General features: G+C 44.6%; 21 protein-coding genes across 28 annotated transcripts; 13 read left to right on the forward strand and 8 right to left on the reverse strand.

The window, feature by feature from the left end:
• Nucleotides 1–24,013: 24,013 nt before the first annotated feature.
• Nucleotides 24,014–24,941, forward strand: LOC112350393 (pentatricopeptide repeat-containing protein At2g34400-like). Its single transcript, XM_024686523.1, has 2 exons — nucleotides 24,014–24,376; nucleotides 24,519–24,941. Exons 1-2 carry the CDS (start codon nucleotides 24,014–24,016, stop codon nucleotides 24,939–24,941), a joined length of 786 nt encoding a protein of 261 aa, XP_024542291.1.
• A 40-nt stretch (nucleotides 24,942–24,981) lies between these two features.
• On the forward strand, nucleotides 24,982–25,685 carry LOC112350411 (putative pentatricopeptide repeat-containing protein At3g49142). Its single transcript, XM_024686594.1, has 2 exons — nucleotides 24,982–25,244; nucleotides 25,320–25,685. The coding sequence occupies exons 1-2, from the start codon at nucleotides 24,991–24,993 to the stop codon at nucleotides 25,636–25,638; spliced, it is 573 nt and encodes a 190-aa protein (XP_024542362.1). The 5' UTR covers nucleotides 24,982–24,990; the 3' UTR covers nucleotides 25,639–25,685.
• A 21,814-nt stretch (nucleotides 25,686–47,499) lies between these two features.
• Nucleotides 47,500–48,432, forward strand: LOC9647961 (pentatricopeptide repeat-containing protein At4g18520, chloroplastic). The gene has a single exon (XM_024686524.1). It carries the CDS (start codon nucleotides 47,500–47,502, stop codon nucleotides 48,430–48,432), a length of 933 nt encoding a protein of 310 aa, XP_024542292.1.
• A 59-nt stretch (nucleotides 48,433–48,491) lies between these two features.
• Nucleotides 48,492–48,935, forward strand: LOC112350394 (pentatricopeptide repeat-containing protein At3g26630, chloroplastic-like). The gene has a single exon (XM_024686525.1). The coding sequence runs from the start codon at nucleotides 48,492–48,494 to the stop codon at nucleotides 48,933–48,935; it is 444 nt and encodes a 147-aa protein (XP_024542293.1).
• An 893-nt stretch (nucleotides 48,936–49,828) lies between these two features.
• Nucleotides 49,829–51,334, reverse strand: LOC9647792 (pentatricopeptide repeat-containing protein At5g39710). Its single transcript, XM_002981549.2, has 2 exons — nucleotides 50,947–51,334; nucleotides 49,829–50,680 (listed from the first exon to the last, which is right to left on the reverse strand). The coding sequence occupies exons 1-2, from the start codon at nucleotides 51,092–51,094 to the stop codon at nucleotides 49,911–49,913; spliced, it is 918 nt and encodes a 305-aa protein (XP_002981595.2). The 5' UTR covers nucleotides 51,095–51,334; the 3' UTR covers nucleotides 49,829–49,910.
• Nucleotides 51,335–51,440: 106 nt separating this feature from the next.
• LOC9647962 (protein trichome birefringence-like 5) lies at nucleotides 51,441–53,235 on the forward strand. Its single transcript, XM_002981455.2, has 4 exons — nucleotides 51,441–52,051; nucleotides 52,181–52,576; nucleotides 52,658–52,813; nucleotides 52,863–53,235. Exons 1-4 carry the CDS (start codon nucleotides 51,495–51,497, stop codon nucleotides 53,164–53,166), a joined length of 1,413 nt encoding a protein of 470 aa, XP_002981501.2. The 5' UTR covers nucleotides 51,441–51,494; the 3' UTR covers nucleotides 53,167–53,235.
• Nucleotides 53,236–53,288: 53 nt separating this feature from the next.
• LOC9647793 (auxin-responsive protein SAUR40) lies at nucleotides 53,289–54,383 on the reverse strand. The gene has a single exon (XM_024686611.1). It carries the CDS (start codon nucleotides 54,117–54,119, stop codon nucleotides 53,652–53,654), a length of 468 nt encoding a protein of 155 aa, XP_024542379.1. The 5' UTR covers nucleotides 54,120–54,383; the 3' UTR covers nucleotides 53,289–53,651.
• A 422-nt stretch (nucleotides 54,384–54,805) lies between these two features.
• Nucleotides 54,806–57,131, forward strand: LOC9647963 (E3 ubiquitin-protein ligase AIRP2). Its single transcript, XM_002981456.2, has 5 exons — nucleotides 54,806–55,436; nucleotides 55,721–55,871; nucleotides 55,972–56,038; nucleotides 56,316–56,547; nucleotides 56,752–57,131. Exons 1-5 carry the CDS (start codon nucleotides 55,354–55,356, stop codon nucleotides 56,960–56,962), a joined length of 744 nt encoding a protein of 247 aa, XP_002981502.1. The 5' UTR covers nucleotides 54,806–55,353; the 3' UTR covers nucleotides 56,963–57,131.
• A 76-nt stretch (nucleotides 57,132–57,207) lies between these two features.
• Nucleotides 57,208–58,290, forward strand: LOC112350417. The gene is made up of 2 exons (XM_024686610.1): nucleotides 57,208–57,466; nucleotides 57,716–58,290. Exons 1-2 carry the CDS (start codon nucleotides 57,371–57,373, stop codon nucleotides 58,166–58,168), a joined length of 549 nt encoding a protein of 182 aa, XP_024542378.1. The 5' UTR covers nucleotides 57,208–57,370; the 3' UTR covers nucleotides 58,169–58,290.
• Nucleotides 58,291–59,768: 1,478 nt separating this feature from the next.
• On the forward strand, nucleotides 59,769–61,344 carry LOC9647794 (putative 12-oxophytodienoate reductase-like protein 2A). The gene is made up of 6 exons (XM_002981457.2): nucleotides 59,769–60,025; nucleotides 60,078–60,316; nucleotides 60,370–60,591; nucleotides 60,655–60,715; nucleotides 60,771–61,009; nucleotides 61,063–61,344. The coding sequence occupies exons 1-6, from the start codon at nucleotides 59,842–59,844 to the stop codon at nucleotides 61,264–61,266; spliced, it is 1,149 nt and encodes a 382-aa protein (XP_002981503.1). The 5' UTR covers nucleotides 59,769–59,841; the 3' UTR covers nucleotides 61,267–61,344.
• Nucleotides 61,345–61,522: 178 nt separating this feature from the next.
• LOC9647795 (sugar transport protein 7) lies at nucleotides 61,523–63,644 on the reverse strand. Of its 2 annotated transcripts, none has more exons than XM_002981551.2 (5): nucleotides 63,508–63,644; nucleotides 63,271–63,415; nucleotides 62,835–63,163; nucleotides 62,124–62,750; nucleotides 61,523–62,040 (listed from the first exon to the last, which is right to left on the reverse strand). In XM_002981551.2, exons 2-5 carry the CDS (start codon nucleotides 63,404–63,406, stop codon nucleotides 61,594–61,596), a joined length of 1,539 nt encoding a protein of 512 aa, XP_002981597.1. In that variant the 5' UTR covers nucleotides 63,407–63,415; nucleotides 63,508–63,644; the 3' UTR covers nucleotides 61,523–61,593. The 2 variants fall into 2 exon arrangements, with proteins under 2 accessions (XP_002981597.1, XP_024542377.1); XM_024686609.1 differs by having other exon boundaries at nucleotides 63,482–63,644.
• Nucleotides 63,645–63,940: 296 nt separating this feature from the next.
• LOC112350415 lies at nucleotides 63,941–68,420 on the reverse strand. 3 transcript variants are annotated; one of them, XM_024686607.1, is made up of 18 exons: nucleotides 67,662–68,420; nucleotides 67,259–67,585; nucleotides 67,064–67,204; nucleotides 66,882–67,014; nucleotides 66,712–66,825; nucleotides 66,584–66,657; nucleotides 66,456–66,530; nucleotides 66,306–66,398; nucleotides 66,196–66,256; nucleotides 65,814–66,146; nucleotides 65,627–65,753; nucleotides 65,474–65,573; nucleotides 65,351–65,420; nucleotides 65,146–65,295; nucleotides 64,993–65,088; nucleotides 64,612–64,928; nucleotides 64,140–64,541; nucleotides 63,941–64,085 (listed from the first exon to the last, which is right to left on the reverse strand). In XM_024686607.1, the coding sequence occupies exons 1-18, from the start codon at nucleotides 67,725–67,727 to the stop codon at nucleotides 64,014–64,016; spliced, it is 2,751 nt and encodes a 916-aa protein (XP_024542375.1). In that variant the 5' UTR covers nucleotides 67,728–68,420; the 3' UTR covers nucleotides 63,941–64,013. The 3 variants fall into 3 exon arrangements, with proteins under 3 accessions (XP_024542375.1, XP_024542376.1, XP_024542374.1); XM_024686608.1 differs by having other exon boundaries at nucleotides 64,157–64,541; nucleotides 67,662–68,419; XM_024686606.1 differs by having other exon boundaries at nucleotides 63,941–64,541; nucleotides 67,662–68,418.
• Nucleotides 68,421–68,679: 259 nt separating this feature from the next.
• LOC9647964 (WD repeat-containing protein 62) lies at nucleotides 68,680–75,270 on the reverse strand. Its single transcript, XM_024686596.1, has 23 exons — nucleotides 75,111–75,270; nucleotides 74,831–75,052; nucleotides 74,651–74,759; nucleotides 74,240–74,596; nucleotides 74,129–74,184; nucleotides 73,833–74,079; nucleotides 73,721–73,776; nucleotides 73,413–73,662; nucleotides 73,187–73,356; nucleotides 72,910–73,037; nucleotides 72,751–72,852; nucleotides 72,560–72,698; nucleotides 72,423–72,509; nucleotides 72,216–72,377; nucleotides 71,795–72,163; nucleotides 71,546–71,745; nucleotides 71,039–71,492; nucleotides 70,820–70,987; nucleotides 70,455–70,770; nucleotides 70,097–70,405; nucleotides 69,691–70,039; nucleotides 69,400–69,638; nucleotides 68,680–69,146 (listed from the first exon to the last, which is right to left on the reverse strand). Exons 1-21 carry the CDS (start codon nucleotides 75,156–75,158, stop codon nucleotides 69,870–69,872), a joined length of 4,119 nt encoding a protein of 1,372 aa, XP_024542364.1. The 5' UTR covers nucleotides 75,159–75,270; the 3' UTR covers nucleotides 68,680–69,146; nucleotides 69,400–69,638; nucleotides 69,691–69,869.
• A 147-nt stretch (nucleotides 75,271–75,417) lies between these two features.
• LOC112350400 lies at nucleotides 75,418–76,012 on the forward strand. The gene is made up of 3 exons (XM_024686543.1): nucleotides 75,418–75,612; nucleotides 75,670–75,728; nucleotides 75,826–76,012. Exons 1-3 carry the CDS (start codon nucleotides 75,438–75,440, stop codon nucleotides 75,946–75,948), a joined length of 357 nt encoding a protein of 118 aa, XP_024542311.1. The 5' UTR covers nucleotides 75,418–75,437; the 3' UTR covers nucleotides 75,949–76,012.
• On the forward strand, nucleotides 76,010–77,802 carry LOC9647965 (serine/arginine-rich SC35-like splicing factor SCL28). 2 transcript variants are annotated; one of them, XM_002981458.2, is made up of 7 exons: nucleotides 76,010–76,222; nucleotides 76,304–76,381; nucleotides 76,915–77,073; nucleotides 77,119–77,198; nucleotides 77,253–77,301; nucleotides 77,348–77,548; nucleotides 77,601–77,802. In XM_002981458.2, exons 1-7 carry the CDS (start codon nucleotides 76,062–76,064, stop codon nucleotides 77,653–77,655), a joined length of 783 nt encoding a protein of 260 aa, XP_002981504.2. In that variant the 5' UTR covers nucleotides 76,010–76,061; the 3' UTR covers nucleotides 77,656–77,802. The 2 variants fall into 2 exon arrangements, with proteins under 2 accessions (XP_002981504.2, XP_024542310.1); XM_024686542.1 differs by having other exon boundaries at nucleotides 76,011–76,222; nucleotides 77,360–77,548.
• Nucleotides 77,803–77,912: 110 nt separating this feature from the next.
• Nucleotides 77,913–79,578, forward strand: LOC9647796 (GDSL esterase/lipase At1g71691). 4 transcript variants are annotated; one of them, XR_002993754.1, is made up of 7 exons: nucleotides 77,913–78,237; nucleotides 78,291–78,418; nucleotides 78,474–78,698; nucleotides 78,749–78,998; nucleotides 79,060–79,316; nucleotides 79,435–79,475; nucleotides 79,524–79,578. XR_002993754.1 is itself a non-coding variant. In XM_024686539.1 (6 exons), the coding sequence occupies exons 1-5, from the start codon at nucleotides 78,003–78,005 to the stop codon at nucleotides 79,272–79,274; spliced, it is 1,053 nt and encodes a 350-aa protein (XP_024542307.1). In that variant the 5' UTR covers nucleotides 77,913–78,002; the 3' UTR covers nucleotides 79,275–79,316; nucleotides 79,435–79,578. The 4 variants fall into 4 exon arrangements, 2 of the variants coding, with proteins under 2 accessions (XP_024542307.1, XP_024542308.1); XR_002993753.1 differs by having other exon boundaries at nucleotides 79,060–79,475; XM_024686539.1 differs by having other exon boundaries at nucleotides 79,435–79,578.
• On the reverse strand, nucleotides 79,557–81,062 carry LOC9647797. Its single transcript, XM_002981553.2, has 2 exons — nucleotides 79,740–81,062; nucleotides 79,557–79,654 (listed from the first exon to the last, which is right to left on the reverse strand). Exons 1-2 carry the CDS (start codon nucleotides 80,658–80,660, stop codon nucleotides 79,580–79,582), a joined length of 996 nt encoding a protein of 331 aa, XP_002981599.2. The 5' UTR covers nucleotides 80,661–81,062; the 3' UTR covers nucleotides 79,557–79,579.
• A 1,138-nt stretch (nucleotides 81,063–82,200) lies between these two features.
• Nucleotides 82,201–84,799, reverse strand: LOC9647966 (ribosomal L1 domain-containing protein 1). The gene is made up of 2 exons (XM_002981554.2): nucleotides 83,852–84,799; nucleotides 82,201–82,563 (listed from the first exon to the last, which is right to left on the reverse strand). The coding sequence occupies exons 1-2, from the start codon at nucleotides 84,797–84,799 to the stop codon at nucleotides 82,201–82,203; spliced, it is 1,311 nt and encodes a 436-aa protein (XP_002981600.2).
• Nucleotides 84,800–84,853: 54 nt separating this feature from the next.
• LOC9647967 (probable phosphoribosylformylglycinamidine synthase, chloroplastic/mitochondrial) lies at nucleotides 84,854–90,836 on the forward strand. Its single transcript, XM_024686538.1, has 32 exons — nucleotides 84,854–84,924; nucleotides 84,982–85,034; nucleotides 85,098–85,192; nucleotides 85,261–85,356; nucleotides 85,415–85,462; nucleotides 85,520–85,646; nucleotides 85,701–85,891; nucleotides 85,939–86,037; nucleotides 86,095–86,163; nucleotides 86,212–86,319; nucleotides 86,372–86,484; nucleotides 86,533–86,659; nucleotides 86,709–86,828; nucleotides 86,886–86,957; nucleotides 87,010–87,075; nucleotides 87,126–87,215; nucleotides 87,266–87,322; nucleotides 87,370–87,423; nucleotides 87,472–87,660; nucleotides 87,713–87,799; nucleotides 87,858–87,949; nucleotides 88,007–88,109; nucleotides 88,162–88,317; nucleotides 88,372–88,461; nucleotides 88,508–88,561; nucleotides 88,605–88,676; nucleotides 88,728–88,991; nucleotides 89,044–89,133; nucleotides 89,181–89,243; nucleotides 89,302–89,484; nucleotides 89,532–90,083; nucleotides 90,138–90,836. Exons 1-32 carry the CDS (start codon nucleotides 84,872–84,874, stop codon nucleotides 90,696–90,698), a joined length of 4,194 nt encoding a protein of 1,397 aa, XP_024542306.1. The 5' UTR covers nucleotides 84,854–84,871; the 3' UTR covers nucleotides 90,699–90,836.
• Nucleotides 90,837–91,703: 867 nt separating this feature from the next.
• Nucleotides 91,704–94,374, reverse strand: LOC9647968 (pentatricopeptide repeat-containing protein At1g63330). Its single transcript, XM_024686469.1, has 2 exons — nucleotides 93,100–94,374; nucleotides 91,704–93,038 (listed from the first exon to the last, which is right to left on the reverse strand). The coding sequence occupies exons 1-2, from the start codon at nucleotides 94,294–94,296 to the stop codon at nucleotides 91,896–91,898; spliced, it is 2,340 nt and encodes a 779-aa protein (XP_024542237.1). The 5' UTR covers nucleotides 94,297–94,374; the 3' UTR covers nucleotides 91,704–91,895.
• A 10,300-nt stretch (nucleotides 94,375–104,674) lies between these two features.
• LOC9647799 lies at nucleotides 104,675–106,127 on the forward strand. Its single transcript, XM_002981462.2, has 2 exons — nucleotides 104,675–105,185; nucleotides 105,244–106,127. The coding sequence occupies exons 1-2, from the start codon at nucleotides 104,685–104,687 to the stop codon at nucleotides 106,048–106,050; spliced, it is 1,308 nt and encodes a 435-aa protein (XP_002981508.1). The 5' UTR covers nucleotides 104,675–104,684; the 3' UTR covers nucleotides 106,051–106,127.
• The last annotated feature ends 16,972 nt before the right edge of the window (nucleotides 106,128–123,099 follow it).

The following is a 123,099-nucleotide window of genomic DNA, read 5'->3' on the forward strand; positions in this document are numbered from 1 at the left end:
GGAGAAAAAGCGACTTAAAAGAGGTGAGATTGCTGATGTGAAACGTCGTCTGGACAGGACAGTTGCGGATATTTCAGACCTTGAATACAGATTGTGGGAAGCCGGGGAGGATGCCGAACTAAAGGAGCAGATAGCCTCAGAGAAAGTGCGGGCGAGTCAACTCCAGGAGGATAAGTCGAAATTGGAACGCGAGCTCTCTGAAATCCTCCAGCCGCCACCTGAATACTGGAAAAGAGTGGAGGGTATTGCCGAATCAGCATTTGCGCAGGAGTACCAAAGAGTTGGGGGATTAGACAACGTGGAGTCGTTGCGTGAGAAGCTGGAAGAAACAGGATACAAGTGGAAGACGAAGAAAGCCATGATAGCGCCTGTTGTCACGTTAGTTCAGACGAGTGGCTGGGGAAAGTCGAGGACTACCTGCGAGCTTGCAAATTTAGGTGTGTTCGTCATCTACTGCTCATTCGCTTCATCTGGCACCGTGTACCCTCCAAGGTCTGCCTTTGCGGACTTCTTCTACACAAACGCTGTCAAATTGCTCAGCTCGGGTTCTACGCTTTTGTCGCAAAGCAGGTTCATGCTCTTCTGCATTGACTACTTTGTGTCATGCATCCAGGCTCTTCTGCATCTGACTTCCGGGGAGGACCCCATGGATGCCAAGAAGTTCTTGAACGATCTCATGGTTGGGAAGAACTTTTGGGACGTGGTACAGGCGAAGATGGAGATAGGAAACGAAGCCCGGGAGGAGTTTGCTAATCGCCTTGACGTCGACCTGAAAGAAAAGCCTGGTGAGAAAACCAATATCTGGGGCATCTGGGAAAGTAAGGTGTTTAAGAAGTACAACACGCTTGAAGGTCTACTGTCGAATGTTCCAGCTCCTGCCAAAGGAAAACTGAAGGTCCTGTTTGTCATGGACGAAGCCCGATGGTTTACTTCGCATGCTGATCTGACAACTGTTGCTGCATTTGTTCCTGCAAGGAGGGCTTCCAGGGTGTTGCCTGAAAATGGAAGTGTGTCGGTGATGTTCACCGACACAGACGGGAGGCTAAACAATTTTGCGCTGCCCAATAAGGCATCCGGTTTCGGGTTTAGTAGCGATCGAGTGGCTGGAATGCTAGTTGCACATCCAGCGTACTGCTTTTTCTTGGCAGACTTGCCATCGGACGAACAAACAGGTGGCCTTCTGCTTGCAAAAGTTGAAGATCTGGGTCGTCTTTGCGGCTATGGTCGGCCACTGTGGCAAGCATTGGCAAAGGCTTCCGCAAGTGCAGGTGACGTGCTGCTTTTGGCTGTAGATAAGCTCCTTGGTGGCACTGGTTCGTTCAACAAGTGTTTGCTTCAAAGAGGAGGTCTATCACATGAGGCTTGTCTGGCTACACTGGGCTGCAGAGTATGCATCGACATCAATCCGCATGCCACAATTATCACTGATATGGTTGCAAGTCACCTACTTAGCGTGATGTCCATTTCTGATGACCGGACTCTTGTTTGGACGCATTGGGCTATGGAGCCACTGGTTGCAGCGGCTGCAGCACAGGTTTTGCGTGCACAAGGGAAGGTTGGGACAGGGTGGAAGGAGTGCTTGGAGGCACTTGTAACTGGGATGAAGCGTGGATGGGTTGATCGAGGTTACAGGGGCGAGTTGGTTGCACGGGTGCTGCTACTTCTTGCAGTGGACAGTCTAGACAGAGATTCATGGAAGTGCTTTACTTTTGACGAGCTTTGCCGTGGCTTAAGTGGGAAGTCGCTGTCTGATCTTATTAGAGAAGATGAGCAGAATTCAGCATCTCCGACCCCCAAAGCTCCCGAAGTAAACATGCCACCACCTCCGGCCTCGGCTTTGAAGCGTAGGGGAAGCAGGGTTAAAGTAAACAAAAAATTTCCGGGTCAGCCGCAGGTGGCTTCAGCGTCCCTGTCCAAAGCTCCAGGAGAAGAAGCGCAGGTCAAAGTAAACACGCCGCCACCTGAGGTGAAGTTGCCATCTCCAACGCTGACGGCCTCAAAAGCTCCAGGTGGAAGTACGCACAATGCTGAAGGTGAGGGGGAAACAAAACAAGCAGGTGGCTCTATAGATGGAAGTGGTAAAGAAGAAATCCACAGAAACATGGGTGAAGCCAAGTTTTTTTGCTTGCTATTCAGGAAAACCGACTTCCGACTGCAGGAGCTCACCGCAAAAGATTTGCTTGAATTTGGAAAGGCTGGCGTAGGAATCATTTGCCGTGAAAATGAATGGGGCATAGACATCGTCATCGTTGGGTTCTTTGGTGGCACGTTTAGCCTGGAGACGATGACACTCATTTTGGTGCAGGTGAAACACACAGAGAAACATGATGTTGATTTAGCATGTGCTAAATGCTCTCCGGAGTTTTCTCAGATGTTCAGTAGCAGTGCAGGGCCTCAAGGTTGGACTGGGTTGAAGGTGCCATACGCCAGTCTGGTTTTGAATGTGGCCCATGTGCCTTCCAGCAGTGTTCGTTACAGAACTAGGAAACTTGTCATGGAAGCATTACTGAAGAAGACGCCTGCAAATCTTTCCATGGCAATGACTCTCCATGACGCTCATCCGGAATGCAAAGGCCTTCAGGAATGGACAAAAGGCTATGATGGGGATAGATCACACCCGGTATTCAAGTCATGGGAACGGTATTTTGCTTCAGATGATCGTCTCCAACACATTGTGGTCATTGAAGGTACGTTTGTGCTGTTTCATTTTCAATCACTTGATGTTATCTTTTGCACTCCAGGTTTGGATGCATTCTCATCCAAGGACGAAGTGAAAGACCTGGTCGACATCTCTCTGGATTCTACTGCAGACATGAGGAAACTAGAACAAGTTCAGAAGATGTATGCACATAGAATGTTCGGATGGGTTAAGAACATGGCAATGCGCAAGTGTTTGGAGCCAAAGCTCAGTGTGAAAAAGAGTAAGTAAAACTGAGAATTTTTTTGAGAAATAATCTGAAATTTTTTCTCCATTGCAGAGGTGCAGATGGAATTATCTTAGGTGGTGAGATTTAAGGACTTTGTAATTCTAGAATCAAGAGTAAGTGCCAATATCTTAATTATTAAAACTGAAAGATTCCTTTTCTATTTTTTTGCATGTGGTATGTTGTATTATTCAGGTTTCTGATGGTTTATGTTATAATGGTAAAAAAAATAATGATAATTGATTAAAAAAATTACAATTTTTTTATAAAATATTAATTATATTCTAAAATGTGCATCAAAAGTTTTAGGCAAACCTTTGGTAGAATATCATTCCAACACTTACATGTAAAATAGTAAGGTAACATGCTCACATTCTTAAAGAAAATTGAGTTTAAGAGTTAATTTTTTACATTGCTAGTAAGGGAAAGGATATTGAAGTTGATACTAATACAAATAACTGTTATATAGATGAGTGATGAGCTATGTGTGGTGATGTGGTTGCCACTACAGTATCATCAAGTTTATCATTACGTCCAATTAGAGTTGTTATTAGTAATATATTATGGATTTAGTTTATGTAATATTGTATTTTAACTGTAACACTACCAAAATATAATTATTAAACAATAAAAAAAACACTTTAGCAACTATAATAAATTACAACTGCAAGAAAAATTTGAAAAAACTTCAGGATAATCCATATTCTCAGCTACTACTCACAAATTTCTCCTCCCTATACTTCATGTTAGTTTTTGTTTTTGTCAGGTGTACAAAAAAGCCTATTTTGGTTAAAGTGAGACCATTTGGAGGTCTCACTTAGTTTGATTTTTATTAATTTTATTATCTAAAACACATATACTTAGCTAATTAATTAGGCCTAAATAAAGGAATATTCAAGCTTGATTCCCATTATACAGCAAATAATTATCTATCATAATAAGGAGGAGTTGCCAAACTTTCTGGGCCACCAGATCCAGCCAATTGCAGCTGTCCGATGCGGGGGGGGGGGGGGGGTTGTAACTGTAAAGGGGTTATTTCTTTAACCACATGTTAGTGAATAATCGCGCTAATGTTTGCTCCCAGCCAATGGGAGGCAGCCAATCTGCATGGGGCAAGAGAAGAAGGCACAGCAACACATGTCACATGCAAAGTGTTGACCGTGACTGTGCTTGTCGTCTGGGCATCGAGATCGCTCAAGCAGTAGCAGCAGCCCAAAGCCGCAAGGAAGATCTGGCAACTGGAGCAGGATCGATCATCCTCCTGGTAGTGGAGCGAGGTGTCACAGCATTCGGACGCACCGCTCGACTGGAACACAGTGTTCATCGGCTATAGTGACAGGATCTTGAGCATGGAGATGTTTAAGATCTTTGGGCAAGTGCTGGATTTCATGGGAATGTGCCAGTTCAAAAGAGTTCTAAATGTGGTGACCAGGTATCTTTATCTCTTTTTCTTTTTATCCTTTTTTCCGATGAATGCAAGGGCATTTTGTGCTCCTCCAGGTACTAGGCTTACCTAGCAACAGCATTGCTTGAGCAAGAGGGCTGTAGAAAGATCGGGGATCAAGCAGCCAAAGAAAAGCTATAAGTAGGTTATACTTCTCAAGATCGTCTCCTAGGATCACTAGGAGTTTTTCAGGAAGCAATGCCAATAGGTACAATAGTTATGATTTCCAACATGAGGTTCACTCAACAAGTATAGCATCCATTCCTTAATATCAATTTCACTGACAGCTATAGCATGCACCTTGCGATAGCTTCAATGGCAGTTAATAAATACAGCCACCTTTTTAAGCCATCTAACTGGCTGTGTATTCAACACTACAAGGTTAGAGTTAAGAATCTGAAATATCATTTGGGGCTCCATTGTCTCTCGATAAATATTTTCTACGGCCACACATGTTTGAGCATGGCTAGAGAAGGCTCCTCCAGTGCTTGATTTTGTCAGGCCATCAAACATTGTTCCACTAATTATAGGGGATACTTCTACTTATACTTTTGCAACAGTTGCTGCGTCAATCACTAGTGTGGATCAAATGCCTAACACTACAAACATTATATTCATTGTTGATGATTCTAAAGCTAATAACATTTATAAGGTATTTATAATAATCTGATTAGATTTTTTGGGTGAACTTCAAAAGCATGTGCATATGCTAGGTGATAATCATCATGGGTTTGCTAGGGACATGCTAAGTTGTATTTTTTACAGTTTCTTAGGAACTAAAGATAAAACTATGTTTAGGATTGCACCCTCGACTATTGTTTTGAAAATTCTTGACAACATGCCTTGGGACCATATATAGAAGCAACTGCACTTTGTTTCATCCATATACAGAAAGAACTTCTTTGGGGCATGTTTTTCTTGATGTTTACTAATGGTTTATAATGCATGTTTTGTTAATAGGTGCATGGCTACTTCATCCATGAAAACCCTCGAGCAATCTCTATTTGTTGTGGTTGCCATGTTTGCAAAAATTTAAGGTCAAAAAACAAATGTGAGATATTGGTTGGTGTCACCATTGCAAGAATGAATGAATATTCTTTCAAACTTTGTGGATCCATGGCAAATTTTATCCAGATAATGGCCACCCCCAAGACCTTTGCATGGAGGACACTTATATAGACCAAACATACGGTCTCACTCTTGGCCAATTTTTAAGAATGTTCACTTCTATTTGGATGTCTGGGGCAATCAAACTTTTGGAGACAAAAAAGCTACTAACAGGCCACTTCTTATTCTCAACTGGTGCCCATCAGAGCTCACCAAAAGCTATCGCATTCAAGGCTGATTAAAGTATTGTGCACTTTCATTTTTTGTTCCACAGTGTGCTTTCATTTTCTATTTGTATAATATATTGTCTATAAGTTTGCTGCATAGTTGTATTTGGGATCCATTGTATTATTACAACCTCAAAGTCTCTTGCAAGGCTCTCCACCGAACTTCAGCTTCACTTCAAGCAAGGCAAATGCTTTCTTTGGCTTTAAGCTTGATAGTCTTTGAGGAATTCGTTTTTCTTTTCTTCTTTTTTCTCTATGAAACACTCATACCGATAGTTTGAAGTAGGCATTCTAATCATCTTCGTAACTTCTTTGAAATGTAGGAACACTGCGACTTGGTTGATGATAGATGATAATTTTGGAGTACAAACACTGGCTACACCATTCCTAACCATACCTGTGCCTTTGTCAACTTCCATTCACTTTGCATCGATCTTGCACACTGAAAAAATCCAATGAAGTACCAACCTGAGCGATTTCTAGAGGCTGACATCGACATGTTCAGACAAGATTACAACTTGCTGCCGTTTGGATCTGGAAGGCAAATGTGCCCTGGAACTAAACTTGGATTTGACACGCTGCAGATTGGCACTGCTACACTGGTTCAGGGATTTGAGTGGAAGTTGGCAAAGGGACAAGATCCAGCTGAGATCAACATGGACAAGACTTATGACTTGGTTTGTCACAAAATGCAGCCACTCATTGCTGTTCCGAAAGCACAGCTTGAAAGGGCAATTGCAGAGTACCTTCACGGTAAACATTCTCCAACCGGCCCCCTCCTGCTTAAACTCAACATTGTCTTAGAAGAGCTTTAGATTCTAGAGATTGGAGGGCTTGAAAACATTGAAATTTCTGAGAGATGTTGAGATGATTGTTTTCAATAGCTATGGATGCCAGTAAACTTCTTTTAAGTTGCTTTGTCCCTGAAGAAAAAAGATAGATTTACTTCTCTTTGGAATATTAAAAAATCAATCTAAAAACTTTTACCAAGCTTTTCATGCAAGCATCGAAGAGATTGTTTCACTTGTGCTTCTTGATCTGGGAAAGCTTCCAAATCCCACACGCTGCTCATAACAACAACAGAATGCTAAACCGAGAAAAGAGAGACACACACTACAATAACTGGTGGTCAGCTGACGTTGCCACCAACATGGAACTTTCATGAGAAGACCAGGAAGTTATTGGTTAAGCAGATCGACTAGGCCGTTTTCGGTACATTCGTCCGAGGCATAGGATCATCCGCCCGGTAACCCAGTACCGACCACGACCAAAACGATTTCCCTAAACAATTCCTATGTCACCTCCTACGGTTTGGGTGTCCGGGGGGTACCTGTATCATGGAAGACGAGGATTAGTAATGCAATCTCCGCTAGCTCTATCTCTCATTTTGTGAAAGTACGAAGCTAGGTCTCAAAACTGAACTGAGATTTGCACGACTGATGCTCGCGAGCCAATGTACTCAGGTACATGCCCGGGCCACACATCAGAAGTGACTTCCAAAGATTAGAGCTAAGGAACATGCTCAACCTGATCGCTATCCGTTGACTCATGGATCTCGCCGTCTGGACCAGTCGCTGTCATCCCGTCTTTTTTCTAAGCGGATGATTAGAAGCTGGAACAGTCGAGAGTACAAGCACTACCTGGGCAGAGTCAGTAAGAACCCCTTGTGTCGCTGTGGTGTTTAGTTCCAGCGCTCTGGCCGAGAGAGATTCCTACAGGCCAAGGGTAAAAAACCGCGGCAAAACGAATCGTTTGTACCCGTTTTTGCGTGGCCAGGAATGTGGAAGTGAGATTCCTCGCGACCTTAGTGGTGGGTGTAAGCTCGTTTTGAGCTATCCCCAAACAAGCACTTCGTTGGCGCTGCTCATTCTTGCGGTGCGCAACGAAGCGGCTGTTGATCCTGGAGTGGGCGAGAAGTGTGCGTGGTTGTGCTAGCGCACAGCCTTGCAGCGGCCCGAGCTTGCTCTGCTTGTGGATGCGCTCCTGGAGAATGCGGCGGTGGCGGATGCAAGCGAGAAACCCTAACGTTAGGGTTTTTCCCGTCGCTTCATACCTTTCGGTGTGAGAAAATCCAGCGCCCGCAGCCATGAAGTCGAATAGCTATAGCTTGTAATTAGGTTTGCCAATCCGTACGGCGTGTTTCTTCGCGCGAGATTCTGTGAGGAATCCAAGGTTTTGTTTTTTACCATGCCACGTCTACTCATGTATTCCATTAGTTTATTCCTGGGAAAACAGAGTTTTCTGTAAGTAAGGTTTCCTTTAAAAATTGTTTTTAAGGAAGACCTTACTGTGATTAAGGCGTGGGATCTGTCTCAGAGTGAGAGAACAGCAACTTGTGTTGTTTTTTAATTTTTATCAATCAAAACACAGTTGTAGTCGAAGGTGCGCTTGCGTTTTTTAGTTCAGCGCATGACCAAGGACTGCATGGTAAGTTTGGGGGAACTAATTCTTTTGTTGTTCACAGTCCAAAACGGCATAAATATCGAATCTATTATGTTTCGATATGATGCTAAAGTGATGGATAGTCCTGTCTAGAGGACAGAGTTCCTGGTACTCAGCTTGAATTTGCTGAGTCGTCGAGCTGTGGTGGCCTATTGGCCGGTTCTCTCCAGATGTCAAAGAGAATTTCCAAGACTGCTTGTACCGGAGTCAGGGGGCTGGTGAGAATGATACGATCCAGACCACTGAGGATGAGTCGTCTCAATGCATAGCGATGGAATCCTTTTTCCACGAAGCATTCAACGAGATTATCAATCTCGAGGACGACACCACTGGCGGTATTAATCAGATAAAAAAGCGCAAAGACTTGCCCCAGGATCACCTTGGATGAGTTTGCGACGGGTCGGTTTGAATCTCGATGAATGTACAGCGAGACTTTGAATGGAAGTGATCGTCACTTGTCATATTTTGTGGTTAAGAAGGTACCATCAACTCGTATGATCTGAATCTGAAGGCTCAAGAAGTGAGCGGACAGATTCACGAGCGAGCCGTCCGTGTTCACGAATGGATTATCCATCTCGTTCTGCATGGCCAGGAAGCGTAATGGATATATCCAGAACGGATTTCCTTCAGATTTGACTTGATCAGGGTCAAGGAATCGGAGGATCATGGGGTTATTCATTGACACCAGATCGTCCATGTATCGGAACGTATGTTCGAATAAGCGCAGCAGATCGTACCAGCCTAAACGAGCGAGTCAAGTGATAAAGTTATACTCGAAATAGAATAGGTACAGGTTACACCACAGAGGCGAGCACGAGAAGCCCATAGGAATTCCTCGGACTTGTCTCCATACTCTGTCACCCAGCCGGACGTATGGGATAATGAAGTGATTTAGCTCGATGACTTTTGTTGGATCCATTCTGGTGGCCTTCACTGATGAGTCGTAGAGGTTTCCATTCGGCCTCAAGCTTGTCGTTCTTCTTTTGAATCAGAAAAAGGTCCTTATGGAGGTGGTTTTGGTGCGCGAAAGCCAGATTGACGAGGTTTGTCATGGCCGTCGTGAGGCCTTGATCTCCCTCGAGGGGGATGGCCTCGTAGCACTTTGTGATATCTCCCGTATAGATCGTGGTGATCTTGTCGGGGAGATTAATCGCAAACTCCTGTGTGGACCCAAGGATCCAGCACGCGTTCGTTTTTCCTCCAAAGAATTTTGCCCGTGCGTAGAAATCATCGGCTACGTTTTGTAGCACCTCCTGTATTCCTTTCAGGATAGCTGTGAGGCAAATTGTGATTTCAGAGAAGATACATCCATCCGCATTCGTTAACCAGCGCATTTTATTCTTATGCGCTTTATAGATTCCCATAAGGTAAGGGAGATCTGGTTTCTGCGGCGGGAATTCCTGTAAGGGCGGTTCACCGAGCAGTTGTTTTACAACTTGCTCAGGCGTCTCAGGGACATTATTGTCCGAGACTACTAGTGAAAAGTCGTCACTATTCATCCGCGCAAGCGCTTGCTCCCGGGCCAACGTTTTGCAAAAGAAGGTGGGTGTGTTGGCCGCTTTATCTGCGCCACTGATGTACAAGTGTTTATGTACCCACTCCAATTGCCGCTTTGCCTCAGGGGTGGTCATCACATCTACCATCGGGGTGGTCTGGCAATTTTGTACTGCCATTCGGACCCGGTAATTGATATGCTGTTTAACAGCAGCTTCGTTGCTAGGCCAGTTACGGATGTAGACATCGGGGATCATACTGGCAACCCGATCCCAGGCCTCACAGACTTCAGCAATGATTTTTGCTGTCTGGAGTGGTTTCGGGGTGATGTGATTGAGACCTTTCTCGATGACAGTCATGAGTATGCGTGAGCCAAGGATCTTTGGATCCAAAGTACGCACATGTCCAGTCTCGTCGAGGTAAGTCACCCATGGCCAATGTTTGCATTCGCAAACCAGTGGTGCATGAGTGTCCCAGTTACAGAAAACCTCTTTGGGTTTATAGAAGTCGTGTTTGATCTGGGGTTCATACCTCCAGCCAAATACGATGGGATCCAGGAGTTCCGCGTCTAGGCCAATCATTTCCAGGCATTCCCTCATAAGGGTGCGGATACTGATCCTCTCGAATCCGGCGCTAATATATCGGAGGTGTACGAATTTTCGTTCACACTCCGTTTCCTCTTTGACCAACCATTTACGTCCGGCCAAATGATGGATGTAGTGTAAAGTACACTGTGGAAGCAATCACGAGAGCACTTTCATTAGCTACCAATCATGGAAGGAGAAAACAGAAATTTATTTATCGCTGCTTTCTTGCACCGAGCCTTTTGCGTAGCCTCTGTTTGTTTGAGCTTGCATTGGCCTCGGACGTCTTGGAGATTGATGGTGGTGTGCCCGTCTCCTGTGATGTTAGTCCCGTGGATGTTTGTCCGTCGGGACGATCACGTTTCCGATTAGGTGGTAAGCCTCGAGACCTTGCCGGCGTGCGTTGTGAGGACGGTGTAGGTGAGAAAGCTCCATTGCTTTCGCTACCATCACGTCGTGAAGTCGTTGAGGATCGGTACTGCTGGACGGGGATGAACTTGCATATGTTCATCTTGGTTTGTCCATGCGGGATGAACTCCAGATCCGGGTTGGCTGGTTTTTTCGCCACCTCAATAGCAGCTGCTTGCATCCATTCTCGGATTTGAAGGAAGGCAGCTATCTGGAGGATCACTTGCGGATTAGCCGTAAGTAGGGACAGGAAGATGGCGAGGCGGTCTGACGACGTCAAGCTTGAATCTGGCCAGTACTTGTCCAGGTTGTTAAGCATGTACCAGAACAAGGAGTCAAGCCAGACAATTCCTCCTTCACATCCCTGGCAATCGCAGCGACAGTACGGTCGAAGCTGATTCCATGTACGTTGATCTCCTTGTGATAGGTTCCAGCTTTTTGTATTCAAAAAGGCATCGCCATCACAGCGTCCATGGAAGGCAGCCTGCTTGAAAACCTCATCCGCGGTCTTTTGGAACGGGATTGCTGGTTTGTAAGAATAATTTCCCAATGTTGCATGTCGGTAAGATGCTTCCAGTGTCTGTTTTGACCACTGTACTGCATCCGGTCGTACTCAAGCCGCCATCTGGATCCAGTCGGATGCCTCCAAGGGGGATGTCCATCCTAAAGGATTCGTTAGCGTCCAGAACTTATGCGGTTCTGGAAGGCGGTGGGGCGCTGCATCGAGAACTCTTGTGGTGGCGAAGGGAAATTTCCATCCACTCAAATTCTCCAACGGGTCAAACATGATACGACCATTATCAATGCGGTCCATGTTTGCTCCTTCCAGAGTATCTGGCTGTGACGGGATGAGTCGAGTATTGTGCTCGCTTCTCATAGTGTAGTTTTAGTTTTAGGGACTAGATTAGATTTGAAACTCCTAGGAAAATCTCGTGTGGACGTTTCCTCCCAGTCCAGAGATTCCAAAGGTTTTCACTGGCGACAACGGTGGGATAGGCGAAGTGAAGAGCACCCAAAGAACAAATACTGGAAGCCTTAGCCACAACTAAAAGAACAAGCCGAAGTCAAGAATCAAGGGAAAAGTAAAAAAGAAACAAAAAGAAGAAAATCGACAAAAATCTACAGCAAGAAGCATGGCAAACATGCTAGAGACCAAGCGCTTGAAGACTACGATCATCTAGTGATCGCCCACTTCTCAGAAAGTCCAAGCATCTTCCATAACCGCCTCTTGGTGAGAGGTTGATGACGAAGAATATTCTACACATCAGAATATTTGAAGAATCTCCGACAAGAAATCAGAGCAAGCAAGTGTTAACGAGCATGAAAACATGAAGAACACTTGAAGATTGAAGCCACCCAAATCGCAGAAAACTTGGGGTGTGAGTGTAATCGCTTTTAGCGAGAGGTTGAAGAAAACGAATATATCAAGAATTTGCGACAAAGAAACGACCAAAGAAAAATTCTAGCAGCTGGCGATGGAGGAAGAATGAAAAAGCATAACTGCCCATTTGGAGATACAAGCTGTACAAGATACGAGGACTGCCTTTTGTGTGGATTCAAAAATTGTGCTAAACCATACAAGCAATGCTACCAAAATGGCGATGCAACACTTGCAAACAAGCAAAAGCAAGACTGCGAATCAGGGATGACATTGCCGCAACAGAAGAGAGAAAGAAACGAGAAGAAATAGCCCACGAAAATGACACCAAAAAGAGTGACGATAGTTTAGAAAAAGAAGAAAAACAGAGCACTAGTTGCTTTCAAGAATTCAAAGAAACAGTCTTGCGACTATTACACAATTTGTGCAGCAAATTGAAAGAACCAAAGGGGAGGAATGATAAAAGAGAATGAACAATCACCAAAATTTTGTAGCCCACATGAGGAGAGCGATAACAATGACGCAAAATGGAAATTTTGGGCTTGCACGAGAGACCAGCGAGATGAGGAAATCCCTTGATAGATGCAAGATTCTCAAAACTTTTTAGAAGCCATCAAGCAGCTGCCATCTGAGATTCAGGAACGAATCTTTAATTTAGTTCACAACACATTAGACAAGGAGAACTATACACCAATTTGCAACGGCGCTATCATACACGGCGCACAGTTTATAGGAAAACAAGATAAACAAGAATTGTATACGTGGAGAATCATCCTCGAGCTCTCGTGGAGATCTTTCGTGTACATCGAACAAGAATTTATTTGTCTCAAGGAAGAAGTTGAGTGGCATACTTGGGACGCTGTCACTCGAATTTACGAAGAAATTCCAAGGTTCCTACTTAGAGAAATACAGGAAATACTTGGACAGCAATTTGTAAGAGGATTTATTACACCGGTTGGAAGTGCAATACATGAGCTTATTGACCTCAAGATAAAGGAAGGACTGTGGGCAAAAGAGTGCTGGATAAACCCGCGCACACATAGGCTTAAAGCAACAAGAATCTGTTGGAAACTATACTGTGACGTGTGGACGTCATTAGAGACTAGAAACATACAAGAATTAGGACATTAAAAATACAACCACTGCTATATTCAGCATTTTTAAATATTACTATCGACTGGGAAACACAAATGCTCATAGTGAGAGCTCGCATTCCCGTACGACCAACATATTGTAAGAGACCAAAACAATTATTCAAGAATTTAGAAAAGATTGGACTCCTAAAGAGAGTTGCAATCGTTTGCATACCTGCTCGATCCCAAAGTTGGAGAGCAGCACCAAATATTACTAGCGAACAGCTACACCGATCAATTTATGACACAACCGACCTCCTTCCAACAAACAAAATCGTGCTTACTTACACCACCAAATTTTTCAAATACAAGACCTTTCCTGAGCTAGACTCGTGAAAGTGACCTGGAGAAGAAACTCGGGAAGAATCGAGAAACAAACACTCGATTGAAGACTCAAGACATAAGAGCTTGACTTCGCATTTATATGACAAAATACAAACCTGCAAAAGACTCAAGACACAAGAGCTTGACTTTGCAATCTATGAAAAACAACATTTGATTCAACACACCGTAGATGAATCACAAAATTCAGGAAGTTTACCTCGGCATTTAAGTCGAGAAGATTTAGAAAACTGAATGCACAAACATAAACCAGACCCAATCAAGATCCGGGAAAGAGATCTTCGACAAAAGAATCGCGAAGTGAAAAAGGAAGAGATAGAAAAAGAGAAACTAGAACAACAACAGCAACAAATTTTAGAAACAATATTAGAGAAGTACGACAAGGAGGATAAAGAAATTCAAGTTGCCGAGTCGAGCAACTCAGTCAAAGATAACAAAGAACTAAATAGTGAAGACGCCCCAAAGTTTGAGGCATTTGAAGAAGCCGAATACATAGCCCCAAAGTTTTACTCCAATCCAGACTCACCAGAACAACAACTTCACCAACAAAGTCTACAATTTCAAATGGCAATCATCAATCCAGCGACAGCCATAGGGAACATGATTTCCTATCCCATTTTTACTGGTGGAAAAACCGAAGATGCAAACCAGCATCTTAAACAATTTGATCAAATTGTAAAGATGAACAAACAGGAAATGCATCGAGAAATACTTTTCCCATACACACTTAAAGGAAAAGCACTCGATTGGCATAATACACTCGATGATGTTTTGACCCATGATGAAAAGGTCACACAATTCAAGGAGCAATTCCAGACCGGTGGAACTCCAGAAGAACATTATGAGATCATCAAAAACTTCAAGCAAAAATCACGTGAAGGAATTCAAGATTACACTCGAAGATTTAAGTTTCATGCAAAGCGCTGCAAGGATTTGATAACAGATAAAGAAAAGAGCTTAACCTATATCCAAGGACTAAAAGAAATCTATAGAAACATGGTAGCAATTGCTACTGCAACAGAGAATCCAGACGATGAAAGTGTTGATACACTCTCCAAAGAAATCCTCACATTGGAAAAGAGATTCAAGCAATTCACAAAAGCTATACCTTCACAAACCGATGACGGTTCAGATGATGAAGAAGAGGAAGAAATACGCATTAAGACAAAGAAGAAAACACCAAAAGACCAAGACTTGAAGGATATAATCAGGAAAATCTCACAAACCAAACTCAAAGCAGGAGTGTGGTGTACAAAGTGTAAAAATGAAGGACATACATATTTGGAATGCAAATTTCAGCTTCCAAAATGTCAAATTTGCGATAGAGAAGGCCATATAGCCAAGAATTGCCGATTTAGGAATACAATGGAAGTTTCAAGAATCAAGAATACTTCTCGTCGAGAGCCCAATCTTCGATATCAAGGAAACTGGAATCAAAATGCACGACCACTACGCAATGAACCTCCAAGATATAACAATTATTATCAACGTGATGATAATTTGTACAATCAAAGAGGAAACTTTTACCGTCAGAACAATCGCAACTACAATAGAATACCCCCTCAAGATCAAAGACCAAACAACTATTCTGGAAACTATGGAAGAAACTACAATGCATATCAGCAACGTGATGGACCTCGTGACAACTACCAATGTCCTCCCCCACGAAATTACAATTATGATCAAAAACCATATTGCAACTATAATCAAAGACCACCTCAAGCTCAAGGTTACAATTACAACCAGCGACTTGCACCACAACAAGATAATCGACCTCGGCAACCTTACCAAAATGCAAATCGTGAAAATAACCAAGGAGTAAACAATCAGGCTCCGAGGCCAAGACCACCAGCAGCACGGAATGTTGAGGTGGAAATTGACGAACCACAAACTTTTGAAGAACCAGCAATACGAACTATCACGAGACAACAATACAAGTCTCAGCAACCAGATAATCTGGAAGAACAAGATTACAATGATGAACTGGAAATTATCCCAGAAACCGAATGGAAGAAAAAGCAAGAAAATACTTAAAGCAATTCAAGCTGAATTGCAAGCACAAGATCCAGAAACAATCAAAGAACACGATAAACAATCAAACAATCAAGAAACAAGAAGTTTTACCCAAGAGGAGCTGGCACCTGTTCAGCAGAAAGAAAAGTTTCATGTGGAAGAGCAAGCTAAAGCAAGGTTGAAGCAAAACCTGGTGGAAGATGAACAGCCTGATCAGATTGAGCAACCAGCAGAAGAAGACGAAGACCTACAGTGGATAAAGGGGTTTCAGACGCAGGAACTTGAGGTGGTGCTTCCGAAGTTTTGTGAGCAGACGGAGCAGAAGAAAAATTCAGTGCCAGAGTTTGGCGTGGAACAGGCAGCAGTTGGACAAGCTGGCTTGGAGCAGAAAGCTGTTGTGAAGAAGAAAGAAGAAGATGTTAGACAACAAAGAGGTGTAGAAGTTCAGAACCTTGTGGAGCAGCCATCAAGAGGAGCCGTATACCCAGGCCAAAGTTTGAACTTGAAGGTGGCTGGTGTGAAGTTGGTGAAGAGACGAGGAAGTGTGTTTCTCAGGTTCTGGTGGGACAGAGGCAAGCTGGTTTCATCCTTTGTAGCTTTGTAGGAGTAGAGTAAGTAAGTAGTAAAGCAGCAAAACTGAAAGCCGTCCAGGAGAAGTCGTGGCTGTTTCAAGTCGGATGTTTAAAGTTTCGAGAAGAGGCGTTTGTGCAACCGATCTCGGGAAGAAGCTGGTCAAATTCAGATCACAAGACTTTGAGGAAGCAGCTTAGACTTATGAAGAGGAGGAAGAGGAGGAGGAACCGCATGAGGGAACGGCTACCCATGATGCAGCGATGGAGCAGTGACTGCGGGACGCAGCACAAGGCAGTCATGGGAGAGTGGAGAAGGGAGAAAAAGACAAGCTCGAGGATTCAAGCTTAGGAAAGTAAGCTTGAGAGGTTCAAGGTTAGGACTGTATTCCTAACCTTGACATGAGCAGTAGCGACTATAAAAGTAGGACTTAGAATGTTTTTAGACTTATCCCTAATACAAAATACATTGCAATACATCGTCATTCTGCCTATCTCTTCGGCTCTTCACAGCAATGTCTTACTTACCCACTGCCTTCAAGGGATCAAAGGCGTGGGACTAGCACCTTCAAGCACATGTTCACAGTCTCTACTTGGTTTGGCACAAGCAGGTAAGTGCACTCATCTCGTAGTGTAGTTTTAGTTTTAGGGACTAGATTAGATTTGAAACTCCTAGGAAAATCTCGTGTGGACGTTTCCTCCCAGTCCAGAGATTCCAAAGGTTTTCAATTTCCCAATGTTGCATGTCGGTAAGATGCTTCCAGTGTCTGTTTTGACCACTGTACTGCATCCGGTCGTAACCAAGCCGCCATCTGGATCCAGTCGGATGCCTCCAAGGGGGATGTCCATCCTAAAGGATTCGTTAGCGTCCAGAACTTATGCGGTTCTGGAAGGCGGTGGGAGGCTGCATCGAGAACTCTTGTGGTGGCGAAGGGAAATTTCCATCCACTCAAATTCTCCAACGGGTCAAACATGATACGACCATTATCAATGCGGTCCACGTTTGCTCCTTCCAGAGTATCTGGCTGTGACGGGATGAGTCCAGTCATGAGCGTCCGTGCACTCTGGCTCAAGAACTCGAAGCCATTGCTGAGGTCGATCTGTGGTTTTCCCAGATCAATACCTTTCCCGTACGAGCCTTTATACCCTGTAACCCGGTTGTATTCTTGGGACCATTGGAGCATTTTCCAAGTGATCCTTGGTTCGGCGGAGGAGAAATTAACGAGTTCTTTTTCCATGTCCGCCATCCACCGTCGTAGTAGAGCCTGGTTATCATTGACTCGATCGGTAAGGAGTGTCCAGACTAGGCGCCACCATTCTTTGGTTTCAACCTGCTGGAAGAGGCAGAGGTATCACTTGTTCTCGCCAACTGCCTCGGATTCCGGCACTGTGAGCAGCTTGTCCGCAATGTTTTTCTCATATGCAAAAATCTCATGTAAGCGCTCAGGTTTCTTTGCGGCTAACAGCAGTAAGAAGTACTGCACTGCCGGGACGGGAGCCACAAAATCATCAGTGTTCGCGTACTCCGTCATCTCGGGTAGCCAGAAATCCTGGAAAGCCACGCATCAGTCCATATCCGGTATGGCGGGAAAGTAGGGATGGATCGCATGGCGTTTTGTATCGGCAGCCAGGTATCACACCCTGGCACGGCTGTCCCTCGCGGGTATTTTTGGTTAAGCAGATCGACTAGGCCGTTTTCGGTACATTCGTCCGAGGCATAGGATCATCCGCCCGGTAACCCGGTACTGACCACGACCAAAACGATTTCCCTAAACAATTCCTATGTCACCTCCTACTGTTTGGGTGTCCGGGGGGTACCTGTATCATGGAAGACGAGGATTAGTAATGCAATCTCCGCTAGCTCTATCTCTCATTTTGTGAAAGTATGAAGCTAGGTCTCAAAACTGAACTGAGATTTGCACGACTGATGCTCGCGAGCCAATGTACTCAGGTACATGCCCGGGCCACACATCAGAAGTGACTTCCAAAGATTAGAGCTAAGGAACATGCTCAACCTGATCGCTATCTGTTGACTCATGGATCTCGCCGTCTGGACCAGTCGCTGTCATCCCGTCTTTTTTCTAAGCGGATGATTAGAAGCTGGAACAGTCGAGAGTACAAGCACTACCTGGGCAGAGTCAGTAAGAACCCCTTGTGTCGCTGTGGTGTTTAGTTCCAGCGCTCTGTACTGTAAATAGTACTGTAAACAGTACTGTAAATAAGATGACGATCCCTGTAAACAGTACTGTAAATAAGATGACGATCCTGCAAAATTTAGGTATCAAGGAAGTATAGAATTTTAGCACAAGAGTGTCTAAATGCCATACATGGATGATGCCATTGTCACCACCAGTGGCAAGCTGCCATTTGAAACTGGGAATTTGGGGAATTTGACAGTGAAGTGTTTGTTCTTGAGAACCACATGCCTGTTCCAAGAGATCACGTTAGCATCCATGTCGTGGACTTTCACCACCGTTTTGAAAGTACTAGTGGAAACTCCCACTGTTCCATCAGAGGAGCAAGCTACAAGCTCAAAAGTAAACTTAATATAAAAGCAACAAAGAAAGATGATTCAGTTGCCTGGATGAAAGAAAAGCAAGGCTTAGCTAAAGGAAAAGTTTGATCAATCAGTTCAAAGCATGACGTGAGATTTCTGTGGTGTGCTGAACTCCAATCCAAAGCAAATCCTTCCACCCCATGAGAAACAAGTTGGAGGGGTGCCTGGTTTGTAAGCATGGTGGTGGACCTTCAACTTTTGGTGGTGGACCTAGAGCAATGCAACAAAATTATTAAGATGTAATAGCAATTTTTGCTCATTACTCAAAACTAGATATTTTCATTACTTTCACTTGCAACCCTAAATAGCCAAAAATTATAGAAAAATTACATCCAAATGAAGGTCTTGAAAACCATCTTGATTTGGTTTCTAGAGTTTTCCATATTAAACTTAAAGAATTTTTGAAAGTCATAACAGAAAAACATGTATTTGGAAAATATATAGCATATATATATGTAATTGAGTTCCAAGAAAGATGTCTCCCACATTGTCATTTTCTAAGAATTCTAGCCCATGAAAATAAAATTAGAGACCATGATGCAATTAATCAATATATCATGGCTGAATTACTAAATCCTCATGACAAGCCTGAACGTTTTGAAAAAATTACATTGCAAATGATGTATAGACCATGTGGACTTTTTTATTCTAATAGTCCTTGCATGGAAAATGGTTCTTGCTTGAAAGGTTTTCCAAAAAAATTTAATTATGAAACAATATTTTCAATTAATGGATATCTAGATTATTATAGACCAGACAACAGACATATAATTTTTAAAAATGGTTGTCATATGGATAACCATTGGGTTGTACCTTATAACAAGTACCTCTATAAAAAATATAAAGCTCATATAAATATTGAAATATGTGCAACTATAAAAAGTATTAAATATTTATTTCAACATGTTTACAAAGGTTATGACGGTATCACTATTAAAATCCATTCAGCAATTCAACAACATGATAATAGTTTAAATTGAGCTTGTTATGTTTATGCTCTAGAAGCTATATAGAAACTTTTTTAATTTAAAATGCATGGCTATCCAACACCTATAATCCGTCTTCTTGTTCATCAAGAAAAATTTTAAAATGTCTATTTCATTGAAGGTAATGAGAAAATTGAACTTCAAAGAGCTACTCAAAATAATACTATATTAACAAAATGGTTTAAATTAAATAGACATAATCCAAATGCAAGGCAATATATGTATCCTGAAATTCCTCTACATTATACATATAATAAACACACTCATTAGTGGCAGATTAAACATTAACAAAATATTATTTCACAAATATATTCTATTTCCCCATCTAATACTGAACTTTATCATTTATATTTTATATTGCTTTACAAAAGAGGGGCTACTTCTTTTAACGATCTAAAAATAGTTCATAATACTTATTTAAAAATATTTCAACTTATTGCATTTGCTATAGGACTTTTAGCAAATAATACAAAATGGGAAAAATGTTTACAAGATGCTTGCTTTTTCAAAATGCCACCACAATTAAGACAACTATTTGTTTTTTATGTATCTTTTGTAGTCCAAAAACTCTGTATTCCTTATGGAAAAAATTAAAAAACTCTTTTTTTGAAGATTTTATGCTAACAGATCCATTACTTTGTCATAAGTTTGTTTTACATGATATAAATAAAAAATTCAATTTATATAGAAAATCCAATTAAGACTATAAATTGCCTTTATCTTATACAAACTTTGATACAAATAATCATATTAATTTGACATAGTTCATTCATTCTGTAGAACAAAATTTACTTCAGTTTAATGATAAACAACAGATTATATATAATGATATCCTTAGCATGATCAACAACCCAACTGAGTAAAAATTGATATATTTTCATCAATGGTCTTGATGGTACTAGTAAAAATTTTCACCTTAACACTCTTATACATATATTTCAACTTCTAAACAAAAATGTAATTAGTGTTGCCTGGACAAATATTGCAAACACTTTACTGCATAATGATCAAGCATTATATATGACTTTTAAATTTCATGTTCCAATAAATGAAACTTCTATTTTTGATATTACAGCTAATAGTGAAGTAGGCCAAAAAAATAAAAATGCACATGTGTTAATATAGGATGAAATTAATATGGTTCACGCACATGCATTTTCTACCATTAATTTAGCATTACAAGATATAAAAAAATGAATTACCTTTTGGAGGAATTATTATTATTACAAGTGGTGACTTTAGATAAACACTACTAGTTATTCCACATGGTCATCAAGCACAAATTGTTTCAAATTTAGTAAAAATGAATAGGTTATAGAAATTTTTTAGAACACTTACACTAAAAAGGAATATGAGACTAATTGAAAATAACTCTTTATGGGCTGATTGGCTTCTTCAAATTGGAAATGGTAATAATTACGTGAAATTACCTAATTTGCCTTCAGAATCTATTGTATTACCTTACACACAAGTAATAATGTCCTTTGTTGTTGGTTTTGTTTTCCCATCTCTACAGGATATTTTAGACCCCTACATTGCATCTAATAAAGTCATACTTACCCCACTTAATGATGATACTTTCTCATTAATAATGCTATAGTCTCTTCCTTACCTGGTGATATACATATTTATAAAAGTGTTGACTTAGTTGATACTAAACACCTAGAAGATTTTCCAATTGAATTTCTAAATTTAATTACTCCTTTTAGTCTTCCACCACATAAACTCTTGCTTAAAGAATGTATTATCCTTATTCTATTAAGGAATATATGTCTATTGACTGGACTATGTAATGGTACACACCTCATACTTAAACATGCCTTGTCAACAATTTTAGACTGTGAAATTATATTAGGCCAATTCAAAGGTACACAAGCTTTCATCCCTCAATCACACTCACACCTTCAAACACAGAAATTCCATTTAAAATGTTTAGAAGACAATTTCTAGTGCATTTAGGGTATTGTCTTACAATCTCTAAATGTCAAAAACAAACATTTGACCAAGTTGGAATACATTTGCCACATCCACCCATGGCCAACTTTATGTGGCTTTATCAAGACGCACATCACTAAGTATTAAAGTATAAAACACATCACTCCAAGGATAGTTATTCCTTTTGAGTCCTTCTACTTTCAGTATCAACATAGTATATAAAGAGGTTTTATATTAAATCCTCCATGCATTGTTTGTAGCACTAAAACAAATTCTTGATATAAGTCTAATGAACAAATAAAATAGCCTACTAATAGGACAGCATATGCTAGGCAAGTGTTAGTCTATCATAAGGAGTTGCCAAACTTTCTGGGCCGCTAGATCTAGCCAATCACAGCCGTCTGATTGGGGGTAACTGTAAAGGGGTTATTTCTTTAACCATGATATTTGCTCCTAGCCAATGGGAAACCGTATAGTGTGCAGTGACACATGGCATATATAAAGTGTTGACTATGACTTGCACTCATGGTCTGTCAAGCGAATTGGTTTTGTTTTGTAATGTTTTTCTAGGGTTTATGAAATGGCCCTGCCACTGCTGCTGATTTGCAACCCAAATCAAAGGCACTGTGTCAACACCACTGGAACAAGCCATGCCATAGTACTATTTGTGTTAAGATTTAATTGATTTGTCCATGCTTTCTTTTACTGTCTTCCATTTTACTTTCTTTTCTTTTTCTTGAATGCTTCAACTCTTGGTGTCTTTTTTTGCTGTTGTCATTTTTTTCCTGATTTTGTTTTTGTGATACTTTGTCGTGTCTTTGCTCCTAAAGAACCTTGGTTTTTCTTTCTGCAGGAGAAATATTGGCAAGGAGACCATGATGCTCAAATCTCAAAGCATGGTCTCTTTTGTCACAGCTAAAATGGTCGAATATCAGTAATTTTATTCTTCTCTTTTATCCTTTGAGAAAGACTGAGTGTTTTTTTTTTGTCCTCTAGATTGGAGCTTGCTCGATGCATTGCAGATCCTTCGTGTGCCACCAACGTTGCATGCTTACAAACTTGTAACAATTGGCCTGACGAGACTGAGTGCCAGGTAAGTCTCGCAGTTATTTGGAATCTAGAGGGGATTTTAGGGCTTCTTTGTGTATGGGCAGAGAATGGAAGTGGGAGGAGGCCACTGTGGGAGCTGTTGCCGGGGTTGCCACCGTCGTGTTGATACCAGTTTCTTCAACGCTCGAGTCACCCAAGGATACTGTGGAAGCTGAAGACGCAGGAGCGCCGAAGTCTGTTCTCTTTGCTCAAAGAAGTCTGAGACACTTCAAGGTACCCAGGAGAGAGAGGAACCGGATCCGAGAGGAGGTGGAGAAAGAGGCCGTGGAGAGAGCCCGGAGGAGTGTACAATCAGTCCCTGCATGATCGACATGGAAAAACAAGACCAGGCTGTGGTTTCTTTTCTCTCCTTTGCAAGTAGCATTTCTTCGCATTGAACTCCAGCCGACGATGGTCGAAATCGTTTTGTTCATCAGTACAAGAGCACTGCCAATGCTTTGCTCACCATTGCGCGAACAGAGGTCTAGAAATCGAAAGCTTTTTATGCAAGGTGACATTTTTGCCTTCCTTTTGGCAGGGTGTATTTCCCAGTCCCGCCACCCTCGGGCTCACAGCGCAAGCGGGCGAGCTGGATCGCGCGTCCAAGCAGAGAATGTGGGAGGACGTGGATTCCTCCTATAATAAGGAGGAGGGAGTGTTGATGTGAATGCAAATGCTGGGTGTTGTTTCTTCTCTGAAGTCTTAGACTCGGCATCTGATTTATAACATACAATCAATTGTAAGAGTCTGTTAGGTGTGAAGCATTCATTGTGGAAGAAAATATGCAACACAGCTAGAGCAATTGTTTATAATCATCTTACAGCTTTGATCTAGAAAGATATTGGGCAAGCTGCTTGGTATGGGCAATGGTGAATGGCAAGGTGTTGGGAATGGTGAGGATTTGGGCTATGAGGATATTGTGAATTGTTTTGGATCAGGCTTAATATTTGCTATGCACAAATAGTGAACATCACAAATGGTGCTAGAACAGTTGCATGGATTTCAATGTTGCCCTGGAAGCATCAATCTTTTATTGATAATTTGTGGATCAGAAAAAACTTTGTTAACCAGGCAGTTTATGCTGGGCAAGTGCTAGTTATAAAATAAGAGTTGCGGCGGCGAGCGTGCCGCTGTCATGGATTGCCCCTTTAATAATATTTTCTTTTAAAATTAAATTATCATTTCTATATCATTGTTTGGATTCTTCTAGGGAAAGAATGCGGCAAGCGAGTGCTCCCAGCTGCTATCGCCATCGGCGGCCCTCTATACATCCCTCCTCCGCCGCTGTGGCATCTCACGCTCGCTCGCCGACGGCTGCCGCGTCCACGATCACATCCTCACCACAGGCCACTTCGTCCACCTCGGTAATCTCCTCATTTAGATGTACAAGAAATGTGGTGGCACCAGCAGCCTCGCGGCCGCGCGCGCAGTCTTTGATCAGATGCCCAAGAAAGATGTGGTGCCTTGGAGCTGCATCATCGCGGCCTACGTGCAGTCGGGGCATTGCCGCGAGGCGATCAATCTCTTCCAGCGCATGGATGTGGAACCCAACGAAATGGTGATCGTGAGCACACTGGCTGCGTGCTCCGGTAATCTCGCGCTGGGCATGGCCATCCACGCGAGAATTTTCTTCCCGGATCTCCGCAAGAGCGTGTTCGTCGGCACAGCACTCCTCAACATGTATGCCAAGTGTGGAGCGATCGAGCAGGCCAGGGCAGTATTTGATCAGTTAACGCACAAGGATGTAGTGTCGTGGACTGCGATGATCACCGCATTTGCCCAGATGGGGGATTGCCGCTAGGCGCTCAAGACGCTCGAGGGGATGATCCAAGCTCGCGTCCAGCCAATCCGGTAACCTTCGTCGCGGTGATCACTGCGTGCTCCAGCATCTCGATCAGGGCAGGAAGATCCACGACGCCGTGATCGACCTGGGCCTCCACAGCGACATCACGATCCAGAATGCGCTGGTTTCGATGTACGCGAAGGGTGGCAGCGCGGAGGAAGCACTTTTGGTGTTCCAGAGGATGGAAGATCGCAACAGGGTCTCGTGGAACAGCATGATCGCAGCCTTTGCCACGAGCGCAAAGTCTTGCACGGCGATGTGCCTCTTCCACGGCATGAACTTGGAAGGGATCAAGCCCGACGACGTGAGCTTTCTGGGAGTTCTAAGTGCCTGCTCGAGCACTGGGTGCTTGCGATCGTGCAAGCGGATCCACTCGCAGCTGGAGCTCGCCGCGGTGCACTCTCCTCCGGATTTGAGCGTGGAGAACTCGCTTGTCACTGCCTACGCCAGATCTAGAGGCCGCTGAGAGGATTTTTCAGAGAATCCCAGGCAAGAACGTCGTGTCCTGGACGGCCATGCTCACTGCTTACACCTTTCATGGCAATGGATCCAAAGCTCTCGAGCTCTACGACAAGTTGGTCGGGCAGTCGATCCAGCCGGACAGCGTGGTGCTGCTCAACGTAATCCACGCCAGATCACTGGTCGGGGACATTGGCCTCACGAGAAAGCTCCACGCTCACCTTGCTTCCTCCAGCTTCATGCTCAAGATCCAGATCCAGAATGTGCTCATCAACATGTACGCACGGTGCGGCAGCCTGGAGGAGGCAAGGTGGGTGTTTGATAGGTTCGAGAGGAAGAACTTGGTGTCATGGAACGTGATGATGGGATCTTATGTGCAGCACAGATACAACGAGGAAGCGATTGCATTGTTCTCAGAGATGAAGGCTGAGAACTCGAGGACCATGGAGTCGGGCTCGAGTAGCTCGGTCTCTGTGAGCTCGGACTCTAGTTTGTACACAAAGAGTGTGAAGAGCTCGGACTCCAGTAACACCTTGGCCTCCACCATCTCGGACTCGATTCTAAAGCCTGATTGCATCATGGCCGTCGCCAGCCTGGGCAAGCTCGCCGAGGGGCAGCGCATCCACACCGAGCTATGCATTGCGAATTGGGAGATTCTCGCGGGATCCACAACCAACATCACCCTGGGCAATGCACTGGTTTAGCATGTACGCGTGCTGCGGCAACATGGGAGATGCTGCCGCTGCGAAAGCTTGGCATATCTAACTTGAACACTTTGGTGCAAGTGGCACCAAAAACGTGGTGAATGAGATGGGGACACTCAGTCTCAGTTGCTATGGACCCTTGGCCGGAAGGGGTAGCTTGGGTGCACTGCCAAGTGTGGAGGATGCCCCCGAGGTCATGGTGAATAACTTAAAGGTCTGGAAAACCTAATACCTATTGGTAAACCTGTTAATGTGCCAAGATGAGATCACTCGGTGATCTTGTGGCTAAATAGGGACAAGGTCCTTATTTGGGTAAGGAATAAAGTTCTTAGTTCAAAGTGTTAATTTAAACAATTGATAATGGTGTGGATTGGTCAAGGTGACCAAGTGGGAAGAACACGTAAGGGAAATGAGTTATGCCAATGCGATAGCATAGTAAGTTCGAGGAAAGTAGTCTTTATAAGGGATCCATGGGAGGGTCTCAAAGTTAGGCCGTGGATAGAGCCAATAGCAGAAAATGTTAAAAAGACGTACTAAAGGTGAACACCCTCTGAACTTGGCAAAGCAAAGTGTTTGCTATAGAACCAAAAAGATACCTAAAGAATGGAGGTAGCAATCTTATATTGCTAGGTGCAATAATCAAGGATAGGAGCAAAAGACTAAGTGGCTAAGGAAAGAGCCATGGGAATCATGGGGAAGAATCCAAATGGCAAAGTTAGGCCAAAAACACTAATGTGTTGAGTGCTAACGGATTGGGGGAAAAACAATGTGTTTCTAAGGATGGATTCTTAATTACTCCAATATGGCAAACTGAAAGCTCCAAGGGAGGGAGCAGTAAAGTAGCCAAATGATAAAGCCGTGGACAGCTCTAGCACAAATTATGATAACTAGAACTTAGTGCCAAAGGTAGCACGAAATCGAAGAGAGGATGATGGTGCCCTCAAGTAGAGAACTTCCTAGGATGGGAAAGTGGAGTTGCACAATATGTGCAATGCAAGGTGTCGGAGACACCCAGAAAATTGACTTCGAGAAGTCAGAATTAAAAGTTCCAAAGTGCAAGGGTTATATCGATGGAAATTGAAACTACTCAAAAAGGAGTAGTGGGATTGGGTTAAAAAAGGTGTCTTTAACAGGTTTAGCGAGAACTAAACCAATAAAAGGAAAGAACCACCACAAGTGGTTTAATGAGTCTCTAAGTTGGAGAGACTATGTGCCTTAGAGGGTGAACAAAGCATGGTGAGCCTTCGGTGTCAAACCATTGACTAATATTGACGAGGTGTCAAGGAGGGAAAGGGTAATACATGTTGGTATTACTTTATGAAATAGTTTATCATTTGATGAGGATATCAAACTTCGTCTATGGGTGGTGGAGTTGTTAGACACAAGATCCCTAGGCCCCAAAGTGGAGCCGGAAGGGTGCCATGTGGTAGTGGCCAAAGCAAAAACCAAACGAGTGTAACACGTTTGGACTAAAAGCTCTGACTTGATGTAAGCTCCTGAGTTTGGACTTCCCGGGAGGTCACCCAGCCCAGTACTATTCAAACCCAAGGACACTTAACTCCAACTATCCCAAGACCCTTAACCGTTTGGAAAAGGGGGTGCACTCTTATTCATGGGCCCTTTCCCTCTATATTTGAACCCCAACGGATCGTTTCTCGAGTCGTTCCCTTTGGTTGCTTACAATCCACCACGCTTCCCTGCAAGTTCATGCCCTCGTGAACGGAAGCTGAGAGCCGCAGCTCTCCCGAGAGCCTCGCTCTCTTGACACCCTACCCCTCGGGTCGAGCCCAACGCGAGCAAACTGGACCAGCCAGATGTCAATCAACATGTGGTGTGATTCCCTTAGCCAACCAACAGAGTCGGACCCGAGACCCCTCTGATACCAAATGTAAGCTCCTGAGTTTGGACTTCCCGGGAGGTCACCCAGCCCAGTACTATTCAAACCCAAGGACGCTTAACTCCAACTATCCCAAGACCCTTAACCGTTTGGAAAAGGGGGTGCACTCTTATTCATGGGCCCTTTCCCTCTATATTTGAACCCCAACGGATCGTTTCTCGAGTCGTTCCCTTTGGTTGCTTACACTTGAAAGGTCAAGAGCGAGAGTGGAAATCCTAACGAAGTGCTTAAGGAACAAGCACAGAGCAAGCAATAAGTGAGTCTCTAGAAAAGGGACACAAGAGGACCAACATATGACATGTGGAAGTGTCCGAGATGGAGTTCGAGATGGAGTCCGAGATGGATTTGAGATGGAGTCCGAGATGGAGTTTGAGATGGACTCGAGATGGACCCGAGATGGAGTTCGAGATGGAGTTCGAGATGGAGTCCGAGATGGACCTGAGATGGAGTCTGACATGGAGTCCGAGATGGACCCAAGATGGACCCGAGATGGAGTCCAAGATGGAGTCCGAGATGGAGTCCGAGATGGATCTGAGATAGACCCGAGGTGGAGTCCGAGATGGAGTCCGAGAAGGACCCGAGATGGAGTCCAAAGTCGAGATCGAGACCGGGACCGAGACCGAGACCAAGGCCGAGACCGAGACCAAGGCCGAGGCCGAGACCGAGCCCCTGCCCGAGTCCGAGTCCGAGTCCGAGTCTAAGACCGAGTCAGAGTCCGAATTTGAGTCTGAGTCTGAGTTCGAGTCTGAGAGGGTGAAAGCCCAAAGTGTTCGTCTCCCAGACCCTGGGGGGTTTGGTGAGCTCTAAAAGTATAGTAGGGGGAGGACTCCAGTGGAGCCAGTTTGGCCAGGAAAGGTCAATTTGGCCTAGGAAGGTTGTGCCCAGGTGCTAGGTGATGGGATAACCACTGGGAAGTCCAAGGCTAGAGTGAATACGAACTGACAAGCGGGGTAGCTTGGTGTAGTGTTCAAGAGCCGGATCTAGTTCCCCCAGGAGATCGACTGGCCGATGCTCCCAGTCCAAGTGTGGGTGGCACTATCTACTTGGATACCTGGCATGGCTGAATGGAACCTCGCTCTAAGCCCATGGCTAGAGCACCTAAAGGCGGAAGGCGGGGAGAGTACCAATGAGGCCCATATAGGGCCACGGTGTTCCGAAATGTTGTCCCAAAGTCCCAGACTGTGGAAAGGAAGAGGAGTAACCCTCTAGTGTGGTGACCAAGGACACAGTCACATAGTGAGGAAGTCCTAGAGGATAGTGGGACTTAGTGGTCAGGCCCGTGGGCTTTGATCCAGTGGCAGTGTTAGCGAACACGGCCAAAGACAGAAAGGGACTTGGTGAGGACCAAAATGGAGATATTGGGGAAGGCTATTCCCCATGTCTGCAGGCATCCTAAAGATGCTAAGGAGTGGATTTGGGATGACCACTCATGGATGAATGGCCTAGTTTTGGAGAGACGGGATTGCAATGCAAGTGGTGTTAAACCACTGATGTGACCAAGGTGAATGAACGTGGCTTAACGTAACGGGCTCATATGTCAGTGGTACCTTGGGGTGTCGGTTATGGGATCAGACACGCAGAGCACTTGGACCAAGTGCAAAGGTTGAGTGGTATGGATGCCATTCTCGGGGCTAGCAAGCCTTAAGTCCTGAATGGGACTTATGGAGGTTGTGAATGAGACTCCTCCAAGTGGTCAAAGGTGTGGTTAAGTGACTAAAGTGGAATGGAAAAATTAGTCGCTTACAATTCCTAGCTTGATCTGCTCCGAGATATTTGGCTCCACACGAAGCAAGAGACTTCGGAAACGAATGCCAAATCATCACAATCATTAGCATATCTGAATGCATATTTGAAAACGTCTGGAAGAACACTCCAATCTCCACGAGTGGCTATGCTTAAACCATTGTATCACTACAATGCCGTCCCTTGGAGATACGTGGGAAACTCACGCAAATGTTGAGCATCATCCCAAGAATGATATATGGCAACCATCATGAAGTGATCAAACCAATGGCACACATCATCCCCAGGATTTCCACGAAAAAACTCCGGCTGAACATGAGGATTGGCACCAAGAGCTAGAGGAGCTATACCACATGCCATCATCAACTAAGTTTTGTTGTTCAATTGCAATTGCATAGCATCAAGCAATTGCACTAATTGCTGCTCCAGAGTTAGACTGCTATTCTTCCATGAAAATGAATGAAAAGGAAAAAGCAAAAGAAGGGAAATAAAAAAAAATTAATCAGAAAGGACATTGTAGATTCTAGAATCAAGAGTAAGTGTCAATATTTTAATTATTAAAACTGAAAGATTCCTTTTCTATTTTTTTGCATGTTGTATTATTCAAGTGTTTGATGGTTTATGTTATAATGGTAAAACAATTGATTATGTGAGGGTGTATGACTACGATGCCGTATATTAATATTAACGTAGTGGGATTTTGGTAGTAGTCAAATTGGTTTCAATCCGGACCACTTGCTCCTCTATATAAACTAAGGTTTTTGGGCTAATTGATATGCACATTTTCTATATTCCTTTTCTATATTCCATGCACTTATATTAGTAAAGGTGAGAAGCATTTTTAATTGTCCTTGAAGAGTGCTTGGATCTAGGATTTTAGTTTACATCTAGCTTTTGCATTGTCTAAATCTAACTTTTTCCATTTCCTTTATTTTGTTATTTCTATTCAAGATTTTGGTTTAAATATAGCTTTTGCATGGTTTAGATCTCCCTTTCCTTCTAACTTTTTTTCATTTCATTTCTTTTGCTCTTTCCTTTTCATTCATCTTCATGGCAGACCAACAGTCTCCTTATAAACTTCTATATAGTCATAATCCAATATTATCAATAGAGTTGGGTTTACCTTCGGGATTACCACGAGTTACTAATGCTAGTTTGTGGGATTAATATTTAATGAGCATTCTTCCACTTATCCAAGTAGAGCCTACTGAACACTTGGGCCACATACAAATGGGATAACAATGGGGCTATAACTCCCATCATCATCCATTTGTAGAGTATAAAGTAGATGACTTGGTATTAGTTTGTTTTCCCCATCTTACAATACATGGTTTATCTAAGGGGCTCCTTGTTAAGTGGAAATTACTATATTGGGTGTTGTGGCAAGTTGGACCACAAGTTTATAAGATTCGACATGATGTCTAGTAGCCTGATCCTCTAGAAATTGTGCACGTCCAATCGTTAAAATGTTTCATACAAATGGATTAAGACAACTAGTACCACCTATAAATCCATCGATGCCTCCTGATGTTCTTCTAGATCCCGACCCATCTATGAGGGAATCTTGATCGTCTTCCATTATTCCGAGAGGAGGGGATGATGCGAGGTTCATGTGTATGGCTACAATGCCATATACTAACATTTGCGTAGTGGGATTTTAGTAGCTGTTGAATTGGTTTCAATTTGGACTATTTGTTCCTGTATATAAGTTAGGGTTTTTGGGCTAATTGATATGCACATTTTCTGTATTCCCTTTTTCCATATTCCATACACTTACAATTAAAATTTTTACAATTTTAAGTATAAAATATTAATTATATTTTAAAATGTGTATCAAAAGTTTTAGGTAAAGCTTTAGTTGAAAGTATAGAATATCATTCCAACACTTATATGTAAAATAATAAATGTAACAGACTCACATTCTTAAAGAAAATTGGGTTTAAGAGTTAACTTTTGACATTGCTAATAATAAAAGCTATAAAAGAAAGGATATTGAGGATGATACTAATACAAATAACTGTTTTATAGATGAGTGATGAGTTATGTGTGGTGATGTAGTTGCCACTAAAGTATCATCAAGTTTATCATTACATCCAATTAGAGTTGTTATTAGTAATATAGTATGGATTTAGTTTATGTTATATTGTATTTTAGCTGTAACACTACCAAAATAAAATTATTAAACAATAAAAAAAACTTTAGTGACTATCATAAATTACAAATGCAAGAAGAAATTTAAGAAAACTTCAAGATAAGCCATATTCTCAACTACTGCTCATAAATTTCTCCTCCCTACACTTTATGTTCATCTTTGTTTTTGTCAGGCATACAAAAAAGTCAATTTTCATTAGAGTAAGACTCACTTATTATATTAATCATTTTCTTAATTTTTATTAATTATATTATCTAAAACACATATACATAGCTAATTAATTAGGATTAATTAAAGAAATATCCAAGCTTGATTCCCATTATACAGCAAATAATTATTATAAAATAAGGCTTTGGCTTTTGGCTTTGGCTTGTGGCTCTGCTTTTGCTACCTACAACATCACACTCCTTGCTCGCCACCACAATACGCATTGGGACGGATCTTGGTGAAAGCTAGGAGACTCTAAGGTCAGGATCTTTGCGTGCGGTGGTGGTGGGCTGGCTGGCAATTAATCCTCTTGATGTGGTGGTGTGTGTCTTTGGTAGAGGACTGCACACCCATTGTTGTGGTGCAACACATGTGCTTGTGACGGGTCCTGGCCAATGCTTCAGCAGAATTGGGAGACTTGGATGAGAGCCAAGAACAAGCTCCAAGTATGGTGTCTTGCTCCACAATTCCACTGTGTAGCTATAGCCGCTTGCAGTTGCAGTGGCAATGCAGCTAAATCCAGACTTGGCAATCGATCCCCGGAAGAACAGCCTCGAATCAAGACGAGCGTGAGAGAACCCCCCTGCCACACACACTCGCAGTGCCATTAGGGTTTATGGCACTGCCATGTGGCAGACAGGGAAAGCAAAAGTACGTTGTATGACACCGGGACAAGTGTCATGCAAGGTTTTGCCGCGAGGCAATATTTCTAGCGAGCACACTCCATCAATTGATCAGCCACATAGCTCTCTGTGCCTATGAAATTCTCTCCATGGGGATCCATCGCAGTAGCAGTGTCCTTCGCCGTGCTCGTCCAGTGAGATTTAAGGACTTTGTAGATTTTAGAGTCAAGAGTAAGTGCCAATATTTTAACTATTAAAACTGAAAGTTTCCTTTTCTTTTTTTTTGCATGTGGTATGTTTTATTATTCAGGTTTCTAATGGTTTATGTTATAATGGTAACAAATAATAATAATTGATTAAAAAATTTACAATTTTATTTATAAAATATTATCTATATTGTAAAATGTGCATCAAAAGTTTTAGGCAAACTTTTGGTTGAAAGTATCAAATATTGGTATTTGTGTTATTACGTCATACTCAGCTCGGTAAAGTTAATCAATCATCAACAAGACCACTGCTCACCAACTTTGGGATCGAACAAGAGTGCAACATACAAAATTATGTTAGTCTACACCACACAATTCTATAACTACATAACATTTCTTCAAGAAAACATAACAAACTAAAAACAACAACAACAAATCCAACAAAATGAATTCAATAAACCAAATTTAAAAAAATAACAACTCTAGCACAACATAAAATGTACAAGCACAAACCTAACCCGCTCAAGATACAAGAGCGAGATTGATGACAAGAAAATTTAGAAAATAGAAGACAGCTTTAGCAACCTTTAACACTAGACAAACAATAGAAAACTTAAGCTCAAGAAGAAATCCTTGAGACAATATTCAACACATACAATAAAAAAAACCAAGCAACATAAGTCGGTGAATCAAGCTACACAATTATAACAAAAATAAAAGACAACTCAACAATAGAAGATTTACAACTAGATGAAAATATACTATCACTAAAGACTCTAGAATACGAAGGCTATACCACTGATAATTATCAATTGTATCCACCATCACCAAAAGAACAAGTTCCAAGCAACACTAAAGATATGGCACTCATCAACCCAATTATATTGTCCCCTAGCGCTGGAAGGACTTAGCAACTATGGGGACAAAGGTGCCGATAAGACCTAAGGACAACCTCTCAATTCACACGGCTCCTCTCCAACAGGCAACAACCTCATCCTGAACATGCAGCAGAGGGACTAGGTCATTCAAGCTCTACTAGAAGAACAAAGTATTGACACTACACCTCACGGTTCAGCAACCCCAAAGGGATCCCCATGGCTCACTTTGCTAGCCCCACGCCTCTTTGTCGGCACCAGCACCAGTCCAGCTCCTCCGACCATCCCAATTGTTGAGCAATCCCCAAGATAGAACAGTCCGCCACCAATGGAGCACCTGCTAGCCTCACTGCCGCAGCTTGTAAAAATGAAGGAATCAGGGGTGTTGTATCTACATTGGATGTGTGTGGATGGCAACATGATCATCTACCTGATTTTCATTGGAAGTAAAATTGAAGATGAAGAAAGACATCTCAAACAATTCAACCTCATCATCAAAGTTAATCAAAAATAAGAAAATAAAGCACTTCTCTTTCTTTTTACACTCAAAAACAAAACACTTGAATGGTACTACAACTTTGAAGAGAAACTCGACTACAAAGAAAAGATCAAAAGATTCAAATATAAATATTAACATGGTGGCACAACAGTCAAACACCTAGAACACCTCAAAAGTATCAAACAAGGCAGTAAAGAAGACATTGAAGACTATACCTAAAGATTCAAATATCACTTAAAGCGTTGCAAAGATTTACTCACTAAACAAGGTAAGTACATCTTGTATGTATAGAAATTGAAGAAAATCTACCAGAAAATAGTTGCTCTAGCAAGTTTGGAAGAAGATCCAAATACTGTGAACACCATCTCTGAGAAAATCAAAAGCCTCGAATAACCAACAACGAAGACCACCTCTTCGACAAAATAATTATTAGCAATCATACCAAAACAATCCACAATAGAGACCACCTCCTCACTAACTAAATTACCACCAGCAAAATCAACAATATGATTCACTACCTCGAGCATTCCCTCACAACAACTATCAATAACAACCTCAAACTTAAGAATTTTGACCTCAGTATTAGCAACAACAAAATCAAGGAAATCAACCTGCTCAGCAAAATCAACAAAATCAAAGACTTCCTCCAACAGTAAAAAATGTCAATATCGAACCAATCCAAGATAAATATTATGAAAATGAACTTGAGATATGAGTCTAACTCGAAGTCAAAAAGAATACGACAATCTTGAAGACGATCTTAATGAATAAATTGAAGAACAACATCTCCAAAACGAAGTACAAGAAATCTCAAGACACAAATGGCAATAAAGCAAAAAGCTAATCAACACAATCCAACAAAACTTTCAACAACAACAACCTGAAATTAAAGACAATCAGGAAATTGTGACATAGATTCTATCAAAAAAAGAGGAACAACTAAAGTTCATCACCAACATTCTTCGATAAGGTATCACACTCACCCTCTAAAAACTTTTACAAGTTGCTCCCTACTTGAGAAAACAACTTCTCAAGATATATCAAGCATTGCCACCAGCAAATTCAGGTCAAGTCATGAAAAAGACTAACACCTCTTTGTCCCACAATACCAACATTCAACCTGGCGACTTCGATGAAGATGTATTATGCATCCCAATCACGATAAGAAAGAACAAAGTTTCACAAGCAATTATTAATGGCGGCACAAGTGTCAACATCATCGAGTATTTAACCTGCAAAACAATAGGACTTGGGCCAATCCATTTTGCACCCTTCAACGTCAAGATGGCTGACAATCAAAGTGTACAACCATTAGGAATCGTGTGAAACATTCCTATCAAGAGCAAGGATCAAGAATTTAAGGTAACTTTCATCGTGCTCAAAATGGCAAAAAACTAGAGTTCCTATGAAGTACTCTTCAGATGAACTTGGCTCAGATAGTTGACATCGTCACATACTGGCAAAAAAACACAATTACCTTTGAAGAGCATCAAAAAGCCCCTCAAATCTCCATAACTACAGCAAAGAAGATTGCAAAGAAAGTTTGACCAACCATTAGCAAATAGTATGGCTGTAATGAAGGTCTCCACAACTACAAAAAAGCACAAATCTTGAAGGGTTAAAGCCTCTCATTGAAGTTGATCTCAACCGAGTAATCCTGACAATTACTACACAAGAACAATACACACTACACAACAAATCCTGAAACTCAAGAAAACAACCTTAAAGGTAAATTCCCAAGTCACGAAACCTCAACACCCATCAACATACCAACTGAAATCAAGAAGTAACAAGATTGACCAAGAATCAAACATGAACAACTTCAACCAATTCATCTACAAATCCATCTTAAAAAAGACCCAGCACTTTGACAATAAGGAACTTAACTCACATCAACACTCAACCTTGAAGAGCCAATTGAAGAAATCGACTTAGAAACTAAAGATGAACTAAAGAAGTTCTACATTGCCAAAGACCTTGACCCTGACTTCATGACAAAAGCAATCAATCTTCTTGATAGGTACAAATATGTTTTTGCTTGGTTATATACAAACTTGTGAGGAATTCCTCTTGAGATATATATGCACTGAATCGAGCTTCTACCTCAAGCTATATTAAGAAAGCAAATAACCTATCGAATGAACCCCAACATGCAAGTGATAGTTAAAGAAGAACTTGACAAGCTCGAGAATGCTGGCTTCGTCTACCCAATTTGAAACCCAAAATGGCTATCACCATTTGTCATCGTCCCTAAGAAAAGTGGCAAACTCAAAGTCTATATAAATTACGAAAAGCTCAATGATGCAACCTGAAAAGACACTTTCCCAATTCCATTCTCTGATAAAATTCTTGACACAATAGTTGGACATGAAATGTACTCACTTCTCGATGGCTTTAGCAGCTACAATCAAGTTCATATCACACCTAAAGATCAGCACAAGACAGCCTTCATCAATCCTTGGGGTGCTTATGCATATCTATGAATGCCTTTTGGTCTTTCTAACACATTATTTATTTTCCAAAGAATCATCACTAACACATTTCAAAATTAACTCACTGACTTCATATGAGTTTTTATGGATGACTTCAGTGTCTTCAGTAGCAAAGAACAACATCTCCAACATCTTGATAAATGCTTCATCAGATGTCAAGAGAACAACATTGCCTTAAACTCCGAGAAATCTAATTTCTTCATCAAATCCAACATCTTACTTGGACACATTGTCTGTAAAGAAGGCATCCTCATCGTCAAAGCTAAAACACTTGCAATCATCAACATGTAACATTTAATAAACATCACTGGACTATGATCCTTCCTCAGCAAAATGGGATACCATTGGCGCTTCATTAAAGATTACGCAAAAATTGCAAAACCCCTCACAGAGTTTTTAAAGAAAAATCACGTTTACAACTGGACTCAAGACTATTAACAAGCATTCAACATTCTCAAGAATTTGTTAACAAAAGCTTCAATACTCACCCAACCAAACTAGGGCAAAGACTTCAACACCAAGTCGATACCTTCAATTACGCCATAGGAGCAATACTTTCTCAACAACAACCGAGACCGACCAATCTATTTATGCTTGTCAAAGACTCAACTCAGCTGAGATGAATTACACCATTGAAAAAGAAGCTTTAGAAATGGTCTATGCACTACAAAAGTTTCGACACTACCTATTCGACATCAAAGTTAAGATCATGGTCGACCACAAAGCACTTCTACCCTCTTTAACAAGACCATCCTCACCAGTAAAATTGCCTAATGGTTCTTATTACTTCAGAAATACAACTTCAAGATTATTCACAAACTTGGCAAATAATATAACCAAGCTGACCACCTCAACCACATTATAACTAGCGAACAACTGAAATACAATATTGACAACTTTCTTGACTCCAACATACTTTGCATCCACATATCACCAACATGGATGGACAATATCTACTACTACCTCACAACAGCAACAATACCAAGTCGATATTCCATCTTTGATCATCGTCAACAATTTGTTTTGAGGAAAAGACAATATTCAGTCATAGGAGAAAAACTGTACAAGAAAGGATGAGACAACGTACTATGAAGATGTGTACAACCTAAAGAAACTTAAAATCTACTCAAAGAAGCCTATTGTGGACAAACAGGAGGCCACTTTGCAAAAGAAATCATAGTTTGCAAAATTTTGCAAGTAAAACTCTAATGGCCAGTACTTTGGCACAACTTAAATTTTTTTGTCAAGAATGCAACATTTGTTAAAAAACCAAGTACACACCAAAAGCTTCATCTAAACAACACCACTGGAACCATTTCAATGATGGTGACTCAACTTTGTTGGACCACTCATAATAAGCTTTAAGTGAAACAAACACATCCTCATAGCAATTGACTACATAACAAAATGGGCCAAAGCTCAACTAATGAAGAATACAACAAAATTCATCTACGAAAATATTATCACAAGATACACCCTACCTTGAGAACTCATCACAAATCGAGGAATACACATCATCAACGAAACCATCAAGATTCTAACTTAAAAATTCACAATCAAGCACAAGGCTTCAACACCATACTACCCTCAAGGCAATAGTTAAGCAAAGTCTACAAACAACACACTCAAGAACATTTTTAAGAAAATTGTGAAGACAAGTTAGAAAGATTAAAACGATCACATCCACAATGTCTTATGGGCATATCAAACAACATATAAGGTTTCAACAAATTTGACACCCTATGGCTTAGAAACCCTAACACCACTTGAGTACATCATTCCTTCATTGCAAATAGTAATATATTACGAGATCAACCAAGAAGAATCAACCAAGAGACGACTAGTAACGCTAAAAAAACTTGACAAAGAAAGGCTACAAACAATTTGGACACTCGAAGCTATTCAAGCTCAAAGAAATGTTAACCACAACAGAAAGAGAAGATTAAAGAAAAATGAAGAATTCAAGATCAATAATCAAGTACTTTGGTTTGAAGAAATATTAAGAAAATCAGCTCCAAAGTGAAGTCAAGATGGGAAGGACCATTCCTCATCCAAAAATTCAGAGCTCCAGAAATAACAGCAATTGCAACACTTGATGGTGAGCATTTCCAAACCATCAACCTCAACAAGCACAAGAAATACCAATCATACAACTCAAACACATCAACAACAACTTTAAAAAAAATGAAGGTCTCAACATTGAAAATCAAGAATAAAACATTAAGAAGAATTACAAGCATGAAGATCAAGAGATCAAGACTATGAAGATTTGATCTCAAGAATTTAACACATTCAAAGTTTACAAAGTTCAAGCTGAAAAACTCAACACAATTTAGAAATACGAAGCTCCAATTCAAAAATCCAACACAAGAAAGTCTTTGAAGAATCAAACTCAATAAAACAACATGAAGAAAACAACTTGAAGAACTTTGACAAAAAACAAGACTTAGAAATAGACAAATCTCTCAAGACTCATCAACAAATATGCCAAAAACCAACACGAAGCAAGCTTCTCCAAAGCTACCACACCAACAAAGAGAAAACTCAAAAAAGTTACTATAAGGACTTAAACTTGACACTCTATGGCAAAGGGCAAAATCTTAACTCTAGAGATACATCCTTCCAAAGGACAGTATGTGCAGAGACACAATACATCAACGATTAGTTTGCTGAAGAAAACATGGAGCTCCACAATGAGATCCACATTTTGAAGGCGAAGCAGCCCGCAATAATGGAAGATGATAATGAAAGCAAGCATAACAAGGAGAATGACAATGATGAAGAGTTCCACTAGCGACTCAACAAATTCAAGGTCGAATTTGTAGGAAATTCAGTGCCAACAAAGCCAACTGACACGATGGAGCAGTAGGAGCTTTGAGATGAAGTTCTATTTAGTCATGAAAGAGTGAATAGCCATGCATTTGAACATTTTATTGACAGTCAGGATTATGATCTTGACACTCAAGGTTATGATCTTGATAGTCATGACTCAAGAAGAAGTGGCAGTTGCCACCATATAGGAGTAGTTAAAAAGGGGAGAGTTAGTATTTAATCTTTATCCCTATCTCTATTGTAGTCTAGCCTCACATCCATTTATTCAAGACTTAGAGTATTTTAGTGATATTAAGCCTATCCTTATTCACGACCACTTGCATAAGCCTTCTTGGGGATTAAAAGTTTCAAATTAATCTCTAATCAACTCATGTGTTCAGTAGTTTGTTCCAATGTGAGAATTACTGTACCAATGCAAGATCAATAACATCAAAAGCCCTCTATCATTTTGCAACTACTACAGCAAACCAGCATAGTTAGTTGCAATCGCAAGCCTAATTACACAAGAATTCTTCTGGTTTTCAGGCAGTGAGCATGGATCCAGCGTGAGAGAATCCCGCTGCCGCGTGTGCTTGCAGTGGCATTAGGGTTTATGGCACTGCCACGTGGTGGACAGGGAAGCAAAAATACGTTGTCCACGTCATATGATGCCTGGACAGGTGTCACGCAAGGTTTTGCTGAGGCAAAATATTTCTAGCGAGCCCACTCCATCGATCGATCGGTCGCATAGCTCTCCACGCCTATGAAATTCTCTCTATGGGGATCCATTGCAGTAGCAGTGTACTTCGTTGTGCTCGTCCTGGCGGCATTGTTGTTCCTTTCGAGCACCAGTGGCGATCTTCTCTTCAGGCACTTGTCCATGCCCCGGGCTGCCAATGCGGCATTCTTGACAGCGTGGCTCAGCCGGGGCGATTGCGATGGCAATGGCGAAGGTGGCAATCATGGGGTAGGGGGCACCGGCAGTGGCGCTAATCCCGATGATAATCCTCCTCCTCCTCTTGGTAATTGTGGAGCTCGAGCACTGAAATATTTTGGATCACCATTGCCATCTCACTCCTTGTTGAAATTCATTCCTTCTTGTTGTTTGTGAGTGCATGGTTTTTTCTTCTTTTTTCCCTTTTCTCCTCCTCAAGTAGTAGCATTATGTGCTGTGTGAAAGTGACTCCAAGAGGAATTAAGAATCCCAGGGCATTGTAGCCATGTGCTTTGCTGCTGGGTTACATGACACACTGCCTTACATTGATAATCCCCACTTATAAGTAGAGACTCTCTCTTCAACATGATTTCACAGTGACCCTCTCAAGGGATCAGCTTCTCCTATGATCTGTGGTGCGCATGTGCAAATTCAAAAGCTTTTATACAAGCATACATACATGATGAGTGGACAGACAGAAGTCCGAGGTATTTTTCCCATGCTTTCAAGTTTATAATAGCACTTCGTTTCATTCTTTTAGGCCAGGAGATGACATGGATGATACCTCAAGAGACACAGATGTTGCTCCACAGCATAGGGAGGTAATCTTTTCAGTGAAAAATCCACAACATTCTCTTTTTCTTTTGGTTGTTTTTGGTTTTCTCCAGAGACGAGAGTCAGTCGCAAGGGTGCTCATGCCACCTCCTTGAGCCATGAACATGGTCTTAAGAAACGTTTCGGTCACCAGGAACAACTGCAACGCAAGCTATTCTTCTAGCACCAGTGAAGATGCAATGCTGCAATTCTTCGTTGGGCATCAGCTCTGAGGTGATCAAGGTCACTGATCACGAGGCATTTGTCGAATTTGTGAGTGCGGGTGAGAGCTCGTCATCCTTCTCAGATCACTCCAATGACAGCTATAATGACACAGTTGATGAGCGAAGGAAGAAGAAACTAAAGCTTCCCCTATGAAAATTGTTTTTCGACACACTATATGAATCTAATGAGTCTTGTAATGATTTTAGTAAATTTATAATATTATTTCTGATGGATACAAAATAGCTGGTAATTGTTTTATTTGGACATTTCTGTGTACTTTCCATGAAGCTAGCTATTGTTCTAATAGTGATTCTCAGATTAGCAGATCTGACTGTTCAAGCAGATGTAAATTGGGATGCTCTTACACTTTATGGTTTTATTACTAGAAGTGATGTTAATGAAATTGGAAAGCTTTTAGTGGATATGATGGATACTAAAATTGAAGAAACTTATAAATACTATAATGCATTACTTGGACTGAAACTCTTTCTTTATCAAATAAAGTTATTGAAATTACCATATGGATATACAGTAAAAATCCTAATGGGATGTGTAGTATGGCATGGAGACGAACAGGGACAGGGGCATCAGGAGAAGAAATTAGTGGAAAACTTAATCAGCTTTGTTTGATATCTTAGAAGAAGCTAGAGTGGGAAATTATGGTCTTATAGCTGCTACTTTGGATTATGTTGGTATAAAATAAAAACTACTAAATGCTAGAAGATATAACTCTATGAGTATTGCTATGAATTATAATAAACTTATATTTATACAGCTGTTAATAATTGTTGGATTTACCTACACTTATGAGTGGTGAAAAATTTGAGATAGGATCCTATTTACTCAAGTTGAATTCACTAGTTTCTCCAAATGGATATTATGAATTAACTCTTCAGAGAAATTGCAATTTAGTGTTAACATGGAAGAGAATGCATGTTTTATGGGAAAGTCCGACCACTAACAAGGACATTGATTGTTGGTTACTTTTAGAGACAAAAAAATTAGTAATAAAAAATACTATCTATGGACGATGGTGGATTTGTATATATAATTGGTTCAAATGATAATAAAGTATTAAAGCCTTTTCCATAATAAAATATCAATTTATATATATACACATATATATATATATATACGTATAGTATAAGCTCTTATTTTATTATCTATTGATCCGACGGCTGTCGTTGGTTGAACGGTGACGATTGTTTCAAAAGAGGTTTTTGTAGGGTTAAGTTCAAGCTATGGACGCCTCTTCATCTAGAAAGCATGCGGATGAAGAGGGAGAGCTGGAGGAGAAAAAGCGACTTAAAAGAGGTGAGATTGCTCATGTGAACTTTCGTCTGGACTCGGCACTTGCGGAAATTGCAGACCTTGAATGCAAATTGTGGGAAGCCGGGGAGGATGCCGAACTAAAGGAGCAGATAGCCTCAGAGAAAGTGCGGGCGAGTCAACTCCAGGAGGATAAGTCGAAACTGGAACGCGAGCTCTCTGAAATCCTCCAGCCGCCACCTGAATACTGGAAAAGAGTGGAGGGTATTGCCGAATCAGCATTTGCGCAGGAGTACCAAAGAGTTGGGGGATTAGACAACGTGGAGTCGTTGCGTGAGAAGCTGGAAGAAACAGGAGAGGAGTGGAAGACGAAGAAAGCCATGATAGCACCTGTTGTCACGTTAGTTCAGTCGAGTGGCTGGGGAAAGTCGAGGACTACCTGCGAGCTTGCGAATTTAGGTGTGTTCGTCGTCTACTGCTCATTCGCTTCATCTGGCACCGCGTACCCTCCAAGGTCTGCCTTTGCGGACTTCTTCTACACAAACGCCGTCAAATTGCTCAGCTCGGGTTCTACGCTTTTGTCGCAGAGCAGGTTCATGCTCTTCTGCATTGACTATTTTGTGTCATGCATCCAGGCTCTTCTGCATCTGACTTCCGGGGAGGACCCCATGGATGCCAAGAAGTTCTTGAACGATCTCATGGTTGGGAAGAACTTTTGGGACGTGGTACAGGCGAAGATGGAGATAGGAAATGAAGCCCGGGAGGAGTTTGCTAATCACCTTGACGTCGACATGAAAGAGAAGCCTGGCGAGAAAACCAATATGTGGGGCATCTGGGAAAGTAAAGTGTTTAAGAAGTACAACACGCTTGAAGGTCTACTGTCGAATGTTCCAGCTCCTGCCAAAGGAAAACTGAAGGTCCTGTTTGTCATGGACGAAGCCCGATGGTTTACTTGGCATGCTGATCCGACAACTGTTGCTGCATTTGTTCCTGCAAGGAGGGCTTCCAGGGTGTTGCCTGAAAATGGAAGTGTGTCGGTGATGTTCACCGACACAAACGGGAGGCTAAACAATTTTGCGCCGCCCAATAATAAGGCATCCGGTTTAGGGTTTAGTAGCGATCGAGTGGCTGCGGCGGGAAAGCTAGTTGCACATCCAGCGTACTGCTTTTTCTTGGCAGACTTGCCATCGGACGAACAAACAGGTGGCCTTCTGCTTGCTCAAGTTGAAGATCTGGGTCGTCTTTGCGGCTATGGTCGGCCACTGTGGCAAGCATTGGCGAAGGCTTCCGCAAGTGCAGGTGACGTGCTGCTTTTGGCTGTAGATAAGCTCCTGGGTGGCACTGGTTCGTTCAACAAGTGTATGCTTGAAAGCGGAGGTCTATCACATGAGGCTTGTCTGGCTACACTGGGCTGCAGAGTATGCATCGACATCAATCCGCATGCCACAATTATCACTGATATGGTTGCAAGTCACCTACTTAGCGTGATGTCCATTTCTGATGACCGGACTCTTGTTTGGACGCATTGGGCTACGGAGCCACTGGTTGCAGCGGCTGCAGCACGGGTTTTGCGTGCACAAGGGAAGGTTGGGACAGGCTGGAAGGAGTGCTTGGAGGCACTTGTAACTGGGATGAAGCGTGGATGGGTTGATCGAGGTTACAGGGGCGAGTTGGTTGCACGGGTGCTGCTACTTCTTGCAGTGGACAGTCTAGACAGAGATTCATGGAAGTGCTTTACTTTTGACGAGCTTTGCCGTGGCTTAAGTGGGAAGTCGCTGTCCGATCTTATTAGAGAAGATGAGCAGAATTCAGCATCTCCGACCCCCAAAGCTCCAGGTGGTGGAGAAGAAGCACAGGTCGAAGTAAACATGCCGCCACCTCCGGCCTCGGCTTTGAAGCGTAGCACAAGGAAAAGCAGGGTTAAAGTAAACAAAAAACTTCTGGGTCAGCCGCAGGTGGCTTCAGCGTCCCTGTCCAAAGCTCCAGGAGAAAAAGCACAGGTCAAAGTAAACACGCCGCCACCTGAGGTGAAGTCGCCATCTCCAATGCTGACGGCCTCGAAAGCTCCAGGTGGAAGTACGCACAATGCTGAAGGTGAGGGGGAAACAAAACAAGCAGGTGGCTCTATAGATGGAAGTGGTAAAGAAGAAATCCACAGAAACATGGGTGAAGCCAAGTTTTTTTGCTTGCTATTCAGGAAAACCGACTTCCGACTGCAGGAGCTCACCGCCAAAGATTTGCTTGAATTTGGAAAGGCTGGCGTAGGAATCATTTGCCGTGAAAATGAATGGGGCATAGACATCGTCATCGTTGGGTTCTTTGGTGGCACGTTTAGCCTGGAGACGATGACACTCATTTTGGTGCAGGTGAAACACACAGAGAAACATGATGTTGATTTAGCATGTGCTAAATGCTCTCCGGAGTTTTCTCAGATGTTCAGTAGCAGTGCAGGGCCTCAAGGTTGGACTGGGTTGAAGGTGCCATACGCCAGTCTGGTTTTGAATGTGGCCCATGTGCCTTCCAGCAGTGTTCGTTACAGAACTAGGAAACTTGTCATAGAAGCATTGCTGAAGAAGACGCCTGCAAATCATTCCATGGCAATGGCTCTCCATGATGTAAGCAACCAAAGGGAACGACTCGAGAGACGATCCATGGGGTTCAAATATAGAGGGAAAGGGCCCATGAACAAGAGTGCACCCCCTTTTCCAATCGGTTAAGGGTCTTGGGATAGTTGGAGTTAAGTACTGGGCTGGGTGACCTCCCGGGAAGTCCAAACTCAGGAGCTTACATTTGGTATCAAAGGGGTCTTGGGTCCGACTCTGTTGGTTGGCTAGGGGAATCACACCACATGTTGATTGACATCTGGCTGGTCCAGTTTGCTCCCGCTGGGCTCGACCAGAGGGGTAGGGTGTCAAGAGAGCGAGGCTCTCGGGAGAGCTGCGGCTCTCAGCTTCCGTTCACGAGGGCGTGAACTTGCAGGGAAGCGTGGTGGATTGTAAGCAACCAAAGGAAATGACTCGAGAGACGATCCATGGGGTTCAAATATAGAGGGAAAGGGCCCATGAACAAGAGTGCACCCCCTTTTCCAATCGGTTAAGGGTCTTGGGATAGTTGGAGTTAAGCGTCCTTGGGCTTGAATAGTACTGGGCTGGGTGACCTCCCGGGAAGTCCAAACTCAGGAGCTTACACATGACACTCATCCGGAATGCAAAGGCCTTCAGGAATGGACAAAAGGCTATGATGGGGATAGATTACGCATGGTATTCAAGTCATGGGAACGGTATTTTGCTTCAGATGATCATCTCCAACACATTGTGGTCATTGAAGGTACGTTTGTGCTGTTTCATTTTCAATCACTTGATGTTATCTTTTGCACTCCAGGTTTGGATGCATTCTCATCCAAGGACAAAGTGAAAGACCTGATCGACATCTCTCTGGATTCTACTGCAGACATGAGGAAACTAGAACAAGTTCAGAAGACGTATGCACATAGAATGTTCGGATGGGTTAAGAACACGGCAATGCGCAAGTGTTTGGAGCCAAAGCTCAGTGTGAAAAAGAGTAAGTAAAACTGAGAATTTTTTTGAGAAATAATCTGAATTTTTTTCTCCATTGTAGAGGTGCAGATGAAATTACCTTAGGGGGTGAGATTTAAGGAGTTTGTAGATTCTAGAATCAAGAGCAAGTGCCAATATTTTAATTATTAAAACTGAAAGATTCCTTTTTTATTTTTTTCATGTTGTATTATTCAGGTTTCTGACTGGTTTATGTTATAATGGTAAAAAATAAATAAATAATGATAATTGATTATGTGAGGTTTAAGTGTACAACTACAATGCCATATATTAATATTAGCATAGTGGGATTTTGGTAACTATCAAATTGATTTCAATCTGGACCATTCACTCTTATATATAAATTAGAATTTTTAAGTTAATTAATTTGCACAGTTTTTATATTCCCTTTCCATATTTCATGCACTTACATGGAGGTGAAGGGCATCTGTGATTATCCTTGAAGAGTGCTTAGATTTGGGATTTTGGTTTATATTTAACTTTTGCATTGTTTAGATTTAACTTTTTCCATTTCCTTTCTTTTATTATTTCCTTTTGGGATTTTGGTTTAGATTTAACTTTTTCCATTTCCCTTCTTTTGTTTTTTTCTTTTCGGGAGCATTGTTTAGATCTTCCTTTCCTTCTAGCTTTTTTTTCATTTCATTTCTTTTGCTCTTTCCTTTTTATTCATTTTTATGGTTCTTCCTCTTTTGACTTTGGAGCAGCAGTTGGTACAATTATTTAATGTTATGCGATTGTAGTTGAACAATTAAACTCAATTGATGGTGGCATTCATAGCACGTGGTACAACTCCTCTTGCTCTTGGTGCCAATCCTCACGTTTGGCCGGAGTTCTTTCATAAGAATCCTAGGGATGATGTGTACCATTGGTTCGATTACTTTATGATGATTACTACATATTATTCTTGGGATAATACTTGATATTTGCATGAGTTTCCCACGTGTCTCCAAGGGACGGTGCTGTAGTGGTATAATGGTTTGAGCACAACCACTCGTGGGGATTAGAGTATTCTCTCGGACGTGTTCAAATGCACATTTGGACATGCTAATGATTGTGATGATGCCTTCCAACAATTGCATTGTTTTCATCAAAAACTATCTGAATCAGTGATGCAATTTGGCATTCGTTTCCAAAGCTTCTTACTTCATGTAGAGCCAAATATATCAAAGTAAATCAAGCTAAAAATGTTATAACTAGCACTTCGTCAAAATCTTATAGAACTTATGGATACACTTGCTCTAGCCACCCTTGATAATGTCTTTCATTTGGCACAACATTATGAGATGTTGCCTCTTCCTCTCACTATACGTCCTTTAGCTCTACTTCCTATGGAAGATGGTCATGTTCCAATGGAGGTTGATGTTACTGCTGCTCAAGTTCAAGGAGAAGGGTGAAGATTTAGTCATGGCCGTGATGTTTACTGTTGGGCATGTAATGAAGTTAGTCACATTTATCAATGTTGTCAGAGTTTTCCAATTTGCAACCTCCATTTCATGGGTGAAAACTTTGGCATCAACAATGTTTTATTAGTGTTGTTGCTATGGAAGGTCTGGACACTGAGATACATTCAGGAAACGAGGAGTTACACGAGTAATAGAGGAACCTTACACAAATAAGTTAGTATTTTCTAATAAAATTAAATTATTATTTCTATAGATTCTTATAGGGTTTATGAGCAAAGACCATCCATCCAAGATGCTGCTATCGCCATCCAGGCCACTTCCTCCAGAGCGTCCACCTCGGTAATCTCCTCATCCAGATGTACAGGAAATGTGGTGGCACCAGCAGCCTCGCGGCCGCGCGCGCAGTCTTCGATCAGATGCCCAAGAAAGATGTGGTGTCTTGGAGCTGCATCATCGCGGCCTACGTGCAGTCGGGGCATTGCCGCGAGGCGATCAATCTCTTCCAGCGCATGGATGTGAAACCAAACGAAATGGTGATCGTGAGCACACTGGCTGCATGCTCCGGCGCCAAGGATCTTGTGCTGGGCATGGCCATCCACGCGAGAATTCTCTCCCCGGATCTCCGCAAGAGCGTGTTCGTCGGCACAGCGCTCCTCAACATGTATGCCAAGTGTGGAGCGATCGAGCAGGCCAGGGCGGTGTTTGATCAGATACCGCACAAGGATGTAGTATCGTGGACTGCGATGATCACTGCATTTGCCCAGAGGGGGGATTGCGGCCAGGCGCTCGAGACGCTTGAGGGGATGATCCAAGCTCGCTTCCAGCCCAATCCGGTGACCTTTGTCGCGGAGATCACTGCGTGCTCCAGCAGGGAATTTCTCGATCGGGGCAGGAAGATCCACGCCGCCGTGATCGACCTGGGCCTCCACGGTTACATCACGATCCAGAATGCACTCGTTTCGATGTACGCAAAGGGTGGCAACGCGGAGGAAGCACTTTCGGTGTTCCAGAGGATGGAAGATCGCAACAGGGTCTCGTGGAACAGCATGATCGCGGCCTTTGCCGCGAGCGCACAGTCTTGCGCGGTGATGGGCCTCTTCCACGGCATGAACTTGGAAGGGATCAAGCCCGACGACGTGAGCTTTCTGGGAGTTCTAAGTGCCTGCTCGAGCACTGGGTGCTTGCGATCGTGCAAGCGGATCCACTCGCAGCTGGAGCTCGCCGCGGTGCACTCTCCTCCGGATTTGAGAACTCGCTTGTCACTGCCTACGCCAAGTGTGGAGATCTAGAGGCCGCCGAGAGGACTTTTCAGAGAATCCCAGGCAAGAACGTCGTGTCCTGGACGGCCATGCTCACTGCTTACACCTTTCACGGCAATGGATCCAAAGCTCTCGAGCTCTACGACAAGATGGTCGGGCAGTCGATCCAGCCGGACAGCGTGGTGCTGCTCAACGTAATCTATGCCGGATCAGTGGTCGGGGACGTCGGCCTCGTGAGAAAGCTCCACGCTCGCGTTGCTTCCTCCAGCTTCATGCTCAAGATCCAGATCATCAGCATGTACGCGCGGTGCGGCAGCCTGGAGGAGGCAAGGCGGGTGTTTGATGGGATCGAGAGGAAGAACTTGGTGTCATGGAACGCGATGATGGGATCTTGTGTACAGCACGGATACGACGAGGAAGCGATCGCATTGTTCTCGGAGATGAAGGCTGGGAACTCGAGGGCCATGGAGTCGGGCTCGAGGAGCTCGGTCTCTGCGAGCTCGGACTCTAGTTTGTACACAAAGAGCCACTAACACCTCGGCCTCCACCATCTCGGACTCCATTCTAAAGCCCGATTGCATCATGGCCGTCATTCTCCTGTGCGCCCACGCCGGCCTGGCGAGCTCGCCGAGGGGCGGCGCATCCATGCTAAGCTATGCGCCGCGAATCCGGAGATTCTCGCGGGATCCACGACTAACGTCACCCTGGGCAACCCGCTAGTTAGCATGTACGCGCGCTGTGGAGATGCTGCTGCCGCCTTCCACCGCATGAGAGCCCGCGACACGGTGACGTGGAGCTCCCTGGTGGCGGGATACGCCCACCACGGCCATGCTGAATATGCCATCCTCTACCGCGACATGCACCTCGAGGGCGTCCAGCCCGACAGCGTCACCTATGTCACCATCCTCAACTCGCCGGCCTGCTCGCCCAGGTGCGGCATTTCTTCGTGTCCTGGCGGCGGTTGCCTGGCGGCGTGGCCCGACCACTGGACGTGCATGGTGGACGTGCTGGGGTTTGTCAGGAATATGCCGTTCCAGCAGTGGCGTGGAACACGCTGCTGGGGTGCTGCAAGGTGCACGGGGACGCGCCATGGCGGCGCGGAACACGGTGGGGATTAGCCCGGGGTTTTGCAGGGTCAACGGTGCTGCTGTATGGGCACGAAAAGGTCGGGGTTTAGGTTTAGGGTTTATCTATTTCCAGAATCTGGTCAACGGTCAAAATTGTCAACATTATCTGGTCAGCGTTTTTATTGACCACAAAAGTTCAACCTGGACAGTGGTATCAGTCAATTTTCTACAATTTGCAGCCCCTGTTAGATTCTTGTTCGGATTTTTCTTCTGTCGCAGCTTTTGTTTGCCGCGTACCATGAATGCCAGCAGCATGGTTTTAAAGAAATCCTTCCAGTGGACACAACCACTGACTCCATATTCTGGAAAAAGCTGGAAGAGACCACACAAAATAGTATTCAAAGTTAATCACATGGATTGTAGTGAAAAAAAAGTTAAAACTTATCTTGAAACAAGCGCCTCTTTTTTTTCTAAATCGTCATTGCAAGCATTTACAAAGCTTTGGAAGGTTGGAGAAATCCCGGGACTCTTTTCCTCGAGCTGGATCACCGTGTCCAATCCTTCCACCCATCGATTTCTTCTGTAAGCCTTGGCGATCTCTTCCGCCACCACCGGCGATGCCAGACTCATCTCCCTGGCTAGCATGTCCCCCACACAGCGCTGGAGCTCGTCGAGACGATCCAGCCGCGAGCATCCAACGAGCAACGCGTTGTAGCTCTCCTCACTAAGTTCATCCTCCAGATCCTCCACCATTTCCCCGTGTGTCTTGTCGAAATCCTCCGGCATTCCCATCTTCGAGTAGCCACAGAGGAGAGTGTTGTAAGTCATGGGGTCGGGACGAAAGCTCGAGCACTCGCTGTCGCCCAGGAGATTTGCGAGGCCTGGCGCGTCCCCCAGCCTTGCAAACATGGCGATGAGGATGTAGTACGTGACTACGTTTGGCGAGCACCCCTTGCGGAAGGCTTTCATCTGTTCGCGGATGGAGAGCGCGGTTTGAGCGCCACCTTTCTTGGCGTAGGCGAGGATGAGAGCGTTGCAGCACCTCGTCGATTGCTTGAGCCCCTTGCCTTTGAGATCGTCGAACCAGATGCGTGCTAGCCTCAGGCTCCCAACGACTCCGGCGTAAGAGATCATTGTCGCGTAGAGCTGCTCGAGCTGCGGTCTCTTGGCCGATAGTTGGACCATTGGTTGTTCGTGAGCCATGTAAAAACCTGGCACGATCGTGATATAAGAACGCGATGGATGGAGAGGACGAAACAATAAAGAATGTCACCGACAAGATCAGACTCGATAAGGCATGAAAGATACGAGCACGGAAACAACGAGAAAACCAAAAGAAATCCCGACCAACAACACCAAAGTTTAATGGGAAGAAAAGCAAGAAACTCATAAGCAAAGCTGGAAGAACAGCCACGAAGAACATAGCAAATCAAAAGAAACTAGAAAATAAGAGAAAAAATCTAAGATTCTTGCGTACCTCTAAACTGTAGTTGTGATAATCCCCTCCCATGAGATCGCCAAGCATAGGAATCCAGAAGCTTTCGAAATCTCTCACGTAGCTCTTCTTTTCCAAGATCGCCTCGCGCCCCCCCCATAGACGAAGCATTCTCGAGCCGCATTCTCATGAGCCTGCCGTAATATCCTGGATTCGGCCGCTTGTGGATCCAGCGCCCGCTGCCATGGATTGCCCCTCGGGGCGGAGGCCAAGAACGAGCTCCAAGTATGGCGTCTCGCTCCACGATTCCACCGTGTAGCCATAGCCGCTCGCAGTCGCAGTGGCAACGCAGCTAAATCCAGACCTGGCAATCGATCCCCGGAAGAACAGCCTCGAATCGAGACGAGCGTGAGAGAATGCGCTAGCACCATTAGGGTTTATAGCTTTGCCACGTGGCGGACAGGGAGCAAAAGTACGTTCTCCACGTCATACGACGCCTGGACAGGTGTCACGCGAGGTTTTGCCGAGAGGCAAAATATTTCTAGCGAGCCCACTCCATCGATCGATCGGTCACGTAGCTCTCCGCGCCTATGAAATTCTCTCCATGGGGATCCATCGCAGTAGCAGTGTCCTTCGCCGTGCTCGTCTTGGCGGCATCGTCGTTCCTCTCGAGCACCAGCGGCGATCTTCTCTCCAGGCGCTTGTCCATGCCCCGGGCCGCCAATGCGGCATTCTTGACGGCGTGGCTCAGCCGGGGCGATCGCGATGGCGATGGCGAAGGCGGCGATCGCGGGGTAGGGGGCGCCGGCGGTGGCGCTAATCCCGATGATAATCCTCCTCTTGGTAATCGCGGAGCTCGAGCACCGAAATATTTCGGATCACCATCGCCATCTCCATCTCCATCGCCAGCTCCAGCACCATCGCCATCTCCATCTCCATCGCCAGCTCCAGCGCCATCGCCATCGCCTCCACCGCCAAGATCTTGCGATATTTACTCCGGCCGCTGGGTACGCGATGATGGATACCCCTTGTTCCAGCCATCCTTCTGCCCCTTCACCGATGGAGCGTTCCAGTGCCAAGAGAATGGGCGCAACGATAGCGGCTATCTCCATTGGCGATGGCAGCCCCATAGCTGCGATCTTCCAAGGTACGCTACTCTCCTTGGTTGATCTTTCTAGGTGAAAGAAAGATCTCTCTGGATGGAGCGAGCGAGCGTTTCTTTCTTTTTTCTCTTGCTTGCATTGATATCTTTCCTTTTCTTTGGGTTCTTACACAGATTCAATGCAACGGATATGATGGAGAGGCTGAGGAACAAGACCCTGGCGTTCGTGGGAGATTCTCTGGGCCGGAATCAATGGGAATCTCTCGTGTGTATGCTCTACCAGGCCGCCAGGAACAAGAGAAACGTCTACGAGGCTCACCGGCAGCGTGTCGCCAAGGCCGGCTACTACTACTCCATCGTCTTCGCGGATCACAGAGTCCACATCGACTTCTATCGCTCACACTTCTTGGTCGCGGAGAACCGGAGGCTCCCGGACAAGATCAAGAGCGCCGCTGCGAACTGTACGCTCTCGCTCGACCGGCTCGATCCAGCGGCGCGCGAGTGGAGGAGCGCGGATCTCATCGTTTTCAATTCGGGGCACTGGTGGGAACACCGGAGCATTCACAGCGGGTAAGATCATCTTTTTTCTTTTCCACCAAAGTTCTTTCTATACAACTTTTGCTAGCTTTTCTTTCTCTTTTGTTCCTCTAGGGAGTGCTACTTCATCCAAGGCTCCAACTACACCACTCAAATGGACGGTCTCGCCGCGTTCGAGACTTCCATGAAAACTTGGGCCCGCTGGATCGATCGGCATATCGGAAGAACACAAAAGATTTTTGTCCGTGGCTACTCTCCAAACCACTTCAGGTACGTATCGTATGATCCGAGATCTTTCTTTGACGAGCTTTTGTCACAGTGGAGGAGACTGGGACACGGGAGGGAGCTGTGAATCGCATCTGGAGCCACTGGCGGACGAATTCAAGCTGGACGAGCTTTCAAGCAAGGTAGACGTTTTCTCTCGGGTGTTGCGGAGCATGAAGACGCGTGTGACGTTCCTCAACGTGACCAAGCTCTCGCTGTTCCGCAAAGACGGCCATGTTGCGAGGTGGGGTAAGAAGCACGGGTGGGATCAGCAGGATTGCAGCCACTGGTGCCTTCCGGGAGTCCCAGATACTTGGAACGAGCTGCTCTACGCTTCGCTAGTGAAGCAGCAGCAGTGACTTCTAAAACATTCTTTTTCTACACTAATAATTATTCTCTCGGCTCGTGATTTTGCGAGGTCCATGCCAGAGTTGATCGAATCGAAAGACCCTCCCAAGGAAATCACTGGTAAAAGTCTGATTTTTTCTAACAGCTCTTCTTGATTTTGCGAGGTCCATGCCAGAGTTGATCGAATCGAAAGACCCTGCAAGGAAATCACTGGTAAAACTGTGATCTTTTCTAACAGCTCTTCGTGACTTTTGCGAGGTCCATGCCAGAGTTTCTCGAATCAAAAGACCCTCCAAGGAAAAATCACCGGTAAAAATGTGACAGCGTGAGTTTGCGGGGATCATGTCGCTTTCTTTGAAGAAATCGCGCAAAGAAAAAGGAGAAACTCGAAGATCTTACAAGAGAGATCTGCGAACCAGCATGACTCCATCATGATCAAAGAGAAGCAGTGCTGGGAGTACACGAAAAAGAAGGAAGAAAAGAGAAGCTTTTAAAGTCACCGAAAGGCACTCCGTATCAAAGCGATCCTTTTGCGCAGCGAGCGCTTCTCCTTTCTCTCGTGCTTGCTCTCGAGCGCCTCCAGGCGGAATGATTCCTCCGCTTGCTCCACCGCCAACTCAAACAGCTCCACATTGCACGGCAGGGCCAGGCTGCCACTCTGCGCGAATCCAAACTCCTCCTCGCACTGTTCCAGGAGGATCCTCACGGACGCGTGACCCAGGCAGCGAATCGGCAGCAGGAATCGCTGGCGGGCGCTCCCGACGTAGACCGGGAAGAAGCCTTTGCTGGGAGGATCGAGATCATCTATCACAGCGCGATTTTGAGAAGAAGAAGAGAAAGCAGGAGGAGGAGAAATCTGAGAAGAGGATTCCATTCTGGAGTAATCGCTCCTTGGCTGCTGCCATTGCCTCTGGAAGAGCGCCACAATGGCTCTCACTCGCTGGTGGAGATACGCGCAGCTCATTGATCACTTCTATGATCAAATTCGATCCCCTGGAAGTCGAATGCTCTTCTCCTCTCGGGAAACCTGCGAGTTTATATCCCCGGTTTGTCGGGATGCCGGTCAGGGGCGATCGATCGGTCGACGATGATGCAACACTGCGGCATCAATCACCGGGACGAAAGGATGAATCTTTGGATTGGTCCGCTTGTCGGACGATCCCAGCATTGTTCCAAATCTCCCAGAAACAACGAGCTTAAATCCAAGCTAGCATTCCATAGCCGTGATACTTCCCGGGCCAGCAAAGGTACTTCTCCGTGCGCAGGGGAGGACTCCTTGTCGTACTGCCTTGGCTGCTTGATCACAGAAAAATGGATCTCGGCGAGAATCCTTTGTCCGATCGCGCGGCTTTGTTCCAAAACAACGCGCGTCAATCCAAGAATCGAAGCCTTCCGTTCATCCAACACGTCAGCCCTAACCGACACGCAAGCCCTAATTTAGTCACGTCAGCCCTAACGGATCCGACGGCTCTTGCTCTTGCTATCGATCCGACGGCTCGCGATCTTGTTGACAGAGAAAGAGAATCTTTCAGATGAGAGGATCAGGATACCGCATTAGTTTAGGCTAAAATATCTCCGTATTATCTCGTTAATCTCTGCATTATCGGTGTGGATGAGAAGAAAAAACAAAGAGAACAAGGGATAGACAATCCAGTGCGAGGGGACCCATTTTTCGGTGAAGTGTTTGGAGACACGCCGAGGTAAAGCAAAGGGCAAGCAAAGAAGAGATCGCAAGCAAAGCTTTGGAGCGAGGGCGAGCGAGGGCTATGGCGAGCGAGTCAGTCGAGTGTGGGAGAATTTGTGGGCGGCGGCGCCGCTCCTCCCAGCCCGCGCTGTGGCGTTGAGTTGGGTCGCCGGGGAATGGGTGATTCTTCGCTGCATTCTTTGATTTCGGTGCTGCCCTGATCATGTAGAGGTAAAATTCGCTGTGCCTGCTTTGGGGATTTTTATCTTTTTTCTTGTTTGAGGGAGGGATGCATTGCGTGGTTTGGGCTGTCTAGAGGTTGGTCTCGTTTCATCTTTGCTTCTCTTTCCTTCCTCCGAGAAAAAGCTTGTGTATATAGTAGTCCTTGTACAGTTTTTTTTCTTTCTTTCTTGTCTATCTCTTCGAGGTTTTCTTGTGAATCCCCCTCTTTTTTTCCTCTTTTCTTCTTTCTTTTTCCTCTCTTTGCGATTGATTCCGGAAAGGGCAAACCAATATGTGCTTGCTTCTCGGCTATGGCAAATCCTTCAAGGAATCCCTCAAAGCTTTGGAAGCTGACATCCAACATGCCAACACACTGTAAGTTTCTCTCGAGCCTTAAAAACATGGTTTTGATCCATCTCTTTTATCTTCCTCGCGCTCGAGCTCGAGCTTATCTATCTTACACCCAAAACAACAAAGAAGATAAAAAAATTAAAAATTCCTCAGATAGTTGGCTTGCTTGTCACCTTGCGTTCTTGTCCCGTAACGATCATGCAATCGTTTTCGATGTCGTGTCAAGTTTTTTTCGAATCTCTGCATACTTTTCTTCCCTTTGTATTGAAACTAAGCTGTATACACTTTGTGTTCTTGGTTGCTTGCAGGGCTCTAGATTATCCTCGCGAGTACGATGGCGTCTGCCTCCAAATGCGGCTATCTTACAGCCCCGCCGCGCATTTCTTCCTATTTTTATTCCAGTGGGCCGACTGTAGCCTCGCTGGTGCTCTCGGCCTCCTCCGGATTCTCATCTACAAGGTAGAAGTTTGGAGAGTTTCCTTTGATCTTTTGTTCCGAGCGGTGCTTCTTGCTTGGATCAATCCGACTGACTTTCGCGCTCTCGTCTCTGTTTGATTAGGTGCTGCGTGATGGAACCACGACAATGTCAACTTACGAGAGGAAAGCTAGCTTGAGAGAATTTTACGGTGGGTGCTTTGTCCCTTTTCTCTCCTCTCTCTTGTGTGTGTGTGTGTCTTTCGAAAGTATCTTCTAGTGCCAGTAGTGCCAGTAGTCATTGTCTGCAAGTAGTCTCGGTCTACCAAGATGGAAAAAAAAAGGATTTCAGGATTATTTTATCTGGGATCTGATCTCATCTCTTGTTTTTCTTGCCATTCTTTACGATGCAGCGTACATATATCCATCTTTTTTATCTGTGATCTGATCTCATCTCTTGTTTTCTTGGTTTTTTTTTTCTCGATGCAGCGTACATATATCCATCGCTGCAGCAGCTTCCGGCCGTGCTGAGCGAAGCAGAGAATTCCAAACAAAAATCAATCTGTATAGAGCGGTCCAAGAAGAAGGAGGAGGAGCGGCTGGCTCTCTCCGATATCGACCTGGAGAGAGAACACGAGTGCAATATTTGCATGGAGACTTCGGAGAAGATCGTACTCCCCGGGTGCGGGCATTCAATGTGCATTCAGTGCTTTCGAGACTGGTAAGTTACGTCTCCCTTTGTTTATTCTTGTTACTCGCTCTGGTCGGTGTTTGATCCCAAGCTGTAGATCTGTTTGCTTTCGTTGTTTTGTCTCTTTTTCGTACAGTGTCCTTACGACTCTAGCTAGTGGAAGTCTTGATTCACTTGGTTGGAAGTCTTGCTTTGTGTTTTGCTCAGAAAGGTTTTGATCGTTTGGATTTGCAGGAACTTGAGGGCCAAGTCGTGTCCCTTCTGCCGTGATAGCCTGAAACGCGTGAACTCGAGGGACTTGTGGATCGTCACGGACAATAGCGATTTGCAGGACATGGTGACTTTCACCCGGGACAACCTCCAGCGACTTTACATGTACATTGATAAGCTCCCACTGCTCGTCTCCGACAGCGTCCTTGCTGCTTACGACGCTCACTTGAAGTAAAAATCGCTCGAGCAAGCAAGCAAGGAACACGACGATGGTCGAGCTTGAAGAGGAAGAGGAAAGAAAAAGTAAAAAACGAAAAGCAGAAAATCGCAGCAGCCATTCTAGTGGAGTGAAAATTTCTTATGAAAAAACTTGCTTAAGAAATAAACCTCTACATTGTATAGAAGAAAGAAAACTTGTGGAAAGTCAACTTGACCCGATAGACAAGTCGTTCTTTCTCCTTTTCTTTGTCAAACTTTCTTTTCACGCAACTTTTGACGAGAGATCCAAATCTTGACCGTTCTCAATTTGTGGCACATTTCGCTCGTAAAATTGGAGAAGCGCTCGAGCGATCAGTGGCTATGGCGCATATCTCTCAAAAATAAATAAAAGGCTTGGCTGTAGAAAATGTCGGAGGTGTGACAAATGGACTCGGGCCGGCTGACGGATTCCACATTGCAGACGCAAGCGACGAGAAGCAGCAGACGAGGCAAGCTCAGGAGCTCATCGTCGCCTTCTCAGGTAAACTTATTCTCTCCCGGGATATGATCCTCGAGTGAAAATTTCTAGATAGATCCACCATCCAAAGTTCTTCCTGGGTTGAATCTGTGAGAAGCGAGGCTCCTGGGCAGGAAGATCACGCAATTGGGTCTCGCGGGTTCCAATCCGATCCTCGAGATCGTGCCCCCATCGTGCCTAATCCCTCTCAGTGGATCGAAGTTGGGTGATCGTGTCAAGAAGGAGAGTAAAGTTTCCTATAATTCTTTCCAGGTGATCCGGCGGTGCTTGGTCAAGCTCAGGAAGTTGTCAAGCTCGTGGAGGTGGAAGCTAATGAGGCGGATGGATTGGCTGCTAACGCCGCGCAGGAAGTCGCAGTTCCGGCGATGGGGAGGGCCATCGCCAATGCTGGCGAGCGAGCTGTCCATGGAATCCATGGCGACGAGCTACGAGCATCTATCGAGCTCGCAAGTGAGCAGGATGTGGAGGGAGGCCGACACGATCGAGGTGCCGGTGTCGAGATTTACGAGGCAGAGGTTTTTCGCGAGGCTGATTGAGTTTTGCCAGTCGAGAGGGAGCAGTAGTGGCAGCAGCAGTGGCAGCGGGAGTTTTAGCTCCAGCTCGGGAGATTTGAGCAGCGTGAGCCTGGAGGAGTCGCCCAGCAAGAGGAAGAAATGGTGGCGCATGGATACGGAGAAAAGATGGCCCGTGCAGGGCTGGTGCTGATCAAATGCTTGGATCAACTTGGCAGCCTTTTGCTAAATTTGCCAAGAGAATAAATGCAACAGTTGGGCATTTTACAAAACTGATTTGCATAATTTCATGCTTTTGTAAATGGTTTAATTTTTCATTTTTGTGTGGAAAAAAAAAAAATTATAGTAAAAAAGATATTATAGTAAAAAAGAATCAAATGCAACAAGATGCTGGTATATTCTTCAAATGAGAAGCCAATGGAGAATAAATATTTTTTAATTTTTTTAATAAAAAAGTTATGGAGATGCCAGGAGTTGAACCCAGGCAAACAGAGCTTTGTCGCTTGATATAACCGCTACATCTCCCTTAATTTTCCATACACTAACAGAATGTTCAATATATTAATCGAATTGTCCTCTCCATTAAAACATCAGAAGTTGTCCAGGGAGGTTGGCATTTGCAATGAAAAGAACTGCAAAGTCGCAAGTCCCCTCCTCCACATACTCTTCTGCCTGTTCCCTGCTTAATAAAAGTCATCGTTAAGTTTGAGTTTGACTGTTTGGAGAAATCTAAGAGGCGAGCCTCACCATTCCTCCGTTGATCATGAGCGTTCTTCTGGAAGAACTGAAACGCGTCCGTCTCAAAGTTTGGCTTGTAGTACTTGTAGTATGGATCGTAGTTGAGGCTGGACATGCAACCGTAGGCAAGATCTCCTTCTCCATACGCAAGCTGATCTAGAGAGCCATCCTCTGGCTCGATCCATTGAATGTAACACCGAGAGAAGCAAAGAAGAGAAGAGATTGTGTGGATCCTCCAGCCCCATTTTATACTTGGTGTCTTTGGTGACGTGCCGATGACGTCAAGGCCATGGCAGCGTGGCAAATGGCATCCTTCGTTTAGGGCTGTTTGCGCGCGCATCTCTCTTTCAATTTCTTCTTCTATGGCGGCCAGATCGCTGCCCGTTGGAATGGCGGTATCAGGCGGCCTCACGCTGCTCTACTTGCTCAAGAATCGCCGCCACAGGCCCGACGATCCCCGCTTGGGGCTGAAATGGGTGTCGAGGGCGGTGAGGCGGATCGATTGCTATTGCTCCGCCATCCTGGACGAGTTTGAGGAGTGGGGGATCCGGCTGGAGCTGTTGGCCCTGATTGGGATCCTGGCATTTGCGGCATACTTCTTCTTCTTGAACGAGGAGAATCCCGAGTGCTGTCAGCTGCCGCCCAATCTCTTCTAGAGTGGAAGAATCCCGGCAAAAACTGAGAATCACTTGCCTCCAGAGCCGCTCTGATCCCAGGTAAGCAATTCTTTTGAGTCATCCGTGCAATTGGATTGGTATTTTGTGATTCCAGTGAGCAAAGAAGCGCTCCGAGAAGTCCATAGCTGGGGCAGAAAATTCTATTTCGTTTTTCAGGTATGTGAATCACGAATCAAGAGAGCATTGAGCTACCACATAAAGGCTTGATCTAGCAACTTGGAGTTAACATTGAGAGGCTAGAGAGCACCAAGAGTGACGAATCCCCCGCGGGCAATGGAGGACGAAGTGACGTCATTTGCACGTCACCATGACATGGGGAAGCTATACGAAGTCAAAGGAAAGCACGAAGTGATCCTCTGCTGAATATAAAATGGGGTTGAGTTCTTCTGCAAGATCCACACAATCTCTTCTTTGCTTCTCTCGGAATCGCCCACCGCAGTTTCTCTAGTCAATGGCTCCTCCATACAAGAGATTGCTCGAGCCAGTCCTGGTGGGCGATTCGCAGCTCCAGCACCGCGTCGCCATGTCTCCTATGACGCGCCTGAGGAACCACCCGGATCTGGAGGCTCCGGGAGATCTCAATGTGCTCTACTACTCGCAGAGATCGTCCAATGGAGGCCTCATCATCAGCGAAGGTATGCTAGAGCCTAGATCGTTCGATCGATGTGAGGTCGATCTCTCTTTCAGGGACATATCCCACCCCGGACTCTCGAGGCTACATACGAATGCCCGGAATATGGAGCCCCGAGCAAATCAAGGCCTGGAAGCGAGTCACCGATGCTGTTCATGCCAAGGGCGGGGTGATCTTCTGCCAGTTGATGCCCGCTGGTCGAATTTCCCACTCCTCTCTCCTCCCAGACGGGATGCTCCCTGTGGCGCCATCCGCGGTAAAACCCAGCGGATTGGTCCACGTCAGGGAAGGGAAGGTAAAATACCCACGCTCGTACTGGATGTGGTGAAAGTGAGAATCTCTGTCCAGGTCCCGTATGAAGTTCCAAGAGCTTTGGAGCTCGAGGAGATCCCCGCGGAGGTGGACAAGGTCGCGGCGGCTGCCACCCGTGCGATCGAGGCAGGATTCGACGGCATCGAGCTGCACAGTGGTAATGGGTATTTGATGCAGCAGTTCCTGGCCAAGGAGACGAATCTCCGGACGGACGAGTATGGAGGGAGCGTTGAAAACAGGGCACGCTTTGTCCTCGAGGTGACTTTCGTTGACTGGGCGCGCTGACCGTGGTTGACTCGGCTGTGGGCATTTGTTGACCAGGTTGTGGATGCGTGTGCAAAGGCAATTGGATCGCACAGGGTTGGGATCAAGCTCCAGCAAGGTGGGAGAAGAGTTTTACTTTGTCGATTTTGATTCAATGATCCTTGTGGAACTAGGTGTGACATTCAGTGGATTGGTCGAGCCAGAGGATGACTCTCTAGATCAGCTTGCGTACCTGGGTCCGGAGTTGGAGAAGCGAGATCTCGCCTACGTTTGCATGTCCAGCCTCAATTACGATCCATACTACAAGTTCCTGGGCCTGGACAAGCCAAACTTTGAGACGGACGTGTTTCAGTTCTTCCGGAAGCACTTCAAGGGAACGCTCATGATCAACGGGGGAATCCAGCCACAGAAGGTGAGCCGCAGTGAAACTCAAAGTTGAGAATGTTAACGATGACGTTGATACAGGCAGAAGAGTATGTGGAGGAGGGGACTTGCGACCTCGTCTGCTTTGCAGTTCTTTTCATTGCAAATGCCAACCTCCCACAGCTCCTGGCGGCGGGCCAAGAGCTCAACATGGGCGGCTGGACAACTTCTACATGGTACAGTAGGGATCCCATGGATGATCCCAAAGGATACACGGACTGGCCACTTGTTGAGGCTGCTCTGTAATTTACTCCACATTTAAAAGATGTCAGCATTTGACCAAATTATCTAAATTAATTTGGATGTGTTTCAGTTCTTCCGGAAGCAAATGCGCTCTAATTTAACAAAAAAAGCTATGGAGATGCCAGGAGTTGAACCCGGGCAAACAGAGCTTTGGCGCTTGTTCTAACCGCTACATCTCCGCTAATTTTCTATATACTAGCTTTTTTTGCTTAATTTTAATTATTATAGTTTCTGCCCTAATTTTTAACAAAGACAAACATTTTTGCCAACCTAACGACAGGTCCACTATGGTCAACGAAGATAGTACTAGGCGGTTGTATAGAAGAATTATTACTTGACCGCGAGCTGCTGCTCTCTGTCCACTGACGCCGGCGGCACGACGTTCTTCCAGAACCAGTGCTTCCGCCACACGTTGATCATCTCCTCGATGGGAACGTTCATGGTCTCGGGCAGCAGGAAGAAGACGTAGAGCGTCATGATCGCCTCCCACGCCGCGAAGAAGAGGAAGATCCCAAACTTGAAGGCGCAGAGCATGGCCAGGAAGCACTGGGCGATGGCGAAGGTGAAGAGGAGGTTCACTGCGACGGTGATGCTCTGTCCGGCGGAGCGAGTCTCGAGCGGGAAGATCTCGCTGGGGACGAGCCAGCCGAGGCCCCCCCACGACCAGCCGAATCCGAGAACGAAGAAGCAGACGAGGACGACGACGAGCGCTGAGTTTTGCTTGGAGAGGGACTCCTGGCCTTGGTACTTGACTGCCAAGATGATCGCAATGGCAACCTGGAAGCCAAGAGCAAAGATCAATCCGTGCTTGCGAAAGTTGGATGAATGGAAAAACTAGAAAGACAAAGAACTAGTTTTACCTGGCAGACGACCATGAGAACTCCTCCCAGCATGAAGAGCTTCCGACGTCCCCATCTATCCACAGTGGCGATGGTGAGCAGCGAAGCGAAGACGATCACGGCACCCGTGAGAACCGACGAGTAGAGCGAGGCGCTTCCTCCAAAACCGAGGCTCTGGAACAGCACCGGCGCGTAGGAGAGGATGGAGTTGATGCCTGTGAGGAGCTGAAACGCAGGGAGGAAGAAGGCCATCACCAGCTGAGGCCGGCTCCTCGGCTTGAAGATGTTTCTAAACGGGTGCTTCACCGTCTTTGCAACGTCGCTGGCCTCCAACAGGTCCTGGTACTCAGCTTCCACGCTGGTGGTTCCACGGATCTTTTCCAGAATGGCCTTGCCTTCCTTAAGATGGCCACGCTGGACGAGGCTGTTTGGTGTCTCCGGCAAGAACAGGCCCCCGAAAGTCATCAGAGATGCTGGAACTGCTGCCAATCCTAGCGAAAGCCTCCACCCCCCAGGCTTTATGTTTTGCGTTCCATAGTTGACGCAGTTGGCAATCAGGATTCCTAGAGTCGTGGCGAGCTGGAAGAGCATGTTTAAGCCTCCCCGGAATTTCGGAGGAGCCATTTCCGAGAGGTAAACCGGCACTGCCTGCGTGAAAGAATTGACAGCCAGCTTTAGTTCTACTTTCGCACGGAAAGAGAAAGAAATGTTTGTTTCACGTGAGTAACATACCTGGTTTCCAAAGCCAACCCCCACTCCCAGCATGATTCTCCCGATGATTAGCATTGCCAAGTTGACCGCTCCAGCGTTTAAGCCAGCACCGATGAGAAACGCGCAGCCCCCGATTAGAATTGTCGGCTTCCTTCCAAAAACTCTGGTCGTGTAGGAAGCTCCGAAAGTGGCAATCAGGCCGGCAATGTAGAGCGAGGACGTGAAAGCTGCGAGGCCCTGATTGTCATACTTGCAGTAGTGGTCGTCGGTGGAAGCGGTCGGGCTGTGTTTTCTCCGGTAGACAACTGGGAAGAACTCCTTGAGGAATGGATCCATGGAGGTCACACCTCCTGCAAGATAAAAATCCCATTTTCGTCTAAGTACCATCTAACAAAATACGTTTTTTGTCCAGAGACTGTATATATGAGAAAAGGGGGAAACAGAAAATGACCCTTACCCGAAATCCCAATATCATAGCCGAAGAGAAGCCCTCCACTGGCAGCGACGATACAGGCAAGGACAACATAGATGGTAATCCTGGCCTCGTAATTGCTAGCTCGCTCATCAGCGCCTATGAAAGCAGCTCCAGCCATAGCCAATATCTAAGTAGGGAGCAAAAATATTGTCAACAGAAAAGGGAATGGAAGATAGGACGAGCTCTCTCTCACTTTTTGTCCTCCCAAAACGAAATCACCTCGTCAGCCTTGAGTCATGCTGTCGAAAGAACTAAGGAAAAGGAGAAGAAAACTCTGGACGACTTTCGAAAAACTCCCTTCCTCAGATGCGGGTGACCCTGAAGAACACAGCGTGAGAAAAGCAATAGAAAAAAGAATAAAGCTTTCCTGCAGTGCGGTGCGCTCCGTCCTGCTGCGATCTCCACCGATGCCGGAGATTAAGTTAAAGTAGTCCATAAGATAATGCGAAAACGCGAATCTTGGCGCTCATGCAAAGTTTGAGCTCTGCCTACGCGCGACTTTTCCACTAGTGATTCATCTTCTCATCTTTTTTTTCTCTGGCCAAAGACCCTGTTTGCATGCCAGCGTTCCTAAGTATGGAGAGAGAGAACTGTAAGAACGAGCGAAAATAAGCAAGAGGGCGAGGCTACCTCTAGGAGATAAGAGACCGGATGGAAATAGGAAGCCCAGCTTCGTACATTTGCTTCTGGAAAAACAGCTTAATGACAAGCTGGAGCTGTGAGAGCTAACTATTCTCCCAAACACTTGGTGCCAATGATCTGTTGCCTGCTGTTGTTGCTGTGCCAAATCGCGGCGGCTGCGATGGAGAGAGGTAAGTCCAAAAGCTCCGGCAAATGAATTGGTTGCTCACGGCTGAGAGTATAGCACCTGTTGTCTTGCTTGTAAACCTGTGGCTGGAGTTGTAAACGTCGTCTTCCAGGATGGTGTAGAAGCCGCTGGCACCGCCGGTGTTGTCGTCCAATCCGGCCCTCCACGAGTGGCAGCCCTTGCAAAGGTGTCGAATTGCCCCGAAGAAGAAGCAGGTTGTGGTGACGAGGAGGCCAGCGAGCAGTAGCGTCCGAAAGTGAAGTTCCCACCATGGACGGACTGCTCCGTCGCCTGTACACATGCCCTCCCCGTCGCCTTCGCCGCTGAACAGCGTTCGGTCCGAGCAGTCAAGTCGGGCTCCACAGGCGCTGTTGTATGACTCGCAAGCCGAGTGACAGACTCGAAGTCTGTTGTCACCATCCATATCGCATCTCTGAATTGATATCTGTGTAGCCAAAGGAACAAGGAAAGGAGATCTCTCAGCCACAAACGAAAAGAATTGCTGGGAACCTTACCCAGCATGCAAGTCGCTGAGCCGCGGCAGCACAGTAGCCATTATCAAACATGTTGAGAAACGATCGGCCGTTTGGTATGAGGCGGTTGTAGTTGGGCATTACAACCGCTGCTTCCAATTGTTGCAGGATGCTGGCTTCACTGGGTGCACAATGCTGGCCACGCGCATCGCCACTCAGTACGTCCCCACACAGGGACAAACTGGGAATGAGTGCACTGCTGTTTTGGCATGTGTAACCGGCGTAGTCCGAGCATCTAAACTCGCACACTCCATTGTCACACACACCACCATGTAAACTGCATTGTTCGTCGCAGCTAGCTGCAAAGCAAAAGGGAAGTTAAAGAACACTCTTTGTCGTTACATAAAGCTAGAGCTTTTATACCTGTTGAGCAATCCAGTCCTGTATATCCAGTTTCGCATTCACAGACGCCAGATGACGAGCAAGTTCCGTGACTACTACAGCCATCCGGGCATGTTCCTGATAGCCATCAATGTCAGAAAAGAGGCAAGGATGAAGGCACGAGGCATTTCTTACTTGTGCCGCAGTCCTCGCCGTCATATCCAAGAAAGCAGCTGCATTTCCCTTGAATGCACTCGCCATTAAGATTACAGCCATTAAGGCACTCTCCAGGCATTGAGCGCACCTCATCACACAGCTCCGAATAAGCTGGACATATCAATTCTCCTGCCATAGTTTGGAGGGTTAAAGCACCAACCAACACCATCAAGTCAACTCGTACCATTGAAATTTGGAAACTGAATGGGACCACCTTCCCGAGGACAAGATTTCCAAAAGCTATCCACCGCAACCTATAAAACGGTATATCAAACCATATAAATATCTTCTTGAATAAAATGCCCACCTCCAATCTATCCCCTACACATCGGTGTTGGTAACAACCATTCCCCTGAGTCAAAGTTCCTCTCACAAAACCCGTTCGAACAAGGGATGATGCCATGCATCTGAAACATATATCCAGAATTATTAGATTCCAAGGAGAAAAAAGACTATTTGCCTTGAATCATGCCCGCGCATTTCGCCGAGCATCTTATCAGGTACACGAGCACTGTTGACATCGGTGCATGAACCGTCAGAATAGGCAACAAAATACGCACAATAATCTGCCAAGGAAGATTGTCCACCTGAGAAGCAAACCAAGGAAACCATGAAAAAACAGAAACCGAGCAGCTTGGATCACTTGCCTTTGTTGGGCTCCAAAAAGTAGCGCGCCCAATTCGGAAGGTCGCCCGAGTATCTAACTATTGGGCAGTAGCCTTCGGCCTCTCTATTATATGTACAACCTGAAGAGTGTGTTGAGTTACAAAAGTACGCTCCCTTCCACTGATTACACGGAGATGTCAGAAACGCTTCTCCTTGACTTCGGCCCCAGTCAAGCTGCTCTGCCATGCTGTAGTTTGCGCGATACCAGCCACTATCTTCTAATAGTGCTAGTGTCATAGCAGAGACGACTGAACGAGTATCGACAGAGCCTGTCATGATCTCATTCATAAGAAGCCGTTTCTCCCAATGCGAGCCTGCAAAGCGTAAAGTAAAATCGAAATTCACTCGAACATAAAGAAATACCTGCAGTGCCCCTCCCCCCTCCATCTTCGAGTTCCAACCCGCCTATTTCAGTGGAATAAGCCTGTAACAAGTCTGTACTTAGTACTAGAACCATGAAAAGGAAACGATACCCCGTAGTGTTGGCGAGAATGCATCACTACACGGGGAAGTACAACGCGTGTAACAGCTCGTTGTAACTTCGAATCGTAAGACTGGACAACCACCTGCAATCACAAATAAGTTTAAAGATCAAGTCCCAAAAGTTATAGCTTTTGTATTACCTCACTTCTCCTGCGTTTCCGCTCATCGCGAAAATGAGCGAACGCATGAGGATCAAACCCAAGAACATGCATCACCTAATAAACGGCCCAGTTAAGCTTCTTAAAGACAGGAAAAACACGACACAAACCTCGTGAATCAAAGTGGCAGACAATAAAGTTTCCGCCTCGGCAGTCAGATGCCTTGGCGCAACATTGACATGACCTGCTCACAAAAGCACAACGTCAAAAACATCAAGCGGGAAAATAGGCATGCTACCAGCAATAGCTCTTCCCCACTGATCGCGTTCACACGCAACTGCCCATGCGAGCGTGTTACCAGTGGTAGGCCTCGTCGTGACAAGTAAAACTAAATCGGCTTCCCAGACACCCTCTGGAAAGACAAAGCTCGTAAAGAACTCCAAAGCAAGAAAAAGCGTAAACGCGTACCATCAACATATTGCCGGGGCAATTGCACGCCACCATCCTGACCACACGCTGAATACCCACTCAGCCTTAAAGGTCCTTTCACGGGCTCAACCGAGAGTGTTCTTCTAAACCATGAAGCAGTTTCGCCAAGAGCCTGCTCAAGTTGGGAGCTCACACACAGCCACTTACATCGAATGCTTTACCTCGTGCAGGCGCTGCTTTTTATCCTCCCCGGAGATGTCATCAACTGTGCAGTTGTACCAACAATCGCCATAGACAGGAGGATCGGCTCGGGAATTACAGAACGGCACTTTGTGTCCGTCACCCGAAGGAGGCTCACCAAGCTGCAGGAGAGAACGCGTATAAAAAACGACCTCTTTCGCATATAAAAAACACACCTTGACAATGTCTCCGACTTTTCTGCAGTCTCTGTCAGGCGAATGGCCAACAGCGTCGTAATTCAAGAAGATCCGGATTGGTCGCCGCCCATCTAAGCTCAGCTCGTCCAAGCTCATCAATCTCCGCCCCGTCGCAGCTTCCTTGTTGTTGCGCCCATACATTTGCGGAGTGACTGTGTACTCTTTCAATCCATAGCGCCTTCGCTGCTCTAAAATCTCCCCGTGGATACACGAGTGAGACTGCGGGGCACCAATCTCCTCCCGATGCTTCCCGCCATAACCCAGCTTACTCGACGCGGCAGAAATCCAGCCGAGAAGAAAAAAAGCCTGGAAAACATGACAAACCAAGCTGTCAGCTCGGCCCAGCAAAGCGAAGAAACGAAAGAGAGAAGAAACCATGTACCTCAATAAGAAGAAGTTTCCAGAGGAGCCAACGAGCTTGGAAAGGTCCAGCATAGTAGACCTTCATTGCACTCTTTGCCGCCTCCTCCTGTGTGTGAGTCTCAAGCTACTACACCATCATAGACACCCACGATTCAACCCAATCTTTGGATCGAGCTGACAAAATCTGGGCTGGGAGCTGCGAGGCTTTGATCCGTGGCAGCGTCTGGAAGCCATAACGAGCTACGCCTCGCCCTGCCCCTAGCTAGAAACCCCTGGCTTGCTTCACGGCAACGCATTTGCGCCCCAAACCGCGTGGAAATCTACCATAATCTCGGCGACGAAGCCATCCCACCATTCCCCGAATGTCAGCAAGCAATGCCGCCAGCTCCGGCGACGCCGGACACGACCCCGGCCAAGACTCCCTGGAATCACACCCACATTGTGCTTACGCTGGCCGCATCGCCAAAACCCCAGCTCCGCCGCACGGCGCCGCCGCACAGGACTGGCGAATGCGAACCCTAGAAGCCGCGGGGCGAATCCCTGGATCGAGGAGGAGCTGGGGCGATCGCGGCAGCGGCACTGGCGGCCGGATGGACAGTGAAAAGAAAGGGATGGAAGAAAACGAGAAGTAGGGCCTCCACACCCTGTGCGCTGCGCTGTGCGATGAGCCCTGCCCCCTCTGCGAGTAAAATAACAAGAGGCTGGAGCCTCCCTGTGTGTGGATTGTGTGTTATGTGAGAAAATTACACCAGTGCGCCCTTCCCTTTCTATTCTATGGTATTCGCAAAGCAAAGCCCGAGAGCTCTAACTGGATTGGAGAGGCGGGCGTGAAGTCCGGGGGCAAAAAAGCGGATCCCCCGTAAATAGTGAAAACGCGCGCCTTTAACTTGCCCTTCTTTTCCTTTTAACCTACCGGGTGAAAAATCGCTACCAATGGGATTGGGATTTTTGGGATTTCTCCTGTCCCTCTCCATGGTTTGTAAACATGTCTCTCTCGCTCCATGCGGAGATTCCTTTCTTCTGTACGCGATAGATTCTTTTCCAGTCCAAAAGATTCCCTCCTTGTGTTTCCTTGTTTGATTTTCTCCAGTCCAATTGACTACATCACTCGCAGAGGACAAACAAAACGCGAGGAAATTTTTGAGAGATGGAATGGAAAAAATCGAGCGTCCAGAAACACCAAACTTTCCTGACATCATCTTCCACCCAGCAGCGAGCAGCCGAGCGACGATTCCTTTGTTTTGGATTTCTTCGATCTCTCCGATTTCTCGCCTCCTTATCTTAGTAGTAGTGTCGCGCTTTGTTTAAGTTGAAAGAACGAGCGCTTCTCCTGCGGTGTCAACGCGTCACATGGACAGCCTCTTGGGCTCTTTGTCCGTGTCTCTTTCTCGGGCGAATTGATGCTCCAATCCACTGAAAGATCGTAGCTTAAGTGAGTAGCACTGCTCGTTGGAGCTCTAGTTTCTTTGCTTGATCCAAAGAGCGATTCCACGTACTTGGCTCACTGAAACGATCGCGATCAGTAAATAGCTGTTAACACTGGAAAACAACGAAGACACACAGTGGAAGCCAGAAGCAAAAAAGAAAGGAAAAGAAAGACAAGCACTTGGAGCACGACGAGCGGGGCACACACACAAACGCCATGGAAGGCAAGTATAGAAATGGAAAAATCAGTCTTTCCTTGCAGAAAAAAGCCTGTAACCGTCTGCCATGCATCTCGTACACAAAACCAGGACTCACGAGTTTGGTATACTTACATTTCATTCTTAGTCTTGCACGATATTGAAAGTGTATGCGCACGAAATCATCCTGTGCGAAAAGTTGGAGTCCGTGGCAAGAACTTCGAGCGCATATCACTCGGGGATGTCTTTCACATTTGTTATCTCCGAAAGAAGCTTCTCCACCAACCTGTGAAGCGTGAGAAAAAACAAAGTCTCGTCTATACCTCTCGTTAGTTTTTCGTTGCTGAGGTGAAAAATGTGGTCCCATATCGAATCTGCCAAGTCAGTCAAGGTTGGAGCAAGAAATTATCGAAAAAGGTGATTTACCTGGAGTGTACTTCCTGAAGACGCTGTGGCCTGCGAAAAGAAGAAAACGAAACTGATAAGTTACGAACTACCTCTACGGTTTCCTCGAAGAACAGAAACAGAACAAGACAATCAGTTTCGGTTAACGTCGACTCAGCAGTTCGATGGTACTACCGAACTTACAGGCTAGAATCTATGTTTCACTTGGTTTCAGTGCCCAATCCCTTCTGCACCAACGCCAGTACTTGGTGTGCTAAATTCTCCGAGAACCTGGTTGAATAACGCTCTAAAAGGCCTTCTATGTCAACTGAAGAACGAGCTACATCAGAAGCACCAAGTGAAGCAGCAGTGTTTGGCCTTGATAAAAGCCCTGGAACGAAACAAAAGCCGCACGTAAAGCATAGAAATGCAGTACAAGAGCACTCACCGTTGTCTGAGGTTGGAGTATCGGCTGCTCTTTCACTAGTGGCTGTCAAAATACCGCGAGTAGATAGCTGGTTTGCAAGGTTCTGAATCTTCTGCAAAGCGTCAGGGAGTACGCTTTGATAAGACTGAGTAAGTCTTGCCGCCAAGTCCAAGTTCGAAACGCCAAAGTTGTCCACCGGAAACTCTTGCAGCTCGGAAAACAGGCTTGTCGCTCGCTCAGCAGCCCGTTCCAGATCTTCCAAAGCAGCAACATATTCACACTCTGGTCGTGGTAGGCATCCGCCAAATTCGGGTACCGCTTCCATCATTTCTGAGAAATTAAGCATTAGAAAAACTGTTTTGTGAAGCTGACATCTTACTCTGTGGACTCGTGCACATATCAGCCAAGTTTCCAGGAGATGAAGGAGCGGACTCAATAGTGGATGCAGTTCCGCAAGAGACATCCTCAGCTTCAACCATAGGTCTCTTGGGTGCATCTAATGGACGCATTTTATAATCATCTGGTTGTGTTGTTTCTTCTGGTTCGTAGTTGTTACTGCTCAAGTGCTTAGTTGGAGTGCTTTGGTTAGTGGTATCTTCCAAAGGCCTCTTCTCCGCTTTGCCACCTTCGCACACAGCCATCCCGAGATTTACTAAACGTTCACGCATGCGTTGAACCTCCGAAGCCATTTTATCCTGATAACATGACTTTTTTCAGCAACATCTATCAGGGATACTAGCATACCTGACGCTCTTGAAGCTTCAGACGCTCACGCTCAGCTGCCAATAAGCAACCTGGGTTACTAGTGACGTCATCGTCCTCTAATAGAGCATCCTGATTTTGTACAATAGGTGTTCTAGTTGTCCGAGCAAAAAACCGTGCAGATAGACTACTTCGAGTTGAAGAGTTAGCCTGCCATAAGCGTATTAAGACGAGTAAAAATGAGCTTTCCACATTTTCTACCTTGGCAGCCGATGTGAGCTTGTCGAAATGAGCACTGAAAAGATCCCTGCGTGGACTAGAATTTTCGTCCCAGCCATCAGTGTCGTCGCCAGGAGAGACATTACAGTCCATTGGCGAGCTACTGCAGTTTTTAACTTCATCTCTCCCACTGTCTATGCCGACAATCTGGTCGCCGGCATTTTTCCCATTGTCCAAAGCATGGTTGCCACCATCTTTTCTGGGCGTGGACATAACTGTTTCTTCAAAAGTGCCCAGTCCTCCGCATTTCGGACCTTCATATTCCGGAAGGCATACAACTAAACCATCTTCCTGTTCTTCCGCACTCGAAGCAAAAGTTGTTGTAATGACTCTAGAACCAAAATGGTGAGCTGCCTCATCTCCGTGACCTGTATCTGGCAAAAAGTCCATTTCATCAAAAAAGACAGTGTGCACAGTTTTCCACTGCGTCTCCTTCCTACAAAATAAGTGAAGTTAGAATGTTTTGGTAAACGAAAAGCTCATATATACCTTGGCGGGTCTCTAGGACTAGACATGGGGCTCCCATCAGTTTGTGAATTTAATGAGCTTTCTGGCGTGCTGTCTTGATTTGTTACGCTATTTTCCACTGAAAATCGTCTGCGGGCACCAAATCCGCTCACATGAATGGTTGCAGGAGGCGTTTCTTCTCCCGCCTCCGTTGCAAGCTTGTAGCCGTGATTTCCGACTCTCTGCAAAAGTTGGCCATGTTAGCTATGGAAGCACAACAAAATACAGCACCTCGACCCATCGTGACTCTGCAGATTGAGCATTTTCTTCTGGATTATCCGCAGTGGTTCTTTTTGAGCTTTCACTGTTCTCTTCCTCCACCTTCGACTGCGCCCAAGATGGCAGCTTTGAGACGCTGAATTTAAAAGAAGGTTCCTCGTTTGTTGCAAGTGCTGGATTTTCCTGAGCTGAATCCACGAGGGACAACCTGATCAATGATGTTTTGCTTGTTCTCAAGCGACCTATCTGTGACCGCTTCAGTGCAGACTTCAAATATCTTGGCGGCGGTTGAGCTTCTGCTTGAGAGATCAATTTTCTTCTCATAGTCCGAGACATGATTGGAGGAAGCTTCCAGATGAAAATGCAGCTGTCACCACTGACCTGAAATCAATCTCCCAATAGAAAGAAATATTAAGAAACACGAAACACTTACTGAAATCAAATGCTTGCAGTCGGGTAGCCAAGACATGCCAGTAATTACTTCAGCATGTCCCGATGCATGCGTTAGTAATTCGCCGCTTGCAAAATCATAAAGCCTTATACACTTATCCGAGTGCGAACATAGTACAAAGGTGCCGCTAGGGTCAACTCTAACCTGAAAGAAAACATGAGCCAGGACCAACTTGAAATTATGCATTACCTTGATTGGTTCACCGAAGTCGGATTCAGGTTTAATATTTCTCACTGGTTTTCCAGTAGTCAGATTCAGAATGTTCACTTTCTTGTCCTGAAGCAGCTAAATATCAGAAACGAGTATACAAAATTGATATGTAACACCTGTTCCGCCGTGACCACGAACTTCTCATTGGGATGTAAATCCATGTCGTATATCGTACCACGCAGAGCAACTTCTTGATGATAGCGCGAACTTCTTGTGCAACCGTCCTTCGATTCAATGTGACGGAAAACAACTGATCTGAAAAAAAAAAACAGATAATAAATATGCACAAAACATCTTAAGCAGTTACTTATCGGCGCTGCAGCTAAGTAATCTTGTCCCTCCACAAGCAAACTTTACTCCAGTGATAGACGCGGAATGATCATCCAAAGTTTCTATGACTTCAAAATTTCTGTCATAAAAAATACTTATCATTTTAATATACTGAAAGAAAACTTACTTAACTCACCGATTAACGTCGTACATGTGAACTAAACGGTCTCTTCCTCCAGATGCTAGAAGCGGCATTTGTTCTTCCGATCTTGTTTGAAATCCAGCACTGAAACTTAACGACAAAATTTCGGCGTCATGTGCTTCCTGCTCGGATCCACCATGATGTTCACAATGAAACCTATAGGGTAAGCCATCATCAGCCATTATAGGAAGTACTCTACATCAAGCAGACAAAAGGAATCAACTAAGAATACATTCTCTAACAGAAAACCATAACAAATATTCAAAAGTACCTGGAATGAAACCATTTCAAAAGTCATCAGGTCGTAGACACGGAGGTTGCCGGAGCGGTCTCCTGACGCCAAATACTTCCCATCGGCGCTCACGCTTATAGCTCGAAATCCTTGAGAAGAATCCTGAGAATCAACATCCTGCTCAGAAGGCCTTAAGATGTCCTTCACATCTGCAAGGAGAAACGTGCTAGATTTAAAACTGCTAAAGCTCGCAAACAATGCTTACCAGTGTATAGAACTCCAAGAATGTCTTTGCAATAAACATTTGCTGATTTTGAAGCAACTGCCTGAGATACGTCCTTATCCGGGCCAACATTCCACAAACGAATACTCCCATCCGCTGAGCATGTCGCGAAGCATTCACCGCCTACGACATTTTCCTTGCCAGCATTTGACTTGAGAGCGTGAAACTGAGGAACGGAGGTGACATCCCAAATGCAACTCGCGTGACCGAGGAACGTCCGACATCGAGAAATCTAGTAGGAAGCTCGCGTTAGAACTTCTGCATCGGGCTCTCAACTATTATTGTCTGACCTTAGAAAAATCGCGGACGTCCCATACGTAGAGACTATGATCTCCATAGACAACAGCTGCATCAATCATCACGTTAGAAAAGTACCGACCATGAATCCATCTCCATCAGTACCAATTCTGTCACCACTGGCAATGAAAGAGCAGGCGACAGCGTCCGGAAAATTGATGCCATGCACACGGCCTACTGAGAGAGCAGTGCACATGTTGGAGTCTGTAAGCCCATGATATCCATATGGTGCCGGCCGTGGAAGTGTAGCAGCATATGCAAGAGTCCCAAGCGCGAACAATCTCACGATTCCATCGCTACAGGCGCAAGCTACATGTGTTTCCGACACAGCCAAGTCAAAGCCACGGCGAACCTGTCAAATAATCTTAGACCCACAGCAGAATATAAAGCATTGGAAAAACCTTGAGATCGACCCACTTCTCGACAGCTATTCCCAAGTGTAGAAGACACAAGATACCTGTACAAGATGTGGTCAGAACAGAGAACAACTTCGACGTCCAAGAGGTACAGACCTGCATTTGTCAGGACGTATATGGGATGTATATTAGCAGACTGCGCCGCTGGATCTTTCGACGATGAGATCGACACGAAGGAACCATCCTTCTGGCTACCCAGGTTGATAGCTTTGCCTTCGAGTGTGGAGCCGTTTGCAGCCGTCGGGCGAGCTCGTCCGCCTTGTACTACTGACCATTGCCGGAGATGCTTGATACCAGCTGTTATGAAGAAGCTCCCGTCGGACGCATAGTGGACCGATGATACAGGAGATGAGACTGTACTCGTTCGAGTTTTAGAAAGCAGTGTCCCGCTTCTCCATTCCCAGAGACAGAGAAATCCGTCGTGTGGAACTCCAACAGATACAATGTGCCTCCCTGTGGAGACATAAGTAAGCCTAGATTGTCATGCTGAGAAAAATGCATGCGTACCATTGGGAGAAAACTCGACACAAGAAATCCCAATCTTGTGGGTTTTGAGCTCGATCATGCATTGTCCACTGATAGAATCCCAGATAATTACAGCAGGTTGGTGCCCCGACTGAAAGGAAGAAGTTAATGAGACATTAAGAGCTTCTAAGTTAAAAAAAAATCCAGTGAGTGAATGAATACCTCTCCAGCAGCGACGAGTTTTCCCCCGTGGTAAGAGTAGGCGACGCATGACACTGCCTTTGGAGTCCTGTTGGCGATCAAAAACCGCGACTGCGTGTTCGTCTTGGGGTTGTAGATCACGACCACGCATCCAGCAATGTAGGCGACCTCGCCAGTAGCTGCATTGGTCGCTAGACCGCTCGCATTCGTCACAGTCAGTCCAATGACTCGCTCCAGCTCGATCTGCCAGCGAAATATTGAGACAACACAAGAAATCTCTCAGCTGGAAAGCAAGCCCTACCCTGCCATTGGCGTCTGTCTTCTTGATCTTCCGCCGGAGCAGCCTCATTCCCGGAAGAACTAATCCAGTGCTGAGCGACCAAGGCGAAAGATCTCAAGGCGAGCTTGGCGAGATCATAGAGCACCAATGGCAATGCCCTAGCACGCCGCTGAGCAAAGAAACCAGAGAGGAGGGAAGTAGGGCTATTTCAAAATGAATGAACATTACGGTGGACATTCCGAAATTTCGGGATCTTTCCATAACGGTATCCATGAAATCCAACGGCGGAGCACGCATTCCGCTAGCTAGAACCGACGGCTGTGGGAGTTTGAGTTAGGGTTTATAGCGATGGAGGGAGGAAGCACGCGCATGGGCAGCAGATCCTCGACGCGGCACGGCCCCGGATCGGTAGTGTTTCAGGGCCCGGTGAGGAAATGGCGCAAGTCCTGGGCACCGATCGTCACTACCTCGGCGACGCATGCGAGCTCCAGGGTCCTGCTCTACAAATGGAGCCCGATCTCAGGTTTCTTGCCCCAATTTCCTTGCGGACTGAGCTGGATCGTGTGTGATTGACGCGCAGTGAGCAAAGACGATGCCGCGGAGGAGCAGCTAAACTCTCCAGCAATTCGATTTGTTCCTGTGAGTTCTTCTACTCGCATTCCATGCATTTGGAAATCTCTTCCATGGCTGCTGCTACTGCATAGATCATCGCTAAAACCAGTGAGAATGTGTCCAGGTCTCCGTGATCCTCGCAAGAAAAATGGAAGAAGAGAAGCAAGAACGAGAACAAGAGCTGGAAGAAGACGATGACGCTGGCGGCCAAGCCGATATGGACGAAGACAAAGATATATCCTCCTAGTTTTAAAGGATGTATGTACATAGTTTTTGAGACTAGATAAGGGGCGAATATCCTCCTTCTCTCTTGTTTGAGTACTAGGGTTTTTAGTGTTTCTCGGGGTTTTCTCGAGCGCAATGGGGCGCAGCCGGAGCCGGAGCTACAGCCCAAGAAGCCGCAGCCCTGGGCCGCGGCGACGGAGGTATGCCGATGATCCTCCAATGCGGCGCGGCGATCGCGAGTGGCGCCGCTCTCCTCCTTGCAGCTTGCTCGTCCGAAACATCCCGCGCGAGGCCAGGTGAGGGATTTTTCGAAGGGATTTCGATAGATTGCGAGGGGTTTCGATGGGAATGGATGACGGATGGAATCTTTTTTCCAGGCCCGAAGAAGTTCGTGTGCCATTCGAGAAGTTTGGGCCTGTCAAGGACGTCTATCTCCCGAAAGATTATTATTCCGGGTACGTGACGAGTTCTTTAGTTATTTCCTCTTCGTTGTCTCGTAGTTGGAAGTCCCTTTTCTTCTTCTTTCTTTCGCTGGTTTCCTTCATTTTTATTTTTTTTTCAAATCTCAATGTTCCCTCCCATTCTCCCTCCCTGTATTGCAATGCCGGCGTAATAAGTCTGCGAGTGTGCTACAGGATTGAAGAGAAGTGGCTGATAAGAGAGTTTTGGTAGAAGTTTTGCATTTGACGTTGGATCCAAGACCCTGAGGCTTAGAAGTTCTCTGAAGTATGCCAAAGTTTCCTATGAGCCTGTGTGCATTGAAGATTGATGATGGGTGATACCTTTCCTCCTTCCAAGATTGAAGACAGTTGCAATGATCGCCTATATTGTAAGGTATGGTCACAAGACAATCTTGTGCAGGCCTTATGATAGGTGAGTCTTTGCATAACGTGTGATATTGTTTGCAACCTTTTCAATCTTTTATTTTTTGGTGTGATTAACTCCTTGTGGTGTACTGACGCTTGCTTGTGGATAATGTGGGTTACAGGGAACCTCGTGGTTTTGGTTTTGTCCAGTTCATAGAGCCGGGCGATGCAGCTGACGCTAAGTTTAATATGGATCACCAGTTGTTAGGCGGACGAGAAATTACTGTTGTTTTCGCCGAGGAAAACAGAAAAAAACCGTCTGAGATGCGGATAAAGACAAGGTGCGCCTCGTGAAAGTATAAAGTCTTAAACTTTTTTTCTTTCAGTCGGAGTGGGAGCTGGAGCTCTGGTCGTTATGGTGGAGGTTATCGCAGAAGCCCGCCTAGATCTCCTCGGCGTTACAGATGTGAGTGAACATTATGATCCTCATTTTGTAGCTGAGCTTTCTTGTTTGATGTAGCTCGCTCGAGGTCTCGGTCGCCTCGGCCTCGAAGGTATCACTCGTCCAGGTAAACGTTCAAATCCAGACTTCCTGATATGGATTTGAGATTGTAGTTTGTACCTTAGGGATGCTCACGAACGATACGGAAGGTCCCCGAGCCCTCACCACCACCACCACCAGAACAATATCCGTTCTCCCTCGCCCAGGAGAGAAACGCGGTCTCGGCATCGGCCATCACCGGGAATCTCTGACCGTGGTCCAAGTCCTAGTCCACAAGGCAACGGGCATGGTTCTCGAAGGTCCTTAAGTCGAAGGTACACTGAGCTTTCTTTCTTTAGTTTGCTGAAGCCATATCTTATTTGGCAGCCCGTCCCCGGTTATGGCTGCAAGACGGTACTCACGCTCTTTTTCAAGGGACTAATGCGAGGGCTCAACTACACGGCACCTTTATGTACTATTTGTGGCAGCACCACACGGGATTTACTTTGGCTTGGTGATTTTTATTGATATTCTTGTCTTAGACTGATTTTGGATGTAATTTCTTCTCAGGAAAGAGTATTTTCCAACCTGTCTGCGAGCATTTGAAATGATGGCCTGTGCGCGCATTTATGCACCGGGAACGATGTCACGATTCCATTTATTCTTGACAGGCCTTATCAACAACACTGGCAAAGCAGCCTGGGACGTACTTTGTGGAGCTACAACGCGCTAGAGCTAGTGCGCCTGAGCATTTAAACCCGCAGCTAGGCCTCACTGAGGAGAACAAAAATGTGTCCAAGGTTGGCTACGTTTCTTGCACTGCTTCTTCCCGCTTTTGTTCGTTCTGGTTTTACTGCCGAAGTTCCTGCCTTGTTTGCATTCGGTGACTCCTTGGCAGATGTCGGCAACAACAACTACCTTGTCACTCTTGCGAAAGCGAACTTTCCACCTTATGGAAGAGAATTTGACACCGGAAAACCAACTGGGAGATTCACCAACGGAAGGAATCAAATCGACTTTCTTGGTATGTTTTTGTGACTTTAGATGCTGGACTGATGTTTCCTTGTCTGGATACAGCGGCAAGGTTGGGATTGCCATTGCTGCCAGCGTTCATGGATCCGTCCACTAAAGGACTTGCGATGCTCAGCGGGGTCAACTTCGCTTCTGCTGGGTCTGGGATCCTCGATATAACGAATATCAATGTTGTAAGTCTTCTATATTCGAGCCTAGAACATTGCTAGATCACGGTAGTTTGTCCAGGGCCAGCTGATTCAGATCACCGAGCAAGTGCAAAACTTTGCGAAAGTAAAGGAAGAACTGGTTTCCATGGTTGGCTCAGCCAATGCAACCGAGATGCTATCCAGGTCTCTCTTTTGCATTTTCACAGGGAACAACGACTATACAATGACATACCCGTTAACTGGAGCTGTTTCCAATCTGAGATTTCAGAACACACTCCTTTCCAAGCTGCTGGAGCAAACCAGAGTGAGTGTTTTTTCTTCTCTTCTGTGATTTCTCTGACACTCGAGCCTCAGGAACTTTACAACTTGGGAGCACGAAAGTTTGTGATCGCTGGGGTTGGAGCGATGGGTTGTGTTCCTGCGCAGCTCGCCAGGTATGGCAGGAGCTCGTGCGTCCACTTCCTGAACAATCCCGTGATGAAGTACAACCGTGCTCTTCATCGTGCGCTCACCGCTCTCAACCACGAGCTGCCAGAGGCTCACATCGTCTACTCGGACCTGTACTACCAGATGATGTCCATCGTCCAAGATCCCGCTCCATTCGGTGAGTCACAGAGTTCCCAATTTTTTTCCCTAACGAAGAAAAGGTGGAACTTTTCTTACAGGAATAAAAAACGTGAACGATGCTTGCTGCGGTGTGTTTAAGCAGATACAAAGCTGTGTTCCTGGGGTCCCCGTTTGTAATGACGCCTCCGAATACTACTTCTGGGACGCCTATCATCCGTCGAGCCGAACTTGTGAATTCCTGGTGGAGATGCTCTACGACAAGGGGCCACCTTACAACTTCCCATTCAGCGTCGAAACACTGGTTCGCATCTAGCTGCATTCTTTCATACGTTTGGTCGATCAAGAACCGAAAATCGTAAGACTTTTCCCTTTCATTTTGTCTCTCTTTTTGTGTGGCCCACCAGCCACTAAGGCAATTGCTGTGATGGCTTCCTTTTTGGCTATGTCAATTGGGAGTTTCATTGGACCAGCAGCTTTAGAAGTTGGAGGTTCCTTTTTGACTCGATTATTTCTGGTACGGTCGATATTTATATATTCTCATGTTTGTATACTCTATTTGCAGAACCCGATCTACAAAGTTCGCAAAACTCTATTGAAAAAAGAACGATCCGATCGAAGCTACTTCTTCTTTGACCCGAAAACATCATTAAGTGCTGTCTGCGAGCTCAAGGATGCTCTGAGCAGTTCCAGGACCTGGCAAGAGAAAGAAAATGGAGATGAGAATCAGTAAAGCAGGCGGACGGAAGGTTATAAAACACAAGCAGAGGAAGAAACGTACCTCTGGAACTCCCACACAGACTTGGCAACTTTGTAAGTCCTTCAGGCTGTCAAGCTTGAGCTTGCTGAGAAGGATGACCCCGGTGATGGACGAGAGCGGCAAAATCTCGAGGCTGTCGGTGATGATGAAGGTCCTGTTCTTCCTCACGTAGCCAACCTTGTCCTTTCGCCGCGGTGTACCAGCAGCAACCGGAGTAGTCGGAGTAGCAACTGGCGATGGCGGATACGAGGCCTTGGGCTGGATGAGCTCCAGCTTGTGACTCATCGCAAACTTGCAAACGGGACAGATCTGGCCGGGAAGATCGATGACAAATCTCAAGCAGCCGTGGTTACAACACTTGTAGTAGACAATGCTTCTCTTTGGAGTGGTGCCACCACCGCCGCCGCCGCCACCTTCAATTCCAGCAGCAAAGCTCGGCTTGAGAAGATCGATGCTCAACTCGGGGCTTTCTAGCGGCTTTGGAGAGACGAGCGGCTCCTTGTCGACGTAGAACAGCGACTCGTCCAGATCCAGGAGGCTGCTGTAGATGTTAGCGATGCCACCGCTGGGCTTGGATCCGGCGCCGTCCCTGAGCAGCTTCATGGCCGTGCCGATTGGGAGCGTGAGGAAGCTAAGCAGCAAGTCGACGAAGTCCTTGCCGGCCTCCATGTAGAGGATGAAGTTGTCGGCCTTCCGGTAGAGCAAGGTAACTTTGATCTTGCTGCTACTGACGCTGTTGGTGGTAATGCTGGATCCATAGCTGCTGCTGCTGCTGGAGCTGCAAGTGCTGCTCACTTCGAGCTTGTCGAATTGCTCCTGGAGGGACAATCTCTGCTCGGAGGAGCTGTGCCGGATCACCACTGCTCGATCCTGCTGCTGCTGCTGCTGCTGCGGCATTTCTTTTTCTCTCCGGCGTTCTTCCGTCCTGTCGGCCTTGCACATTGATTAATCGAGGAGAGCGAATGGAAAACTCGCAGCTAGTAAAAGGCCAGAGGAGACAGGGAACTAAACTTTTCGAAAAGGATCACCACCTAGCGATCCCAGTCCCGCCTAAAATTAAAGCTTTGATTCACAGTGGAGCTCAAAGCTCGACCTCTTGGCTCTCACCTTTCCTAATTTTCTTGGAAGACTAAAGGCAAAGAGTGTAGTTTTTGTAGCAGCGCAGAGGCTTTTGGAAACGCGGCATTCAAGGTTTTGACAAGGAATGCTTCCGCTTTGTACTGCGTCCTTCGTCTTCCTTCTGGTGGGCGGGCGAAGTTTCAAACGGGGAGGAAAAGATAGAAAAGTTTGACCCTCCGAAATTCCTCTCCGTCTGTCACACGTTTTTGGAATGGAGAAACTATTCTCGTTTCTTGGCCCGAGTCACGGCACTTGGCATGCTCTGTGGTTTTGTTCTTGTTTCCACAGCTGGAACGCATGATCTAGACCAGCTCTTTTTTCTTTCACAGGAATTTTCGCAGCTATAAGCACCGTCCTTTCACTCTTTGGAGAAAGGTGACGCAAGACTGACTTTGTGGGAGCGTGTAACTGATGATCTCCTTCAGGTGCTAAAGCAGCATCTACCCTTTGAGAGCATATTGTGAAAAAGCTGTAAAATTAAAATGATAACCATTTCAATTTTGATTTTTAATCTAAATATGTTTTGAAGGAAGTTCCTAAAAATAAATCTCTATCTCCTTTCTTTTTCATTGACAGAAGTCTGCAATCTGGAGCAGACGTTGATTGCAACGTCCGGCTCTACGTGTCCGGCAAGCTCTTAATGTCGTCCTTCTCTGTCTCGTACAAAACACCTCACGGACAAAATCCCTCCGGAACATGACAATCGTTTGTCCGTTTTCGACTCCATTTGCGAATGTAAAGTCCAGGATGCACCTTGAAACAGCAAGGACCACAGCACTTGCATTAAACTTTGGGGTGAAAAAGAAAGAACAGCCGCAACCTAACTGTTCGGACGAGCACCATCAAACGAAAGAGAAAACTGTTCCGGGAATTTTTTTATCGCGGAGAACAAGAGACTGAGAGGACTGTCGCTCCCGTTTGTACTTCTCAATGATAACTACGAAGGAGGTGACAGTCTCGGCCACGCCACTCGGAGATGATCAAACACTTGCAATACATGCTGAGGAGGACAAAAAAAAAACTCGCTCCATTTCTGGCCACGTCAGGGTTTAGGTTTCGACTTGAAGGGACACGATAAGCTCTGGAGAAGAGATTGAAAGGTAATAGACTCACATTCGAAGCTTGAGTTCGTTTTCAGTTACGCGCCAAACTCGTACTCGGCAATCGCGGCGCGCATTCGCAAGAAGAATGGCTGATCGAGAGGTGCACTCAAGAAGAGGCTTTGCACATCAGACATGACTGAAAACACTCGACGAGGTTGGAGCTACCGAGAATGGGTTCACTTTCCCATTCTTCGGGCTTCGAGATATGCAGCTTCATCGCCTGGAATGAAACTGTCCCTCAAGAGTTCTACCAGGTGCGATCAAATCTTCGTTGCTCCGGGTCGAACAGGCATGTACACAACGATTGCAACATGTCGAAAATGGAGGACAAGCATGCTGTTGTGACTACGGAAGGTCCAACCACATCGGATGCTCAAAACGAGCATGGTCTGCCGAACTGGGAATGCCGTGGGTGTAGCTGCTTTGCACGACGATGGTCTTGGCGGCACACAGGCATATGAGGGTAATTCCAGCGCAGCCTCAGCATCAGACACGACGGTGTTGAGGTGTATCAGTTCAGGCGGGGTAGTCACACTGTTCTCCGGTCGAAGCGCTTTGTTCTGGAAGACCGATAGCGCTCCAAAGCGAGAGGAAGTCGGGGATTGAAGCCCCTGGCTGCCCGACTACTAACAAGCAGCAATTTGCCCAGCTAATGCTGGACAATGTGAGCGAGCACACTTCCTCCATGAATCTTGAATAGTGAAATGGTCAACCAACTTAAAAATGTTTGTTTTTGACGATTTTATAGTGAATGTAGAATTTAGATTGTCAAAGTGGTATCACACAAAAGATATTAAAGATGTTTATACAACAATTTTCAATTATGAGTTTTGGAAGAATATTTCTTCTTTACTAGTTATAATACCTTTTATTTTGATCTTGCCAATTGCAAAGATGTAATAGCAGCATTGATGTATGAAATAATGTATTGTATGATAAAAGGATTGGAGTTTGTAACTCATGAGGCTTAATGTGGATAAAATTGAAGTGTTTTAGTTAAAGACTAATGTAGAAGGAAAGTTTGATTATTTATGATGCATAAATGGGTTATTTATCATTTTATTGCCAATTGAAAGAGAAATTAGAGCAATTTAATAGGAATTTGAAAAGGTATCAATTAAGACTTATTGGCAAAGGAGAAAAGAAATTCCTAGGAGTTTTACAAGTATAAAATGCTAAAGCTGAAGAAGTTAATGCTTACAATCCCTAAACTTGTATCATGAAAGAAGACACCTATCAGCTCGAAGCACTAACTTACGTGGCATTTCTTTCTTAGACAACTGGAACCCATAGCATTGTGTGCTGCAAATCTGAAGAGCCAGGTGCTGCATACATTTCCCACTGAACATTTTGGATTCTTGGAAAAAACTTCAGATTTCTGCATGTAAGGCAAATTGCACTAGACAAGTGAGGAGAGCAGGGCCATGCCAACATGCCAATAAGAGAGCAGGATCTTGCACTTGACAAGGTGAGGTTTGTGGCTGCTGAATTGCCTGATGCCTCTGCTTCTGGAATCAACAAGCACTATGGCCTTATACTCTGGAGCTCAAGGACTTTTGTCCAGGAACTAACGATGATGTTTTTTCCCTTTTCTATAGTGGGGTGTGATGTGTGACAAAATTATAACAGTCCAAATATTTTACTTAGTGGGGATCTTAGCTCTTCTGATGGTGCAACAGCCTAGCATTGGTGGCCAATTACCAACTAGTACTGAATAAGGTACTGGGTCTATGTTTAAAGTCCAATAAAAAACCAAAATAAAGGAAACAAATTATAAAGTAGCTAACGGAATGCAACTCACTTTCTTTTCAAATTGCTAAAGCGTTCATGCAGCTCAGTTGTTCTTGCAAAACATTTCCTGCTGCTAACTTTCCTGCTCAGAGATTTTTAGGGCAGACTTTCTTCTTAAACTTGCTCCTTGAGCTTCTTCTTTTTCTTGGACGAGCTCTTCCAAGAGCCCGCCGTCTTCTTCTCCATCGTCACCGGAGGAGAGGTTCTCGGAGGACTCTCAATCTTCTTCTTCACCACCAAAGGATCGAGCTTTCCAACGCCCGATGGCCTTGTCTTCTTCCCGAAATTCACGTCGATCTTGAGCGGGAAGCTCGGCTTGGACTGATAGATTGGCAGGGCAAGCGAGTCCATCGTCTTCAAGTGGAGCGCCATGATACTGTCCCATTTCTTGGGCATCAACCCCGCCACCCCGTCGATCACCGCCATCAAGTTCTCCACAATCTCCTCCCTCGTCTGTGAGATCCTGGCCACCTTGACAACGCTGCACGATCCAGTCGAGAGGAACAAGAAGGTGGAGCTGCAAACGCTCTCAAACTGGCTCTTCCACTGCCCCTTGGAGAGGTCCACTGGAATGGGGATCTTCTTCTTCTGGTAGAACGCCTTGCCGAGGGCCTTGGAGAGGAAGGGCTGGATCCTCCTGTCCACCAGGAAGAGATCATACGAGCCACAGAGCTTGCGCTTGGATTCGTGGCTCGCGAAGTCCTTCTTCATCTTGGAGAAGCCCAGCACCTTGGAAACCCTGAGACCCTCCTCCGCGATCTTCCTCTTGGCCTCCTTGCGCGGCATCCCGCGGCTTAGGTCGTTGACGATGAGGCAAACCTCCTGGCTCCCGCCCGCCTCTATCAGCGGGTGTGGGATTGGAATCCTGTGAGGGCGCACCCGGGCGCTCTCGGGGATCTTCCGGAGAGAGATTACCAGATAGAGGAGCTGATCCTCGTCCAGGAGACGAATGCGCTGCTGATCCTTGGCGCCCGCGACCCATCGCAGCAGCGCGTCCACGGCCTTGCCGATTCGATCGCTGTCCACCCTCAGCTCCACGCCGCTAGGGCCGCCGCCGCGATCCGCCATGGGAAGAACAGTATATCCTTGCAATATGCGCTCTTTGGATTAGGGTTTCGGGGGGTTTAAGCTTTGGGCGCGATGTCTTGCGGCCAGGCGCAGCTCGTCCAATCGCATTTCCAGCGCCAGCCGAGGTATTCGCTCGATCTCCTCGCCGCGGATCGTAATCTCGTGCGAAATTTGTGTTGTAGCATCGCTCCGGGGGAGAAGACGCGGAGAGCTTTTTGTCCGGCCGCTTTCTCGGGTATGGATTCCTCTCGATCGAGTTTGGAAAAGGTTCCTTCTTTCCTCTTGTGAGAATTTCTAGTTTGTTTTGCAGCTCAAAGCAAGAGCGCATTCTCGTCCGCAAGCTCTCGCATTTTTGGAGCTTTTCCTCGTGGTGTAGCCTCCAAGCAGCAGCAAGTAAGGATTTTTTCTATGAAATCTTTGGTTTGGTCTATGGCTGATGGTTTCGTTTTTTTTCCTCACAGATTGTTCTGGGAAGCGATGAAGCTCTTCCCGAAATGCTTCATTACTATCGACGCCCGTTCCTTTCATCAAATGCTACCGCTCAACTTCTCAGAAAGGTGGACATTTCTTTGCGAGTGGGAATCTGTGTTGCATGATCTTGATAGCGTCATACAGGTCCAATCTGACGTATCAGGGGAAGTTCTATCCATTGACACGGAACAGGTTATTCTTTTATATATATATGCTACAGTGTCTGGCTAATATGGTGTTACTTGAAAGTGTTATAACATATCGCTGAAGGCGCCTCTATCAGAAGCCAAGCTTAAACATCTGAAATGGCTTCTTCAAGAAACTTTTGAACCGGAGAACCTTCTCTCGACAAGTTCTCTGTCTGAGAAATCCGACAGTATGTAATTAGCGTACATTGTACTTTCCTTGCAACTAACTTTACGTTCAACAGGGGCTATACTGCTTGAATTTGGACCTCGACTCTCATTTACTACGGCCTGGTCCGCGAATGCCTTGTCAATCTTCAAGTCCTGTGATTTGCAGGAAATTGATCGTATTGAGAGATCTCGCAGATATCTATTGAATCTGAGTCCTGGCACCTCTCCTCTAGATGAGCTACAAATAAATAAGTTCAGTTCCATGGTAAGCTTGCTTTGTTTTTCTCCTTTTTAATAACTTTTCTCACTCAGGTTCACGACAGGATGACTGAAACCGTATATCCAACACCATTAAGCACATTCAAAATAAATGTGGTTCCGGAACCAATATATTTTATACCGGTCATGGAGGTGCGTTATTCTCCTTTCCACTGCACTTGTTTATATGTTCTTTCTTCTTCTTTTAAGAAAGGAAGGCTAGCTCTGGAGGAGATAAATAAATCGATGGGTCTTGCGTTTGACGAAGATGACCTTAAGGTAGTGTCTGCAAATGCTAAAGAGGTTCTGAACAGTACTGTGCTGTAGTATTACACAAAATTATTTCAAGTGGATATCAAACGGAATCCCACCAATGTGGAACTCTTTGATATTGCCCAATCGAACAGCGAACACAGCCGACACTGGTTTTTCAAGGTGTGGAAAGCATGAGTTTTCTCTGGCTTGTAACTTGCAATTATGTCTACAGGGCGAACTGGTCATTGACGGAAGGGCCATGCCAAAGTCTCTAATGGAACTTGTCGCCGATACGTTAAAAGCAAATCGGAACAACTCTGTCATTGGGTTCAAAGATAATTCGAGGTACGGTGATGTTTCTATCCTGCAAAAACCTGGCTGTAATTGAAACAGTGCCATTCGGGGATTTCGTGCTGAAGTGCTCCTTCCGTCACGTCCTGGAATTCCATGTGTTATCGTACCCGTCACAAGGGACTTATGTATCCTTTTCACTGCTGAAACTCACAACTTCCCTTGCGCGGTAAGGTACAGTTCTTTGTGCAGCTCATGGAGATTAATGTTACAAACAGGTTGCGCCTTTTCCGGGAGCCGAAACTGGTGCTGGTGGTCGTATTCGCGATACGCATGCAACTGGCATAGGTTCTCTTGTTGTTGCCTCGACAGCAGGTTACTGTGTAGGAAATCTGCAGGTTTGCATTAATTTGAGTTTGTAGCATGGAAAACTTAACATCAGCAAACGTTTTTAGCTTGAAGGAACGTTTGCTCCCTGGGAAGATTCTTCATTTGCTTATCCTCCGAACTTGGCTCCTCCTCTTCAGGTACTTCCTTCAAATGCCTTTGAGCTGACATGACGTGCACCTTTTCTTCTAGATTCTTATCGATGCGAGTAACGGAGCCTCTGATTACGGTAACAAGTTTGGGGAGCCTCTGATTCAGGTAACAATGCTACCCTTCCTTTAGCTGTTTAATGATTCCCGCTCGCTCAGGGATACACTCGTACTTTCGGCATGAGACTGCCTAATGGTGAACGGAGGGAGTGGCTCAAGCCGATAATGTTCAGTGGAGGAATTGGTCAGGTCGGTAAGACTCCATACATAATAAAAATAAACCAACTCTGTTGATGCAGATCGATGAAAAGCATTTGAAGAAAGAAGATCCAGATCTTGGCATGCTTGTTGTTAAGGTAGCTTTTATTTGTCTTTCTTTGCTTTTCCTACCTGTAACTTGTAGGTTGGCGGTCCAGCATACCGAATTGGGATGGGTGGGGGAGCTGCATCTAGCATGGTAAGGAGCTCAGCCTTACACATTACCTTAAACTATTATGTGTTCCAGGTTAGTGGCCAAAATGATGCCGAGCTAGATTTCAACGCAGTCCAGCGAGGAGATGCAGAAATGGCACAGAAACTTTACCGCGTAATTCGCACCTGTGTAGAAATGGGCGATGGTAATCCGATCGTTAGCATTCACGATCAAGGCGCTGGAGGAAACTGTAACGTTGTTAAAGAGATAATATACCCCAAGGTAAGCTCACTCATTACTTCCCAGGCGTAACTGGATTATCTGTGAATCTTAGGGAGCAACAATTGACATAAGGTCTATTGTTGTTGGTGACGAAACAATGTCAGTTTTAGAAATCTGGGGTGCCGAGTACCAAGAACAGGTAGATGTCATTTTTGTTTTCCTTTCCAGATCGACTCACGTTGTTTACATGTGTGAAGGATGCTTTATTGATTAGACCAGAAAGTGAGGCTTTACTGCAGTCTATTTGCGACAGGGAGCGTGTGTCCATGGCTGTGATAGGAAAAATCAGGTACCGTTCTCCATTTTATCACTCATTCGTATTGATAGTTTTCAAAATATGTTTTAGTGGCGAGGGAAAGATTGTTCTTATAGACAGCGCAGCCCAGAAACTAGCTGAAGCCAACAATGTCTCCCCACCTCCGCCGGCGGTTGATTTGGACCTTGAGAAGGTAGAACGTTCGATTTTTTCTTCTTGTCGTTCAGCTAGCATTCATGTCTCAGGTTCTCGGAGACATGCCACGCAAAACATTTACTTTTGATAGGAAACCAGTAACTTGTGAACCTCTAGATATTACGCCAGGAGTCTCGGTGAGGGATGCCTTGAGACGTGTGCTCAGTTTACCATCAGTGTGCTCGAAGCGTTTTCTAACGACAAAGGTTTAAATACTTTGGATAACAGCTGGTCGTCTTCTAAACATTTGCCTTGTGCAGGTTGATCGATGTGTCACCGGACTGGTAGCTCAGCAGCAAACTGTTGGACCCCTGCAGCTCCCTTTGGCGGACGTTGCAGTCATTGCTCAGGTGTCTAGTGATAATCTTGTTGGCATCTCACGTTCTGTTATTCCAGAGCCATCTTGATCTCACCGGTGCTGCTTGCGCTATTGGTGAACAACCGACCAAGGTAGATTGAAAATTCTTTACTTTTTTCTGAAGACAATTTGCAGGGACTGCTGAATCCTGCAGCCATGGCTAGGGTGGCGCTTGGAGAAGCTTTGACGAATCTTGTTTGGGCTAAGGTACTCTCATCTTGATTGTTACAACACCTTATGATGTGTATAAGTTCGCAGGTTACCGCTTTGAAGGATGTCAAAGCAAGCGGGAACTGGATGTACGCTGCAAAGCTTGATTCCGAAGGAGCAGATATGTACGATGCTGCCGTTGCTCTTCGCGACGCTATGATCGAGCTTGAGGTCGCAATAGACGGTGGAAAGGACAGCTTGTCAATGGCTGCTCAAGCAGGTGGTGAAACCGTCAAGGCACCCGGGAATCTCGTCATTAGTGCGTATGTGACTTGTCCAGACATTACACTCACCGTCACCCCTGATTTGAAGGTACTGAAATTCAGATCCCTTTCATTCAAATCCGATTACTTGCTTCTTCCAGTTGGGAGATGAAGGTGTTCTTTTGCACATTAATGTTGGGAGTGGCAAAGGTCGTCTAGGAGGTTCTGCACTGGCCCAAGCTTTTGATCAGGTCTGAGACAAACTGTGTTTTTCTTTCCTTGCTAACTTCCACTGCAGATTGGTGATACTTGCCCGGACGTTAATGCCCAATATTTAAAACGTGCCTTCAATGCGACGCAGGTGATCTTGTCATTCATCGCTTTTCTTTTTGAAACCATGTGGATTTTACTGCGGACAGGACCTTATTGGCAAGAAACTTATTTCTGCGGGACATGATATCAGCGATGGTGGAGTTATAGTTTCATTGCTAGAAATGTCTTTTGCGGGCAATTGTGGCATTGAAGTAGACATTCCCGCTTCAGAACCGGACACAGCGGCTTTCAGCGCGCTCTTTTCGGAGGAACTTGGACTTATTTATGAGGTTGGCCAAAGTATTCACGTTTTATTAACTCACTTCCTCCTGTGCAGGTTCATCGCGGCAACTTGGGCAAAGTGATTGAAGTTCTTCATAGTCACGGAGTAGTCTGTGAAGTATTGGGACGTGTGAGATCAGAGCCGACAGTAAAACTCTCCGTCAATGGTAAACTATACCTTGACGAGCCGACAGCGTCTCTGCGGGACACCTGGGAGGAGACCAGTTTTGCTTTGGAAAAGCAGCAATGCCTCGAGTCCTGCGTGAAAGCTGAGCAAGAAGGGCTGAGTTCGAGGACCACTCCACTCTGGAATCTTCCTTCACTGCCCACAAAGATCAACAAGCAAGCTCTGATGTCGACGAAAAAGCACAAGGTCGCTGTTATCCGCGAAGAAGGTAGCAACGGTGACCGGGAAATGGCAGCTATGGTTTACTGTGCGGGATTTGATCCCTGGGACGTTTCCATGTCCGACTTACGGGACGGGAAGGTTTCTCTAAGCGACTTTAGAGGGCTGGTCTTCGTCGGCGGTTTCAGCTATGGAGACGTCCTCGACTCCGCCAAAGGCTGGGCCGGAACTATACGATTCAACAAGTCTCTTCTTGACGAGGTAAAACGTTTTCTTCTCTTTCGGGAGGTCTAGCAAAGTGGTCTTGTCTTGCAGTTCCAAAAGTTTTATGATCGTCCTGACACCTTCAGCCTTGGAGTTTGCAACGGCTGCCAACTTATGGCTCTCCTGGGCTGGGTTCCCGGAGTGAAAGACGTCGGCGGCGACAAGTCACAGCCCCGGTTTGTCCACAACGAGTCGGGACGCTTCGAGTGCCGCTTTGCGTCGGTTACCATCGAGCAGTCCCCGGCCATCATGCTCAAAGGCATGGAAGGCACGACGGTGGGAATCTGGGTGGCCAACGGCGAAGGCCGCGCATTCTTCCCTCAGCCCGAGATATTGACGGAAGTTCTCGACTCCAACCTGGCCCCGCTGCGCTACTGCGACGACGCTGGAGAGGTGACCGAGCAGTATCCTTTCAACCCGAATGGATCTCCGAGAGGTGTCGCGGCCCTGTGCTCGCCGGACGGGAGGCACTTGGCGATGATGCCTCACCCGGAGAGGTGCTTCATGATGTGGCAGTTCCCATGGTACCCGAGGGAGTGGCAGATCGATCCGGCGGGGCCGAGTCCCTGGCTCAAGCTCTTCGAAAACGCTCGCAACTGGTGCCAGAACTAAAAAATATGAGGAGAAAAATTTGGAGCTGAATCTCTAGAGATAAAGCAGTCCCTGGACAGCATCAAGATCTTCACTGCGACCAGCTTGTGGCAATGTTGATTGGAAAAAAAGATGGTTTTGATAGAGTGTTAGAAGAAACATTCATCCCAAGCCTGGCGCTTCTTTCTCACTTCTTCTTTTGGGTGCTTTTCTTCTTCTGGTCTTTGCCTTGGGGCTTAGCGTTGGTCTTTTCTTGTTTCCTCGGCTGGCTAGACGGCTTTACGCTCGTCTCCAGGAAAGCGTGGACCTCCTTTCTCCGCTGCTGGATCATGGCGATCGTCCCCTTGTTAAACTCCTCCCGGAACTCGTTAAACTCCTTTCCAAAGCAGCCATCGCCAATGCAAAACAGCCTCTTGAGGAGCGGCGCCACGACATGCGCGGTGCACACGCCCTGCAACAGCGGCGCCGACTCAAACTTGCGAGCCACGGCCTCCGCCACGCTAGCACCGCATGGCGACACAAAGCTCTCGAGCAGCGAGCTCTCCTGGGCGGTGAAGTAGAGCGGGGACTTGAGCAGTCCCGCGGCGGTGGGAAGCAAGTAATCAATCCTCTCCTGGGCACCTCTTGCGTGGTCGTAGTCCACCAGGTCCGCCACAAACGCCAGGAGCTTGAAAAACACCTTCTTGCAGCCGGACGATCGGAGCTGCTGCTTGCATGCGACATGCTCCTGGTGTGAGCTGCTCCAGGACGTGTAGAGCGCCTCGAATCCGCTAGCCTGCGGATTGCCCTGGAGGAGATGCGAGCTCCACAGCGCCGGGGTCAAGGGCAGTGGCGGGCTGCTCGGAATGGCCAGCTCGTCCAGGCAAACGCCCTCTTGGTGCTGCGTCTCCACGTACTCGAGAAGCCCAGTCGGATCCAATCTCACATCGCTGATGTTGATCGAGTGTGGCGCATCTGGCTCCGAAAACACGTACCTCCACATCCTTCTCCTTCCTTTCGCCCCTCACCCTTTTCAAAAGTTTAGGGTTTATGAAGATACCAACGATAAAAGTATATCCCCTTTTCAAAGGTTTAGGGTTTGTAGCGTGGAAAGTGATGGAAATCCTGGAACGATTGTCTTTCTGGCATTGTAGGACCAAAACCAACAGGTGAACGTGGAGCTGTGGAAGGACGGTTTGCGATGTAGCCCATGCTCCTTTCCCATTATGACTTCCAAAGCTAAGAGAGCGCTCCAGCCTCGGCCTTCTCCATGGACAGCCTCTCCACGCTAGTATGAGTCTCGGACGCGTCGTCCACGAGCTGGCGAGCCTTGTCCACCTTTCCAAGCTTCCGGAGGCCCCTCACCACATTGATATACGTGAAGGCATCGGCCGGGAAGCCAGCGTCGGCCATTCTCTCCACAACCTCGCAAGCGTCCTCGGCTTTCCCTGCCTTGCACAGCCCGTCCACCACCATCTTGTGCATCACGAAGTCGGGCTTGCACAGGCTCGTCTTGAGCAGCTCCAGAGCCAGGTCCTCCAGACCGTTCCTCGCCAGCCCGTCCAGCAGCGAGTGATACAAGACCGTGTCCGGGAGGACGCCTCGCTTGACCATCTCCTGGAAGATGGCGTGAGCACCGGCCGCCTGGCCGCTCCTGCACAGCGCCGTGATGATGATCGTGTAGGAGAAAACGTCCGGTGTGCATTTGGCCGCGACCATCTTGGCCAGAAACGTGATGGCCTCGTCGATACGTCCTGCCTTGCAGAGGCCGTCGAGGAGGGTGTTGTAAGTCACCAGGTCCGGCGTTGATCCCCTGGCTTTCATCGTCTCCAGGTGGCTGAGAGCGTAGTCGACTTTGCCGGCTTTGCTCAGGGCGTTGAGGATGGAGGCGTCCGTGAAGGAATCTGGAAAAACTCCCTCCTTGCTCATCTCTTCCAGGAGGTCGCAGGCCCGGTCCAGCTTGCCAAGCTTGCAGAGTCCGTCGACAAGAGCGCTGTATGTCACAACGTCTGGGGACAGGCCGTAGTTGGCCATTTCGTTCACGAGCTCCTGAGCCTCGTCCAGCTGCTTGGCTTTGCAGAGGTTGTCCACCATGATGTTGTACGTTTCCAAGTTGGGAGGGCAGTAGAACTCCTTCATGCTTTTCATTCTCTGGAACAGCAGCACGCCGTCTGGGAGCCTCTTAGACTTGCACACCGCGTGGATCAGCGTGTTGAAAAGCTCGGCACTCGGCGGATGGTTGCGAGAGATCATCTCCTCGAAAGTTTTGCACGCCTCGTCTAGCATCCCGCTTCTGCATAGATGCTCAATCATTTGGCTGTACGTCGCAGCTAGCGGAGTTACTCTCTTGACCGTCCTGAACAGCTGAAATGCCTCTGGAACCTGGAAAAAAAACAAGAAAAAGATCAGTAAAAGTTCCAGAGGTGAGTTGGGTGTTTCTTACCTTGTTTCCCATGCAAAAGCAACAGACGAGGGTGTGCAATGTTGACGAGTCGATTGGAACTCCCCTCTCTGTAAGAAACGCGAAGAGCTCCAAAGCATCGGACAGTGATATCAGCTGGCCTTCCTCCACAGTCACTCTTTTGCGACCGAAGCAGCTTCCCACCATCTCGACAAGCAACTTCTGGGCCTCCTCGGCATGGCCTTTCTTGCAGAGAATCCCAATCACGGTGCTAAACGCCACAGCATCCGCCTTACTCCCCTTCGTGACCATCTTCCGGCAGCAGTCGCAAGCCTCGGCCACCCGGTTCGCCTTGCAAAGCCCGGTCACGAAGGAAGTATACGCTACAAGGTCTGGAACACAGCTCTTCTCGACCATCTCCTCCCACAGCCGGCAAGCCTCGTCCAGCCTCCCAGCCTTGCAGAGCCCGTCGAGAAGAGTGCTGTAGCTTATCACGTTTGGCTCGCAACCAGCCTTGGCCATGTACTCAAAGAGCACGAAAGCCTCGCTCATCCTCTCGCCCGAGCACAGCCCCTTGAGCAAGCTATTGAAAGTCACCACGTCCGGAACGCAGCCACCACCGGCGCTCATCGTCTTGAAAATCTCCAGAGCGTCGTCCACTCTCGACGCCTTGCAGCAGCCATCGATCACGACGCTGTAAGTTATCACGTTGAGCTTCACTCCACTCTCGCGTAGCTGGCCGAGGAGCTCCTTGGCCTTGTCCAGCTCCCCGGCCTTGCAGAGGCCGCGAAGAACAATGCTGTAGGTGAAATCGTCGGGAGGATAGCCACGCCTTTGCATCTGCTGGAACTTCTCATAGGCGAGCTGGCCAGCGTTTGCCTTGGCTAGAGCGTCGAGGAAGCAGTTATACGTGAAGACCGAGTGCTGGTATCCCTTTTGCCTGCCCAGCCAATCGAAGAGCCTCACGATCGTGGAGATCTTCCCCAAATGCCGCAAAACCTCTCCCACTACTGTGTACCTTCCAAGCATCCCATTCCATCCCCCGATCACCCGATCCAAATCGTCCTCGTCGCCGGCCTCGCGCAGCAAGCCGATGATCCTGGCCGCCACCGGCGAGCACTTTGGAGGCGAATACACTTCCCTACCAGGATTGTGAGCCGCAGCCTTGGGAATGCTCGTTCTCGATCTCACCTCGCTGCTCAAATGCCGGCTCCCAGGCGGCGCAATCCGGCGCCACATAGAGCGCTGATCATCGAGGCCCTCGATCCGAATCAAAATGCGGACGAACGAGACTGGGCATTCTCGTGTCCCTGATAGTTTGCGTTGCCCTAGAGTTTTGGCGCAAAAGCCCTAAACCCATACCAAAGAGCCCTAAAATCCGGCATTTTGGCGCCATGTATCGGCGTCAAGGAGCTTCACTCACCGCTACCCGGGTGAAGGGTCGTTAAGCTCAGTAGCGTGGTGGATTCTTGGTGGACATGTTGGTGGCCTGCTGAATTTCTATGGAAAAATTTGTGAGAGTCCACCGCGCTCGATGCTTGCACGAGATGGCTGGACAGGGATGTACTTGCAGCTCACAAGAACACGGACAGGGATTTCTTTGCATTTTCGTGCCCGACAGTATGATTTTTTATGTGTGCAAAGCGCGGTGGCGAGTTTTCGACCAGCAGGATTCAGCTTCTGGAATGTATGTTCATGGGATATGCAAAAGGTGGTGAGCCTGAGCGAGCTCTCGAGTTATTCTCGTCCATGCATGGGAAGATTGGATGGAAAATGCAGCTTGGGTTTCATTGATGAAATATCTCATTTCATGGAACATCAAGATCAAAGCACACTTTAAAAGCACACTTAAAGAATCAAAAGCATGTAAACTTGTGGAAGTCTTGCATAAACACTACAAACTCTTTCTGATTGGATGCTTCACTGGATAATACTCAAAGCACGAACTTGCTTCATCTGATAACCAAAAGCCTCCAGAGAGAAGAGTTATTCCATCCAATTTTGTTACAACCAAGCATTCAGGGTTTGGAGTAAAGATGTTTGGCCATTCTGGGAGAATTCCTAGTGCTGGCATTTATAAAGTTCCTATAAGAATTATGGAGTTCAGTAGACCTTTGGATGCATCATTTTTCCAATTATGGCCTTTATTATCATTGGATATATTAATTTCATCCAACACTTGTCTCACACATTATTTAATTATTGCTTATACTGATCACTTCTAATGATTAGACACTAAATTTCTCGTCTTTTTCTCTGTAATCTCTAACCATGTTTCTCTATTAGAACTATACCATGCCCCATTTAATGTGTTCCACCACCAAGTCCTCATAAGATCATTGTTGGTGAGCCAGAGTTTACTTAAATTGGACCTCTCCAACTCAACAGCTTTAATGCAACTCTCATCTTGTTGGAAGTTTTTACAATGGTGTTACGCTTGGTTGTTTTCTCCAGCACATTCAATTTGCTATCAGTACCCATTCCATTGCCAATTATCAACCATCCTACCACTCGCTCCTCACTACCTCTCACAATATAAACATTGGCTTGGTGATCATGTCAAATCTCAAGATGGTGAGAGAATTTCTCAACCACCTTTTCAACTTTGGTACATCCTCTAGAAGTCCAAGGACATGGTGCTTGCTCCATAAAGAGCACTAGAGAAACATAAGGAACTTCGTTTCTTATAGTGGGGTTATATATGTGAGAGTATTAAAAGAACTGCATCACCTCCACGCTCTGCATCATTGACCTCACCACCGTCCCAATCGAGAGCATCCCCCCCAGCAGCCAAGTCGTGCTGGAGTAACAGCTTAATAAGTGTGTTATATGTAATATTAGCACTCACCTCTTAAAAAAACTCATGTCTTTAAGCTATTTCTGTTATATTTGTTAGATATTTGCAGCTGTTATGCTTGAGTTGAACTGTTTGCTGATGTAAAACTCTCCAAGAAGAATAGTCTTTGCATATTGATGAAGTCTTTAGTGGCCACAAGTTTCTCCCTCATCTCTTCATATCCAAAATCATTCACAATCTGGGTGATATATATAGAAAGTCTAGATAAAATTGCCATCATAAGCTGGAGGTAGTTTTGCTACCTAAAATATCCATCCCTCTAGAAGATCTTATATATTTTATTCTTTCTTCGTGCTCTAGTATGCTCTTTTTATTGTTACTAAGCATTCTCAAAGCCAAACACCCATGCAGTGATCAAGGAAGCCTGCCTTACCCCTTCTCATCCCATACCAATCAAACCTGTGACACCACTGTCAAAGAAGAATTTTGAGCTTCTTCTAATTGGATTCAGGATGGCTTTATTAGTAACAATGTCCTAAATAGAGAAAAATTAATAGTAAACATTTACAAAAGAAATAGATTGAAGAATATCCTAAAATATATTTGGATGTTTCAGAAACGAAGAATTTTTATTTTTACAAAATAATAGTTGTGGTAGTAACCCAAAAACATCAATTATTTTCTTTTAGAGACTTGTAAATTAAATATTACAATTAAACAATACCATTGACATATTTATAGAAGAGTTTGTCTCCCTAAGCTCATCTCTTGAATATTCTACTTGTAAAGAAATATCACTTAGCGCAATTATACCTCCATAAAATAAACATATATCCCATATATCACTAACTGCTTCTATGAAATCCCTAAATATAAATTCATGGGATTGCCTAACCCTGAAAAAACAACCCAAACTTCCAACTCGAGCCATATAATATCCCAGCATAGATAAACCAAAAGCAAATCTATACCAAACTAGGTTCACACACCTACAATAGTCTTGATAATTTGTTCCTCTTTGGAATGTTGTAATGCACCTTTGGAAGTGTATAGAGGAGTATGAATGAGTCTTTTTAATGCAAAAAGAAAAAACAACCATGGCAATAAATACTAATATATGGGATTTTTGAGATTCCATGCCTATAGAGATTTAATGGGTTTATAAATTCTTAAATTTATATAACTTTGTCCCGGGACAAATTTGTTGATAAAGGTTTCATTTTTTTTGTTTTTTCTAAATTATTATTTGAAAATTAAAATCGTAGTTTCTGATTATAAAATTTTTCGTTCTAGAAATATATTATTTGATGGACTAAATTCATTATCAACCCACTATATATATTTTCAGCATTTACAGCCAAAAGAAGCTTGGAGGAGCTTCTCTCCTCACAACAAATTTCACCTCTCCTTGCTTCCTCCATTTGACCAATTATCAATGAACTAATGGATTCCATCAATCCAGAGGTTAGCCACTACTCTAGAATCCAAGTTACAATGAGTGGATCATGAATCTGGATGGGCAAAGTCTATGATCATGGGGCCACCTTAGACTATATCTTAGTTAATTCTTCTACAATAAGTCCAAGGCAATATAATCAATAGAATTTGGCTAATGCAGCAAAATTGAAGTCACCTTACTTGTACTAAATAAACTACCTAATGATTATACAAAGAATGCTGGTTACTATAGCAAACAATTTGATGATATCACCTACATTTCAATTGTTTTTAACTTTGCTTCATTTTAATTGGACAAGAGCACAATAAGAGGGCACTTTTCATGCCTATATAATTGGGAAGTGATCATGGTTTTAGTTATGTTCATTCTCATAATTATATATGATTAAAATTTTTAACCTTGCCTTACCTTTTGTAGCCTAATATACATACTTCTCTTAGTAGTTGATCTCTTATAAACCTTCTTGTCACAAACATTTATGAAATAGATAGCTTCATCCATTTATTAGCAGTCTAAAATGCCTTGAAATGCTCTATCTAATTTTCTCTAGCGACTTCTTTTTACTTTTGGGCTTTGGATGTCTACCTCTATAGACTTCTTTATTAATCTTCTGTATTCTTGAGGATTGATACTGTCTTTATTGTGGTTGATTGGTTTTTCAAAATGACATTTTTCACTTTTATGGATTGCTATAATATTATTAGTGATCAAAATCCTTAATTTATTTTCACCTTTTAGCACTAATTTCTTTCTTTCCTCCACATCAAAGGTAAGTTGTCAACTTCTTATCATCCTCAAGTTGATGGGCAATTAAAGTATATTATTTAAACACTTAAAGTAATATTTCCCATCAACATGATTGAGTTTCTTCTTTCTAATAAGTTTATTTATAACAATTCTTAACACTCTTTGTTATTCTTTGTTAATTATGGCTTTTATCCTCATTAATCATATTAATTAGTCATACCCAAGATGACAAATTACCAACCAAGATTTGTCTTCTTTGTTATCACCACTTGCTCTTGTAACAATTTAAAAAGTCAAAACTTAAGTTTATGCTCTTTCATACTTTTGAGGTTACTTACCAACTCAATCTTCCTTCATCCATGGATCTCTAAGTTGAGGAAATTTTATCAATACCAACTCACTTTGTTAATCACCTTCTTGATAATGTGGTGGAGCTATGCCATACATTGTAAGAATACATTTGATATTCTTGTATCACTAAAGGCATGGGGATTCATGTGCCAGGTTCTGGGCAGCAAGCTCTACGTTCTTGGGATGGAGCTGCAGAAGGCAAGTATATCAATGTGCAAATTGGAACCATAGTCTTCCCTGCCACGCCACCACTATATGAATTGACATCACAGCTTTGGGAGGGCAATGAAGGCTATTCTCCATCTGGTGATGGTGATGGAGTAGCAATGCCATTGATTCGTGTGTGAAACGAGTGGAACCACAACATTCGCAACTTAGCCTCCAGGTTTGCATTCTAAAACCAACTTCGTTTGTTAACTTCACACTCAAATGTTTCTCTGATTCAGGAAGAGTTCAGAGCATACGCTGAGATCATGGCATCCCAGAGAATCACATCCCCTTCTTCAGGACAGCTTCTCAAAGGAGGTATGTGCGTGTGTACTCCCTTCTTCCACATTGTTTTCCTTTGAGAGCTTGTTCTCGTCTCTAGAGCTCAAAAAGCAAGGTTCTTCATCTCCAGTCCAATTTTCAGGCGCTCGTTTCGTTCAAGGTGACATACATTGATTAAGATTCAGGGAAGTCGAAGATTTTGCAAGGAGACTAAATGCCGACTGGCCCAGCCAAGACTTAGCATCTCGGAGGAATCAAGAACACAGGCTTTGGACGCCGACGACGACAAGCCCAACACATACTTATTGTCAGCCAAAGACACACGAGCTTGTTGGATGATCCCATTTCTAATTTTTCTAGTTCAAATAACTTTTTCTTCTTCTTTGTTTCTGAACAGCAAATATTAAAGTTCTCTATGTACGTGTTAATTGAGGAAATATTCATTTAGTGGAATTTGGTTTTTGGATCTGGTTGGATTGCTCGAGTCCCTATTCGAGCTTCATACATAAAAAGACCACTGGCAGAGATTTTTGTGAAAACATCCAGTTGCCATGTTCTTCAATTTATCCAGATCCCTCACTCGAGTCCATCAACCTCCATCCCTCCAGAACACATGTCGATGTCAGGCGGATCTCGGCCATGGAGAAGATCAATGGCTGGTTCTGACTCGAGCCCATCAACCTCCACGGCAGAGCAAGGTGACGTGTTTGGAAGTAGAGAAGGCCCTGGAGATTCAAGATAAAGATGAGTACCCCTCTTATCTCAGCTCGCCAGTATTTTGATCTTATTCATTGCCCAAGAAGCAAGTTTTGTTAGTGACTAATGTTGGTTTTAGAATGGGGCAAAAAATGGACCAGGAGTGATGCTTCTTGGGGTTAGGATCCCCAGGCAAGGCCATCTCACAGCACTAGCTTTTCAGCCTTGAGCGCCACAGACACCAGCCCAGGAATGCAGACCTGGAGGCCGACGTCCACAGAGTCACGCTTCGATCCAGCACGCTGTCAGAGAGAAATGCCTGCTGTGGGGCTAAGAGGGCATCCCAAGAGAACATGTCCTGCTCGGGGAGGCTCGTCAACCTTGCCATGTCGTGCAAACACCCGTCAAACGCGTCCTTGGCTCGGGCCAGGTCGCGGTCGGCACAAGCGGTGATCATGGCTATCGGCATGGCATCGAACAGCCTTGTGGCGTCATCTATGCAGCCGCAGTTTGCAAACACCACTAGCATCGCCGACCACGACACGAGGCTCCTCTCGGGCATGCCATCGAACAGGTGGTGGATCAAGCGTCATAGTCGGCGGCAGTGACACTATATAAGTTCAAGGCATCCAGGGCCTCATCGTCTATCATAGTGGGAGTGGGAGAATTATCAGCAGCTGGCAGCTCAACACATGGCCGCCACTGATAGTGTCCCATGACGCTGGACAACGATCAAAGATGTCTCAGCTAGTTCCTGGTTTTCTCAAGCCGATCTTACAGTCTTCCTCTGGGAACCTCCACAGCGTCAACAACGTTTCTCATCGTCTATTCCAGCCACACCAGCAACATTTCATGCCAGGAAGTCACGGGATCTCAACTCTAGACTTTCGAGGACTTGGAGGAGAGGAGTCGGGAGACAGGGAGAAGCTCTAGAGGCCGCTCAGCCACTAGTATATGGATCGCAAGACTTTCCAGGAACAGCGGCAGCAACGGTTCTTCCTTTGGCAAACATGAGTGGAAGTCTTGTTCCGGGAAGCGGCCAGGATCCAAGGTTGTTTCAGGAGCAGCGGAGACGACTGTCTGGGCAGCTGGAGATGGATCCCAGGAACTTCGCCGACGGCATGAGAAGGGAGGATTTCTGAGGCCAACTCTCGAATCGGTCTGAATCTGGGTGTGACGCTAGCGAGGGCCCCGAGCAAATTCCCCGGGAGCTCAAGCACCACTGTGTAGGCGTAAGGATGCAAGGCGGATTTGAGTGGAGCAAAGCACTATCACCGTCAACACAAAGTGTGTGAATTGCGGGGCCTCCTCCACAAGCCCCTGCCTCGAGTATGCAGCATGCAGCGTGTTCCACGCCACAAGGTTTTGATCAAACACCTCCTTCCCGATGCCGCCTCGTCTCGTGGAATCCGCTGCTTGTGGCATATGCCCAGCAAACCTTCACCTGGACGACGCTGCTCACGATGGGCTCTGAAGACCTTCCTGGCAGGCCGAATGGCAGTGGCGTCTCGCGCGGGAGAGGAAACATGTGGGTTAAGTCGATAATAAAATAATGCGAACCCGGTTGCTGAGGATTACGAATCACAAGTCCAAGGTTCGAATCCTTATCAAAAGAAACTAAAACGCACTGAGAAGAACCACATCAAATTCCCATGGACGCAAAGCCTTGTCGCCCACGAAAGAATGGCAGTGACAAGAAGAGGAAATTTTGCCTTGTCATTTAAAGGCACAAAGATTCTTTTGGCGCTCGACGGATGGATGCATTTCCTTCGACCCGCGCTCCACAGGTACTGCCACAGATTGGGACAATGCCAGGTTCACAGCACAAACTGTTCAGTAGAGCTCCTTTCAGGGTTGAAATCCTGCGGGAGCTCCAATGATTTAGAGAGGGGAATCGCGCCATCCAAAGCGGGGTTTGCTCCAATCCCTACACTTCTTGCAGCTTGATTGGCATGTATGGGAGGTGTGGCAGCCTGGTTGAGGCGAGGAGGTGTTTGACAGGATGCCTTGCCACAATGTAGAACGCTTTCATCTTGGGACACGCAGAGAACTGGAAGCCTTCTCATGCCAGGGCTCTGCACCTGGATTCCCCTGCATCTTCGCGGCCATCAAGGCTTGCTCGGCTCTAGCGGCTGAGACTCATTGGTGGGAAGATGATCAAACTGAAAGCTCTGGAACAAGGCATGAGAATCCCCTGCCGAGCTAAGTTTTGGAAGTGACGAGCCCGAGGTCTTCAAGCTCGGACAGCTACAGGAGGTTTAACGAGCTCTTGAGTAGCTGCCACAGCACCCAGACGCTCGTCTCTGGGAAGCTCACAAGCTACTTTTTGGTGTTTTTTGACACAACTACTTGCAACTTTGTAACTGTATTCATCTCTTTTCAAGGAAACCACAGGGTAGCTTTGTGTAGATCCTCCGGTTTTGCCACTGCCAAAGTGTAAACTTCCATCTAACGTTGTTCTCATGGCATTGCAAAAACAAAAAGAAGTTAGAGAAACCATAAAGAAAACTATAGAGAACATAGACCTGGAAGGTTGAAGCCTCTAGCCCTTTTGGGCGTTGTCCAGTTCGTTGAACATACATTTTGGTTAGAATAAACAGTTCACGAACCGATGTCCGTTTCGTTGAACAGCAAACAGAACAAACAGTATACGAGTGAGCGTCTTTCACGCTATGATCACTGTGCTTTCATGGAGTTTTCATGGTCATTGAGGTTGGACCATTGTCATGTACGTCTTCAGCTGGATTGAGGTTCTGAAGATCGCAAGCGACGTTGTTTCTCAGCTCGCAGGTCTTGCGTTGAGCGCAGCAACAACATAACTCAAAGCGTTGACAATCACGTTGACACAAAATATCTCCAATTTCGTAGCATTATTCTTCTTGGCCGACATGGCGTTTTTCAGTTCTTATCGTCATTGAGCAGGCGACTTGGCTTGTTCATGGCAAGAAATTAGAACCAATTGAAACACACGCAAACCTGAAGCTAAGTATTGTCAACTTTCAATGATCGTTTGTATTGTCCACATCCTTGGCCCATTGTTTTGCACTTTGATTTTCTGAGTTGCAATCATCTTCAAACGTTGAGAGTTTCAACACAAATTCCTGATCGCCACTAGCCTTTCTTTCATTGTTGATCATACCTCAGCTCGTTGTAAGCAGCTTTGCTTTCTTTACTCGCTTATTGCTCATGCAAAGAAAAGCCCTACCTAAACGAACTTACCGTGCGAAGCAGCCTACCTGGGCAGAGTGGACCAGGCAGCAACCCCAACCCCAACCCCAACCCCAAGACATCTCGTCCGTGACGTCTACCATCACTGCTCTAGCCCTTCAACAATGAACCCTAAACTTGGCAGCAAAAAAAGGGGAAAACGAAAACAACTGGTCCAAACGAAGTAACTTAATTAGTTGTCACGGGGATGAGGAATTCTCGGACAGCCTGCTGGATGGCTTGTGGACACTTGTGTTGTACTTTTGGTGGTCCTAAGCAAATTGAAAGAGCACAATATCCACCTTGGGGAGAAAGAGCCATGATCATGAATTTGATGTTTCTAGCATTGTGTTCACGAGATTTGATCTTTCTTACTGATTAAACATTTTTTTGGCTTCATCTTGTGCTATAAAGAACTTTTTAAGATGGGGAAGTGGACTTTGCACAATGTATGTAATGAAAGGTGTCAAAGACACTTTAGAAATTGACTTCAAGGAGTCAAGATTAAAAATTCCAAAGTGCAATGGTTATATTAATAGAAATTAAAACTACTCGAGAATAAGCAGTGGGATTGAGATAGATAAAGTGTCTTTAACAGGTTTCATCCACAACACCATGTCTACATCTCCAATCTGCATGAAGCTCGCCAGCAAAATGCATTCCTTGTCCACAGCCGAGTAGGAGTTAAACAATTCACAAGCTTCTTTAACGAGTAGTCACAAAACTTGCTTCTTGCCATGCTTGTGAGAGATTTATAACATTCAGTTAGATCATCTGGCAGTCCAGATCTCTTTCAGTGTCTTTCCTTAGATCATCCGAGCTAGAGTCGACTGGTTCAAGTCCACCTCAAGGCTTTCGGCTGGTGACATGACCTCACACAATGTCTTGGTGTCTAGCAGCTCATTGAAAAACTTCAAACAGATTTGCTAAAGCTTAAATTAGGGTTATGTTGGAAAAGTTTGGACATAAAAGAAATGGAATGAATTTGCTCTCTTGAGGTGGAGTAATGGTAATCATTCTTCTTTATGATCTTGATTATAAACGGTTTGCTTGTTAAGAAATATAATCATTTTCCACCTCTCCAATTTCTTGATTAATGGCTAGGACTAGAATTCTATGATGGGTCATGCATTCTCCTTGTAATCTTGTGATACACCCAAGTTTTCATTCCTCTAAGACAACAAGAGATCCCTTCTATTCAAATAGACAACACAGTGTGGAAAGTGGCAAACACAAAGACGACAAGAGATCCCTTCTATTCAAATAGACAACACAGTGTGGAAAGTGGCAAACACAAAGACGACAAGAGATCCCTTCTATTCAAATAAACAACACAGGCAAACACAAGAGATGACAAACTTGAAACATTATGTAGTTCAAAGAATGGCACCACCATCTTGTGATCGAGCAAGTGAGAAGTGTAACTCACAGCATGTAGAGTTTGTAAATTCTCTTCTGGCCCCCAGATTTTATAATATTCCTCTAGAATAGTATCACAGGACTCAAAACATAAAACAAACAATATCATTTACACCCTAAACCAACCCAGCGAAGGGTAATTGTTTGGTTATAAAGGCCTAGTTCATTTACAAAATTCTGCAAAAAGTTTTTCCAAATGTCAAAAATTCAATAGGTTACATTCTTCACAAAAGTGTTTGCATTTCATATTAAATACACATGCTGATATGTTATGAAGGCCACGGACTGGATCTGGAGGACCTCCATCTTCATATAGTGATGCTGGATCCTGAACGCTATCGTCCAAAGAGAGCTCTCCTCTATTTGAAGACGTAGACAATGCAAGGAGGAAAAATCATTTTTCAAACAAGATAACCAAAGTTAAAAAGTTTTCTGTTTAGGTAAGGGTTTTTCTGAGTGGAAATGGCGATAACAGGTGATAGAGTTGTGAAGCTGGTGGGAAGAGCCCTCCAAGCCAGAGGATCTCCAGGGGAGAGGCCACTCACAGTCCTGATTGGCGGCACCCAGGTAGACCTCCCTTTCCTCCTCGCCAAGGTGAAAGATTTTGGTGGGTACACCAAGGCCAGTGGTGCCAGGAAGTGGGGCACTGTGGCCACCTCCATGGGCTTACCCCCGCATTGCGGCCCCAGCGTCAAGCTCGTCTATCTCAAATACCTCAAGAGCTTGGAGAGTGGCCACATCTTCAATGCAAATGCCACCAAAAATGTGGAGGCTCCTTCACTCGCATCCACTGCTGCTCTTCCAGAGGCTCTCTCCTATCTGAGAAGATTGGCTCTAGATCCAGGGAATGCCACGCACAGCGCTCCAGAGAATGGTGAGTTTCGAGCAACTGTGAAGGGGGTCTTGGGCGGCCTCCGGAGGAAAGAGGAAGAAGAACAACACCTCCATCACCACCATGTAGAGGTATAGTGTATAGTTTAGAGTGTGATCATTCGACTCTCTCACTTACGTGAGTATACAGCGACCAGGACGGCGAGGAGTGAGTTCCATAACTTCCAAGTACAGCCTTCGTTCCTACAGGCACGAAAATGGCCAGCTCTTATCGCTCCCGACGACCAAGAAAGTTTCTATCCGCATAGGACCCAACTTCCAAGCTCAAGTTCCTGCCGTTGTGACTGGGAGTGACGAGGATTCGACGCTCTTTTCCGGTAGAGTAGTGTGGCCGCGAGGGAAGGAAGTCGGCACTGGTAGTAGTAGTAATAGTATTTGCGTGGAGGGAGGATCATGTGTGAAGCGGCGGATCGAGGAGCAACGCAGGAAGCTGGAGCTGGAGCTTGGAGAGGAAGTTTTTCGGGAGTGGGGATTCAACAAAATGGGAGAGAGTTTGGTGGAGTCAGCCAAGTGGAGCAGGCAAGAGGAGGCCGAGTTTACTGCTATTGTGAAGGAGTGCTGCCAAGGAGACAAGCTCTGGCCCGAGCTCCAAGCTTCTTTTGCTGGAAGGAGGAGTCGGGAAGATTTGGTAGACTACTTCTTCAACGTCTTCGTGCTGAGAAAGAGAGCCGTCCAGAACAGGAGCCACGCATTTGATGCCGGTTCATGGCCGTCCGGGGGTATCTTGGAAGAGTTTGACAGCGATGAGCTTCTGTCGGAAGAAGTGGCGATCCAAAACTTTAGTTCTCTTGGCGATGGATTTGGATCGGAGTCCACCCGGCCGGCACTAATCCTCCAAGAGGCTAAACCGTGTGTGAAGCAATGCCAAGTCCCTTACGCAGTTCCTCCAGCATCTGGTGTTCCTGAAGCAAAGTCGTGTATTAAGTGCTCCTGCTGAGTAAAAATGAAGGCATTTACAAATTAGAAGTACTTTCTGCAAGAGTATATATTATTTGAATAAAAGTTTGAGGAGTAATTTCGTCCAACTTAGGTTTATATTTTAATTTTTAATGAACCTTTCAAAATTGTTGCGCTTGTGCTATTATTGAGTAGGTATTCAGCTGCTTGAGCACTTAGCTGATCACGCTCTAGGCACCTTCGATCATACTCGAGCAACAGCTAGGGCGCAGGTGCTACAAAGCTCCAGGCGGATGCTGACTACCCAGCGCACGGAAGGAAGGAAGGAGCTTGGTACAGGGTGTGCTGGCTCGAGGAAGGATCGATCGGGGGACTCAAGACCTCCTTTTCAAGGCAACTCTACCCCATAGAACTTTACGCAGTTGGCACACAAACAAACTTTGGGATGACATAAGGATCCAAACAGCACAGTTGAAAATCAATTTGGGGAGAATCTAAGCTATATTTCTAGACTTTGTGACGGGATGCTTAAGATCATGAATCGGAGAATACAAATGGTGGAATATGTTAGAATATACTTGGTGGGAAAATTATAAATAGATGAAATTATTTAAAATTTATAAACACATCCAAAATTGAAATTGAAATAAAAAGTTCACTTATTATACCCAATATCAAGTTCATCAAAGCTTTGTTGTCAGGAAGCTTTGATACTAATTCTCCTACTCCATCTTTGATCATTAAAGAGAATAAACATAAGCTAAACTGGCTGCTCATTGATGGTGCAAAATCAAGCTGCTTCCTTCCCCCACCTTCTTTCACTGTTGAGCTCCCAATACAGCCATGACCACACCCTAACAACTTTTTGTCTTTGTTCCTAGCTCTAAAAAGTATAAACTTACTGAAGTTGCTGAGCATGGCTTAGGATCGTGGCTTGCTTCTAAGGCTGGAATGTCCAAGAGATGCTGCTAGAGAAATCTGACCAGCTGTGCTGGGAATGCAGAGTGCACTAAAATTTAAAACAAATACTTGGTAAAGATGTTAAACTCCTGTTTAAAAACAATTCAAGGACTATTTTTCTACAGTCTTCACTGGAAATAGAGAGGAAGCCGCTTGGGCATGTGTACAAAATCCTTGTGCAGAAGGGCATGCTTGCCTTGAATTCCACCAGTGGCTAGAGTTGGTGATTACTGTTTGCTTAGATTAATCCAGAGAGAAAGCCCAAGCTTATTATCAAACCTGAAGTGGAGGCAGAGCAGGACGACAATTTATGATCCTAGTAGTGACTCCTCAAGGTCAATAGAAAAAAATGCCCCAAAACTATACAATCAAATCAATTGCATTCCTCCTCTTAGCCAATGTGCTAGTCTTCCATTGGCCAAGTATAACATCTACAAAAATTTTCTTTTGACCATATACTGATCCTCTCCTAGGCCTATGATTTGATGGCTGCAAGCCTTTGTTTATTATAAAATATATAAAAGTATTTTCCCTTTCAGAAGATGAAAAGGTGATGACAATAAGTTAGATATCTATTAGGTGATTATAGATTACCATAAGAAACTAAAACTCTTATATAACCACCAACATAATTCTTGATAACCATGACTAAAATAAAACCTAAAATTATAGCAGAAACATTAGTGATTGTAGAATCTTGATGAACTAGTTGCAACTTTATATATAATTACCAAATGTTTGAACTAAATTCGAAACCATAACTTTGAACTAAAGCAAGGGACTTTAAGAGTTATTATAGTTTATAAAACACCATTGTAGGAACTAATACATTCTATCTCTAAGTTTGTATGTCAGCCATCCTCTGAGGCTATTGTTAACTAAAACTCATGATCATTAACAGAATCACCCTTTATGTTTTTCTTTCGGTCAACTTCCAAGACCTATGTTAACTTAGACTCACATCCTTCATTCTTATAAAAGTTTTAAAGACAATTTATAAAAGTTCAAATATAAAAGGAAAAGGTTTATGAACAACAATGCACCCTTTTTTCCAATTGCTTAATAGTTTTGAAATACTTGGGGTTAAACATCTTTGGGTTTGAGTGGTATTGAGTAGGTAACCTCATAAGAAGTCCAAATTCAGGAGCTTACATTTGGTATTAGAGAGGTCTTAAGTCTAAATTTGTTGGCTAACTAAAGGAATTACATCATATATTGAGATTAATATTTGGTAGTTTAGTTTTCTCTAGCTGAGTTATACCCGAGGGGTAAAGTGTTAAGAGAGTGGGGCTCTCGGGAAGTTATGACTTTCAGCTTTTATTCATGAAGCGTGAACTTGTAAAGAAGCATAGTGAATTATAAGCAACTAAAGATAATAACTCATAAGAGTTCAAATATAAAAGGAAAAGGCCTATGAATAATAATGCACCCCCTTTTCTAATTAGTTAAGAGTTTTAGAAAATAACTTAAAAGATGATACATAGAAGTTTAAATATAGAGGAAGAGGGTTTACTTCATTTTTTTTTCTAATTAGTTAAGGGTCTTAGGATATTTAGGGTTAAATGTCTCTAAAAGTCTAAATTCAAGAGTTTTCAATTCTCATCCAACATTGTATATGGGAGGTTGAACTCACTCCATTTGTTCTCCACACCTTCCTTAACCCTAAGAAAAAAAAAAGAAAAAAAGTTTTGAAGTATTGGCTTTATTTATATTTACTATACTTATCCTTACTCTATAATTTATATTTCACTATCACATTTGTTTGGCCTCACTACATTGGGTTAGATGTTTTTATATAGTTCAGATTTGTTATGAATCCTCACTCCACAATCTATGTCATTTATCCTTGCTTAACTATCATACTTGCTTGTCCTCACTCTATCATTAGGGTTAGACTCTTATTTGTCCCCTCTACCCCCTCCTCTGAAGAAAAAAAAGTTTAAGGTGTCAGAGCAAAAAAGAGAAAATTAAAAACATTAAGGAAGAAATATTATAGAAGAAGAAAAAGTGGATAAAGAAATATCAAAAGAGTAATTTTTAACTATTGTCAATGGGAAAATAGGGAAATAAGAAGAAGGAAATATGCATAAAGCTTAGATAATAAAGAATCTACTATTATATGAGATTCCATCCAAGTAGAAAGGTTGGATAAGGGATATCATGTTATAAAATATTTTAGCCACTAGAAGATAAGGAAGAGACTTATATTGCTCAACTTCTTCAACACACAACTCAACACTTGAGATAAGAAAAATAATAGAAAAACTCCTTAGTAGTAGTGGTAAGGTAAAGAGATTTAATAGCACTTATAACCAAAGAAATATACTTAGCTTGAAACTTTGGTAAAAGTGACTTAACCCTTGGAACAAAGGAATAATGAATATGAGAATTGATCAAAGACTTTACTAACAAAACAAAACAAATTCTCTTGCTTCACATATATGCTTAGTATTCAAATTAGTATAAAGACAATAGAAATACTAAATTCAACACCAAATTAAGAATGAGAATTATAAGAGTCATAAATTATCGACATACAAGGAGAAAAAAATGCTATAAATAAGGAAAAAATTAAAAAATATGGAAGTGGTTCAAGCTAAAATATAAAAAAAGGTTGCAAAAGAGTAGAAGGCAATAAAAAAAGATTATATGACAAATTGAAGGATTGACACCTAGTTTGCAAAATCTATAATTTGTCCTCATAGTTATTTCTAAAGTAATCAAATTTTTCATCATTGTCAAGAATCCATTAAATTATATACATCATCTTCCCATAAGCTTGATCCTTGAACATTCTCCAAAAACTGGATTGCATCATTTATAATTTTTTAGTTGATGTCACAATCACACTCCATATTAGCAAGAGATGAATAACACTATATAATCAAGTCCCATGGAAGTTGGTCATGGCAACACATGAAGAATGGGTGTAACACTAATATGATTATGCCCTATAACACCAAAAGCTCAATCCAATGGAACAACAATAGCAGCCTCAAATAACAATACTTCTTCATCAATAATGGCATAACATTGTAGAAGAAGAGAATGTAATAGAGATTGAAAAGGAAAAACTAATCTAATAACTACAATCCTAGATTTGGTGAAAAACTAACATAAATCTAGATCTAAAAAAGAATGAAGGAATAAAAATAAAAAGCACCATTTTGAACACTAAACAAAGCATTACTTAAAGGCTTTACCCTTTATAGTATTATGAGTGATGAGTGAAGATATATCTTACATGAATAAAACCTAATATATATACTTGAGTATGTGGATTTCATATAATCAAAATTACATGCACTAATACAAGGGATTACATTGAGAGAAAAATTATAAGGGTTCTACAAGACAAGAGTATCAATTGAGGCCTCACTATAAGGCCAACTAAGGTCTTTGTTTGCTTCATTTTCTCAACTCATACAAACTTTTTAGAATTGTATCTTGGAAAAAAAAACTCTTTTAAAACTCTTTATGAAGGAGACTCTGTTTCATGTTAAAAATGAGGACCCTTTAGAATAAGTGTTACACACTTCTATTTGGAAATCTTAGCAAATAACATGATTTTGTGTTATATATAGTTATGTGAAATGAATATATTCACTTCTTTCTTCTTAACTCTCTAATAAATATTTTACTTTATGATTGATAATGCTCTAATTCAGTTTTATCAAGCTACTACTGTCCTAAATAGAGCTATTATCAAATACCAACAAGCTCACAATATGTAAAGTCTTATAAAATCTAGATATCATCTACTTTTGACAAAACAATTGCAATATAGGACTCAAAATATCATAATTAGTGATGCTAAAGTATTTAAAAAATTTTAAAAATAGAAAGGGAAAGGAAGAAACAAAAATAGAGTAGAAAAAAAAACTTTCTGAATCATGATATAACTTTGTCAACAACTTTGTCTTATTTCTTAGAATTTATAAGCTTTAATAATTTTAAAACTTTGGTCATTTTTATAGCTATAAGCTTCAATCATTTTTATAGCTATGAAATTTAATTTATCTCTTATAATTAAGCTTACTGTTATGATTATTTTCACTTATTGGAAAGATACTTACTGTTACTCTGTTGGATCCTTTCAAAATTGCATTACCACATTTCACATAAGAACAAATTATGATAGCTATTGTTCATGTATAAGCCAAGTGTGGTATAATTTTGCATTTAGCTTTACACCAGGTATTTATACTGCCCAAGTTGGAAGTTTAGGTTGTTTCTTTGTGGTTAGGCAATATCATGGATTAACATTTAATGACTTTCTAGAAGCTACAATGAACATATGGAATATATGTCTTGTAAATAATGACTCGGGAGGTGTTGTTAGACTACATGATGGGTCAATGTGCTTACGAGTGGAGCATTCAAGAGATGAGCTATTAGAGTTAGACTCATATACAAAATCATTGATGGTTCTCTTTTCATGTGATATTAATATTTAATTATGTTAATTTCTATAATAAAAATAGTATTAAATTCTAAGAAATGAAGCTTCTGAAGCAATGACAATCTTCTTTCATAGTATTACTATGATGTCATTATCAATGTCATATCAGTGAGCTATCAGTAGTATATATGTTTAAAGGACACTACTGGATATACATAACTATTATAAAGACTCACACTAAAGTCTAATTTCCATTTTGTAGATTTAATATAAATATATAAGTAGCTTGAATTATTTTCCATTGAAAATAAGCACTAAGATTCATACAATAGCTAGGTTTGGATGTCTTCTTCTGCAGCTTGCCAAAAAAAACCAAAGAACCAAGGGGAGGATTAGATAAAAAGCAATCCTTCCCAATGGAGTTGCCAAATGTTGAGAAGGGGAGCCTCTCAATGGTGGGGAGAACATTTTCATACTATAAAATCCAGTTTAAACATCTCTTTTATGTGAATTCTTTACGGTAGAAAATGGGGAAGAAGGGGAATATACCTTTGTGCCCTAGCATCACCTTATGCCCTAAGAATATTCTGATAGTGGAATATTCTAAGGAATCCTACTTAAAGCTCTATATCCTTCTAAAATTAATGTTTTGGCTTTATATTAGATTTTGAAGATGATTGAAAAAAAGTGTTAGTGCAATATAGATATTCGAAAATATAGTCTTTGTGATCAAGTTTTATGTGTTCATTTTGCATTTTACAAATTTCAATATTATATATATAGGCATGATATTCAACACTTAGGTGGCACAATGGAGAAACAGGCCCGCGGTTTCGGCTAGAGAGGTCGGTGCGTCAAGGCTGCCCATTGGCTCCGTACCTCTTCCTCATGGTTGCGGAGGCTCTAGGGGCATTCCTGGCAGAGGGTGAAGGAATCAGGGGCGTGGAGTTACCCAAGGAAAGACAGCAACTCCCCGGAACTCAAACGGTGGGAAGGGACCTGCTCGATAGCGCGTTTGCGGATGATACAGCACTCTTTCTGCTAGGTACCAAGGCTAACCTGGACACTGCAAGGGCCAGGCTAGAGGCCTTCAATGCAGCAGCAGGAGCGGCCATCAACTGGAACAAGTCGATAGGAATCAACTGGGGGGAATCTGACATAGAGGCATGGGGACGCGACATCGACTTTCAGTGGCTACCACCAGGGGAGGACACACGCTACCTGGGAATTCAGGTAGGAGGTGAGTTCAAAGCTTCCACGCAGGACTCAGCACTGCTGCGGAGGACCAGAACAGCGATTCAGAAATGGGTGCCACGGAAACTGGGACTGCCGGCAAGGGTGGTGGTGGCGAAAAGCATCGTGTTGCCGTGTACGTGGTACCACCTCTCAGTATGGCCGGTTCTAGAGACTACACTCAAGCGCATAAGGTCCATGGTGCGCACGTATGTGTGGAAGGGAGCGCTGGTCAGTGGCCGGACGATGGCCAAGGTGGCATGGCAGTCGACAGCGAGACCACGAGTTCTAGGCGGCTTGGGGATAATCGACCCAAGCGACATGAGCAAGGCGCTGAGGTACAAAGTCATACTAATGGGCCTTCAACCGGGGGCCCAAGCTTGGAAGCTCTTGTTCAGGCAGAGCATGCTAGCCATCAGGCCGAAGCATGGATTCGCAAGATTGTGGGATGAGGACCCCCGCTGGATGTTCGCGGAGGGCCAAACACAGGTGGTAGGGGGAGGCCAGTTGGTCCAGGGTCTCCATCGGCTCTGGAAGTCATTTCCAGTGACGCAGGTCATCCCGAACAGGGCAGAGGACTGGCTGAATCAGCCGCTATTTTTCAATGAGTTGTTCAAGGCAGGAGACAGGACACTAGGCCGAGAGAACCACTACACCATATGGAGGCGGGTACACCAAGGAGGCTTCAGGACAGTCAAACAACTAGTTGGAGTGGTAGATCCGGATCCACAGAAATCATCCCGGCGCTTCCAAGTTTTTGGGCCAGGGAAGTGGCGGGACGTGAAGTGGGATCTACTGAAGCTACTGCGGGCAGTGACAGAGGCACGGACAGTGGATAAATGGCCAGCAAGAAGACTACACGCTGGGGACTTTGTGGCAATTCAAAGGGAGGAAACGTCGGATGGCGAGCAAGTACCACTTGGGAGATGGACTCGAGCATTCACGATGCCAACCCCAGCATGGAATGAGGGGGAGATTGAGGTGTGGTTTGTGACAGAACCAGAACAGAACCTCGGTAGGCCTTTTCGTGTAGTGAGAGGCGACACACTCCTCAAGGCAGGGAATCCCCAACAGATGCCGCAGGTCACGGACGATGAAGTGAAAGGACGAATCCGGGTTCTAAGACAGACAGCAACTCGGACAGAAGTGGTAGAGTCACCATGCTGGTTAGAAGGAGAGGGACGGCTAGTATGGTGGAGGAAAGAGTTAATAGAAGACCTGGACTGGGACCCAGCAGTGTGGAGACGCGGGGCGAACGGCTTCTTCACTTACGAGGTCAAGGACGCGCGGAACGGTTTGATGGTGAACAGGGAATTTGAGAGAGAAGAAATCCCACGACTGTGGCAAAAGTGGATCACGCTAGGAGTGGAGGCGGACCAGGTGATTGACAATACTATGGCGTTCTGGAAACTACCGATCCAGGAAAAATCGAAGGTAACCTCTTGGCTCGTGGCGACGAATGGGCTGCCAGTAGGCCAGCGATTTCAAGCGGAGAATGCTCGCAAGTGTCCGGAATGCGGGGAACTGGAGACGGTCACACACCTCCTCTGGGACTGTGACGTGGCCAAGGAGACGTGGCGGCAGGTAGCAAAAGCGACGAGGGAACTAGGGGACAAGCAGGACTTCGAAATTCGAGAAGGGGATGTCACCCAATGGTTTCCAGAGGCAAGGGGACCATGCACAGGAGCAGCTTGGCGGAAGATCGGGTGTTGGGGACGCTCAGGATGGGGCACCCGAGTTAGGTGGGACGCGGTAGGCGCCGAAGTTGGGACTACAGTGTGGGAGGCCCTTGGACGGGCGAGATGGGAGGTATGGCGGGCTTCCGGGGTACAGGCACTCTGGGAGGCTCGGAACCGCAACCACTTCGAAGGGCAGTGCGCTCGGATTTCAGCGATCATGGCGATTTGGTGGAGGCTCACACTAGCTGCTATCCGCTTGAGGGATACGCTGCTCCAGGAGCATGGGAAAAACAGGGAGGCACTCACAGCTTGGCGACGACTATGGACTCCGTGCTACAGAACTGAACACGAGGGGGAGGTCAAGTGGAAATGGAGACCTTCGGACACGGTAACAAAGGAGGCTCGACGTGGTGATCTGGCGCTGGATGCACTGCGGAGGCGACGACCACAGCAGCCACGATTGGAGGGCAGCGATCACTACTAGGTGGAGAATTGCAGGACAGCGTAGTTGAGTGAACAGCGCTAAGGGATTCTTGCTTTTTTGTATCAGTCCCTAAGGGACTTGGAGAAATGTACATACACGTTGCATCAACACTTAGGTCATGATAATTTATGTTAAAGTGAACTTATGTAAACTTGTAAGTAGAAGAAAGTTGATTGAGTCTTGAGAAATTACATTTCTAGACTGAAAGTCATTCTTTTTTTAAGATGGAAAATTTTTCTACAAAATTTCTAAGGCTTTTCCAATGGTTGATATATAAATTATTTTTCCACTCAATTCATTTTTGTGTACTATTGCAAACTATTAGAGTTGACTTCAATTACCTTAGATCTTAGTAGATAGTTTATATAATGTGGCCTAAAAGGCATGTTAACTTTTGGGGCTAAGGCAACAATTAGATTGAGTCTAAAGTTAATATAGAAGGGTGGTTATTTTGCTTTTCTAGTGTAGCGCACCCTAGGCTATATTTAATCTATAGTGTTGAATTGTATTGAGTCTTGAACATGATGATTCACTCTTTAGTGATATATTATCTGTAGCTGAGTATTATTAAAGGATTAGTCTTGGATATTGAATAAAGTATCTTTAATATTGTTTAATTTGGTTGCTATAGAGTTTTGAGTGGTGATTCGCTTTTTCTTTCTTTTAGCTTTGTTTTAGTGTTGATTATATTGAAATGATGCCTTGACATTGACATTATTGATGTTGAGAATGGAGTGAAATAAGATGTTTCTCCATGAGCATATTGCAAAAGTTATATTTTCCATCTATAATGGTTTAGATAGTGAAGGATCAATTGTGCATATTAGAGATTGACATTTTGTTTCACTAGTCTTGATAAAAATGGTGTTGATAATTTAGATATAAGTTCACACAACATCTTAGTGTGTAGTGAGATAAAATTTTCATTGAAAAGCTTCCTCTCCTGCAAAATAAAAAAGAAAGATCTCAAGTCATAAAACCATGACAACAATATGACCTTATTTGACTGGGAAGCAACAATACATACTTGAGTAGCAATTGGGATAAACTTGACTTGTCCCTAGGACAGCATCCATTTAGTAAGACCTTGATGTGCATTCCACCTAGTTGCACTGCAGCCTATGAAGAGAAACTTTGCCGTGAAAGATGCCCAATGCGGGCATATGCAATCACCATTGTAGTCCAGGTCACCACGTCCCTCTCCTATAGAGAATCAAAGGTTTTTCTATCCTTAGCAACACAATTCATTGCAAAAGGCCTATAACAAGATTTTCTATAAGAAGACATTGGGATCCTGAATCAAGTGAAAGACCTTGATTGCCTCCAGTCTTAACTTTACGAGTTAAAGTTTTTAGTCTAAAAGTGTTATGTTCATTACTTTAGCTATTGCGTTATAGATCATTTTCGGCTCCACTTTAGGACTTAGGGATTTTTATCTTACAATTATGTTTTTTTTTCATACATAAAAACTGCATTTTAAATTCACAAGTCCAACCATAATAAAAATAATTATTTTTTGGTGATGGATTATCACATTCTTTTTCAAAATATGGATTTAAAAAAAATATAAAATCACTTCATAAAATTTAAATATCATAATATCTGCTTTACTGGGGACTTTATATTTTTACTTAATTTATAATATATTTTAAAGTAACCTTGAGTCTTCTATTCATATATGTGTTAGTGTGCATAGAGAAGAACTTCATCTGTGTGGAGTCTACGATGGCTCTACACATAAATAACCTTGTGGATAAACAATTATAATTGCATCATCAATAATTTGTGGATGATACTCATAGATAGCTCATATAAATATTACAATAATCTTTATCAACTCAAATGTATTAAGTCCACTCAAGTCAATAGCATACAGTCTCTCTCTTTAAAACCATCATAATGGTTTACATGACTAAAATGTTTGTTTAGAAGAAAACCAGATTTAGAAGAAAGTATTATTTTAGGATATTTTATAAGTAGGATAAATCATTCAGTCAGATTTATCCTACTGACTGAATGATAAATGTTCACCCTAAACCGGTTTTGGAGCAAATTCTTGAGAAATCTGAATTATGGTGATGGCATTGGTGCTAAAGAGATCTTAGAAGTAAGGAGTATACTCTTAGAACATTATGTTGACTCAAGGCTTTGATCAAAGCTTCTTTAGTTTAGAAAACTACTTAGACATAGTTTAAAAGTAGATTTATCCCAAGTTTAAGTCTACTATGTATATTGCAAAATCTTATGAGATTTGAATAAGACTCACGAATTGAAAATTTGAAAGCGATTATCAGAAACCACTATAACTATTCGAACTACTTTATGCATAGTACAACTAAGTGAATTAGTCAAGGCTCATCTCTTACATATAAAGAGCTGACTCAAACATTTGAGATTACAAACACTGCTTAATGTGAAAGGTGTCACTCTTTTATAGATTTTGAGAGCACTTATATCACACCTATTTATTTATATATTTGCTTTTTGTCTATGCCTCACTACAAGGGATATAAGGCATGTTTCATGTGATTGCCCTTGATTCCTCTTTATGGGGCTAGATGTGTGAAAATCTACCCTTCAGATTAGTTGAGTGACACTCAATTGATAGGGGAAACATTCACCACTCTATATGTGAAACACCCTTTACAAAACGTGGACCACAATTTGTGAAATATGATCCATAGTTGTATGTATGTCCTCACATAAGAGAATGAATATTTTCCATATAGGCAAAATTATATAAGTACTCTAGTAAAAGTTATAACTCAATTTCCACTTACATCTGGAATGCACAAATCACTCCATGTGCTAATAAAATTTTTGTTAGATGAAACAGTTGAGAGGCTTCACACCATAAATGTAGAATAAAGAGCTATAGAGCTTGCTACTAAGCTTAGGCATTAGTTTTGGAAACACTACTACCATCACTTTAATCTCTAAAGAACTAGAACAAGTTTAAAGGGGTTTTATCTAAAAAAGTGAAATAGCTATATATACTTCCAGAAATTTTGAAATATATTTCAAAGCTCAAGGATTTATCATACAAGATTTAGCAAAGATTTATATTGACCATTACTACTTGTTGGTGAAGAGGTTAAAGAGAACTTTTCCTTGAAAAGCAATTTTTATCTAGATATAAAATAAAGTCTTCCGTGAATTAGTTATTATATGTTTGATATGCTACCTAATGTCATTCCACAAGAAAATTAATCTAGAATAGGCTATCATGTGCTAGATAATATAACCCTTATATTAATTTCACAAGGCAATTTCACAGAATAATCTCCATGCCCCATTCAAATTAGTCTCTAATGTTGATCCATTTAAAAGAGGTTTTCCTAAAATTTGCCAAGAATAACAAGCCACTCTTTCTAATTTCAATTGTAAGGGCAAAGTTGATTGTAAACAAAAGGGTAAAACCCATTGTGAAACAAACAAGTTACTCCAGAATTGACTCTTATATACCAAAGATCTTGCATTAAATTAATCTTAACCATATTAGGCACAAGCAAAAAAGGAAGGTCCTCCTATGCACATAGGTGGAAAGATTGAGAATTGATAACCCTCTATAGTCTTGATAAAAGTTGATTAGGGGAATTAGGATAGATAAAATAAGAATGTTTACTAACAATTCACCACACCTATCAAAAGATATATTTTGCTTATAGATTAGAAGTTGGTTGATCCTCACTCTATGTGACTAGGCAAAAGTATAAAAAAGCAAAAATTAAACTATTTTGTATGTTTAACTAAGCTAAGAAATGATAGATTTAATGAAATTGTCTAAACAACTTGATGAATTATCAAGTAAAATACTTGATAATATTTTGCTTAAGGTATATAGAAGTCTAACTCCTTGTACCTTTACTATTATCAAAGAAAGTGTAATAATACACCTAGATTACTTTGTAAGTATACAGTGTAAGCAAGATTTATATCTATATAGTTACATATACAAAAAGAAAATAGTACCATAATTTTTCCTAGATAAAGAGATAATCTACCTATCTAAGTTAGATGCAAATCCTAAGTATCATAACCTGTAAAGGATTTATAAAATTCTATCTAATAAAAAATTGCTAAAATTTTATGCAATCTTAGGCAAAAAAGCTATTATAGGATAATAAATCTTGGATACCCATATACAGAAATACACTTGCTAATAATTGGGCTAATAGACGTTGTATCAAATCAGAATCTAGATTGATAGGCAATAAAATTTTGTGGAGTAAAAGTCTTTTAAGATGGACCACACATAAGTAAGATAGATACGCTATGAAAAATAACATTTGTTATTTGAAATTTTTTTAGACTTTTGTATAAAAAATGTCCTAGACATTTGACTTCTAAAGGAAAGTGTGAGTGATTAATTTTTCTGTTCTACTTTAATCATTTAACTACACCTCTAACTACTTGAAAGAGTCTCATTCACAACCTCCATAAGTCTAATCCAGGACTTAGGGCTTGCTAGCCCCGAGAATGGCATCCATGCCACTTAACTTTTGCACTTGCTCCAAGTGCTTCATGTGTCCAATCTCATGACTGACACCTAAAGGTACCACTAATATATCAGCCCATTACACTAAAGCCATACTTATTCACCTTTGTCACACTGGTGATCCAACACTATTGACATCGTAGTCTATCTCCTAAAGATTGGGCTATCCATCTATGAGTGATCATCCCAGATCCACTCCTTAACATCTTTAGGATGCCTGTAGACATGGGGAACAACCTTCCTCAATATCCTTTTTTCAATCCCCACTAAGTCTTTTTCTGTTCATGGCCGTGTTCGCCAATATTGCCACTGGGTCAAGGCCCACCGGCTAGACCACTAAGTCCCATTATCCTTTAGGACTTCCTCACCATGTGACCATATCCTTGGTCACTACACTAAAGGATTGCCCCTCTTCCTTTCCACAGTCTAGGATTTTGGGATAACATTTCGGAACACCGTGGCCATACACGAGCCTCATGGGTACTCTCCCCACTTTCCGCTTTTGGGTGCTCTAGCCATGGGGCTAGAGCGAGGTTTCGTTGAGCCACACCAGGTATCCAAGTAAGTAGTGCCACCCATGCTTGGATTGGGAGCATTGGCCATTTGATCTCCCAGGGGAACTAGAGCTGGCTTTTGAACACTTCACCAAGCTACCCCGCTTGTCAGTCCGTAGTCACTCTAGCTTTGGACTTCTCAGTGGTTATCTCATCACCCAACACTTGCCTTCTTGGGCCAAACTAGCCTGTCCTAGCCAAATTGGCTCCATTGGGGTCCAACTCCCACACTCTCCCTACTATACTTTTGAAACCCCTTACAACTGCCCCCCCCCCCCCCCCTCGGGGGACGATTGCTTTGGGCTTTCACCCAACAGCATATATTAGTATTCGGACTCGGACTCAGTCTCAGTCTCGGTCTCGGTCTCGGTCTTAGTCTCGGTTCCATCTCAGACTCCATCTTGGACTCCATCTCAGGTCCACTTTGGACTCCATCTTGGGTCCATCTTGGACTCCATCTCAGGTCCATCTCGGACTCTGTCTCGGGTCCATCTTAGACTCTATCTTAGACTCTATCTTGGGTCCATCTTGAACTCTATCTCGGACTCCATCTTGAGTCCATATTGGACTCCATTTCAGACTCCATCTCAAGTCCATCTTGGACTCCATCTTGGGTCCATCTCAGACTCCATCTTGGGTCCATCTCAAACTCCATCTTAGGTCCATCTCAGACTCTATCTTGGACTCCATCTCAGACTCCATCTCATGTCTATCTTATACTCCATCTTGGGTCCATCTCAAACTCTATCTCGGGTCCATCTTAGACTCCATCTTGAACTCCATCTTAAGTCCATCTCAGACTCCATCTTGGGTCCATCTCAGACTCCATCTTGGGTCCATCTCAAACTCCATCTTGGGTCCATCTCGGACTCCATCTTAAACTCCATCTCGGACTCCATCTCGAGTCCTTCCATGTGTTATGTGTTGGTCCTTTTATGTCCTTTTTTTAGAGACTCATTTATTGCTTGCTTTGTGCTTATTCCTCGAGTTCTGCGTTAGGAGTCCACTCCCGCTCTTGACTTTTCGAGTTGGAGATTTTAGTCCATATATGTTACACTCATTTGGCTTCTGCCTCAGCCACTACCATGTGGCACCCTTTCAGCTCCTCTTTGGGGCCTAGGGATTTTATGTCTCACAACTCCACCACCCATAGACAAAGTTTGATGTCCTCATTGAATGGTAAACCATTTTATAAAGTAACACTAGCATATATTACCCTTTTCATCTTTAGCACCAAGCTAATATTTATCAATGGTTGGTCACTGAAGGCTCACTATGCCTTTCTTATCCTCTAAGGAGTATAGTCTCTCCAACTTAGAAACTCATTAGACCACTTATGGTGGTTTTTTTCCTTTATTAGTTTAGTTCTCGCTAAACCTGTTAGAGATACCTTTTCTATCTCAATCCCACTACTCATTCTTGAGTAGTTTCAACCTCTATCGATATAACCATTCCTCTTTAAAACTTTTAATCTTGACTTCTCGAAGTCAATTTTCTAAGTGTCTCCGACACCTTTCATTGCACATATTGTACAAATTCCATATCCCTATCCTAGGAAATTCTCTATTTGAGGGCACTATTATCCTCTATTTTATTTCATGCCACCCTTGACACTAAATTTCAGTTATTATAAGTTGTGCTAGAACTGTCCATAGCCCTATCATTTGGCTATCTTGCTGCTCCCTCCCTTGGAGCTTTCACCTTTGCCAAATTGGAGTATTTTGGAATCCATCCTTGGAAACACACTTTCTTTCTCATAATTCGTTAGCATCCAACACATTAGTGTTCCTTGCCTAACTTTATCATTTGGATTCCTTCTAATGAATTCCATGGCCCAAATTTGATCACCACTCTTTTGCTAATATCCATTGATTGTTGTACAAAACAATATAAGATCACTACCTCCATCCTTAAGATATTTTTTTGGTTCCATGGCAACGGCTCCACTTTGCTAAGTCCGGAGGGCCTATGTAAGCGACTAAATTTTCCATTCTACTTTAGTCACTTAACCACACCTCTAACCACTTGGAGGAGTCTCATTCACAACCTCCATAAGTCCAATCCAGGACTTGGGACTTGCTAGCCCCGAGAATGGCATCCATGCCACTCAACATTTGCACTTGGTCCAAGTGCTCCACGTGTCCGATCCCATGACCGACACTCAAAGGTACCACCGACATAGCAGCCCGTTACGCTAAGGCCATGCTCAATCACCTTTGCCACACTGGTAGTCCAATACCACTTGCATCACCGTCTTGGCTCTCCAAGACTAGGCAAACCATCCGTCAGTGGTCATCTCAGATCCACTCCTTAGCATCCTTAGGATGCCCACCGACAAGGGGAATAGCCTTCCCCAATATCCCTCTGTCAGTCCCCACTAAGTCCCTTTCTGCCCCTGGCCATGTTTGCCAACACTGCCACTGGATCGAGACCCACAGGCCCGACCACTAAGTCCCACGATCCTCTGGGACTTCCTCACCCCACGACTGTGTCCTTGGTCACTACCCCAGAGGACTGCTCCTCTTCCTTTCCACAGTCTGGGCTTTCGGGGCAACATTTTGGAACACCGTGGCCTTACGCGAGCCACCTGGGTACTCTCCTCGTCTTCTGCCCTTGGGTGCTCTAGCCATGGGCTTAGAGCGAGGTTCCGTTGAGCCACGACAGGTATCCAAGTAGGTAGTGCCACCCACACTTGGACTGGGAGCATCGGCCAGTCGATCTCCCGGGGGAACTAGAGCCGGCTCTTGAACACTTCACCAAGCTACCCCGCTTGTCGGTCTGTGTTCACTCTAGTCTTGGACTTCCCAGTGGGCAGCTCATCACCCAACACTGGGTCCGGCCTTCCTGGGCCAAACTGGCCTTTCCTGGCCAAACTGGCTCCACTGCAGTCCTCCCCCTACTATACTTTTGGAGCTCACCAAACCCCCCAGGGTCTGGGAGACGAACGCTTTGGGCTTTCACCCTCTCAGGCTCCGGACTCGGACTCGGACTCGGACTCGGACTCAGACTCGGACTCGGACTCGGACTCGGGCTCGGTCTCGTTCTCGGTCCCGATCTCGGTCTCGGTCTCGGTCTCGGTCTCGGTCTCAACTTCGGACTCCATCTCGGACTCCATCTCGGACTCCATCTCGGACTCCATCTCGGGTCCATCTCGGACTCCATCTCGGGTCCATCTCGGACTCCATTTCGGGCCATCTCGGACTCCATCTCGGGTCCATCTCGGACTCCATCTCGGACTCCATTTCGGGTCCATCTCGGGTCCACCTCGGACTCCATCTC

The sequence above is a fragment of the Selaginella moellendorffii genome, unplaced genomic scaffold (genome assembly GCF_000143415.4).
Source record: "Selaginella moellendorffii unplaced genomic scaffold, v1.0 SELMOscaffold_49, whole genome shotgun sequence".
Taxonomy (NCBI): domain Eukaryota; kingdom Viridiplantae; phylum Streptophyta; class Lycopodiopsida; order Selaginellales; family Selaginellaceae; genus Selaginella; species Selaginella moellendorffii.

Bases quoted from the DNA above. Each gene is read 5' to 3' on its own strand.
- LOC9647966 (XM_002981554.2), bottom strand. From the start codon at position 84,799: ATGGCGGATCGCGGCGGCGGCCCTAGCGGCGTGGAGCTGAGGGTGGAC. The intron at 82,564-83,851 runs GTTTAAGAAGAA...GCTTGTTAGTAG, and splicing joins AGAAGAAGCTCAAGGAGCAA to TCGGGCAGCCAGGGGCTTCA.
- LOC112350417 (XM_024686610.1), top strand. From the start codon at position 57,371: ATGGACTCGGGCCGGCTGACGGATTCCACATTGCAGACGCAAGCGACG. The intron at 57,467-57,715 runs GTAAACTTATTC...AATTCTTTCCAG, and splicing joins GCTCATCGTCGCCTTCTCAG to GTGATCCGGCGGTGCTTGGT.
- LOC112350415 (XM_024686606.1), bottom strand. From the start codon at position 67,727: ATGAAGGTCTACTATGCTGGACCTTTCCAAGCTCGTTGGCTCCTCTGG. The intron at 66,257-66,305 runs GTATCGTTTCCT...GACTTGTTACAG, and splicing joins ATTCTCGCCAACACTACGGG to GCTTATTCCACTGAAATAGG. The intron at 64,929-64,992 runs GTATAAAAGCTC...TTTGCTTTGCAG, and splicing joins AGGACTGGATTGCTCAACAG to CTAGCTGCGACGAACAATGC.
- LOC9647797 (XM_002981553.2), bottom strand. From the start codon at position 80,660: ATGTGCAAGGCCGACAGGACGGAAGAACGCCGGAGAGAAAAAGAAATG. The intron at 79,655-79,739 runs GTACGTTTCTTC...TTCTCTTGCCAG, and splicing joins TCTGTGTGGGAGTTCCAGAG to GTCCTGGAACTGCTCAGAGC.
- LOC9647794 (XM_002981457.2), top strand. From the start codon at position 59,842: ATGGCTCCTCCATACAAGAGATTGCTCGAGCCAGTCCTGGTGGGCGAT. The intron at 60,026-60,077 runs GTATGCTAGAGC...TCTCTCTTTCAG, and splicing joins AGGCCTCATCATCAGCGAAG to GGACATATCCCACCCCGGAC. The intron at 60,317-60,369 runs GTAAAATACCCA...ATCTCTGTCCAG, and splicing joins TCCACGTCAGGGAAGGGAAG to GTCCCGTATGAAGTTCCAAG.
- LOC112350400 (XM_024686543.1), top strand. From the start codon at position 75,438: ATGGAGGGAGGAAGCACGCGCATGGGCAGCAGATCCTCGACGCGGCAC. The intron at 75,613-75,669 runs GTTTCTTGCCCC...ATTGACGCGCAG, and splicing joins CAAATGGAGCCCGATCTCAG to TGAGCAAAGACGATGCCGCG. The intron at 75,729-75,825 runs GTGAGTTCTTCT...GAATGTGTCCAG, and splicing joins CAGCAATTCGATTTGTTCCT to GTCTCCGTGATCCTCGCAAG.
- LOC9647799 (XM_002981462.2), top strand. From the start codon at position 104,685: ATGGCGATAACAGGTGATAGAGTTGTGAAGCTGGTGGGAAGAGCCCTC. The intron at 105,186-105,243 runs GTATAGTGTATA...GTGAGTATACAG, and splicing joins TCCATCACCACCATGTAGAG to CGACCAGGACGGCGAGGAGT.
- LOC9647792 (XM_002981549.2), bottom strand. From the start codon at position 51,094: ATGAGAATGCGGCTCGAGAATGCTTCGTCTATGGGGGGGGCGCGAGGC. The intron at 50,681-50,946 runs GTACGCAAGAAT...CGATCGTGCCAG, and splicing joins ATCACAACTACAGTTTAGAG to GTTTTTACATGGCTCACGAA.
- LOC9647961 (XM_024686524.1), top strand. From the start codon at position 47,500: ATGTACAGGAAATGTGGTGGCACCAGCAGCCTCGCGGCCGCGCGCGCA.
- LOC9647968 (XM_024686469.1), bottom strand. From the start codon at position 94,296: ATGTGGCGCCGGATTGCGCCGCCTGGGAGCCGGCATTTGAGCAGCGAG. The intron at 93,039-93,099 runs GTAAGAAACACC...TTTTTTTTCCAG, and splicing joins GCTTTTGCATGGGAAACAAG to GTTCCAGAGGCATTTCAGCT.
- LOC9647796 (XM_024686539.1), top strand. From the start codon at position 78,003: ATGTGTCCAAGGTTGGCTACGTTTCTTGCACTGCTTCTTCCCGCTTTT. The intron at 78,238-78,290 runs GTATGTTTTTGT...GTCTGGATACAG, and splicing joins GAATCAAATCGACTTTCTTG to CGGCAAGGTTGGGATTGCCA. The intron at 78,999-79,059 runs GTGAGTCACAGA...CTTTTCTTACAG, and splicing joins CCAAGATCCCGCTCCATTCG to GAATAAAAAACGTGAACGAT.
- LOC9647964 (XM_024686596.1), bottom strand. From the start codon at position 75,158: ATGAGGCTGCTCCGGCGGAAGATCAAGAAGACAGACGCCAATGGCAGG. The intron at 72,378-72,422 runs GTAATGCATAAT...GTTTTCTTTCAG, and splicing joins ACTTCGGTGAACCAATCAAG to GTTAGAGTTGACCCTAGCGG. The intron at 70,771-70,819 runs GTATGCTAGTAT...TCATGTTATCAG, and splicing joins TGAAGCTTCAAGAGCGTCAG to GATAAAATGGCTTCGGAGGT.
- LOC9647962 (XM_002981455.2), top strand. From the start codon at position 51,495: ATGAAATTCTCTCCATGGGGATCCATCGCAGTAGCAGTGTCCTTCGCC. The intron at 52,052-52,180 runs GTACGCTACTCT...GTTCTTACACAG, and splicing joins CATAGCTGCGATCTTCCAAG to ATTCAATGCAACGGATATGA. The intron at 52,577-52,657 runs GTAAGATCATCT...TTGTTCCTCTAG, and splicing joins CACCGGAGCATTCACAGCGG to GGAGTGCTACTTCATCCAAG.
- LOC9647965 (XM_002981458.2), top strand. From the start codon at position 76,062: ATGGGGCGCAGCCGGAGCCGGAGCTACAGCCCAAGAAGCCGCAGCCCT. The intron at 76,382-76,914 runs GTACGTGACGAG...TGTGGGTTACAG, and splicing joins CCGAAAGATTATTATTCCGG to GGAACCTCGTGGTTTTGGTT. The intron at 77,199-77,252 runs GTGAGTGAACAT...TGTTTGATGTAG, and splicing joins ATCTCCTCGGCGTTACAGAT to CTCGCTCGAGGTCTCGGTCG.
- LOC9647963 (XM_002981456.2), top strand. From the start codon at position 55,354: ATGTGCTTGCTTCTCGGCTATGGCAAATCCTTCAAGGAATCCCTCAAA. The intron at 55,437-55,720 runs GTAAGTTTCTCT...GGTTGCTTGCAG, and splicing joins ATCCAACATGCCAACACACT to GGCTCTAGATTATCCTCGCG. The intron at 56,039-56,315 runs GTGGGTGCTTTG...TTCTCGATGCAG, and splicing joins TAGCTTGAGAGAATTTTACG to CGTACATATATCCATCGCTG.
- LOC9647793 (XM_024686611.1), bottom strand. From the start codon at position 54,119: ATGAGCTGCGCGTATCTCCACCAGCGAGTGAGAGCCATTGTGGCGCTC.
- LOC9647967 (XM_024686538.1), top strand. From the start codon at position 84,872: ATGTCTTGCGGCCAGGCGCAGCTCGTCCAATCGCATTTCCAGCGCCAG. The intron at 88,462-88,507 runs GTGTCTAGTGAT...CTGTTATTCCAG, and splicing joins ACGTTGCAGTCATTGCTCAG to AGCCATCTTGATCTCACCGG. The intron at 89,244-89,301 runs GTGATCTTGTCA...TACTGCGGACAG, and splicing joins GTGCCTTCAATGCGACGCAG to GACCTTATTGGCAAGAAACT.
- LOC112350394 (XM_024686525.1), top strand. From the start codon at position 48,492: ATGCTCACTGCTTACACCTTTCACGGCAATGGATCCAAAGCTCTCGAG.
- LOC112350411 (XM_024686594.1), top strand. From the start codon at position 24,991: ATGCTCACTGCTTACACCTTTCATGGCAATGGATCCAAAGCTCTCGAG. The intron at 25,245-25,319 runs GTGGGTGTTTGA...TGTGCAGCACAG, and splicing joins GGCAGCCTGGAGGAGGCAAG to ATACAACGAGGAAGCGATTG.
- LOC112350393 (XM_024686523.1), top strand. From the start codon at position 24,014: ATGTACAAGAAATGTGGTGGCACCAGCAGCCTCGCGGCCGCGCGCGCA. The intron at 24,377-24,518 runs GTAGTGTCGTGG...TGCGTGCTCCAG, and splicing joins ATCAGTTAACGCACAAGGAT to CATCTCGATCAGGGCAGGAA.
- LOC9647795 (XM_002981551.2), bottom strand. From the start codon at position 63,406: ATGGCTGGAGCTGCTTTCATAGGCGCTGATGAGCGAGCTAGCAATTAC. The intron at 63,164-63,270 runs GTAAGGGTCATT...TTTATCTTGCAG, and splicing joins CTATGATATTGGGATTTCGG to GAGGTGTGACCTCCATGGAT. The intron at 62,041-62,123 runs GTAAAACTAGTT...CTTGGCTTCCAG, and splicing joins TTCTCATGGTCGTCTGCCAG to GTTGCCATTGCGATCATCTT.